Below are 139,362 nucleotides of genomic sequence, written 5' to 3'. Positions count from 1 at the left end.
TAAATCCACTGCTTATCCTACTTCAACTACTCCAAGGACAGCCACTGTTCTAAAGCCTTGCAAGTGCCTTGTGGATGCAGTGTGTTTGTTCTCATTGTTCATTGTACGCAGACACAGACAAAACACAGGGCGTCTGTATGCAGTTTCTGTTAATGTTCTGTGATCGGTTTACAAATGACATTTATTCTGAAGTAGCCTCAATATTTCAGCTGGTGACAACACAGCTGTCTGCTTCCTAGTACTACACATCCCCACTTGATATCAAAGTCCAACCAAGCAACATTCTTGAGCCGGGAGGTTTGGTCTGGGATGTATGTTTCAACAAGGTCACTGCTGGGACACAAATAATAAATCGCACTAATGGCAGGGAAGCGTGGTTAAGACACTGAAAGGGGACTACAGAGATCTGGGATTTATTCCCATTCAACAACAGACTCTGTGTGTAGGCTGACCAGACAGCAAATGTGAAAAATCGGGACAGGGGGTGGAGGGTAATAGGAGCCTATATAAGAAAAAGAACCCAAAATAAGGACTGTCCCTATAAAATTAGGACATCTGGTCACCCTATCCCTATGTGACCAAGTGCCAAGACTTTTTTCAATGGGATCCTTCCAACTCCATATTTAAGCACCTAAATGGCCTGACTTTTCAAAACTGCTGAGCACCCTGCAGCTCCCTGTCGCTCCCATGGGGTTTTCAAAAGCACCCGAGTGACTTACGATCATAAGTCATTGAGAGCTGAAAATCAGTGGGTCTTGTACTAAGTCTTTGAAATGAATGGGAGTTTGGCACCTAAGTACCTCTCAGGCCCATGTCCCGAGGCACTTTGGGAAACCTTCATCCTAATTTCTCTGGGCCTCGGTTCATCATCTGTAAAATGGGGATAATAATACTCCTGTCTCCCACCATTTGTCTGTCGTGTCGATTTACACCGTAAACTCTCTGGGACAGGGACTTTTGTACAGCACCTAGCACATTGGGGCCCTTGTTTTGATTGAGGTAGTAGGTGCTGCTGTAATATTAATAGCAATAGTTACAATGTAATAATGCATTTTGTCTTTTATACTTCTTGAGCACAATAGCTCTGGCAGTAATATCTATCTATCTATCTATCACCATAGTCATTTATCCTAGCATTGCTCAATTCACTTTAATTATTATATTTTTTCCCTCCACCGAGTTTTCATTAAAAGTCGTTAGCTAGTAGCGCACAGTGATGAAGCCTGGCATAGTTATGACAAATTGAAGCACCCCCAGTAGATTTCGCTAAGATTAGCTCTCAGAAGATGCATATTTATTTCCAACCAGGTATTATTATAGTGTTGCTTTGTTCTGGTATTCTTTGAGGGAGCCCTCTCAGATTTTATTTCTTGTTCTGTACAAAAGCATTGTATATTCTTTGCGATTCTAGCTAAGACAATTAACAGCCTGTTAATACAAATCATTGGTCCCCAAAAGTGCCTCTGGTCTTGAGCAAATCATAAATAGGAAAGGCTATCTGCTGTGAATTGTGTTGCAGGTTGTTAGCAATGCGGGTGTAGAGGAATCCGTTTGGAGGACCCGTGTTAGCAGCTCTGGGAGTTTCCACCATCCTGTCTGCCTGTGTTTTTTAAACCAGCTCAGGTGTTGGGATGTGCAAAACCAACCCAAGGGAGGGAATAGGAGACTGTTCTGCATTCTTATCACTGCTCAGTGGATCGCTTCCTTGCTGCATATTCTGCAATGTTTTGTTTTGTTTTTTCAGTGCATCCTCCACAGGCATAAATCAACATAGCTCCCCTGAGTTCAATGGAGCTACACTCATTTGCACTAATTGACGATCTAGCCCTCTCTTCGGAATGGGGAGTACATAAAAAGGTGAAGCCTCAATCCCTGTTAATCAGGATTTTCCTCTCCAGTTCCCATTAGCTGAGTTTTAAGTGGGATGATAAAAGGCTGACCTGGTGGTCGAGTGGGAGCCCATCTCTGGGCCAACACTGCTACCAGAGGTGGTAACGCTACAGCAGCCTTGAGCCACAATCTAGCTACTCACCCAGCCAGCTCCAGGGATGGCATTGATAAGCTCTGGAGTGGGTTGTGCCTATGCCTCTTTGGTCAGCTGGGGGTTTGCTTATAAATCATAGAAGTCAGGGAATGAAGGGGCCCGTTAGATCATTAGTCCATCCCCATGCAAATGGCGCCCCTAGAGCCCCATGGAAGATGTATCAGATCATTAGAGCTGAGCCAATAATATGCAATGACTAAGTGATGTGAAAGAACCTAGCCTGTTTTCCCACCTTTCCTCGAGTATGTTTGTTGTTCTACTGGCACCCATCCATTTGTCAAATATTTTACTCTCAGGGCTGATTGCAAGCAATTCATTGCGAGTATTTGATACTCAGAATCTGGATTTTGAGTTGCATTGCTTAGTTGGGATTGGTTAGCTAAGTCCCATGGTATTCCTTCCGGTCCTTGACTGGATGACGGCAGAAGTACCTCAGTCTTGGATACTTGAATATGTAACTTTGAGAATTGCTGTCCATGAACGGTGCACTATTAAGCATGCCTGATTGGGTGTCACAGAAAGCAGCGACTCAAAGGGACCTGAGCATGGTAGATTTACACTCCCACTTGCCATGTACGAACTGTTCGTCTAGACAAGCCCTGAGTCATGCCAGCTGGAGTAGTCCCATAGAGACTGTATTGCAACCAAGGATCATCCAGTGGGCAGTGTCCTCTGTCCCACATCATCTCCTTCCCCAGCATGCCCCTTCAGTCAGAGTGAGGCAGGGGTAGCATAATCCTGGCCAGCCCCAGGCAGGGTTAAGGTCCCTTCCAGCAGTGCAGAGAGACCATAGGAGATGCTGAAGATCTGGCTCCTTACATCTGTTCAGGGGTTAAAGTTTCATAGAATCACAGAATATCAGGGTTGAAAGGGACCTCAGGAGGTCATCTAGTCCAACCCTGTGCTCAAAGCAGGACCAATCCCCAAACAGATTTTTGCCCCAGATCCCTAAATGGCCCCCTCAAGGATTGAACTCACAACCCTGTGTTTAGCAGGCCAATGCTCAAACCACTGAGCTATCTCTCCCCCTGTGAGCAGCCTCCCCTGGGAACAGGGCTAGTGCATTCTGTGGCTTAGCCAGCACTGAGTCGTGTTAAAGACACTCCTCCCCTAGTGTAAATAACACTCCTTCCCCAGAGCCCTGAGCCAACACAGGTATGCACTTGTGACACTAAAGGTCCACCAGCTGGTGTAAGGATGTGGGGAATCAGGACCACACAGTACAGATAGGGTCCTGTATCCATTCATATACACTGAGCTGAAGTAGCCTGGAGTTAGTTGTGGGCTGAGGAGAACAGTAAGAAGATGTGAGCAAGCATAGTCCACATGACATGAATTGCATGCATAACAGAGCTACCACCTGGGCAGAAAAAGATAGTACTATTTCCTCCTTCATTACAATGCGGCAAAGTGGGGAGGGATAGCTCAGTGGTCTGAGCATTTGCCTACTCAACCCAGGGTTGTGAGTTCAATCCTTTGAGGGGGCCATTTAGGGATCTGGGGCAAAAATCTGTTTGAGCAGGGGGTTGGACTAGATGACCTCCTGAGGTCCCTTCCAACCCTGATATTCTATTATTCTAAACATGGCACTTCACAGCCATCAGCTGAAATAAACCTGTAGTACTGAGGCTGCTCTGAGGAGATGATGAGTATTATCGTTAATAAATAATTTTCCCCTTTCATCCAGTCTTTTAGCCATGGAGCTCAAATTACCAATATTGGGTCACATGTTGGGGTGGCATAAATCAATGGAGTTGTTCTGATCCATTCATTCTAACTCGGTTGCAAGTGAACAAATTCCTATTCATCTGCAGGGAGTATTTCTATTGCCTTGTATGTATTTCATGGGTATGACGGAGAAGCTGTTTAGCATTTAGACACTTTCTTGGCAACCTAGTGTCTTGTTGTGGTTGTTAGACACTACACACTAGATTTGGTTTAGTTATCTCAATGCATTGAATAATTTGGGCCATGTCCTCAGCTGGTATAAATTAGTGTCGCTCCAGCTGACTTCAATAGAGCTACCCCAGTTTACACGAGCGGAGGATCTGGGGTCGGATGCAAAACCCAGTGAACTCTCCCATTGACTTGACCCAGGATTCTGGCTCTCTTGCTTTATAGCAATTCTCTTATGAGCTAGAGCTCCAGCGGGGGTAAATTGGCTTTAAGTTAGTGGGGCTATGTTGATTTACACCTATTGAAGATCTATGGCCCATTGCCCTTATGTTGCCTTCTGTATGTGTTCCCTGGGAATCTGAGCTTTTCCCTCTGTGCGTGTGTGTGTGTGTGTGTGTGTGTGTGCACACGCACACATAGATACACTTTTGGTACAAATGTTACTTATTTCTCAAACCAAATATCCCCACAGACTGTTCAGAGGGGAAAATATTGGGACTTCAATGGAAAAGGCCTGGGATAAAATTCCAATCTGTCTTAATTAAGCATGAGATTTATTAGGACTGCAGCCTCTGGGCTGAAATTAGTGAATTCATTTCCCAGCTTCGTTTTGATTCGTACTTCGTTACTTTTCAGAGAGCTGGTGAGTGAGCGTTACCAATGACCGCCGAGAGAAGTTAGCCCAAGAGCAAAGCATAAAGAACCCATGCTGTGTGTGATGCATTATTAAAATATTCGTCTCAACACAGAGAGGAGAAATTAATCTCCAGGCAACTGAGAGCCCTCAGAGAGATGACAGTGACAACATGTTAATGTAAGATCAAGGCTGTCTGGTAACCTATTAATAGATCTCAGTGGGAGTTACTTCTGCCATGGGTCAGCATCTTTGTGGTCCTGATGCCTGTGCAAGGATCACGTATGATTAACAGAGGGTCACTATTTTTAGGGTGTTTTTAATTGTTATATCACAATGTTGTGTTGTCACAACTCATCTTTTCCCCCCCAATCCTTCTCCCACTTTTTCTGAAATTAACCGTTGCACCAAAGAAAATCTACACATCCAGTTTCTTGAGCCAGGGAAGCAAAAGGCAGGCTGGACTCCCCAGAATCACTGTTGATATTTCAATCCCACCTGTGTGAATGTGCCAGTCCAGGAAGAATGTCCCTGGTTGCATCTGTTGGAATAGTCCAGTATTCCTAAAGATGTGCACATCATGCCCCTTCCTTGACCAGCCAATGGTAGTATCAGTAAAATATTCCCAGTGATCCACCAGCATCCGCAGAACCTGTGGTCAGTAACTAAATGGCCCTGCACACCTGGATGACAATTACCCCCTCTGTGGACTTTCCAACCCTAAACTGTTTGCTCACAGACCGATAGTAGTCCGGGATTGTAAGCTCCCAGAGTGTGATCACCACCTGTCAAAGAAACTCTCATTCTGGTTTCAGAGTAGCAGCCGTGTTAGTCTGTATCCGCAAAAAGAACAGGAGTACTTGTGGCACCTTAGAGACTAACAAATTTATTAGAGCATAAGCTTTCGTGGTTTATCTATGCTGGAGGGCTGGGGCAGGCTCCGCTCACAGATCCGGGAACGTGGCCTTGCACATCTGAAAATCCGGCAGCTGCTGCTGATCACCCCAGATCAGCTTCACGCTGCAATCCCACTAGTCAGTGCTCATCGCTCAGGTCCAGAAGGGGCTCTCTACCACGTGTAGCTGGTCAACGAATGTCTGCAGCATCCTGCGATTTTTTTTTTATGTGCTGTCTGCAGCATTCACTCATTCTTCTCCAAATGTGCTCTCTCGTTTTTATCGCCACAGCACCATCCGCTGTGGGAGTGATAGCCACTGAAGTTCGGCAAATATAGAAGAATTGTGTGCCCTGTCTCTAAAACAGACACAGAGTATGTATTAATACCTTGGGGGGGGCAAACAGCTGTGCATATCTCTCTATCAGTGTTATAGAGGGCAGACAATTTATGAGTTTACCCTGTATAAGCTTTATACAGGGTAAAACAGATTTATTTGGGGTTTGGACCCCATTGGGGGTTGGCTGAGTGTTAAAGGCAAGAACACTTCTGTAAGCTGCTTTCAATTAAGCCTGCAGCTGTTAGGGGACGTGGTTCAGACCTGGGTCTGGGTTTGCAGCAGGCTAGCGGGTCTGGCATAAACCAGACAGGGCACTGAAGTCCCAAGCTGGCAGGGAAGGAAAGCAGGACAAGAAGTAGTCTTGGCACATCAGGTGGCAACCCCCAGAGGGTTTCTGTGATCCAACCCGTCACAGTGTGTGCAACCTCTGCTAATCAAAATGGTTATTGCAATGTGTGAAAATGCAGTCCCAATGGTGTTTTAATCAGAACAGAATGTCTCCGATGAGCATCAGATTGCTTGAACCACAAATAGAGGAAATCCCGCAGCTTTTTGCTAAGCGAAGGTATTTTTTCCCCACCATTAGTAAATCAGCTTAAAGGATCGCTCCTCTGCTATGTTGAAAGAACATCAACTTGAGCCAGCCTGTTGGAAGACAGCCCGCTCCAAAAGCGGGATTAAGGAGAGAATAGATTTGTAAATGGCTGTGAGGGAATCCGACCGCAGCCTTCACCCTTTGAAGTGCAGTCTACTCTGGGTCGGAAAAACAAACACGGCAGTGTGAGGATTCCCTGCTTATGGTTGCTTGGTGACTCCAGATCAGACGGGCCTGGTTTACAAAGAGAAAGAGGGGCTGAGATTCTGTGTTGGCTGCAGCAGAGACAGCGCGGTCCATGGGCAGGGAGGGCAAAGGTGTCTTCAAGCCTCCCCTGGGCCTTCTGGCCACCTCCCTGGGTCACATTACAGCAGCCTCCACAAGTGGACAATGCAGTTTGTGGTGCAAGACTGGGTTTAGGCACTGTTGAGAATGCGTCCGTTGAGCTGGCTACCATTCCTTGGGGAGGTGACGTTCCTATATTGGTGGGAAGCCCCCTTCCATCAATGTAGGCTGTGTCTACACTATGGGGTTATGCCACATAGCTACGGCACTGACTCTATACCACTGGACTCCCCCTAGTGTAGACATGGCCTTATAAAGCACCTTTTCTACTGGCATGATGACATCCACACTTGGGGGTTGTACCATTTTAAATATACAGCTATCAGTGAAGGGAATACAATCTTTGGGGTAGGCAAACCCTTCGAGTCTTACAGTGTGTTAGTTTGAACACCTTTAACAGCTAACACCTTTGAAGGCAAGCTGAGACAAACCCTTCACCTAGTCAAGACAGCCCCTGACGGTTTCAACGAATGCAGCTAACCCCCCTATGTGCATGAGTCATTGTTCCCTTTCCATGCGTTGTTTCATATGACAGAACAGGGGACATGACTCTACCAGGCACCACATATTACAAAACCCCAAGAGGGGAATTCTTGCGAAGGGCAGGTGTTGTTAACTTGTGGGCTCTCCTGCCACATGAGACTAATCAGAAGAGCTCAGGATGATGATTTTTAAAAAAGGGTTTAGAGACAGATGAGTCAGAAGAATATCTGCAGTTCCCTGAATTAGGAGGAAAATGAGAAGAGCGCTGTGCTGCGGGGCATAAATGGATCAGCAGCTGAAGTTTTGAAAGGACGCTCATCCCTTACAATGCCTCAGTATAATATTGCACAATAAGGGAATTTACAGCGTCCGCTAAGCCATCTGGTTCTTGACATGGCTGGAGACAAGATACGGACTCCAGACTAGACAGCTCTTTGGCTTGTTCCATTACGGCAATTCCTATGGGACCAGATCTTCAGATGGGCTCGGCATCAGCCAGCATAATCCGGGCCAGACATCCCAAAAAGTGCAGTGGTTGGGTGCTGGGCTTTTTGGAAAATCTGGCCATAAGTGTCACAGTGAGAGCTGCTCAATGCCGAGCACATTGGAAAATCTAAGCTTGGGATTTTCAAAGGCGCCTAAGGGAGTTAGATACTTTGTGGGATTTTCAAAAGCACCTCTGTGATTGAACTGTGCGAGGCCCATTGACTTTCAGTGGCACGTGTGCCCCTATCAGCTCGGCACTTTTGAAAATTCCATCCCCACGTCCCATTGAAATTCAGTGGGAGTTGGGCACCTAACTCCTTAGGCTATTTTGGAAATCCTGGCCCTGGGGCCTAAATATCTGAAAATATCTGAAAATCTTGCCCCAGCGGTGGGTGCTGAGAGCACTTGATAATTTGGCCCATGTTGTCCATCCTGCCCCTTGATTTACAATCATGGGCATGCCCTGACAGGGTTAATGTAGTAAGCAACCCAGCCTGACACTAATATTGTCTCTTGCTTTGTTTGAGAGTTGTCCTGTCCTTTTCCCTCCATGCTCGGAGACTCCAGAAATCCAGGGAGGCCCTTGTTTTGCCAGGGAATATGGTAAACCCCTGTGAGCTTCCCTTCCCATGTGTTCAAAACATCTACAGCAGGGATTGGCAACCTTTCAGAAGTGCAGTGCCGAGTCGTCATTTATTCACTCTGATTTAAGGTTTCGCATGCCAGTAATACATTTTAACGTTTTTAGACTGACTCTTTCTATAAGTCTATAATATATAACTAAACTATTGTTGTATGGAAAGTAAATAAGGTTTTTAAAATGTTTCCGAAGCTTCATTTAAAATTAAATTAAAATGCAGAGCCCCCCGGATCGGTAGCCAGGACCCGGGCAGTGTGAGTGCCACTGAAAATCAGCTCGCGTGCCGCCTTCAGCACATGTGCCATAGGTTGCCTACCCCTGATCTACAGCAGGGTGGCTTCCTTGAAAGTGACCAATGTGATGCTGCCATCAAGTGGTGACAAAGGGTAATTAACAATGTACAGCAGTCTGCCTGCTATTCCGATCTGAATTTACCTGGGGAGCTAAATATTATGCCAGGGAAGAGGTGCAAAAGGGCAGAACAGCAACAAGTAATGCTCTGGGGATCTGAACTAGAAAGAGAAGCTCAGATCAGAGGAGAGAGAGAGTGGATGAGAATTGGTGGTACAAAATGCAAAGGAATTCAGATAGAAGGGAATAATTTGATCTGTTCATACACCTTACCAGGCCCTAAACTAACTCTGTCAACTCAGGGAAAGGTCTGGGTATCACGGTGCGAAGCTCAGTGAAGCAGCAGTCAAACAAAACATTAGGATGATTATTAGCTTCCGACCCATTCCTTAATGGAATTATAGTGGGATGACCTAAACCACTAGTACTCATCACCTGGAATAGCATATGCAGTACTCCTCACCCTATTTCAAGTCTTAGGGGGTTCAGAGACAGCCAATGAGAATAACAAGTGATGCTGTCTTATAAAAGATCAGAAAAAGTGTGTCTGTTTACGTTAGGGAGGGGCCACAACAGAGGTAGAGAGAAAAATGGACGACACGGAGAAGGTAGCTTGGGAATGTCTATTCACTCTGTCTCATAGTACGGAGGCCAGGGAGCATTCAATACCATGGAAAGGTGGCACATTTGAAATGGATTCAAGGCAATCTTTTTTCACAAGCTGCATGACTAGTCTCTGGAAATCATTGCTATAAGGTGCCATTGAAACCAAGAGCTTAGCAGCATTCATAAAAGGAATGGATATTTATATGGAAAACAAGAATAACCACAGTTACAAAAGTAAGGATTAAATCCCAGAAGAGTTTAGAAGGGAGAAACCCTCATGCTTCAGGGCACAGTCGAACCTCTAACTGATAAGGTCAGGAGGAAACTTTCCTGGGGGCAGTTTATCCCATAATTGTGCACTGAAGAGTTTCTTGCACCTTCCATGGAAGCATCTGGTGACAGGATATTGCAGAGACAGGATACAGGACTAGATGGACTTTGGCTCTAATCCAGTCTGGCAATTCCTAGAAAGTCTTTTTCTGCACAAGAAAAGCTTTTATGTGCTTGGTTAATAGAGCAACCCTGAAAGGACTACAAGGAAACCTTCATCTTTATAAGATCAGCCAGCTGGTTTTGTTCCCTCTTAGCACAGTCACATTAATATGCAGCAACCTAATGAGCTAAGCTCATGTCATGCACCGAGCTATCATCCCACTTGCTCTACCGCCCTTCCTGGGAGTTCTACTGGGGAACAGCCATGGGCACTGGGTGAAACTTCCCCTGGGGGAGGTGAGCTCCTTGTCCTGCCTCTTCCATCCACAGCCCCGCCCACACTCCACCCCTGCTCCAGCCCCACCCACCACTTAGTCACCACTCACCTCTTCAGCCCCCCGAAACCCTCCCTCTGCTCACCTCCTCCCCCACCTGCCTGCCGCTCGCCCACCTGCTGATCGCCTCCTCCCTCACCTGCCTGCCGCTCGCCCACCTGCTGATCGCCTCCTCGCCCACCTGCTGATCGCCTCCTCCCCCACCTGCTTGCCGCTTGCCCACCTGCTGCTCACCTCCTCACCCCCCCACCAGACCCTTTCCCCGCCCGCCACGAGACCCCCCCACCTGCTGTGCAGCTGACTCGCGCTCGCCTCCTCACCCTGCTGCTGCCCCCCTCCCGCCCGTGACACCCTCTCCCCTTTTCACCTTAAAGCACTAATAACATTCCCCAAGGGAACTGAACAGGCAACAGGCATAGCTCAATTGCCAGATAGATTCTCCTCTGCGTGGCGGGGAGTTCGGTGTACACTGTACAGAGAGAGATGTCTCTTTGGGACAGGGCACTCTGGCTGTGGGTCTCCTCAAGAGCCCTGTGGCTTTACAACCATAGGTTCTCTTCTGGACGCCTGCAAGCCAGTCACGTTCCCACCCTATTCTAGACGGTAAGGGCCTGATTCTCATTTACTCTAAGACCATTTTTCACTGCTCTCAGAGCATCCAAGGGCCTTGAGGAAGGTGTATCTGTGCGACCACCTCTTACATGATCTCTCTTTCCTGTGATTTGGCTCAGTTGGTACCCATATAATGGCAAAACGTCACCTTCCATGTAAACTCATTCCCCATGTTTGGCTGTTCCCAGGGGCTTCCCTACAGGACTTCTCCTTTCCCAGTCCCTCATTTCCCCCTGCCACTTCAGCCCCCCATTGTGGCCTGGCTGGTGTTAACAAGCACACCTGCCATCATGAGGGAGCTGATCCAGGGTTCCAGGACCCAAGCTCTGATATGGGTTGTATGATGCCATCAACTGTGTCTAGAGAAACAGTCCTGAAATCCAGTCTTAACAGGCATGTAAAAGAGAAACTAACATTCAAAGGCCAGATCCTCAGCTGGTGTAAATTAATAGAGCTCCATTGACTTCATTCACTATTATGTGCAGTTTCCTCCCCCAAATATGACACTTTCATGCAACAAACTCTAGCTGTGATCATGGATTTGGAGCGCCTTTGAAAATCTGGCCCTGATGGATGCCCGTCTGTTCTGTTCATATGAACCGCTCCATCCACCTTCTCCGGGCCTTCCATGAATGCCTTCTCCATCCGTATCTATCCTTGTTCTGAACACCTAATGGATCCTGACAGTGAAATGAAGCCTGATGAATTAGCCTGGTTACAGAAGGGAAAGCCTGTCTTTGAGGAAGGTTCGATTTACTGACGGGTTCCTGACCCAAATGATACTTCATGAGTTTGTGACATTCCAGGCGCCTTTAATAGGTTACTGGATTATTGCAGGTCTCCACAGGAGCGGCACCAGGGTTTTTGGCGCCCTAGGCGGGGGTCCTTCCGTGCTCCCGGTCGTCGCCGGCAATTCTGCAGCGGGGGGGGGGTCCTTCCGCGCTCCCGGTCTTCTGGACACTTCGGCGGCGGGTCCAGGAGCGAGTGAAGGACCTGCCGCAGAATTGCCACTGAAGACCTGGAGCACGGAAGGACACCCCCCCCCCGCAGCCGAATTGCCGCCCCCCCAAATCCTGGCGCCCTAGGCAACCGCTTAGATCGCCTAAATGGAAGCACCGGCCCTGGGTCTCCGGACTCCCAAGATGAACGATGCCAACTGCCATCTTGTAATGCTGATAGGAAAATAAAGACACAAGTACGTCCCATTCCAGCAGCTGCTGTCTGCAGCTGAGGATGTACCCCCCCTCTGGATCTGAAAGAAATATGGGCAGCAAAATCCAGCTCGGGGCCTTGATTCTGCTCCCTGCAAGTAATGAAGATTTAATTTCAATTAAGTCTATGTAATTCCCCCCCCCTTCAACAAAATGAAATGGGCCAAGTTAGGCCTGAGAACTCTGGCAAGAAGAATTGAGTACATTTGCCAATGAAATTCTTATACTGCTTTAGTGTGGTGAACAATAAACACTTCACTTCTGCATCAAACCCATAACCCAGGCTGGGTGTTTTATAGGGGCTGTTGCCATGTGGAGGAACATTTTATTTATATTGCTATAAAAACACCCTTGCTGACCCGCTGCTAAATCTTCAGCTCCATCCCTCTGGATTGCCATCTTTATTCCAAACTAGTGATATGCAACAAATGTAACCGCTTGGCTTCATCCCAAGAGGTGCAGAGCACCCACAGCTCCATGTTGATGTCAATGAAAGTCACAAGCGTTCAGCCCCTCAAGCAGCAAGTCACTTTCATCCAGTGCTGGATTACACGTTCCTTTATAAGATAAGTTCTGTAGGTTGGTAGCCATGTGTGGTGCTTTGTACTACCATGTGATGGACTGAGGTGTGATTCCTGGCTCTGGTCCTACCTAGGTATGAACAAGAAGTATTGCAGAGGCATCGCAGAGCATGGAAGGACCATGTTACTTTGCAGTATTCAACGTGGGAGCTGTGTCTGATGGGCCTCCCACCTATTAGTAGAATGTCACAGTGCAAAGCTTTGGAGGTAGGTGGGATTCCCACTGGTAAGTGCGGAACATGGAGACCTGGGAGATGGGTCGGAAATGAGAGGGAGTGTGGGCTATATTGGCAGAGAGAAAGGAGGGTCAGGACAAAACTGGGAGGCAAGATCAAACCAGTATCTTAGATGCCTATATACAAATGGGAGAAGTATGGGTAGTAAGCAGGAAGAACTGGAAGTGCTAATAAATAAATACAACTATGACATTGTTGGCATCACTGAAACTTGGTGGGATAATACACATGATTGGAATGTTGGTGTGGATGGGAACAGCTTGCTCAGGAAGGATAGACGGGGGAAAAGGGAGGAGGTGTTGCCTTATATATTAAAAATGTACACACTTGGACTGAGGTAGAGATGGACATAGGAGACGGAAGGGTTGAGAGTCTCTGGGTTAGGCTAAAAGGGGTAAAAAACAAGGGTGATGTCATGCTAGGAGTCTACTACAGGCCACCTAACCAGGTGGAAGAGGTGGATGAGGCTTTTTTTTAAGCTACTAACAAAATCATCCAAAGCTGTGAAACTGTTGTTCTGTTGTTTAACCAGTTTACTCTTAGCCTACTGCAACTTTGCTTTCGTGTTGGTTATTCTACTGGGTCAAATCCAGAGCTGATATGGGATGAGGGTTGGTAGGTTGGTGTAAATGCAACTTATAGGCCAAGGGCAGAAGATTGGAGCTGGAGCAGGAGAAAAACAGCTAAAATGAGGGTGTAAGAAGGAATCAGATAATATAGGACCTGCTTTATCCTACACCAGGGGTCCCCAACGCGGTGCCTGCGGGTGCCATGGCGCCCGCCGGGGCATCTATGTGCACCCGTATACTGGCCGGTGGATGAGCATCCGCTGAAATGCCACTGACAAGCAGCGTCATCCAGAGGCGTCGCCGCCAAAATGCCACCGATTTTCACCTATTAACACCTATTGATGTTGCCGCTTCTCAGCGGCATTTCGGCGGATGGTCTGCGGTGGCTCGTCGTTTGGTGGGCGCCAGACGAAAAAGTTGGGGACCACTGTCCTACACCATGTTGTTTGCTTGTCCTGCTACAACCCAACCCTGTTGTCCACATACCGACTCACGGACCTGCAGCTTACCCCATCATGTACGTTGCATCAGAATTTGGTTCCTGGGCTTACTACTAGGATAGGCCAGTACTGTAAACCCAGCACCACATCCAGGGCAACATCAGTCCAACTCCTCAACACCCACATCCCGATTTTGTAGAGTACTGAGCTCCCTCAACACCCATTGCCTTCAATGGGAACCGAGCACCCTTCCCAGAGTCACTCAGCATCTCAGAGTATCAGGCCCCACAGAAAGTAATTATATTATCTTCTCTTTCCGTTGTCATATCTTTGTGATTTATAATCTCAGCTCTGACTGATGGGAAGGGCATTTCCTGGCCGTTAATAACCACCTAGGGAAAGGGACCAAGGTGAAGGGACCCGCCCCCAGTCAGTCCTCAGCGATCTCTTGTGACAGTAAATTCCACAGATTAATTATGTGTTATTTTTAATCATCACTTTAAAAGTTTCCTTTAACCAGTTTGAAACTTGTTGCCCTTTAATTTAATTGCCTTCTTCTTGTACGATGGGAAAGGGTAAAGAGGGTGCCATTGACAAGTGCCAAGTCTTGAGGAATCTTCTCACTCTAAGGCATCTTTACAGAGAAGGAGCATAGGACAGCATTACCACTCAGTCCTGTCCCTGGCATGTTCCTCCATTAATCCCAGCCTGGTCATGTCATGCCTGCAACGTCCTGTCATCAATTAATCCAGCATTGCGAATTGTGGGTAACTTCATTTAAGGTATCAGATTGTTGAAATCACAGTTGTCCTTCTCCTACGCAGACTTGCCTAAAAGAGGCTAAGGGAGCCCTGTCTGCCCCAGTTTGAAATCGGAGTTCTTCTTCGAGTGATTGCTCATGTATATTCCGCTATAGGTGTGCGTGCTCGCCACATGCACCGGTGCCGGAAGTTTTTCCCTTAGCAGTACCCGTACTGGGGGAGCAGCGCTGCAACCCCTGGAGTGGCGCCTGTATATTTCAATGTTGTTGATCATCCATTGCTCTGATCCTGCAAACTCTTACTCTCCTGGGCATCTCTTACTCAGGTGAGTAATTCCATTGACTTGGGACTACTCACCTGAGCAAGAACTACTCAGGTGAGCAAGCATCAACCTGAAGTGAGAGAGAACCGGGTTAAAACATCATCGTAAGTCTCCATGTTGCCCATGTCAGTAGAGAGGCCACGGACTGCATGGAGGTGGAAGCTGAACTATGCGCTCATGCCTGCAGATTGCTCCTCCCTGGCAGGTTTGGGGCATGCTGGAGAGACACTTGTAATGCCAGTACTCATGCTTTCATACGTTTGGGGGATCGAATTCTGCATCCTGCAGGGGCTGTCAATCCAGCACCATTCACGGGCGCTACATTCACTTAAGGTTAAGTTCAGGCCAGCGCAAGGCTTATACACCAGGCAAATCCCATTTAAGCCCTGTTTGAAAGCTCTAGAGGTAGATTGGGAGAGCCATACAGTGCCACTGAATTTTAAGTAGCACTCCCTATGAAATCATCAACGACAGCTGGCATTATTGGGATGGCCTACCCTTAGATAAATTCATCAGTCTCATGGTTTATACTTGCAATTCCTTTCTTCTAAGTATCTGAAAACACCCAGGTTCAAGTCCGTGGTCTCAATCAAGTAGAGTAGGGACTTGCACCTGGGTCTCCCATAACCCAAGTACCTGCCCATTGTGCTGTTAGCTATTCTGGCATAGATGGGTGTCCTCTCACCAGGATTCCCTTCTAGGCCCATAATGTCGATTGCTTTGTAAAGAACTTTTCTCCTTTAGAATTCTAATGAGTTCTACCTGCAAGTTCACTGAAAATGCTGAATTTTTTAAGGCTGTTTTTAAAAACAAGCAAACAAAAAAATGATTCCAGCTTTGTCAATTTTACACTAAAAATAATCTCTCTCTCTCTCTCTCTCTCTCATTCTTCTGCTGCAGTATTTCTCCTAATCTTCCCTTATGACCTAGATTTAATCAAAGCAAAGGACATAAATCCCTTTGCATCCTGTAATGGTGGTTTTTACAAATCTCTCTTCTTTTTGGCTTTTGAGAAATTTTAACTCTTACAGAATTTCCACATTGCAATTTTTTAAAAAGAGTTGTAAAAACAAAAATTAGGAATCAATAAACACAGCACAAAGCAGACACAAAAAATTCACTGTAGTAACAATGGGCTTGGATCTGTTCCCCTTGAAATCAATGGAACTTTGACATGACATGATCAGGAGAACAGGTTGCACATATTAATCATACTGAGAGTTTTCATCTTCAGAGCACTTTATTAATATGAATCTTCAAATACTGTAAGGCTCGTGATAAAATTGTAAGACCCGGCAACACTGAATTGGGCCCTAAATGTCTCTGCCTTGCTACAGATGCAGAATGAGGGTAAAGACACTTACTTACCTTCCAGGGGATTGTGAGGAGTTATCCCCAACTATTTTAACACAATTATAACTTCTTAATGGGATTATATCTACAGAAATACCAGCATGTTGGATTATGCTTTTTAAACACTGATGATCAAAAATACAGATTAGGCCAAAACCAATCTTGGTGTAAAATCGATTTAAGTCAGTTCACTTACACAGAGACATTTGGTCCGATATGCATCATTCTTTTGTATTTAAATGGTGTGGTGTTTGAAATTTAAATGATATGACGTTTTCAGCTTAAGTGGTTTGAAGAGTGGCAGTTCTGGAAATGGGGTGACGTCTATTGGGGAACAAATGGGCACCTGAAGTACTTGGAGATTTGCAGCTTACTAATGAAACCTATCTCTAATATAGCACTTTGCATCAGCAGAGCTCAATGGGCTTCACAATCACTAATATATTTATTCTCACAACAACTCTGCGAGGCAGGGAAGGGCTACTGTTCATGTCCCACAGATGGGGAGCTGAGGCATAGAGAGGCTAAGTGACTTGCCCAATGTCACACACAAAGTCTGTTGCAGACCAGGGAATTGAACCCACATTGCTCAGCCAGAAGTTAGGGATCTATTACAGGAGTGGGTTTTTTAAGGTTTGTGGCCCGAAATGTACAGGACGTCAGACTAGATGATCATGATGGTTCCTTTTGGCCTTAAAGTCTATGAGTCTACCTGAGTTTAAATGAAAACAAAATAGAGACAGGCTGGAGGCAATGTATACACCCAGGAATTTTTGGGCCATTTATAAGTGATGGAGTGCATGGGGAGGGGGACTGGAAACAGTGGAGTCAGAGGCTTAAGAGTGGAGTCAGAGGCTTGATAGCAGGGCGGGGAGGTGGTTACATGATCACTCCACATGTCCTTACACTGTACAAACAGAAATAATAATATCTTATAAAGCAATTATTGGACTAAAATAACCTAGACATGATGATCTTCCCAGGGCCTTAACCATGGTGGGGTGAGCAGGGCAACTGTCCAGGGCGCAAAGCCACGGGGATGGAAAAAGGGGGTGATTTTTGCCTTCCATTTAGCACAGGGGTTTTCAAACTGTGGGGCACTCTGATCTGCCTCCTGCCAGGAGCTGGCAGATCAGAAGCTGGTGGGAGCTGCCTGGCCCGCTTGAGCCCCGGGCTGCCTGCGCTGCTTCCCAAGCCAGGCCGCCTCTGCATGGCCAGGCGCTCCCCAGGCAGGGCAGGTGGCACAGCTCCAAGCTGCGCCCCGATGCCCTCTTGCCTCTCCCCCAAAGGAGGCTGGCGCCGGCCAGCACCGCCCCCTGGCTGCGGAGCCCAGCTGCCCTGAGATGTTCCCCGAGGTGCTCGCTCGCTGCTGTCCTGGCGCTTCTGGCTCTGCTGCTGCACCTCAGCCCAGAGACGATGTGTAACTCTTGATAGCGGGGCGGGGAAGCGGTTATGTGATCACTCCACGTGTCATCTCTGGGCTGAGGAGCTACAGGTCCAGCTGTTGTAAAGAAAAAAAAATTAATTGGCCAAATCATGTGTGATCAAGACCAACAGTGGGGAGTTCAACAGAAACCGTCAACATCTACAGTTTGTTCCTCAAAAGGACAATTTACAGCGCAAACTCTATAGACGGCAGGTGCAGAACAAAAGAAGACTCAAAGATTCCAAACCAACCACAGCCGGTGATTGCAACTAATGGACAGCCAGATGCCCAAGTTGTTATGCGTTCAGATTATGTAATTAGAAAGCCAGTATGATTCAGGGCCACTTAATGGACTGATGCATACTGAACTTCAAAGATATCACGATAGTGTACATTTTGCATATTGTAGGAATGTAGAACTTAAAAGGGGAGATGTAATGGAATGCCAAACTGTATTATACAGTTCAGTCATTAGTTGGCACTGTGTGTAACACACCTTATTTAAACTACCCTCAACCACACCTGGCAGAACATTAAAGGATCTTATTTTGAACATTCTGGTGTGTATTTCTCTGAGAAGGAAGCTCTATAGCCAGTTCATATCTGTACAAAAGCCTGATCTGCTAGTAGCAGCCCTGCAACCTACTGTGTACAAGAAAGGGAGCTCATGTTTCATTGGTGGTCCACTATAACCCCTAAATCCTTTTCAGAGTCACTTCTTTCCAGGATATAGGCCCTCGTTCTGTTGGTATGACATCTATTCTCCTTACTTAAATGTCTGAACTTGTATGTGGCTGTATAAAAAAGTATTTTATTTTAACTAATTTTCCAGCTATAGGACATAGCCGAATGAGCCCAGTGGAGTTCAAATATTCCATCCATCACAAGTCTTCAGCTTTTCTTTAATTTAATTGACATGATTTTCAAGGACTGTTGGCTAGTAGAATTGCTGTAGATGTCTTGAACTTGGTATGATTCCCACATTTTTCAGGTCACATTCTAAATACTCCTTCAGGGTTACATTGTCAAGGGATTTTAGTGGAAGATTTACTCCACAGAAAGCCTCAGTAAGGCCTTGGCTACACTGGTGCTGTACAGCGCTGCAACTTGCTGCGCTCAGGGGTGTGAAAACGCCCCCCCCCCCCCGAGCGCAGCGAGTACAGCGCTGTAAAGCACCAGTGTAATCAGAGCCTGCAGCGCTGCACGCTCGCTCGCAGCGCTGCAAGCTATTCCCCTCGGAGAGGTGGAGTACATACAGCGCTGAGAGAGATCTCTCGCAGCGCTGGCGGCATGACTACACTCGGGACTTCCCAGCGCTGCCGTGGCAAGCCTAAGGCCAAGGCCTAAGCTTAAAAAGCTCCATCCATCTCTGAAGTTGCTCATCGGTTGTCACTTCCAGCTTCTCCAACAGAGTTTTCTGCACTTTTTGTTCTCTTCCCTATTCAGATTTCAAGGCCTCTGCTTTATGCTTGTGGGATGCTGTCTCCGTAAGCTTGCCTTACGACTGTAATCTACCAGTACTGTGCATTGCATGTTAAGCAAAATAATAAACCTCCAGCTTCATGGAAGATATTGTGAATAGTGCTCCCTTGTGCTTGTGCATGATATTTTACTCATCATCCTAGTTCTACACACAAGGTATGTCTATCCTGCAATTAAAAACCTGCGACTGACCCATGCCAGGTGACTTGGTCTTGCAGGGCTTGGGCTAAAGGGCTGTTTAATTGTGATGTGGATGTTTGAGCTCAGGCTGAACCCTCGACTCTAGGACCCTGAGAGGTGGGTGGGTCCCAGAGCTAAGGCTGCAGTCAGGGACTTTACACTGCAATTAAACAGCCCCTTAGCCTGCGTCCCTTGAGCCCAAGTCAGCTGGAACAGACCAACAACCGGTATCTAATTTCAGTTCAGACATACCCTTAATGCAACAATTAAGGGTTAGGTCCGATGTTTGTATTGCTATGTACTTCCATCTGAACTATGTCTTTCAGAATGATTTCATTCATTAGAGATGTGTATTCAGTTGCATTTAGCATTATCATAAATTATAGAAAGTAGGCAAGTTAAAGCCCTCTTCCAAATGCAAAATTGCTTGTTTCACGTGTGAAGACATTTGAAAATGGTTATGGAAAAATACAGTGCAACCAGCTAATCCCAATTTATTTTTCATGTAAAACCATGTTCTTCCATAGATATGTCTTAATACCTTTACTGTATAACTTTACTAAGTGTTGATTGCATGTATTGCAGGACAATAGGGCATTCTAGGGTGAAAGCCTAAAACTAGATCTGGTTGGAAAATGGAATTTCTGTTCCCTGGGAAATTCTGACATTTTGAAGTTTGTTTTTGTTCAAAATGTCAAAATTTTCCACAAAATGAAAATTCCAAAAAATGTTGATTTAGAAACACTGAAAAGCTTTATTTCAATACTGTTCAATTGTTTCTCTTTGATAAGATAAAAACATTTCATTTTGATAGTGTCAACATATTATAATAAATATAATATTAAATATCACACCCACCGTGACAGCGTCACACGGACACCATCTCTCACATGCACACACCGACACCATCACACACTGCCACCATTTGCACTCACACCCGCTGACAGTATCACACAGACCTAATCACACACATGGACCCAATCACACACGGACACCATTGTGTGTGCACACATACTGACATCATCACACAGACACAATTCCACCCACAGAGACTGGCAGTATCGCGCACAGACATAATCACACACACACATACTGAGACAATCACACACTGACACCATTATACACCGCTCCCCCTAACACCATCACACATAGACCGTCACACACGCATACAATCATACACACACGTTGTTACACACGTGCACGCACACTGTCACACACAGTCACATGCTCAATGACAGTATCTCTCACACACACTCACTCACACACACACACACACACACACTCAGCCCATCCCCCGCCCGACTACAGCTCCCGACACCGCTCGGCTCGGCTCCCCCCGGCGTGCGGGGCGGGGCGGCGGCGGGGCAGGGCCGGGCCCGCGCATCCCCTCAGAGCCGCCGCCATGGACAGCAGCGGCAAGGAGCGCGAGGCCGTTCAGCTCATGGCCGAGGCCGAGAAGCGGGTCAAGTCCTCGCACTCCTTCCTCAGGGGGCTCTTCGGGTGAGCGGGCGCGGCGGCGGCGGGCGCGGGGGGCGCAGGCCGGGGGCGTGGAGCTGAGGGGGCGGCTGGACGTGCGTGGGAGGGCCGTGAGGTGACCGGGGTGATCACTAGGCTCGGCTTGTTCGTGCACAGACATTAGAGAGGCGTATGACTCGTGTGTGTGTGTGTGTGAGAGAGAGAGGTACAATATTTACGTGCACACCCACACGCCTCATTCACAATCGTCTGTAGTGGTGCCTTCCTAGCGCTGCCTCTCTTAATACTTGTGTACCCTATTTCTTTGTGCACCCTGGCAATTCACTATCATCTGTATTCCTGCCACCCTTCAGGTGCCCCTCTGATTGCACCCTGTTCCTGGGTGCACCCTGGTATTCACTATCGGCTGTATTCCTGCCACCCTAGAGATGCCTCTCTGATTGCACCCTGTTCCTGGATGCACCCTGGTAATTCACTATCGGCTGTATTTCTGCCACCCTAGAGGTGCCTCTCTGATTGCGCCCTGTTCCTGGGTGCACCCTGGTAATTCACTATCGGCTGTATTCCTGCTACCCTAGAGGTGCCTCTCTGATTGCACCCTGTTCCTGGGTGCACCCTGGCAATTCACTATCGGCTGTATTCCTGCCACCCTAGAGATGCCTCTCTGATTGCACCCTGTTCCTGGATGCACCCTGGTAATTCACTATCGGCTGTATTTCTGCCACCCTAGAGATGCCTCTCTGATTGCACCCTGTTCCTGGATGCACCCTGGTAATTCACTATCGGCTGTATTTCTGCCACCCTAGAGGTGCCTCTCTGATTGCGCCCTGTTCCTGGGTGCACTCTGGTATTCACTATCGGCTGTATTCCTGACACCCTTCAGGTGCCCCTCTGATTGCACCCTGTTCCTGGGTGCACCCTGGTAATTCACTATCGGCTGTATTCCTGCTACCCTAGAGGTGCCCCTCTGATTGCACCCTGTTCCTGGGTGCATTCTGGTATTCACTGTCAGCTGTATTCCTGCCACCCTAGAGGTATTGATCTATAATACAAGGATGCCCATGGTGTTCTTACGCAGATGGTACACAGGAAAATCCCTCTGACTTCCCTCCCAGGCCTGCCATCAGGAAAAAGCTTCCTTCTCTCTGCTGTGTTGCTGCTGGGAGGGAAGGGGAGGAGAACAAAACGTTGCCTTTAGAGCCTTGTCCCCTGGTTGTATCTGTATAATTTTCCCTTATCGCCCGTCTGTTGTTATGCCTTGTACGGATGCAAAAGTTCCAGTGTTCTGTAAATAATGACAGTATGTGTTAAAGCTAGGCGTGGAATCGGATCACTGAGCGCTCTGCAGTGATTAAAGGGTGAGATGGGGTTGTGGGGAAACATCCTGCATTTACCCCTCTTTCTCTTTCTTTCCAAGTTGTTGCTTAACAGACATCATTTATGTAAGAAACCACCGGAGTGATTAGTTGCTTCTGAAGGAAGTAGCATTTTTAGCCCGTAATCCCGGTTTCTGTACAATGAGGAGACTCACTTTTGATAATCCTCTAGTGGCAGTGGAGGAGGCTGCGCTACGTTATTGGGGCTTTACAATGGAGAATGATGATTTCTCCTCTTCTTCCCCTCTAATATCATCATCTGATCTGCCACACAGCAGCTAATGCATCATTACATTCATAATAACTCCTGACTTTTAGCTAGTACTTTAAGGATATTTTATGTGTGTCTGTCAATTTTCTAATCTCTCTCCTTTCTGGAGAGACATAATCTGATGCTGAAATTGTTATATTTCTAGAATAAAGGTTGGCAAGGTTTGTAAACAATATTGATCAGAAGATCAGTTAATTACCTAGCATGTATCTAATCCCATTAGGCTATTAGTTCAAATGTATGATTCTGGTATCCGTCCTACAGAAGGCTAAGGGGATTAGAGCCACATTGCTGTTACTGCTGTGACGGAGGTTTCTGTTAGGTTTGTTATGAAGTGAGTCTGTTATTTAAGAAACAAGGAATTGAAAGTTAATTTCTCTCTTTCAGAGAGGAAAAAAATTCTTTGCTGAGAGCAGTGGGGAAGGCCTGCTAGTAGGTTGGAACAAAAATAATGCTTCATTTTAGCATATCCTTATGAAAATGTTAATTCCCTAAATTAAATATAATTTCTTCTGAACTGAGCAAGATTTAACTCTTAATGTGTTTAGTCTGAGGTCATGGTACAAGGCAAGGCCTTTAGTGAGTTTTTTTGCCTGGTTGCTTTAATAAATTATTTTATGGGCTGCATTAGTCAAATGCAGTAACCTACTTTAAAATTAACATGTACATTGATTCCAGCAACTTGAGTCTTGCCTTTGTAAGGGCTGGTTTATATGCAGAGTTTCACCGGTTAAACTTAAGGTGTGATCTCTATACTGATTTTTATTAACCTGGTGCAAAAAAGAGCTTATTTTGGTTTAGCTTAATTCCGTTAGGCTAAACTGAAATAAGTAGCTCTTAAACCAAAATAAGAATGTCCAAACAGGGGTTTTCACCATTTTACTAAATCAGCTTAACTAAACCACTGAAAGTTTGTATGTAGACAAGGTAGACACGGCCTAAGTATTTGTTCATTTGGCCTCTCAATAAAGCAAATATCATGTGAGGAATTTTACTCAAGGTTTGAAGTTTAAATATTGTGTGTGTCTATTTTTCATCAATCTACAGACTAACAGAGTAAAGTCTTTACCAGTAACATATATACTTGGTGCTTTAAAAGGGCCAGTCTCACAAAGCTTACAATAGTGATGACCAAATCAGCTGGGAGGAAGAATTTAATCAGAAAAATGTGAATGGGAATTGTTCAAGAACTCTTCACTAGATGCTCCAAAATTGAGGAAGAAAGTTATATTGGTTACAAAACTGACCTGGTTTAGAGGGTAAGTGAAGGCCGCACTATATAGCAAATGGAAGAAAGGAGAAGTTGATAATAATATAAATCTGAACCTAGGAATTGTAGAAAATTGGTAAAGAAAACAAAGGGATTCAAGATGAAATCTGTGGCATCAGAGTTAAGGACAATAAGAAGGAGGTTTTTTTTAAGTCTGTTAGGAACAAAACAAATCCTAACAGTGGTATTGGTCCATTACTAGTTGGAAATGGTAGAAATATAAATAATAAAGCAGAAATGATAGAAGTGTTCAATAAATATTTCTGTTCTATATTTGGGGAGTAAAACAAATAATGAAGTCATATCCTATGATGTTGATAACACTCTTTCCATTCCTCTAGTACAGGGGTCGGCAACCTTTCAGAAGTGGTGTGCTGAGTCTTCATTTATTCACTCTAATGTAAGGTTTTGAGTGCAAGTCATACATTTTAACGTTTTTAGAAGGTCTCTTTCTATAAGTCTATAATATATAACTAAACTATTGTTGTATGTAAAGTAAATAAGGTTTTAAAAATGTTTAAGAAGCTTCATTTAAAATTAAATTAAAATGCAGAGCCCCCCGGACCGGTGGCCAGGACCTGGGCAGTATGAGTGCCACTGAAAATCAGCTCGCGTGCCGCCTTCGGGACACGTGCCATAGGTTGCCTACCCCTGCTCTAGTATCTCAGGAGGGTGTTAAACAGCAACTACTAAACACTGACATTTTAAAATCAGCAGGTCCAGATAACTGGCATCCAAGAGTTTTAAAAGAGCTTGCTGGACCATTAATGTTGATTTTTCAATATGTCTTGGAACACTAAGGAAGTTCTACAAGACTGATAGAAAGCTAATATTGGGCTGATACTTAAAAAGGGTGAGTGGGATGACAGGTAATTATAGGCCTATTAGTCTGACACCGATGCTGGGGAAGATAATAGAGTGGCTGATATGGGATTCAACTAATAAAAAATTAAATGAAGGTAATATAATTAATGCCAGTAGACACTGATGTATGAAAAATAGATCCTGTCATGCTAACTTGATATATTTTTTGATTAAATTAAAAATTTGGTTAATAAATGTAATAGTGTTGATGTAATGTACTTAGACTTCTGTAAGGTGTTTGACTTGATACGAAATGACATTTTGATTAAAAAATAAACTAGAATGATATAAAATTAACATGGCCCACATTAAAGGGATTAAAGGCTGGCTAACCGATAAATCTCAAATTTAATTATAAGTGGGGAATCATTGAATGGGTCAGTTTCTAGGAGGGTCCCACAGGGATCGGTACTTGGCCTTATGCTATTTAACTTTTTTATCAATGACCTAGAAGAAAACATAACATCATCATTGATAAAGTTTGCAGATGACACATGAATTGGAGGAGTGGTAAATAGTGAAGGGCACAGGTCCCTGATACAGAGCAATCCGGGTTACTTGCTAAACTGGGCGCAAGCAAACAATATGCGTTTTAATACACCTACATGTAAATGTATACATCTAGGAACAAAGACATACACAGAGGATGGGGATTCTATCTTTTATTCCTGGGGGAATTCTGCACCACGTGCGTGCATAATTAATGTGCCGCGCATAATTTTTTTCCCCGCAGAAAATAACTTCTGTGGGAAAGTTGCTATAGTTATGCTTTTTGATAAAAGCGTAACTGTAGCCTTACAGTTTGCCTTACAGAGCAGAGGCTCCCGGGCGAGCCCCAGCTGAGGCTACCTTCTTCACAGCGCCAGTGGGGCCAGGTCAGGAGACAGAGGATATGGAGAGACAGACAGCGTGGGGCACATGGAGCTGCTAGGGGGTCACAGACTGGGGTTCATAAGGGCTAGTGGGGAGGACAGATGGACAGAGGCTGAATGGGAGTGGAGGCACAGGGCCACATTGGGATGGGAGAGGGGGTGCTGGGAGATATGACAGGAGAGGATGCAGGGTCACATGATGGAAGAGGGTGGCTGAGTGGGAACACAGAGACACATGGAGACGGGGAGGAGGTGCAGAGGCACATGGAGATGGGGGAGGAGGCTGCCTGACAGGGTGCAGGGACACATGGGGAGAGGAGAAGGGGGTGCAGGGCCACAAGGGGGTGGCTGAGTGGGGGTATAGGGCCACATGAGGATGGGGGGAGTGGTTGTATGAGTGGGGAAGGAGGGACACATGGGGGTGCAGGGACACATGGGGACAGGGGTAGATATTCCTGACTGAATGGGAGAGGGTAGGGTCAGCTGGGGTCTGCATTGGGGAGGCTCCCCAACAACCCTCCAGGTTCATACCCAGGCTCCTTCCTAGCAATTACTTCCCTCTCCCTTAGCTCCTCCGTTACTCCTGACTCCACCAAGCCTTTGTACTTCTTCTGAAGGGGTGTGGAAAATGCTTTTCTGTATCCTAGTTTAAATGAATTATTACTCAGAGTTCTATATTAATTTGCCTAGTCAAGAATCTATTTGTCAAAAAACAATTCCTGAATATTTTTTATTGTCTGTAATGTTATCGACGTACTTGCTGACAGATATTTTGAAATAAATTACCAAAATAATTGAAACTTTTGTGATTATGTTGTTTATTTTGACAAATAAAACAGTAGATTTTTGCAGAATTTTTAAAACAATTTTGGTGCAGAAATCTGCCTGGAGTAATCCTTGGAACCGGTAATTCTGAAAAAGATTTTGGGGGTCATGGTGGATAAACTGCTGACCATGAGCTCCCAGTGCAATGCTGTGGCCAAAAGGGCTAATGTGATCATTTGATGCACAAATGGCAAATCTTGAGTGGAGTAAAGAAGTTATTTTGCCTCTGCATTTGGCACTGATGTGACTGCTGTTGGAATACTGTGTCCAGTTCTGGTGACCACAATTCAAGTAGGAAGTTGATACATTGGAGAGGAGTCAGAGAAGAGCCACGAGAATGATTAAAAGATTAGAAAACCTGCCTTATAGTGATAGACTTAAGGAGCTCAATCTGTTTATCTTAAGAAAGAGAAGGTGAAGGGATGACTTGGTCATAGTCTATAAATACCTGTATAGGGAACAGATATTTGACATTGGCTCTTCAGTCTAGCAGAGAAAGGTACAACATGATCCAATGGTGGGAAGTTGAAATTAGACAAATTCAGAATAGAAATAAGGCATAAATTATTAACAGTAATAGGAATTAACCATTGTGACAACTGAGCAAGGGTCATGATGGATTCTCTATCGTGGACAATTTTTAAATCGAGAATGGATTTTTTTTTTTCTAAGAGATCTGCTCTAGGAATTATTCTGGGGAAGTTCTATGGCCTGTGTTCTACAGGAGGCCAGACTAAATGATCACATTTGTCCCTTCTGGCCTTGTTGAATCTGCGCTTGTTGATCTTACAAGATACCTTGGCTTAAAACTTTGTCTATATTTTAATTTTTTTTAAATGACTCGTATACTGTGGCATCAGCAAGTAAGTTTTTTACTTTTGGGCTCTTTGAGAAGAAGGCATTTACCTGTCCCTTATACTGTCTGCAGCAATATCCCTGTTTTTCTATCCTTTCTTCCTCCTTTCCTCTCACTCTTCTCCCCGCTGCCCCAAATGTTATTGTATTTCAGTTATTTATAAACTGCAAGAGAGGGTTTCTAAAAAATAAACGTTAAAGGAAAATTGGAAGTCTTTGTGGAGCAACATTCTTTCTCCAGTGTAATTGCCTTTTTAGGGCCTGATTCTGCCTTCCCTTATGCGCACAAGTAGGCCTGCTAAAGGTAATTGGAACTACGTGTATAAGTAAGGGAAATCCTAGAAATGTAGAGCTGGAAGGGACATTGAGAAGTCATCAAGTACAGCCCTTTGCGCTGAGGTAGGATCACGTAAACCTAGTCCTGAACCATCCCTGACAGATGTCTATTCAGCCTGATCTTAAAAATCTCCAATGATGGGGATTCCACAACCTTCCTTGGAAGTCTATTCCAAAACATAACAGCCCACATAGTTAGAAAGTTTTTCCTCATATCTGATCTAAATCTCCCTTGCTTTAGATTAAGCACATTACTTCTTGTCCTACCTTCAGTGGACGTGGAGTGAACAATTGATCACCATCCTCTTTATAACAGCCCTTAACATATTGGAAGATGTATCAGCTCCCCCTTCGGTTGTCTTTTCTCAAAACTAAACCATAGGGCTTGATCCAAAGCCCATTGAAGTTGGTGGGGGTGGGGTGGGAGGTTGAGTTCAGTAAGGTTTGCATCAGGCCCAGAGTCTGGAAAATATTTTAACGTACCAAGAACAGACTGTCAAAATAGCAACATTTTTGTATGAAGCCTTGTTCTGTGAAAGGATCAATTTATTTCAGCAAGAGATAATATAAGAGGGTCTTATTTATTCAAGATACGAATTGTGTTGGGAAATCTTCTTTTCCAGTTGACTGGGGCCCCAGTCCTGTAATTGGATCCTTGTGGGGTTAAGGGTCTCTATGTGGATTCAGTTGCAGGGTCTGAACCCATTTCTTTGGCCGTATGTCACTGGTGACAGTTAAACAAAGGCCTTTCTGAAGAGCACTACTAGTCATAAGAAAAATCTTAATGACTGTCTTTCTCTGAGCTGTGTAAATCATTTGGCCTTCAACCCTTTTCCCTGGGTCTTGCTTCACTACGTGTCTCTAGTGAACCACAACCACTTTCCGTGTTGTTTAATTTTCACTTTTAATCCTTCTACAGGTTTCAGAGTGGTAGCCGTGTTAGTCTGCATCAGCAAAAAGAACGAGGAGTACTTGTCGCACCTTATAGACTAACAAATTTATTTGGTCATAAGCTTTCATGGGCTAAAACCCACTTCATCGGATGCATGCAGTGGAAAATACCGTAGGAAGATATATATACACAGAGAACATGAAAAAATGGGTGTTGCCATACCAACTATAATGAGACTAATCAATTAAGGTGGGCTATTATCAGCAGGAGAAAAAAAAAACTTTTGTAGTGATAATCAGGATGGCCCATTTCCAATAGTTGACAAGAAGGTGTGACTAACAATAGGGGAAAAAATTAGCATGGGGAAATAGTTTTACTTTGTGTAATGACCCATCCACTCCTAGTCTTTGTTCAAGCCTAATTTAATGGTGCCCAGTTTGCAAATTAATTCCAATTCAGCAGTTTCTTGTTGGAGTCTGTTTTTGAAGTTTTTTTGTTGGAGTATTGCGACTTTTAGGTCTGTAATTGAATGACCAGGGAGGTTGAAGTGGTCTCCGACTGTTTTTTTAATGTTATAATTCTTGACGTCTGATTTGTGTCCATTTATTCTTTTGTGTAGAGACTGTCTGGTTTGGCCAATGTACATGGCAGAGGGGCATTGCTGGCACATGATGGCATATATCACATTGGTAGATGTGCAGGTGAACGAGCCTCTGATGGTGTGGCTGATGTGATTAGGTCCTATGATGGTGTCCCTTGAATAGATATGTAGACAGAGTTGGCAGCGGGCTTTGTTGCAAGGATAGGTTCCTGGGTTAGTGTTTTTGTTGTGTGGTGGCTGGTGAGTATTTGCTTCAGGTTGGGGGGCTGTCTGTAAGCAAGGACTGGCCTGTCTCCCAAGATCTGTGAGAGTGAGGGATCGTCCTTCAGGATAGGTTGTAGATCCTTGATGATGCGCTGGACAGGTTTTAGTTGGGGGCTGAAGATGATGGCTAGTGGTATTCTGTTACCTTCTTCGTTGGGTCTGTCCCGGAGTAGGTGACTTCTGGGTATTCTTCTGGCTCGGTCAATCTGTTTCTTCACTTCAGCAGGTGGGTATTGTAGTTTTAAGAATGCTTGATAGAGATCTTGTAGGTGTTTGTCTCTGTCTGAGGGATTGGAGCAAATGTGATTGTATCTTAGAGCTTGGCTGTAGACAATGGATCATGTGATGTGGTCTGGATGAAAGCTGGAGGCGTGTAGGTAAGTATAGCGGTCAGTAGGTTTCCGGCATAGGGTGGTGTTTATGTGACTATCGCTTATTAGCACGGTAGTATCCAGGAAGTGGATCTCTTGTGTGGACTGGTCCAGGCTGAGATTGATAGTGGGATGGAAATTGTTGAAATCATGGTGGAATTCCTCAAGGGCTTCTTTTCCATGGATCCAGATGATGAAGATGTCATCAATGTAGTGCAAGTAGAATAGGGGCATTAAGGGACGAGAACCGAGGAAGCATCGTTCTAAGTCAGCCAGTAAGTGTTTAAGAAGCAAACGACTTGATGGTGAAATCCTGGCCGCACTGAAGTCAATGGCAGTTTTAAGCCCAGTGTGTTTAAGGCTTATAAAGAGGAAAATAGTCCACAGTAGCATGCCAAAAACAACAGCATGGCCTAGCTGTCCCCAATTACATGCCCGTGGAGTCTGGGCGGGTGTGTAATCGCGGCAGCTAGTCTGGGCTATCATTTGCTACTGCAGCACAGTACTATTTATTGTGTGCTAGTGTGAGTGTGTCTACTGGAGCTGGGAACCACACCTCCAGTTCCAAGTGTAGATGTAGCCATAGTTACAGTCCTATACTAGTGACGATGACACGGCTTGCTACACTTACAGAGGTGTTGACTCCATGGGTGCTCCAGGGCTGGAGCACCCATGGGGAGAAAATAGTGGGTGCTCAGTACCCACTGGCAGCCCTGCGAGTCAGTGCCACCCCCCACCCCCAGCGCCTCCCGCCTGCCCACGGCCCTGCCAATCGGCTCTTCCCCTCCCTCCAAGAGCATCCTGCCTGCCACAATCAACTGTTCCACAGCATGCAGGGGGCACTGGGGGTAGTGGGAGGAGCAGGGGCAGGAAGAGGCGAGGGGAGGCGGAAAGAGGTGGGTGGGGCTGGGAAGGGGCGGGGTGGTGGGGTGGGGGCACGGCCTGGGGCAGAGTGGGGGCGGGAAGAGGCAGGGTGGGGGTGGAGTGGGGGTCGAGCACCCCCCGGGATTCGAGTAAGCTAGCGTCTGTGTACACATTTATACATAAAGTTAGCATAAATCTATGTAAAACTCTTTTTCTGTTAAACAATTATTCTTTAAAAAGCGCAGTTATATATATTTTACATAAAACTTGTACTGCCAATTTAAATAATGGATTTACTGATGATAATTTTCATTTGATGATATCCCTTAAAAGAAAATATTGAGATACAGAAATTAAGATGAAAAAAGTCCATGAGTCAGAGTGAATATTGTGATGAAATATGCATTATTTATACTTGATGAGAATAATATGCATGTGTGTATTATGTGGTCAGTGTAAGAATTATGATATCTGTATTCATTTGCTTGTTTTTAAGTGCTTAAGTTTCATAAATAATGTAGTAGGTAATTAGAGTGTTGTCACTTAGGAACTTAAATGGTTTAAATTTTTTTTTTTAGTTTTGGTAGTTATTTTGCTGTGTCTTTCTGCTTGTGTTGCTCAATGCCTACAGGTATTTGTTCAAGCAAGGCTAATTTTTTTCCATCACTTTTCTCCTGCAACCCCATTGAGTTAAGGAAGAACGTGGCCCATATTAAGTAGGAAACGTTCTCCTGGAATAGATGTTTTGGTCCAAATTCTTTTCTTTATTCCGGATTCACATACGTTGTATTCACACTATGGCCATTGACTTCACAGGACTTATTATAGAGGGAATAGGTAGCCACCTCTATATTTAGGTTTTCTGGATTTGCACTGGTGCAGTTGAGAAAAGAATATGATCCTTTGTGTTTCTTTCTGTTAAACCTTTTCAACATATCAGTCTTGTCTACACAGAGATGACAATTCATGTTTAGATGCTGCCATTGTAATAAAAATACCGCAAACTAATCATGGAGTAGAAAAGGGAATGCCAAAGATATGGCTTATCAGAAATTGAGTGTTTGTTAACTAGTTGGACATGTCTGTTTAATAATAGTATGCACTTACAAAGAGCTTTTATTCTTTGAGATAGTAAGGTTCACATATCTGCTAATGAGGCTTCAGCCTTCCTGTAGCTTTGGGGGAAGAATTCAGACACACAATTTTCCTTATCTCCAGCATAGTAAAGTCCTGTAGATAAGTAGGGAGTGAAAACGATTTAGTGTAACATATAACTGAGATTGAAATGGTTATACATATAGACTACTTCCTGATTTACTAAGTCACTGTAGCTTGCAAAGTTCTCCTCCTGAAACAGTGCCTGGAGAGGCTTACACATAATTTCTGAACTATCCTGTGAGGGAATGCATGGAGATCCAGAGGGTCACCTTGCAGATACTTTTCTTAAGGGTAAGCATGTGTACGTTTTCCTCAACTAAGGATCTCAGAGTGCTTTTTGAACACCAAATACTTTAACTTTCCAGCACCTTCATACCCAACCTACTTAAGTATCATATGCATTTTACAAATGGGTAAACTGAGACAGTCACTTGCGTGACTTCATTCAGGAGGTGACACTGAGGCAGTGGCATAGCTGGGGATAGAGGTCACAATTCCACAAGGTACATAAGACCAAACCTAACTTTAAGCATGTGAGTTGCCCTGTTGAAGCTTTCTTTGGGGCCTGAAGTCTTGGCTCACAGTCCTCTAAACCAATGTCCCTTAAATTGTCCTCAGAATTTAGGGAACCGTAATCTACTTCTAGTCTTTACACAAAGCTCACATTGGTGTTTGACGGGTCTGGCCTTTAGTGTTAGCAAAGTAAAAGATAATATTGAAAACAATTGGCGTAATGATACTGGAAAAACTAACAGTTGATTTAATTATAGTTTGTGCTACAATAACTACACTAGTGAAGTGTACTTCAGACTTTTCTTTATTTTCTATTTGCTTACTCTTAATTTTTGAGTTCACAGGAGACCAGGTTATACGGGCATTTTAAGCATTCAATGTCAGATAGCAGTGGGTAGGTTTCAGAACCAGATCTACATTAATAATTAGCAAGCTTCACGGCATAAAACACTTACTGTGATAAACGCTACTAGAACATTGATTCCACAGTTTGGAACGTCCATTAGTACTTAGTCTGGCTTGCTTGGATTCTTTCCTTGGGGAATATCTTGTGCATTTCACAGTTGCCAATTTGAGTGGGAGTTAGATTGAGTTTCACTTTTAGAGTTTATATTTCAGTGCTTAGTCTTCTGTGCGGGTGCAGAACTTCCTCTTCAGTTCGGGATTTTTTTCTTTCCCTCTTATTCCCCATCCACACTCAGTTAGAACAGGCGAATGTCCTCAACACACTGAGAAAAAGACTAGAATTCTCCATACAGTATGTCTGACAAGATTCTCTATAAAATGTAGTGCACCATGACCAGTCAGTTATAAAATATGATTCTAAATGAGGTTGTAGCAGTTCTTGGATGCTTTGAGAAGCTCTTTGTAACTTTAGTGCTTATAACAGAGGTGGGCAAACATCTGGCCCACGGGACCGTCCTGCCCGGCCCTTGAGCTCTTGGCCAGGGAGGCTAGCCCCCGCTGTCCCTGTCGTCCCTTTTCCCCCCTCCCCCCATAGCCAGGCCGCCGCACGGGCAGCGCTCTGAGCGGTGGGATTGCGCGCTCCTGCCTTGTAGAACGGCAGTGTCTGGCTCTGGCCGGGTGGCACGGCTGCAAGACATGCTGTTCTGAGTGGCATGGTAAGGGGGCTGGGGCCGGGGAGTTGAATAAGGGGCGGGGAGTCCCGGGGGGCAGTCAGAGGACAGGGAGCAGGGGGCGGTTAGATGGGGCGGAGGTTCTGGGGGGCGGTCGGGGGACAGGGGGGCGTTGGATAAGCATGGGAGTCCTGGGGGCCTGTCAGGGGGTGGGGGTGTGGATAGGGGTCAGAGCAGTCAAGGGACTGGGAGCAGGGGGGTTGCATAGGGGGTGGGGTCCCGGGGATGGTTAGGGGTGGGGTTCCCAGGAGGGGGCAGTTAGGGGATAAGGAGTGGGGGGGGGGGTGGATGGGTCGGGGATTCTGAGGGGGGCAGTCCGGGGGCGGGAAGTCGGAGGGGGCGGGGGCCAGGCTGTTCGGGGAGGCACAGCCTTCCCTATCCGGCCCTCCATACAGTTTTGCAACCCCAATGTGGCCCTCGGGCCAAAAAGTTTGCCCACCCCTGGCTTATAAGGATGTAGAAGAAGGTTGTGAGAGAGCGGTGCTGAGCTGTAGGTAGTGCTGCTGATCAGAGCGCTTTGTTAATCACTCTCCAGTAAGAGAAAGTAGCTGGGGTGATGGGGGGAGATCTGCAATCTGGTGAGCCGACAACGTTTGCAGTCACTGGATTATGCTTTAAACACCGAATCCTGGCTTTACTTCTGACTTTCCTTCCCACCCACCCCCCAATCCCCATCCCATCACACCTACTCCCTCTCTTCTCCTATTCAGCTGGGCTGCGTGCAGTGCAAGGCATACTGAAAGCAGCCTTTCTGCACAGGTGCTGATGGTGAGTGCTGGACATTAACACTTCCGTTTTTTTGTGCTTCCTGCAGTGCTCATCAGCCTGCAGGATCAGCCTCGGAAAGGCCACTAAAGTTGTATCTTCCCAGCCCAGGTAGACAGATTTGCATTTGCAGGGCCCGAGTTAGCATGCATAAAAGTACCAGTGTGGATGTAGCGGCTGAGAGCTGGAGTTCGGGTTCTCAAGCTGAAGGGCTCAGCTGGGCTTAACCCTGAGCTGCAGCAGCCGTTCTCTGACTTTTTTAGTGTGCTAGCTCGAGCCCCACTAATCCAAGTCTGTCTGCCTGGTCTGGGGGGCTCGCTCCCAGCGGCAGTGTAGCTATTCCCTAAATTACAGTCCTGCAGCTCCCCAGCCAGTCATTCACCTAGGACTTTACAGCGGGAGAGCAGATGAATTGCACTAGTATGCAGATAAGTAACCGTAGCCGCTTCTTTATGAAAGGGTGTGGCTGTCCTAATATTAAAAGCCTTAGGAATGCAATACTCTGAGTTTCTGGCATCTTGCAAAGGTAGGCTGTTGCATTTTCTATTTGTTAGTGTCTTAAGTTGATTCTCAATGAATGGACATCAAAATTACTCCATTGAAGTGGTCCTCTGGTCATTATAGTGCAGTCTGTCTCTCTACCTACTTTTGTGGTCCTTATCGTTATTGTATCTGGATTTTATTCTCACAACTCCCCTGTGAGGCAGGAAAGCATTATTCAGTTTTTACAGATGAGGGAATGGCGGGGCAGACTAGATTAAATGGCTTGCTCAAGGCTGCACAAATTTTTCAGGTAAGGGTGTCAGAAGAACACATGCCTTTTCAGAAATGGGTTTTCATCTACTCTATAGCACCATGAAGCAGGACCAAATGCATTGGTGCTGAAACTAGGGGAGTGGAGGGAGTGCTGCAGCAGCCCCTGCCTTAAAGTGGTTTCCATTATATACAGGGTTTATAGTTTGGTTCAATGGCTCTCAGCACCCCCATTATAAAAATTGTTCCAGCGCCCCTGACCAGATGAGATATATTTCCCCTCTTCTAGGAAAACCCTGGTTAGTTTGTCTCATGCCAGTTTCAGCCTGTGAATCTTCCCAACCTTGCCCATTAGGTAGTCACTTTCACCTGTGCAAAGTAGATATTAAATACTTTCATTTTGATCTGATGCCGTCCCTCCTCTGACCCGCACACGCCACGCCTCTTGTGCTGGTGTCGATGACTACCCATCATGTAAGGCCCTGGAATGTTCTCAAGACTCCCTGCTGTCCTGAATTACAGAGCATAGGCAAACCTTTAGATTTTGTGGGTTTACTCCAAAATTCTTTTATCTTTTCCTTTCTCCCTTGTTTTAAGGCCTTTATCTTGGAAACTTCAGGCCTTTCAAGGGTGCCTGGGTTCACCACGTGCAGCAGCTCCCTTCCTGTCCAAGGACCCAAGATGGCAGAGAGCCCTAAAGGAAGGTTAAAACCAGAAGATGCTTCCTCTGTTCAATTTCTCCCCAGTCCTGCTTAGAGAGGAAATTTCGCTGCTTCTGTTCCAAGGATAGTCTCTCTCCCCCCTGGACAAAGGCATCCACTTGGATACCTCAGCTCCTCTGGCAGTAGTGTTCAGTACAGCTACAAACAGCACAGCTTCCCCTGTGTACCTAACACAGCAGTTCCAGAAGGGAGTAGGCAGAATGCACTTCCAGTGCGAGACTCCAGCAGGGCCCGGCTGCTGGTTCCAGCCTCCAGCCAGGCCTTTACCACTGGGTCCAGCAACCCTTCCAGCCTTGGCCACACACTCTGGGCCCAGGGTCACCTCTTCAACCCGTCCAGCACTGCGGCTTTTAATTGTTGTCCTTATTCCTTGTACAGTAGAACCTTAGAGTTACGTATTGACCGGTCAACCAAACACCTCATTTGGAACCAGAAGTATGTAATCAGTCAGCAGCAGACACCTCAAAAGCAAACACAGTACAGTGTTAAATGTAAACTACTAAAAAAATAAGAGAGAGAAAGCAGTATTTTTCTTCTGCATATAAAGTTTCAAAGTTGTATTACCTCAATGTTCGGGTGTAAACTTTTGAAAGAACCACCAGTACGTTTTGTTCAGAGTTACGAACATTTCAGAGTTACAACCAACCTCCTTTTCCAAGGTGTTCGTAACTCTGTGGTTCTACTGTATATTGTTGATAAACAAGATTGATAAACAGTAGTGACTCTGACCTCATGCTGTTTTCTGTTTGGAGTGAAAACTTCCAGTATGTTGTTGATTACAACTAGGCCAATGTTGGTGAGGAAAAAAATCTGCAAGCATTTGCTTGAATTTAAAGAGACTAAGGCCCAGGAATGGGAGTTAGGTGCCTAAATACTTTCTGAGAACCTAGGTCTGTTTTGGAGCTTTCTGGTACTGTTTCATGTTCCCTTGCTAGGAACACCCTAGTAATCCAGTTTTTATTCACACCAGTCCTTGAGGAAGGAAAATCTGAAGCTTTTACACTTGAGTATTTGTGTTGGAAATGATACATTTTATTGGGGTTGGAACTTTGCATGACACAACAGGGGAACAGGCTTCCCCAAACCCTAACACAGTGGCAATTAAATGAACAAAACAAGGATCTGACTGAACTCTGCGTATAACCAATGGGATGAGCTGCCCATTTATGCAACAAAGTTTGGAAGGGCCAAGTCACCAGAACAAACCAGAACGCAAAATTCAAAACTCTATTCTTGGGTTTTAGCCCACCCTCAAATGACTATATTTCATTGCAGTGCAAATAATAATTTAGTGACTTGTACATTTTTTATTTTTCTAGAGGAAATTCAAAGGTAGAAGAAGCCTGTGAAATGTACACCAGGGCTGCAAACTTGTTCAAGATCGCCAAAAACTGGAATGGTAAGTAGTTTGTTTAATTTATAAGGTTAATTGTAGGAAAGGCTTGAAGCTTGAGATTCATCTTGGAGATAAAGCCCATACACCAACTATACAGATGCATTCCTAACTGTAAGAACACTAGGACAGTGGAACAGACTGCCTCGGGAGGTTGTGAAAGCTCCTTCACGGAGGTTTTCAAAAGGAGGCTGGATCGCTATCTGTCTTGGATGATTTAGATGCTACAAATCCTGCGTCTTGACTGGGGATTAGACTAGATAACCCTTGTGGTCTCTTCTATGGTTCTATGATTCTAAATGCAAGCAAACACATTAAAGCCTTGGTGGGGGGGAAAATCTGTGTATCAGGGAGAGCGAGGGGGCAACCTTTGTTTTTTACACTTCCACTCGTGCTTTTTATCTTGCATATTTTGGGTGGGGAGGGAGAAATGTCATAAGTTACCCAGAACCAGCAAAATTAGCAAAAAATTAAGAAAGGAAACCCTTATACCCAGCTGAATGCTTGCATAATTGATTAAGAACATTTCTAACAGCTTAGTGACCTGTGAATGTTCAAGCCGTTCTGTTGCAAATTATCAAAGTACAGTTCCACTTGGTAGGGTGTTTCCATGGGAATAGTGACTATGGCAATCTAATTTCTGTACACCATCAAACCCCCATAGTTTTCTCTGGAATTAATTAAATGTCGGGAGCAGGGAAAGGGAGGTGACTGAAATACTTACAGTGTTGAGTTAACTAGCCTGTGTCCAAGTTCACATTATGATTTTAATATGATTAAAGCTAGTTGCCTGCAAAGAAGTTGCTCCAGAGGTGCTTCCTTGGGCTATTGGATTTGCTTTTAAGTCTTGTAGAACACCCTCTTCCTGAGGCCAGAAACTTGAAAGTTATCTAATATTCTGGATGAGCTATAAATCAGCGGCACACAAGGAGAACAGCTGTTCCCTGCTATGCTGTGGGGAAATAGTACCACTGTAAAAGTGGAATAGTTATTGCTAGCTCCGTGTTGGAAATGCTGTGCCATATTTGGTGGCTGTGGGAAATGTTGATGCGAATATAAATTTCCCAAGATAAATGTGAACGTCCTATGCACGGAATAATCATGGGATTTGAGACACTGGTATCTCTTCAGGCTTTCGCAAAAAAGGAATGAAAACTTTGTTCACAAGAGGAAAAATATCACCAGTTTTTCTTTAACAAATGGGAGATGAGGAACTGAAAAAATTGTTTACTTCTTCCCGAACTTTGTATCTGCTTCTCTCTACATCATGCTTGGATGTGCCATCAGCACAACAAGGGGGAGACTTCCAAAACAAAAATGAGGTGCCCAATGCCCAGTGAAAGTCAGTGGGAGTAGTGTGCCTAGCTGTGCCTTGTGTTTTTGACAATCTCCTGCTAAATGCACATACACTACTGAGTAGCACACTCTGAACATGTGTATTGGTCAGTATTAGGATAGAGTAAAAATAGTAACAGAAACATAGTCCTGGGGGAATTCTATGCCACTGCGCATGTGAAGAATTTATGACCCCTGCAAATTTCTTTGCTTCCTCACAGAAATATGACTTTCTGACAGGGAAGCAAAGGGAAGCCACAAGAGAGGTCATGCGACCCTTCCCAGCAGTATGTTTCGGGTGCCCAGGGCAGCTGGCAGAGAGATAAATTACTGTGGGGCAGGGGGCGGGACTGAGGAAGACCCGGCTGGTGGCTTCTACCCTGCGCCAGGCTCAGCTGCTAGTCCCAGCTGGGCTGGGTAGGATGGAACTTCCTCTTCTCTTGCACGGCATCCGGGGCCAGGTCAGACCCACCCCCAAATTTCCCTGCCAGCTGCAGGAAGCTCTGTGAACTCCAACCCTCCCCAGCCCGCTGCCACTTCTTGCACCCATTGCTCCTCAGCTGCAGGGGGAGGGATCCCTGTACAGGGAGCTGCTCCCCCATCCACCCAACCCCCATGCATCCAGACCCCCCCCCCCAAACCTCACCCCCTCACACTCAGAACCCCTCTACTCCCCCTGCACCTGGACCACCCTGACAAGCCACCCCACCGAGGCCCAACCAGCTGCACCTGGATCCCCTCCCCACTGAGCCCCACTCCCCCAGCATCTGGACCCTGTACTGAGCCCCCCACTGGACAGCATCTGGACCCCTGCCGAGCTCTATTCCCCTCTCCCCCACACACACACACAGACCTGCCCTGCTAAGCCCCAACCACCTTCACCTGGACCCCCCTGCAGAGTCCCATTACCATTGCACCCAGAACCCCCCAACAAGCCCCTAGGCATCCACCCCCCCCTGCACCCGGATCCCCCCACTGAACCACCCGCACCCAGATTGCCCCACACAGAACCCTCTCAACCCACACCTGGATCCCCCCCCACACTGAGCCCCTCCGCACTTGGATCCTGCCTTGCTGAGCCTGTCTGCTCACACCTGGTGCACCTGGCATGGAGGGGCAGGGCCCTGGGGTGTTTCTGGGCAGGCCCGGTCCTTGTGCTGTGTCAGAGTTGGGTGCAGCCTCACCACTGAGTCTGTGTCCCAAGGTGGGAGCTGCACAGTGATCTCCCACCTCTGTGCAGCCAGTGGCCTGTGCTCCCCAGTGCCGTGCTGGAGCCTCCACATTCATTTGACAAATAAAATTTGCAGAATTTTAAAATACTGTGTGAAGAATTTTTATATTTTTGGTGCAGAATGCCCTCAGGAGTAAGAAACAGTGATTTTATTGCTTCATCTACCATCAAGTTGCAGGAACTAAAAATTTCAAAAAGGGATAGGTCTCAGCCTCCCTTTTCTCAGGTGCAGTTTCCATTTGCAGTTTTACACCCACAGAATTAATTGCAGTGGCAAGTCAAAGTACATCTATATGATCCACCCCTGACTACCTGATTGCACATACAAATCCGGTAGAGGTGAAGTATTCAGAGTCGAATACACCATCCAATTTCAGACATAAAAGTGAGGGTACAGATTTTGCATATGCAAATTGCAGCTGCAAAAGGAAAGCTGTCTCTTTGAAAATGTGACCTTAAATTTTCAGTGGGCCTCCTACACTGCATGTTCCTCTTTCTGTGCATGGAAGAAAACATTTGTCTGAGCAAATGGGGTAGTTTTATGGATGGTGACCTGATTTTTGCATACAAATACAGAGTTTTTTGTTTGCGCATCAGGGTGCACAGTCAAAAAATTATAATTGTGTAGGTCCATTGAAATTTGGCCATATGTATTCTTAACACCATGATTTTGCACACTTAAGGATAGCAGTTCTCCACAAATCACAAGCATGTGTAGCTGAGAGCATGATTTGGTCACTGGAATTCGTGTGCATTTTCTTCCACTTGCATCGTTGCCATATCTATTAACGTTCTTCAGGTAGTGGAAAGCAGTACATGCTCATCTTTTTACTGTCGGCACGGCCATACATTCATGCTTATTAAATGAGACTGGAAATATTAATCTTTTTCGATTTATTTCTTTCCTAGCTGCAGGAAATGCATTTTGTCAGGCAGCCAAGCTCCATATGCAACTACAGAGTAAACATGATGCAGCCATTGGTTTTGTGGATGCTGGGAATGCTTACAAAAAGGCAGATCCACAAGGTAAGGCAAATGAAATACTGTACAGGAATATACAAATCCTGTTAGTTGTGTAGTAACTGGCAGGCTGGCTTCCTTTTGTAAGCCAGGTATTTGGTTTAAGATCTTCAGTGTAGTTTTCTATAAAGCACTTTAAGTACGGTCTTGGAGTGTGAGCATTTCGTAGAGAGGCAAGAAATAGTTTGCTTAAGGCCTGTTTCCTCATTCATGTTCTGCAGCTAATGCTAAATTTATCATGTCTGTACTGCGTTGAAGCAATCTGATTAAATTTTTTCATGAGCCTATTGAAATAAGATTGGTCATGATAGGTCTGGTTTTACCCATTTGTGTGTTTGGGGATTTACAAAGGTCTAAAGAAGTACACCTCTACCTCGATATAACGCTGTCCTCGGGAGCCAAAAAATCTTACTGTGTTATAGGTGAAACCGCGTTATATTGAACTTGGTTTGATCCGCTGGAGCGCGCAGCCCCATCCGCCCGGAGCGCTGCTTTACCACGTTATATCCGAATTCGTGTTATATCGAGTCGCGTTATATCGGGGTAGAGGTGTAGTTCTTTGTCTCTGTCGATGCCAGTTGTGAACCAGATTGTGTTCTGTTTATACCTGTATACATCTGGAGTGAATCCAGTAGCTTAAACAGAATTACTCTGGGTTTACCCTGGTGTAACTGAGAGCAGAATTTGGACCCTGGTCTGTTTCTCAGCCAGTAGGATTTAGAATTATGGTAGACAGCATGAAAGATGCTTCATATTAAGTAACAGTGACCCCTTTGACTTCCTATGGAAACATCATTGACAGATTCAAGTAAGGAGACTTGTTCAGCTTTCCGTTTGGACTTTTCAGTGGCGGGGGGGAATGAAAGGGGAAAGATCGCAAAACTCTCTTAGGGATAGAAAAGACACTGGCTCATGGGCAAAGATGTGTTCAAACAACCTGTATGTTGTGTCCTTTGTCTCTCACAGCCTTAAGAATATGGGGAAACCAGATGGACACAATTGGATTCCAAATAACTGTATTTGTTAACACGCACACCTTGAATACTGCGTGCAGTTCTGGTCACCCCATCTCTAAAATGATATATATTAGAATTGGAAAAAGTCCAGAGAAGGGCAACAAAAATGAATAGGGGGATGGAACAGCTTTCATCTGACAAGAGATTAACAAGACTGAGACTGTTCATCTTAAAAAAAGAGTCAAGTACGGGGGATATGACAGATGTCTATAAAATCATGAAGGGTGTGACGATTGTGAATCTGAAAGTGTTATTTACCCCCTCACATAACACACATACTGGGGTCACCCAATATAATTAATGGGCAGCAGGTTTAAAACTAACATAAGGAAGGACTTCTTCACACAATGTTCAGTCAACCCTGTGGAACTCATTGCCAGGGGATGTTGTGAAGGCCAAAACTATAATGGGGTTCATAAAAGAATTAGAAAAATTCATGGAGGATAGGTCCGTCAATGGTTCTGACTGCTGGAAGCTGGGAGTGGGCAACGGGATGGATCACTTGCTAATTGCCCTGTTCTTTTCATTCCCTCACTGTCGGAATACTGGATACTGGTCTAGTTTGACTGTTGGTCTGATCCAGTATGGCCATGCTTATGTTCTTATGAATATTGACAGAGTTCCTGTGTATTCACTAGGTATTTGAGTATACTAAAAAGGGGGAGGGATAGCTCAGTGGTTTGAGCATTGGCCTGCTAAACTCAGGGTTGTGAGTTCAATCCTTGAGGGGGCCACTTGGGGAATCTGGGGCAAAATCAGTACTTGGTCCTGCTAGTGAAGGCAGGGGGCTGGACTGGATGGCCTTTCAAGGTCCCTTCCAGTTCTAGGAGATGGGATATCTCCATTAATTAAAGCTTGCTTCTTCTGGACAACATTTTCAAAAGCAAACTAAGAGACTGGGCATACAGTTTTTTGCACATGCTAGTTTTTGAATGTGTAACTTTTCAAAGCCAAAATTTTGGTCTGGGGAAAATCAGTTTGTACATAGGATGTGCATTTCTCCATGGAATTTGGCATTATATGTTTACTAGATTTGCCAATACAAATGCTCTTTTAGTTCACACATCTCAGAGGTTTTTGCATGTGTAACACTTGGGGCATTAAAATGTATGTCTGCAGTTTCAGAGCCTGGGTAGCTGGTTGTTTGAGGAGCTGGCTGTTTAGGTTTCTGGTCAGAACAGACAGTCACAGCAGAACTACTGCCTTGTCTTGGTGAAAGCTGAACTGTTGCACAATGTCTGGATGTCTCAGCTGATTTTATTTTTCATTGTTTTTCCTGAATGCTTACGCTACAGAGGCTATGAACTGCTTAAATGCAGCCATCGATATTTACACAGACCTGGTAAGAAATTGTATTGCCTTGAGGAGTTGGGGTTGGTATCCTAATGTGTGGCAACTTAGATTAAATCATTGTTCTATTAAAAGTAATAAATGCCGCATGTACTTGAAGGAGGGAGGGGAAAAAAAACCCTGTATATCTTTTTTTTTTTTTTTTAATTGTCCATCCTAGGGCCGATTTACAATTGCAGCCAAGCATCACATCACCATTGCAGAGATTTATGAGACCGAGCTGGTAGATATTGAAAAGGTAAGCTGATTAAACTGTTAGAACTTTTCATTGAAACTGTACTTTTAAATGTGCTATCAGAACTGCGTATGATTATGAAACTTCACTCTGCTGGCCTAGGGAACTTCATGAATCAGGCTCTTCCAGGAACTTAAAGTCTCTAGGCTTGTTTTCGATATTGCTGATGTAGGTATATGTCAGGAGTAACTTGTGTGAAGTTAGTGTAGTTAAATTTGGTACAAGTGATACCAGGATCAAGGCCCACTGATGAGTTGTTTGGTCTTTGCCTTTGGTGTGCCTCTTTCTCCCCTCTCTTCCATGTTTTTAAGTTACCTCTTCCTTTCCTTATGATGATCAGTGGAAACTTGACTCTCATATGGAGGCCTGAAGCAGATGGACTGAGCAAGTCACTTTTTTAGATTTACGCGAGTGCTCTTGAAATACCCCAGGCCCCATTTAAGACCTGATGAGGATGATGCACTGTCGGTCAGTTTCAAAGTGTTTGTGAAAGACTGACAGGAAAGTGTGAATTGCACAGAAGTTGTTTATATGGTACAGCTCTTTTGGACAATCAAGCTACACACATTTAATAGGATTTGACAAATCATTGCAGAAGTGTGATAGGATGTCTGTGGTGCCTGCAGCCTTGGATGCGAAGCATGTCAGAGCTAACAGACTCTGATGAAAGACTCTCTTTCCCTTTACCCTACAAGGAAAGTGCGGTTTGTCATGGGAAGTGATATTTTTAGTGAGTCCAGTTGATATCTGTCTTTCCTCTAAGGCCATGTGTGCACTACCAACTTTAGTCGACCCAAGTTATGTTGGCATTAGCTGCTGTTGTTAGTATATTGCTTGTCCGTGTGCATACGTGGCTCCTTGTGTCGGTGATGCATGTGCTCACCAGGAGTGCGTTTGTCGATGCACAATGTTGTGCACCATGGGTAGGAGTCCCAGTGTGCAACCCGCCACTGTCCAGTGCACTGTCTATTGGGAAGTTTTGCAATGCATGATGGGGCCTAAACGAGTTGCGCAGGGGGTGACTCGGAGCAAGGGGTCAGCTTCCCAGCATGTAACTGTCTCCATCCCGTAATGTCATTCATATCCCATCATTTTTGCTCCTTTTTTCAAAATCCCACGAACCTACATAGCTCTCCTCGCTATCCGCCATCTCTGACTGAAGCACGGAAGTCTGCACAGTTCTGCAGTGTTGCTGTTAGCATTGCAAGCACAGGACACGCAGTCCAGAGCTTCAAGAATAACCAAATCAATGGGGAACATGACGATTCCTTGGAGGACAGACTGCTGTGAGATATAGCGAGCACCAATTCAAGGTTGTTGGCATTCACGGAGCAGCTGGAGATGGTGGCGTGCTGCTTCTGGACACGAGTACTTACTGGTGGGATTGCATTGTAATGCAGGCTTGGAATGATGAACAGTGGCTGCAGAACATGGCCACATTCCCAGATCTGTGAGCCAAGCTCGCCCCAGACCTCCAGTGCAGGGACCCCAAAACGAGAGCTGCACTGACAGTGGGGAAGTGAGTGATCGCACCATGGAAACAGTGGGGAATCGGTTTGGAGTGGGAAAATCCACTGCAGGGGCCATTGTCTTGCAAGTGACTGTAATGCAAGTCTCCGTGCAGGGCCATTAATCTCTTCCTGCTGTGCAGGACTGTGACTCTTGGCAATGTGCAGGACATAGTGGATGGATTTGCAACAATGGGGTTCCTGAACTGTGGTGGAGCAATAAACGGCCCTCATATCCCTCTTTTGGCACTAGACCACCTTGCCATAGAGCGCATCAGCAGAAGGGCTACTTTTGTGTGGTTATGCAAACATTGATGGATCACTGGGGACACTTGATTGACATCAGTGTGAGCTGGTCAGGGAAGGTGCATGATACTCACATCTTTAAGAACACAGGACTTTTTAGAAAGCTATAAGGTGGGACTTTTTTTTCTGACTGGCGGATAACCATTGGCAACGTTGAAATGCCAGTAGTGATCCTGGGGGACCTAGCCTCCCCTTGCTTAGGTGGCTCATGAATAAGGCTACGATTATGTCACAGATGTCATGGAAGTCACAGAATCCATGACTTCCAGAGACCTCCGTGACATTTTGTGCCCCAGGGCTGGAGCTGTCAGCAGGCAGCCCCGCAGCTCTCAGCCACTGCTGGCAGCGGGCCCTCACCAGCTCCTAGCCCTGGGCAGCAAGGGGACCCTTGAGCTCCCAGCCCCTACGGACGGTGGGGGTTCCCCAGAGCTCTTGCGGGCCGCAGGAGCCTCCCTGCCTCTGCCCAGCCATGGCGGGCCGAGCAGGGACCCCAGAGCCCCTAGTTGCTGTGGGTGCTGGACCCTCCTCTCTCCCCATTGTGTCGGATATTTTTAGTAAAAATCACGGACAGGTCACGGGCTTTGTTGCCCATGACCCGTCCGTGATTTTTACTAAAAATATCCCTGACAAAATCTGAACCTTACTCTTGAAGCCATATCCCAGCCACCTTGACAGCAGCAAGGAAAGATTCAACTACCAGATCAGCAGGTGCAGAATGAAGTTGAATGTGCCTTTGGCAGATTGAAGGGACATCGGCATTGTTTACTCACAAGATAGGATCTCAGTAAGAAAAATATCCCAATGGCTATAGCTGCCTGCTGTGTCCTACATAATATCTGTGAAGCAAAGGGGGAAAGGTTGCCACTGGGATTGGGGCAGAGGTGGAGAGGCTGTCTGCTGAGTTCAAACCGCCAGATACAAGGGCTGTTAGAAGAGCTTATCGCAGGTATATGACTCAGAGAGGCTTTGAAGAAGCACTATTAGGAATTGTGTGGTGCTGGGGGTACATGTCGGACTATACCATTGTCAGTGTACGTATTAATGGTATAAATACCATGCAGTGCTTGCTGTACATGTATCATTATTACATTGTGTAGGTCACTGATCCTGTGAGTTGTCACACTGCGCAGTAACAAGTAAGTAGGTGATTTCAGAACTGCTAGGCACTCTGCAGCATATGCTGTGAACTAATAAAGACGAATTATTTTCCAAATAATAGAATTTTATTCAGTAACAAAATCAGTGAAAAGAAAAATCTGTGCAATTTAAAAGCAAAGACGTTAAAAACTTCATGAATGAATAGAACGGAACTTTTCAAGAGGAAAGAACATTCATGGCCATTTTAGCCACTGTGGCGGTCACAGGTCAGTGTATGTGAAGCTGTGGTTTTCCGTAATGTCTCCTGGGGTGGAGTGGTAGAGGCGTAGGGCGGCGGCCCTTGATGCCATGTGGAATGTGGAGGGTGGATGCTGCAATGGAGTTCTGCATGGACTGCAAAGGGAGGTGAGCCTGGGATTGTTGAACCTGTAGGTCCACAAGAGTCTGCAGCATTTGCGTTTGCTGCGGAGAAGCCCCATTATGGCCTGGGGCATCTCCCTCTCCTTTTCCTGCTGGCACTCCTGGGCCTTTCTCCTCTCAGTTCTTCCCTTCTCCCGGCTGTCTGCAAAGCTTTTCATTTGATTTCAGTGGGATTACATACAGTAGTAAGAGCTATAGTCAGTAGTCCAGTTTGCAGAATCGAGCTCTTAATCGGAGTTCATTCGGGATGGGTTGCAGTGTTTCAATATTGGTATAATCCTGTGGGACAATAAAAATGAGATGTCATGGTATCCCCTCTAAAACCACCTGAGGAATTTTGAAAAATTCTAATCTTTGTAAATACGATCTTATCTCTAAAGTAACATGTTGAGAGAAAAATGTTTGTGTCTGTTTTTTAGGCAATTGCACATTATGAACAAGCTGCAGATTACTACAAAGGAGAAGAATCCAACAGGCAAGTCTTCTTCATAGAATAGTTATTTTAAACAAGGAAGATTTACAGTCTGGATTTATCCTTCTTTTTTCTTTCCTATAATAAGATGTGCAAGTATTGTCTGCCTCCCCTAATTTGTGAATTCTTTAATCAGATGTCCAAATCCTGCATTAAGATGCTGAGATTGTCACCATTCACTTACCTATCTGTCAATATGAGTATTCAAATTAAGATCTTTGGAGACCTATTAAGGTGCTTGCATGTGAAAACTGATTTCTGACTTTGTTTAGATTGTAATGTTTGACTTCCATATACTGTGAAATGTTCAATGCACATGCTTTCTAGTCTCCTGGGGGCTGAATATCATACCGTAGGTCACTGGGAAGAGAACTTTCTGTAGATTTGCAGAAAGCTTTCAGATTCAACATATGATCTTAGTGTTTTAATAATTTTGGTATTTTTAATATACTCATTTTTCTAATAGGTAACTACTGGGTAATGTTTTCACATCCATGAACTAGTGGGTGTATCCACTAGAGAAGTAGGGAAATTGACACATTTACCACTAGGTACTGACCATTCCTTATTTTAACTGAAGTCCTTGATTCTAGTTCAGCTAACAGGTGTCTGCTGAAGGTGGCTGCATATGCTGCTCAATTAGAGCAGTACCAGAAGGCAATTGAAATCTACGAGCAGGTTCGTATATAGACTCTTTTTATAAGAAGTCACATGACTGCCATATTGTATGCTGCTCCTGATGCCTGGGTCAGGACCTGTGGTCACTAAAACTGGAACCCTATGGGCTTGTCTACACTGCCCCGCAGTTTGGACTCTGGGGTTGTGAATAGCAGTGAGCACTAACGTGCTGCACTGTAACTCTCCCTCATGGACACTGCAGGCATGAACTAAAGGGTTCCTAGTTCATGTTAACATAGTCCTCTTCAAACAGGCCCGCATTAATGCGTTAGTGCACTGCTATTTCCAATCCTGTAGTCCAAACTGCGGGACAACGTAGACAAGCCCTAAATCTTGCATTGGTCTCAGGAATGTGGACTAAAGAGATCATTTCCTGCCCTAATTGTGGAAAGGATCAGCATTCTCTCAGTAGTTGAGGCTGCAACTAGTTTTTCCCGTTGTAACGTAGAGCTGGTCTACACTGGGGGGCGGTGTTCGATCCAAGATATGCAACTTCAGCTACGCGAAGTCGAAGTATCTTGGATCGAATTACCTGGGGTCCACGTGCCGCGGGATCGACGGCCGCGGCTCCCCCGTCAACTGCGCTACCGCCGCTCGCTCTGGTGGAGTTCCGGAGTCGACGGTGAGCGCATTCGGGGATCGATAGATCGCGTCTTAACGAGACGCGATATATCGATCCCGGATAAATCGATTGCTACCCGCCGATATGGCAGGTAGTGAAGACGTACCCAGAGATTTTGCCCATTCCATACAACTGAACTGGATGTGAAATTTCACATGTGGACTTTCTCAAGTAGAATTCTTTTTGTCAAACTACGCTGTGAATCAGATGAGCCATTACTGGTAGATATATACAGTGTTGCTGTAGTCATGTTGGTACCAGGATATTAGAGAGACAAGGTGGGTGAGGCAATATCTTTTATTGGATGAACTTCTGTAGGTGAGAGAGACAAGTTTTTGAGCTTACACAAAGCATTTCTTACCTGGTGAGCGTTACTGCATCTGTTCTTCTTACCTGAAGACGAGCTTTGTATTAGCTCGAAAACTTCTCTGTCACCAAACAGAAGTTGGTCCAATAAAAGACATTACTTCACCCACCTTGTCTCTAAATTTTCTGAGATGTAATTTCTGAGAGATGTAATATATTTTACTTTTTGAAAAGGTGAGTGTTTTTTTTGTGTGTGTGTCAAACTATATCTAGGAATTGGCTTGGCCTAGACACTTCAAACTTAGTCGGTTCCAGACTTCTTTGAGATCTAGTGCATAAATACTGCTAGTGCAGATACTGCTTCTATGAGCTGTTCCAAGGTTAAATTCTAACTTACTTTCTAAGCTTAGTCTTAGTTTTGAACGCCTATAACTTCTTGGGTTGGAGGTGGGGGCTCCCTATCAGGTAAAACTTTGAGGGTGATTGACATGTGATTGCAGAGTTAGAAAACTTTCCCAAAAGCTAATTATGCCTTGTGTTTCCAAGTCTCTCCTTTCTTCCTCCCACCTCTCCCACACCGCAAAATAGTCTTATGGCTGGAATCTCAAATGTTGTTCGTGCTTGAGTGCTAATTGAGATCTAGTGCATAGCAGTAGTAATCAAGAGAATCTGTGAAGTAATTAGGAATTATACTGCATGGCTACAGCTAATCCCTAGCGGACCAGCTGGCAGCCGATGCACTTGAGTGGATCATTTTAATAGAGATTTTGCTGCTACGATATCACCCTTTGTGTTCAGAATTTCCAGACATGAGGGTTGGTAGATAGCTAGAGGATGACCAATGGTGTGAGGTCAGCTAAGGTTGCTTGTGGGACCTAATCTGTGAACTTCCTGGCTTTCAAAGTTTTTATTTTTATACATCTTTTACCTTTTGTAAGAATGTCCTGTTTTGTTTTCATCGATACCGATTTGCAAACTTAGCTATTGCGTTGTAATGATTTTTGGCTGGGAGTATTTTAAATCAGCTCTTTGCTTTTGAACCCTTTAGGGACCCAATACTTGTACAGGATATCACAGAATCAAATCCCTGTTCCCTAGTCTGCATCAAATGGCAAACAGAGGCACTTCGGGAGAGGCTGTACCCGTGAAGCAGTGCACAATAAACAGAGCTCTGTGGGCATCTGATCTAGAATTACTGAGCATCCCCCACTCCTGCTGACTTCCATAGGAGTTGAGGGCTCCCTGCACCTTGCTGAATCAGGCCTAAAACATTAAGATGCGGGGAAGCAAACTATTGTAGCGTAGGGGTAGCTGGAGTCTTATGCTTGTGCCATGAAAGAGCAGACATCATGCCTCCAGGGATGCTGACTGGTGACAGTTACTGCATCTGCTCTGCAGATTTGCTCTCCCCAGTACTCAGCAGCCGAGAGCTAGTGCGCAGGGGACATGAAGCCACAGCCATGTTCTTCCCAGTCCATATATGGACCCTTTTGGGGTCTGGAATATTGCTGACAGCACAGAACCTCCTGCATTCTAGGACTGCAGCCATCCAAATGATGTCTGCCTCCTGCATGGGCCTGCAGTGGTAGGAAACCAATTCCTTTCACTCTCCTTCCTCTTCTACTGATCCTGTGCAGGGCAGCCATGATTTGGCCTCTATGTGTCTGTATAGTGCTATGTAACATGTTCCAGAACATCAGTTTGTAACGCCAGACAAACCTGGTGGAGGTGCTAGAGTGGATTTCCTTTGCCAGCAGCATTCTGCTTTATAAGAGGTGCTAGGTTCCAGTTGGCTGCCAGAAAAGCTTAGCTGGAGTGCATCCCCGATGACTGGAGCAGTGTACAAAACACCACTTAGAGGGAGAGTGTGTGGTTTTCCCCAGAATCAGCGCTCTTTTAAAATCCTACACGTGCACGTACACATGCAGTCTCACGCCTCTTCCGTGAGGGCTCCGTCCTGCAAGGTGCTGAGCACTTTGTCCCCAGTCCACCAACTCCCTTCAGCACGTGAGCAGGCCCATTGGTTTTAGGGGGAGTGTTTGTGCTTAAAGCTAAGCACGCGCTTAAGTGCTTTGCTGGATCAGGCAGAGAGCGCTCAGCAACCTGGAGAAACAGAGAGAACCACCTTTCTGTTCTGGGTGGTCGTTCTCCTAAATATTGGACAGCATTGACGTGCTGCATTGAGAGGGTAGATGGGGGGGAGGGGGGGGCACACATAGGTCTTTACAACCAACAGTAGGTGGGAACTTTAATCATCACTTTATTATTTTATATATACAAATATTTGTGACTGATTTGTTTCACTTTGGAATTTTGTTGTATTAGATGAAACCTGTTGAGCTGTTGCTTTTTCTTAGGATCTGGTATTTGTTGCATGTTTTTAATCCACTCCGGTATCAGAGGGGTAGCCGTGTTAGTCTGAATCTGTAAAAAGCAACAGAGGGTCCTGTGGCACCTTTGAGACTAACAGAAGTATTGGGAGCATAAGCTTTCGTGGGTAAGAACCTCACTTCTTCAGATGCAAGTAGAGGTGAGGTTCTTACCCACGAAAGCTTATGCTCCCAATACTTCTGTTAGTCTCAAAGGTGCCACAGGACCCTCTGTTGCTTTTTACAGATTCAGACTAACACGGCTACCCCTCTGATATGTATAACCTGACTGTCACTATCACTTTTTATATCTAGGTTGGAACAAATACCATGGATAATCCTTTGCTCAAGTACAGTGCAAAAGAGTATTTCTTTAAAGCTGCTCTCTGCCACTTCATTGTGGATGAGCTGAATGCTAAGGTTAGTGACCTCTAGTGTGTTCTCCTAGGATGTACAGTATCACTTAAATGACATTTTGCAATATAAGTAATGTGACTGAACTATATCTCCCCTTTCCACAGTCTGGGGGTGAAATATACATTCTCTCTCGCTATGCAGTGATTACTATTAAACATTCACCGTAGGATCTGAGCTACGCCAGTGCATTCCTATTAGAAAAGAACAATTGACTTTTATTTTTGTATGGGAATCATTGCTGAGGCGGGCCCTGTTTTTCAAAGCCAGATTTCCTTTTTAAGCTTGCCAACAATAGGAGGCGCCCTTAGTTTTGGGTGCAGACAAAGGCATGCAGAGATAGCACTACCACAGTTCAAGCAGAGGCACAGATGACCACATTCATATCCATAAAATAGTGCCGGCAATTATTTGCAAAAGAAAGGGAAGTGGGTATTAAAATCAGGCCCATAAACTCTGTCTAGCGCCATACTATTCAAAATAAAACAATCATCATGTGGGCACAGTCCCATAAAAAGGGCACGATTTAAGCGTCTCCAAAAGGAAGCCTGTTTCTGTTACCCATCTTGATCAGGGGCTGACTTCCATCCTGCCTGTAATTGAATTGCTCTTTTTTGTTTTGTAGGCACCTAAGTACTGCCCCTGACTTGCTGGCTCAGTCAGGTAATTAACATTCTGGTGCAGCACCTGCTGAAGTCAGGCGGGATAGTTCTGTTGATTCCAGTGTGTGTTGGATCAGGCCAGGGATGTTTGACCTGACTTGCACCTGCATGGCCTGATCCAACACACCTTGAAAGCAAGAGCCCTTTAAAGTCATAGCTCAAGCTGAAAAAATAACAGACACAGCATGCCTGGCTTCTGCTTAAGAGGCAGCGTGTACTTTCTCCCATGGACTGCGGAAGGCGTCCCTTAGCTCTGCAGTCTCCGTTGGGTCTAGTTTCTCCTAAAATCTGCAGGGAAGAAAAGGAAATGACCTCTTTTTTTGGGGTTCTCTCAAGGTAGATCCAAACTCTCTTTTCCCGCTTCCTCCCTCAAACAGTGACCTTCTTTTTTCCCCCCAGTAGAAATGTAAGTTAGTTGAGGTGGAAAGGGGACGGCCTATTTAGAGGCTGTGTGACTAGCTGGGGCAGGAGCATCACCTGTCGCAATGACAGGGTTTGACACTTAAATAAGCCTTCTAGCACATTATTTTGCTTCCACCCTTACAACACTTTAGACACATTCCCAGTTAGGCAAAGACCAAGTTTGGACCTTAAATCTGAATTTCCTTGTGTTCTTGGGAATCTGTTATGTTAGGCTGTTTATGTAACCTAACCCTAATACACTGCAACAAAGACAATAAGTATGAGAATAACTCTTGTATTTAGATGAAACCTAATGGTTGCTTTTTCTAGTAATTTTAACTGAAAAGCTAGCTTCTCTGTTTCAGCTTGCTCTTGAGAAGTATGAAGAAATGTTCCCAGCATTCACAGATTCGCGAGAGTGCAAGCTAGTGAAAGTAAGTAGAACTGATGTTAAATACAGTTGCACTGAAAGTTGAGTTATTGGTCGGAAAATAAAAAAATTGCACTTTCCCTTACCGTATCCTGTTAATCTGTTCATATTATTTGTATATATTAGAGAACACCCACATGAATTGTACAGAACTTGTGTAACTGGGGAGGCAATTAGAAGAGACAAATTATAATCTTAATGAAAGTAGATATTTGTGTAAGCAAATATTATAACAATAGATCCAAGGGGCCTGTTGGATAGTATCAGACACTGTCTGTATATTGCTGGATTAAACAGGTTCAGGAGTTCATCGTTCTGTGCATTGCGCAAGCATTGGATATTTATGATCTCTTTTGGTTTCTTAATGGAGAAAAGCGTTAGATATAATCTGTAGACCACAGGGTTACAGAATACCCAGACAACGTGTGCGGAGTCTGCTGTAAATTGACGTGATTTTCAATATTAATGTATAACCCTTGACTGTAATTCTGTTAGAAACTGCTGGAAGCCCATGAGGACCAAAACTGTGAAGCATACACTGAGGCAGTAAGTAGTCAAGTTGTGCACTGATCCATTTGTGGCAGACTATTCTGGGACCAAAGTTCAAAGGAGCCCCCCTCTAAGTCGTCATTTTTGCATGCTCAGTTACTTGCACAAGCGTTCCTGGGCACTGTTATTCTTTGAGCACTGGCAGCATCCTCTGTGCTGTACGAAACACACAGGCAAAGGGTCTGATTGCCACGTACACTGAAGCCACTTCACACCGCTTTGGAAGGGTAAACAGAGCAGTGTAAATGAGGAACTGATGGAAAGAGTTTACAATCTAAGGGCCTGATTCACTACTGTGTTACTCCAGTTTTACAGTGCAACGCCGCTGAAATCAGTGCAGTAGCCGACCAGGTCCCAAGAGTTTTTCAACATCTCTAGGCCATATTCACCAGTGGGCATGGGCTGCCTTGGGCTACTGCAGCAGTACAAAGCAGCTGAAAATGTCTAAAGGTCCCTATCCAGCAAACCATCCCTCATCGGCAAAGCACTGAAGCGCACGCTCAAGTCCAATTGAAGTACAATAATATATATAAAAAAAAAAACTTGGGTGAGGTTCTTCTAAATTACCAGGGCTCCACTACTGGTCATCACTGCATTTTGAGGACTCTTTACTCTCCATTTGAGTTCCTTCCTCTTCCCTTCTTTTTCCAACAAACCTGGCCTCTTTGTGCCTGATATTTGAAATTCCCACTGACTTTAATGAGCTTTGGCTCAGCCCTTTACCACATGTATAGTGGTTTAAGGAATATTTAACAGAAATGTAAACAAATGAATCGCAAATGAAATGTAGCACACAGTTTACTGCTAGGAGTAGTGATAGCAATATTCCCGTTTGCCCTCTGTAAAACTGTGTTAAACTTCCTTCCAATTAGGTTAAGGAATTTGATTCCATATCTCGCTTGGATCAGTGGCTTACGACTATGTTGCTTCGCATCAAAAAATCACTTCAAGGAGATGGTGACGGAGACCTAAAGTGAATTATTTGTGGTATATGTGGCATGTTGCCTAACTCCTAAATAATCTGTTTTTGTGTAATGGCCATGGACCATTATGGGATACTTGACACTACACCTAGCTTAATTTTGTTGCTTATGAACCAAATGACCTGTATTGTTAGTATCCTGGTGTCTTTTTGATGACATGGATGGATAAGAAATGATACTCCTAGGTATTGCTGACAGATCTTCCATATGAGAGCAATAGAGGGATTCACAAGACTTTTGAGATCAGTGAAAGAAATGCTTGTGGCAAAAATCTTTATTTTTGGTAGCTGATGAGCCAAAAGTCTTTCATTTTTAACTTTTTTTTTTTTTTTTGCCGCCATTTCTCTACTAGCTCATCGTCTTCAACACTTTTGATCCATGCTTGTAAATATCTATCCATGACATACAGTACACACAATATTTTCTGATCTAATGCTAATGTATTGCTAAAGTTCTGTGGTTTTTAATGGACCTTAGTGAGACATGTAGATTTTTGTTTTTAAAATGATCAAGCTATTTTAATGATGCTAGTGAAATGCTTGTGATTTTTAGATACAGTGTGTGTGTATATACTATACAGATACGTGTGTGCATGAATAAATACATAATGACCTGGGTCTAAAAACACTAATCTTCATAGGTGAGGGGTCTGCATATAATATTCAATTACCTTCTCCCTAAACCATTCATTAAATAGGACCTAGCTTATCATGTATTTTCTATTTAAGAACTATATATGAAATGTAAGTTTCTTCTATTTTTTTTCTTGGATATATTTTTCCACTTATGTTATTTTCTGGTGCATATCATCTCTCCCGCCCTAAGATGACTTTAACAGGTAATAATATATTTTTCTAACTTTTCATTTACCTAAGTTCCTGCTATTGTCTTTGCTGCAGGTTTTTTGTATATGTCAGAACACTATTTCCTTCCCTTTGTGCTGTTGGCAAAGCTGTGTCAATGGTATGTATGTCAATAGTTATTGAATTGGGCTTTATCTTAGCTAAGATACCCTCCTTCAGCACTGTTGGACAACAGCTTGCCCAGACTTGTTTTAAAACTATGTAGAAATTAAAAATGATCTTGAAGAACGTGTGTGAATCCCTGTGTGTGTGTGGCTCCTAGTTTCAATGGAGAGACGTAGACAAGCTATCTATATTCAATATATGTATGACAGTCAGATAGGCTCATGACCATATGCAGTTTCAGTGTTATGGCTTAATATTTCCGTGCAGTTCCAATAAGCTGTAGGAATTATTTCATTCTTGTATCACCAGTGCTGCATACATAATGAAAGGCTACTAGCTTTATTTTATTTTGCATAAATGCTGCTAGTCATTTGACCTTATAAATATTGGATACTCTAAAGTAGGAAAACACTAATATCCCATAGTTGGTATCTATACTGCTATCATCTATGGCCTAGGTTGGGCTTTGATCTCTTTTGGAGGAAAGACCTGCCACAAATCTGCATGGACCGACCCACATTCCAAACAGGGTACTAGCTGGCTTTCATTTTTGTCATCTTTATGAATCTGGTGGGTTTTTTTTTTGGTTTTGCGGCTAGCTTTCCTTAATAAAATGGGATTGAATGACTATTGTCGGATGTATAGTAACCCTAGCAAGCCAGCACACTTCTAGCATTTGTTTACAGAAAATGTCAAATGGGAGACCAAATGAGATAATACATTCCAGGAAAGATGTTTTTGGACTCATATCAACAATCAATTTAAACTTTCTTCTACTTGATTGTTTTCTAGACATGTATTTAGAAATTAAACGAGGGAGGGCTTTGTGCGCTGTAGTGAGTGTGACTTCTCTTGTAACTGGAATGAACACCACTAGTGAGTTGTTATTGAAATTGTATAAAATCGTTTTCCCCCTCCTCAAGAATTTGAAAATCTTAGGGAAAACGTGCTAGGTTTGTCCGATGGAGATGTGTGGCCAAAAGGGGACTGGGAAGAGCTGGCTCTGATGAGCAACAGACTCAAATATGTTAGGAAAAGTTAAAAAGCTGCAACTTGTGTGATTAACACTTGCTTACAGTGGCTGGTCACATTAGAAATGGCTGACTTGGGTCTCCCTCTAGGGAACCATGCCTGAACAAATCTGACTTTTCTTTAAACAGATATATGCCAACATAATCCTAGAGTGTGGATGCAGCCTACAGCTATGTCTGTCACTGTAGGAAAACCATGGCCCTGAGCACTAGTACGGAAGCTGATAAAAGCATTCTCCTGTTGATCTAACTGCATCGACAGGGGGGTTAGGTCACCAAAGCTGTTGCTCCAGGGGTGGATTTGTCACACCTGAGTGCTGTATCTGTGTTGACTCAGCTGTCTCTCTACAGAGACAAGGCAGAGAGGAAAATATATGCATGCTTACGTTTAGAAAAACAAAAGGCTACAGTAGTCCTAAATATTTGAAAAAGCACTTGTATAAGAAGAAATGAGATGTCAAGCTTTGTTTAGTAGAGGGACATTAGTTTTTTCATGTTTCATAACATAGTTCTTGCTTACATCTAATCTTGCCATAGTACCTATAATTTGAGATCAGATAAAACAGCTCAGCCAAGCTTAGTGAAAATCCTACACAGGTATCCTCACACAATAGGCACATTTTGTTAATACAGAAATTATGGAAAAGTTTTTGTTTAAAAACACAACTTGGCACTGGTTACATTTGTGGTTAATTTATTTTTCCAGGACCTAAACAGTATTTTTGCACAATTATGATAGTATGCATAAATTGCTTATGTACTAATCTGTGATCTGTTATTAATGCGCTCTATAATGTAATAGTTTTGTCTAAATGCAAACCTTGGTGATTTTGTAGAGCAGCATGTCGTCTGTAATGTAAGCTGTGATATACCAGTTTTCAAATCCTAGAGCAAATCTGTCAGGCTGTTGTTTTTCCTCCCCCTGGGTCAAGAATCTGTACTATGAAAACTAATAATGAAATGGCCTTAGCAGGAACAGATTGTTTTGTGTGAATCAATAAAATAAAAATTAAGTAATTGTGATGCATTCTTTTCTGGTGAATGGCTAGTGGTATGCACTTAAACTCCCTGGTTTGATAGTTGTATTTTTCACAGTAAAACCCCTTTCCTTCAAAGAGTGCTCTGCAGGAAGTGGTTCCAGATTCTGCATATTTAGTGTGTAACTCTTCAGAATTCTGTGCACTGAATTTCACCTGGCACAGAACAGCTATCCTACATACAAATAAGTCTGTACAACTAAAGTTCTTGTAGGCTTACACTATGACTTTGTTCACTTGTGAAAATAAGTGATGAGTCCTGTAGAGTTTTCTGATGCATGTTATAACATTCCTGCAATAATTTTAATCAGCACTATGGAAGCAAAACAGAGTACTGAACAATGGAATGATTAGGCCTAAGGCACCAGGTGATCAGTAGCAACTGCTGTAGAATTACTGCAAAAGTACCCAGGGGCCTGCTACTGTAATCATAAGATCTCTGCAATATACAATGCATAGGTCCAAGGGAAGAGGAATGTCTGGTACTCCAAGCAAGTCACTTACAAAAAGGGCAGTATGGTTCAATATTTTAAAAGGATTTAATAGTTTGTACAGGTTACTCACTTCCATACATTCATGGAATACAAAAATGTCCTTTGTCTACAGGTACTAATACTCAGGATTTAAATATATCTACACTGTACACTGGTCATTAGGAATCATTTGAACACTCAAAAGGAACACAATGTTTGAATAAATATGTCAAATATAACCTCCTGGAAAGCTATTTTTTTTAAACCCTTTTCCTGGATTAAGCTAGGGTCAAAGGTAACATCAGAAGCTCCTTTAAGGTTCCAAAAAAACCCCCAAAACTCTGGTCCACAGTTTGATTATTTTTATTGCTTTGCCTACCAGTAAGTCTTTTAGGAGTGGGCCATAGTGATGGATTGTGCTTAACTTTCAGCAAGCTTTTCTCAAACTGCTTCTAAAAAAAAAAAAAAAAGTTAAGAAACCTTCACCAAAAAATTTAATATCTGCAAAAATCAGAAGGGCAGATCCTCAGCTGCTATAAACTGACATAGCTGAAGATTTGGCCCGATTTGGAATAGTTAATCGCTCTGTTAGTAGCAAGATACTTTGTAATCAACTTGACCAATGCTCCCAAAAGCACAAAATTATACTGATCTAAAATGGTTTTGAAAAAAGGCAAGTGGGATTAAGTTGTTTAATTGTTGAAAGCTTCATCTTAAAATACTCTTAACTATAGGGCTAATTCTGCTCCACTTAAAATCAGCGGGAACAGGCTCAAGCCTTCTTCACTGACACAATCAGCCTCTGCTCAGTGAAACACACCAACACATGTAATTTGCTCACAAAAGACAAAAAATTGTAAATGATAGGTTAACTGAACATGAATATATACATTTTCCCTCACTAAGAATAAACTAACTTGGAAAGTAAAACCCCTTGCAATGGAAAGAAACTGGGTGTATTGAGACATCCCACTTGTGTTCCCCTTACTGCCTGTAAAATATCACTGGCCTACAATTTTTGAGAAGTCGTCTGCTTCAGAGATAAAATGTACTATTTCTTATGTATTTTGCTGTGCTGAATTCAAATATGACAATTAAACAACTGATTGGCTACTGTTTAAGATATTTAAGTTTTTACATTTTATGTCTATGTATATTGTGTAGAGAGTAGAGTTTTAATCATACATTGTAAATCTAGGTTTTTTCATGTTTATTGTTGCTTTACATAATATTTCACCTGTCCTGTTTATGTAACACTTTTGCCGATTTTAAAGGGTTATATAAATAACATTTATTATGACACAAAAGGCAAAAAACTATTCTGTACATAGTTTAGTCCTATTCAGTGTCTACTCGGCGCTTCTTGGCTTGTCTCTTGTATTCATTAAATGGAGCATCTCTTGTCACTGTCCAGCAATAGTCTGCAAGCATTGATGGGCTCCATTTGCCCTGATAGCGTTTCTCCATTGTTGCAACGTCCTGGTGAAATTGCTAGGCGCTCAATGCTCCGCAGTTCGGTGGAAAAAAAATCTAGATGAGAGTGCAAAAAATGTATCTTTAGTGACATGTTGCAACCAAGGCTTTTGTATGCCTTGAGGAGGTTTTCCACCAACAACCTGTACTTGTCTGCCTTGTTGTTTCCGAGAAAAGTTATTACCACTAACTGGAAGGCTTTCCATGCCATCTTTTCCTTGCCACGCCGTGCATGGTCAAATGCATCATCTCGCAGAAGTTCACCAATCTGAGGACCAACAAAGACATCTTCCTTTATCTTAGCTTCACTTAACCTTGGAAATTTTCCATGGAGGTACTTGAAAGCTGCTGGTGTTTTGTCAATGGCCTTAACAAAGTTCTTCATCAGACCCAGCTTGATGTGTAAGGGTGGTAACAAAATCTTCCTTGATTCAACAAGTAGTGGATGCTGAACACTTTTCCTCCCAGGCTCCAGTGACTGTCGGAGTGGCCAATCTTTCTTGATGTAATGGGAATCTCTTGCACGACTATCCCATTCGCAGAGAAAACAGCAGTACTTTGTGTATCCAGTCTGCAGACCAAGCAAGAGAGCAACAACCTTCAAATCGCCACAGAGCTGCCACTGATGTTGGTCATAGTTTATGCACCTCAAAAGTTGTTTCATGTTGTCATAGGTTTCCTTCATATGGACTGCATGACCAACTGGAATTGATGGCAAAACATTGCCATTATGCAGTAAAACATTAAGACTCGTCTTCAATGAATCAACGAACAGTCTCCACTCATCTGGATCGTGAACGATGTTGAGGGCTGCCATCACACCATTGATGTTGTTGCAGGCTACAAGATCACCTTCCATGAAGAAGAATGGGACAAGATCCTTTTGACGGTCAGGGAACATAGAAACCCTCACATCACCTGCCAGGAGATTCCACTGCTGTAGTCTGGAGCCCAACAGCTCTGCCTTACTCTTGGGTAGTTCCAAATCCCTGACAAGGTCATTCAGGTCACCTTGAGTTATGAGGTGTGGTTCAGAGAAGAAGGATGGGAGAAAATGTGGGTCCTGTGACATTGATGGTTCAGGACCAGAAGTTTCATCCTCTTCCTCGTCTGACTCAAGTGAGAATGATTCTGGTGCATCAGGAACCGGCAGTCCTTCTCCGTGGGGTACTGGGCATATAGCTGATGGAATATTTGGATAATGCACAGTCCACTTTTTCTTCTTTGACACACCTTTCCCAACTGGAGGCACTATGCAGAAGTAACAACTGCTGGTATGATCTGTTAGCTCTCTCCAAATCATTGCACAGATTTCCTTTTCCTGTTCAAGCATTGGCGAAGATTTGTTGCACAAGTGTTGCAGCATATGTGTGGGCCCACCTCTTGTCCTGATCTCCAATTTTGCAGCCAAAATAAAGGGGATAGGCTTTCTTAACCATAGTGGTTATACTGCGCTTTTGTGATGCAAAAGTCACTTCACCACAAACATAGCAGAAGTTATCTGCACTGTTCACACAAGTACGAGGCATCTCTGCTCACTTTGGCTAAACAGAAATGTGTCCCTTTGCAAAATCAAACACTGACAAATAAGAGAGCACGACACTGTATGATTTCTAGAGCTGATATAGGGCAATTTGTTCAGCAGAATGATGTAAGCTTCATTATGATTGCATCATCCATGACTTCTAGGAATAACATGATGCAATCTGAAGCTGGTATTGTATCATACATGATATGAATTGCATCATTCATTGTTTTGCCTAAAAAGCAAGTACTGTCCAAACCCAGTCACAGATTTATTCATAGATCCAGTCAAAGATGTATTTTAGTCATTTCTGGTTTAAATTGAGATCCCTTCCCTTTATAACTCACTTATCCTCCGCCATTCCCAAGTCAAGGGTCGTATATACTGACCCAATAGCATATCTTGAAAACTAGAGCCAATCAACAATTTTAAGCATCATTTTCGTTCTCAGTGACCCAGAATTAGTAAAGTTTGACTACATTTATTTCAGAGCAGTGTATTCTCATTGTAAAACTAACACCCTGAACTTGACCAGATTTTTGTAGAAGATGAGGGGAAAGGGGGTTCCACAGAAAGGTCTTATCCTGCAATCTCTTACCAGGTTAACACAACATCCATGAGAAGTGCCACTGACAATCAGATCATTCATGGGGGCATAGCTTGCAGAATTCAACCCAGAAAGCCTGCTCCGAACACCCACTGAATTCAATGGGAAGACTCCTACTGCCTTAATGGATTTTGGAGCAAGCACTACCTTCCTTGACATTTAAAAAAGGCACATTGTCAATATCTTCCTGCTAAATTTTTCACCTCAGATACTAAATACCATTCTAATCAGGAAAACAAAAGCTTTAAAAATGTAATCAGCAGCACTGACGTCATTTATTTTTGGCATGTGCCTCAGCTTGGGCACTTCCAGGCACTAGCCCAAAGCTGCAGTGGTTGCATTTCCAACACTGACTCTTAGAAAAGGCTTCTTGAAATAACCACAAAGATGTTTTTCTTTACAAGTTTCGTAAAAACTTTTCAAAAGTAAAATTTGGAGCCTGAAACTACGTGAATGGCCTTAATGTATCCCACTTATCACCTGTACCCCACGGCCCCATCCCACAAATGAATCCATCAGGAGACACCCCTGTGCTCAAATGGAACCACATTACTCAATACGGACCTGCACCAGTAGAGCCAGTTGCAAGATCAGAGTTGCAAGATGAGAGTGCAAATTTAGTGTAAAAGTTGGTGACAATGAAGCAGTAATGTACCTTTATTGTTTAGTGAGTTATTTTAATCACTAGATTAGTAATCCTGCAAATTCACAACTGACACTTCTTATTGGAGTGCGTTCCATAACTGTACGTGAGCTATTATATAACAGAAAAATAAAAACTCCATGCATTTCCCACGCTTGCTCCCATTGGTTTTTCCAAATACTAAAATGATTCTGCTTGAATCTTTGGCAAAGCCAAGATTAAAACACTTCCTGAAATGAAATTTAACAATTTTATTTTCTACTTATGAACTTTTACTAGGAAAGTGTATTCCATTAACTGTTAGGCCCAGAAACAACACAATATTTCTGTTTTGTTCACACATGTTGTGGAATCGAATTGGAAACAAAACAAAAAACCCACACACCCTCCTTTTTAAGGAAGCTGCACTCAAGCCATCTGAACAAAAGGAAGAAGGGCTTACCACACCTTTGCAGGAAGGGTAGCGAAGAGGAGACTGCCTGGTCAGATTTCCAGAGATTAAAACAATGGCAGGTCTTCATATGCTCTGCTTGAGGTTAACTGCTCTCTGAAGTGATTGTATTATTTCACATGTTCATAACAAAGGGTACAGAAAAATCAAGAAATGAATAAAGTAGAACAATAACTATCAGCCGGGAAAAGGAACTACCACTAGACTATGCAAATTGAAGATTACTGATTTGTGGTGTTTTAAGGGCGAGAAGGAGATAAATGCCATGAATGTCATCCACAACTAGTCCCTCTTCCTTTCGGATCTATGCTTTCTCCTAATTACATCAGTAGGTTCCTGGCAAAGTCAGAAGTTATTAGAGGTATGCCCTAGGCTGGGTTGGTGAACAATACCAAATTATTCCATATTCACCAGAGCATGGAGCTGTGGCTGAATAGCATCTGTCTGTGTATGTAGTACCGTAAGCTCACTTAAGGTGGTAGCTATGAGGGCTTCTTGGGGTCCCACAGTCCCATCTGATTTGCAGTCTGTCACGATGGTAGAATTGTTGTCGTGCAGTGCAGTCACACTCCCTGGGACAGCTATCAAGTTTTGATAGTGGCCATTTTCAGAAAAAGACAGCAACTTGTCTGTTATTTTAGGTGACACATGATACTCTTCATCAGGAAGCTCTGTCTTGTGACCTTCATCGTTCTTAGACACTCCTTCAACAATAACCAGGAACGACTTCCAGGGTGTATTCTTATCATGTATCTAAAAACAAACACAATACAGTTTCAGCACTTGCTGTTTAGAATGACAACACTTTGCCTTTCTACAGAAGCTTCCAGCCAAGGATCTAAAAAGGTTTACAAATAATGGGGCAGATTCTGTGCCCTGCTCCTCCGCTTTTATACGGCTCAGGCAGTGTCAAAAGGAGGGGGACTTGCTATATCCTCCTACGTGGGGATTCTGAAGCAGGCACACAGTCAGCAAAGTGGACTCCTATGGCAGCCCTCTGGAGACAGGGAGAAGAGGCCTGAGCTATTGTAAGTTGACGCAGAAAAGAACAGCCCCAATGCTGCTCTAGCTTGTCCCAGGGCCAGGTAGAAAATCAGGGAGCTCCAATCAGGTCCCTGATGGGCTCCCTTGCTCCATTTCATCAAGTGTAAACTTGGCAAAGCAAAGTATCTTTCCAAATGAGTGAAGTCTCTCTCAGCCCCCCTGTATGATCACTCCCATTTCGCAGGGGAATGGCAGCCCCAGGGTCATACGGTGAGTCAGCAAAAGAGTGAGAAAAATAACTGTCCTTTCTGCTGTGTGTTTGCTATGCTGCCAGTAGTGAGATTAATTTGACTGTAACCCAGGAAAGCTGTCGGCCTCAATGGGACAATGCATTTACTCAAGTATTCTAAAGCCAACAGGCCCTTTCCTAGAACGGGCCCATTTTACACGGGCATGTCTGAAATGCGAGATAAGGCCCACTGGAACGAGCAGTGGAGTCTGTAGCAAGACTCCGTCCTTACTGAAGTGTGCCGCCGCAAGGTCGATTTATCCGTGAATGTTCGCCCGCACGCATTGCACATGAACGGTTTCTCTCCCGTGTGTATTCGATGATGGCGCTGCAATGCGTTGAGCTGTGTGAACTGCTTACCACACTGATCACAACAATAGGGCCGTTCACCTGAAATCAGAACACAGGGTTAGACTGACCTCTGAGCTGTACCTGGAGTGCTGCTCCTTTGGTAATTTCATAACATGCCCTCGTATCACATTTATTTGACTAGGCAAGTGCAGGCATGTTCGCAAAGCATGCAAATACATTTGCGGGAATTTCAGATTTGCATAAAATTATACTGATGCATGCAAGATAAACACATCATTTCTGTAGTTTCAGGGCAGATCCTCTGCCAGTGTAAATCGGTTTAGCTCTATTGAAGCCAACAGAGCACTTACATCAGCTGAGCTTCTGGCCTGAACTACAGGAGTTTTCATATTTACCTATATCAGTATTTTACTAGGGCAGGAATTCTGGGATTTATTACACCCTCTGGTTTCTCTCTTTAAATCTACCAAAGCAGATCACAATACCATTCAGTAGGTAAAATGCACTTTAGCCTAAAGCGTCTTTCACCCATGATTTATTATTTACCCCAATAAAGCATTTTGTGAAACAGCCACAGGGTTAAATGACAGCACAGGGAAAGAAAGTAGGGGTTTCAGATGATTTGAAAGTAGATGCAAATGTGATGAGACAGAGAGATACAAGGTTGGTATTGCAGATGGCAGGCAATATAGGGGAGAAGGCTCTAGCATCAATGGTAGGATTGTGTGCAGGGACAGAGAAGAGGCCAGTGCTAGACAAGCTGAGGGGAGGAAAGTAGACAGTGTCTTTGAGCTAGCTGAAGATAGTCTAGAGAGAATTTTATAACTATAGACAATATTAAGCTGGCTTTGCAGTGGAAAGCAACTAAATGGTTATAGTGTAGGCTGCACTTTGTACATGAGCAAAGCTAGACAGAAACATTCACCCCATGCTGCAGTGTTGAAAACTAAGGCACACTCCACCAGACAAAAGAGGAGATAAAGACATGGATGAAGATTTCAGTAGGGGTAGAACTGAGGCTGATCTAGATACAGGTGAAGTTATGGAGGAAGCCATATAGACAGCTCGATTGCTATAAAAGATATGGGTGAAGGAGAGTGTAGAGTCAAAGACAACGTCGAGGACACAATCAGCAAAGGCAGTAGACAGCGTTTGCTTGGAGACGCTGGCAGCAGCCCGACATTGACTAGAGTTACATGGTTCAGGTGGAACCAGTAGGAAAGCAAGGCTGCGTCTTAGCAGAGATGCAATTGTGCCCATGGCCATTTTGCTTCTCCTGACAGAGAACAAGGTACAGGCAGAGATAAACGCAAACTGGGAAGAGGAAGCCGTCAGGAAAGGTGGGTGGGAGGACAAGTCTGCAAAGACAACATTGCTCTTTGCAGTGTTCTGAATGGAGCTAAAGTGGATACGGCTCTTTATTTACTAATAAACTTCTTTGCGTGTTATGTTGCATCAGCATCGGTAAGGAGGTATCAGCACAGCTCTGTGAAATGCTTGCTAGTTAATTGCTGCTATGCAATCAGCAGGAAGAACACATTTTTGGAGGATGGGGTAAGAGGAAAGGAATGGAGGAAACACCACCACTGGTTGAAAATAGTTTTAAGAGTTCTACAAAAGGTGAGTACGTTTATAAGTAATAAAAGTTCTTGGTTAAAGGAGTCCCTCAACATTAAACAGTCCTAAGATTTAGACCTATAGATACACTTTACTATCCTATGCACTTTACTTTCCAAACAAATGTTTCCTACCCGTGTGAACTTTAATATGCTGGTAAAGCGAATTCCTCTGTGCAAATGTTCTAAAGCAAACTTCACATTTAAACGGCTTGGATCCGGTATGTATTCTATTATGGTGTTTCAAGTACTCCTTAGAGGCAAAGCTCTTCCCACATGTTTCACACATAAACGGCCTTTCCCCTACAGCAAGGGTGAATTGGAGAAGGAAAAAACAAAGGAATGTTTTAGAACGTCATTAGGCATCACATGCAAACACCGAGCTATTATATACAAACTAAACAGAGGTCAATGTCAAAAGGGATTTCAGTGGGCCTAGCTCAGGGGAGTAAGCTGCGTTATCAGGTACGGAATATGCCTGTTTGAGAAAGCTGTACGAGGCACCACTCTCAGAAGGAACCTCCCGTCTCAGACCACACCAAAATATCCCCAAATGTAGGGCCTGAACAAAAGCCCACTGAAGTCTTCAGTTAGTTGGAGTCGTTCCACTAACTTAGTGGCCTTTGGCTCAGGCCCATACTGAACAGAGTCCTGCTCACCCTCCGTTAAGTAGCCGACGTTCTGTTGTTGCTTAAGGCAAGTTTCCCTGTGTTAACATGTCACTGGTTTTACATTTTCTGCCAGCTCACATTTGTTCATGGCAGAAGAGTCCATGAGCAGGGGGGATGGAGAGATTTCTAACACGTTTGGGTAAGAAATGCAAAAGGAAAAGAAGAAATTCCCCACACATGACTGAAGTCTGGTGGTACAATGTCAATCCCTCATATGAGATTTTAATCGCAAGTGTATGAAGTAGGTAATTACAGGTTAAAATAAGCCACTTTTAAAATTAGGTTTCTTGGGTTAATTGCTGCATGTTTGCCCAGAACGTGAGTTCATATTTAGCTTTAATAATTAGGATAAAGCCTTATAACAATGGGACTGAATTTCCAAAGCACTCTCCAGCGACCCATGATCCAAAGTCCATTGAAGCCCATGGGAAACTTCCATTCCCTTGAATAGGCTTTGCCCACTTCTACCCACTGCCCGCCCACAAGCAGAGACCACACAGGGAAATAAGAGAGCAAAATGCAGACTGTGCAAAGGTGTCTATGAATGAGTCCTTTGTAAACAAAACCAAAAAAGACCTTTTCACTGCCATTCACAGCAAATAGTTGGGTTTATCAGGGGCTTCGGAGCTCCTTTTTAAAGCACTTTGAAGACCAGTATTAGTTCATTAAACTAAATGACAGTAAAGCTGTGATGAAGGGAAGGTGTGGCATTCTGCAATATTTCTGATACGGGCACATTTAAAAACTTGTTTTTACAGCAGTAACTTCTGAAAACATTACGGGTGAAGCTTTGAAGATTTTCCCCCCGTCTCTCTCAGAAATGCTCTAACGCCAATACAGAAAAGCAGAATATGCAACAAAAATATACTTGTGCTTCACACTGGAGTTCCTGATCTACTCAGTATCCAGATGGCTGCAATTATTTATACAGCTGGTGTTTTACTGAAGTCTTGTGTTGGTTTTTTCTTTAGGAAATGCTAATTAAAATTAACTCTTTTTTTGTACATTTCCTTAAACCTAGCAACCTGGGTAAAGACAACTATTCACAAAATCATGATCTCTCTCCCTGCCCCTTCCCTCCCGTACTTTAAATGTCACAAACATATGTCACAGAATGTCACAAACACAAACTGCAACAGCAGCTAGATTCTAAATAACATAAGTTTTGCACCTAATGCCCCTTTAACTTGGAGAGGGTGACAAAAGAAGAAACTTGCCTGTATGACACCTTTTATGATATATAAGCATGTGATTCTGTGTGAATCTTGCACCACATTCCTCACAGACAAAAGGTTTCTCACCAGTGTGGATTCTGAAATGAAAAAATACCATTAAGCTAAAAGGTTCTCTCTCCTCTACAGTACATTACTAGTCACTTTTACTGTATGGTCATCCTCTGAAATGTGACATTGTGGAGTTCAGTCTTTCTAAGATTTCCTAATTGAGCCGAGATTCTGAGCTGTGATCCACAAAAGCAGAGTGCTGTGCCTGACTATCACATTCCAGAATTTGGGATCAGGATCCAGAAATATATGAGCCAAAGAAGTTTTTGGTAAGCTTAAAAATCTCTACTGAATTTTTACACACTTCAAATACAAAAATTGAGAGGGAAAGATATAGAGGGTTACCTAATTGTAATAAAAATATAATTTTTTTTTTTAAATTCCATCTGGAATCTGAAAGTCAAGCAGTAATCTTTATGGTTCTGATATCATCACCAACATTTTCTGCAATCAGAACTTGGCTAACAATTCTTTTTAAATGATTACTGAGCCAGAACATAGTTTGGTTGGCTGTTCCCTAGGTGTGCTGGCTTTGCAGGGTTGTCAGGCCTACAAAGTAAAGTTAGTGGCTATGGCTCAGACTGAAGACACACAGGGAGCAGAACAGGAAAATGCCATTTTTATACAAGCTTGTCTCTCTCCCCAACAGAAGTTGGTCCAATAAAAGACATTACCTCACCCACCTTGTCTCTCTATATCCTAGGACTGACATGGCTACAACTACACTGCATTTTTATACAGTCATTTTCCTGATTATAGCTTCAGTCCTGCAACGAGATCTGCATGGGTGAAGACGAGTGTCCATGCAGAGCAGCTTGCAGGATCAGGGTCTAGAATTGCACTTCAGTTGCATCTACCTTTAACTTCCTGCCTACACATGAACTTCACACTTGATTTACTTGACTCCTTTGACTAGTTCTGCAGGAACAAAAATACCAGGTGATCAGTTCTCAGTTCAATATTAGCAGGGGAGATTATATGTAAAAATTAAAATGAAAACATTAGGTAATTATCTGAAGTGGCTCCTTCCTCTTGTCTTTCTAGGTCTGTCTTCTAGAGTATAAGTTTCTACTTTCTGCACTTAATTCGCTGACAGACACACCAGATTGGTCTGTTTCTAGTCAATTTCACTCCTTGGGTATTTTTGCAGCATCCTGGACCTTGTTTTATTTGGGTTACACACACCACTGGGGATATTGACATTTTTTAAAAGGTTTTCATTCCCACTGCATAACATTTTACTATTAATTTTAGTGTTTCTTAATTCAGTTCAAAAAAACATAAGGCCCCAAACCCGCAAACAATCTAGCATGTGTGTAGTTTTGCTTATGAGAGCAGTCCAACTGATTTCAATGGAACTACTCACAGGAGTAAACTTATGTGCTTAAGTGTTTGCTGGATCGGGGCTTAAACCTATACTTTGGGCTTAGATTAAATGACAGTGCCCCCCTAATTAGAAAGAAAACACTTTGGAAGGGGATATATTGAAACCCTCCAGTCAGTCTCCTTTTAAATCCTCACTCTACTTGAGGGTTCAGGATGTCTTTCAGTAGATTTTACCTTTCCCACCAGAATCTAACAAGGCCAGTTAAGTCTGTTCATACCTCATGTGTGTTTTAAGTGCAGAAGGCTGAGAAAATTTAGCCTCACACTCTGTGCACCCATAAGGCTTGTCGCCTGTATGCGTCCTTTCATGAAGCCTCAAAGCAGTTTTGGAGCTCAAACCCTTTCCACACTGTTGGCACTGATGACGCTCCCCACCACCCTCATGAACCTGAAGAATGTGCCTCTTGACGTCCTTCTTCCTCTTGAACTTCTTACCACAGAGTTCACAAGGGAAGTGGCGCTCACTGGTGTGGACGTGGCGTTGGTGGCTTTTTAAATTGCACCGGTTGGCAAAGGTCTGACTGCAGGTTTCACACCGGTAAATGATTTCAGCCGCAATGCCATGACTGTGCTTTATGTGCTTGAGGAAGCTCTTCTCATACAGGAATTCCTTCTTGCAGGTGCTGCATTTGAAATTGCCGCCTCTTTTCTTCTTATCCTCCTCTGATTTTTTAAAGTTGTCTTCTAATTCAAAGTTGCCATTGCACTCTTCATTCTCAGGCTTCACACTGTTTTCCACTTGCCCCTCTTCCTTCTCCACATCATGCATGATTTGGTCTTTCGGGAACTTGTTCTCTTCAGTAGCATCCTCAGCATTCTTCTGTTGCTCTCTCAACCGCCTTGTGTACTTCTTTTTGGGGATTTCTACAAATACTTTCCTCCCAGCCAGCCTCCCACTGGCCCTTCTGATTTTGGCATAGGGAGGCTTCATGGTTTCTTTTTTCTTGTCAACCTTCTCTTTTGATTTGGCAGTTGGCCTCTCAAGAGACACTCCATTGCTGGGTCTTTCCATGGGGGAATTCGGAGAATCAGGAGGACAGTCTGTACGGTCACCTTCCGCCACAACAGTTGTCTTCAACTCAACTAAAGCATTGGATTGGGTACCACTGTCGTCCTCAGCATCCTGCGATTCAGAGAAATTTTGCAACTCCAACAACACTGATTCAAGCATCTGCTTCTTCAGCTGAAAACAGGTTTCAGATAGGTCCAAGCACTTAAGCTTTTCAGCTATTTCCAGCATACGTTGCACTCGGTCTTCCTCCACTTCTACTCTGGCAGTATAGACAAACTCAAGAAATGAAGCAAAATCAGCTACCTGGACCTCATTCAAGAACACATTTGTCCTTGAGCTATCCATGCTCTTCTCATTAAGAAACACCTCCTTGAAGAATTTGCTTGTTGCTGCCAATACAGCTTTGTGAGCAACAAACTCTCCCCTGACACCTTGATACTCCACGCTAACCGTCACATCACAAAGATGGCCCAGAAGACGCAGCTGATGCATTTCGTTCAGAAGATTTATCGGCGAGGACTTTGATTCTAGCAAAACTGCATTACTTTCCATCTTTCTTCTTTCTGCAAACAGCTGTTAACAACATCACATGTTAGTTGCCTATCATGGAGAAACCAATAAAACTTAAAAGCCCAACTCCCATTCCGGCACCTTAATAAAGTGGCCAGATTTTCAGAAAAGCGCTATTGAAAAATGTGGCCTGAAGCACAGACTAGATTAGCTGTGTCTCATTTCTATTTAGAAATAAGCTAGCAGCCATTCATAGAAAGTAATTAGATTTGTCAAAAGTTAACTTCTATTTCAAGTCTCAATCATCATTTTGGCAGATTCACTCCTTGAGAAATCAGAACTAAGATGCTAGAAAAGTTTAGAGTTTAATAGGATTCTAAAATGTAATAAAGACTAAGTGAACAAAAGAAGGGTCAAAAGAAATGCAAGGTGCATAACAAAAGCACACTTACAATCCCAAACAGAATAATTCCTGAGAATAGGTTTTTAGGGTAAACAAAAAGGTATTTTAAACAAAAGTTGGATGAAGTGAAAATATGAGTTCTCAAAACACAAAAGTCAATGAGATTATAAAACAGCGGGGCTAATTATTTATCTCCAAAAGTTGGGAAAACTGTTCTAAAATAACAGGGTTATGGACCATGGTCTGACCCACTATGACAGCTCTTATGTTCTTATGATTGGCCTGCCTCTTGCAAGGCCTACTGTAGACTGACATCTTTTACCAAGCATGAACGATGGAGCTTGGATGGCTAAACACAACTTCCATTTCTCTTTATTTATCCCAGACACGTTTTCTCTTCCCTCTCATCTCAGACTATATATTTTGGGGTTAATTAAGCAAAGATCCATTAATTGATAAAGCATTTGCTATTAGCATAGTTTGGAAGTTAATGTTTTTCAGCAGAGGTACAAGCCTTTAACCACTTTACATGTTACAATACTTCCTGTATTACTTTATAATTAGCCACTTGTTTACTGATTGAACAAACTACCAAAAGTTGAAAAAGCTATTATTACAAACTGTGTACAGACACCAATGGTCATCAGCAGAGAGTAAACCCAGAATCTTCAGAATCAAAGTCACCAGCCGCTTCCACTTGAGCTAGAGAACGCCTTAAACTGTACACCCAAGCTATTAGTTTCCAAGAGTCAGCCCCAAGAGAGAGACTATCCAAATCACTAAACCAGTGTATTATACTAACATTGTAAAACATATGACCCACACTCTCCATAAAGCTGTAATAATAGAACTACCATCAAGGTGCAGAATGCACTCGTTTTTGTAACACTGGTCTTCCACTCTACTGGAATTTGTTCAAACAGGAAACAGTAATTTAACATATTCAATAAGGTACATAGTGCAATGAAAGGCTTTCACTTCCAGTGGGTGACAAACTCTTGTTCAAACTGCTAGCAGCATTCTCTGCTTCAAGCACATATCTGTGCCAATAGAAACATCCATATATATTTCGCCTAAAAAAGATGTTATGTCACTGAAGCCTGCAAACTGCTGCGTGGGCACAGGGAGTCTGCCCACATGGAACAGCTTGTAGGACTGTAGACCATGTGCTCATACACAGCCAGCTATCTGTTATCCAAGTCACATGTCATACTAAAGTGCCACTGTCTAGAGCAGTGGTTTTCAAACTTATTTGATCACGCCCCCCCCTTCTCTGTGTCTGTAGTAGTTTACGCCCCACCCCAGTCTCACAAGTACATATAACAACATATGCAATGGCGGTGTTTCACTTGAATCAGTTTCGGCTTCTGTTTTTCACTTGCATTGGTTATTTTTTAAGCCAATGACCCATTGTAATAAGAGAAAGCAAAAGTGTGATTGTGGTCCACGTATACAATTAAATGTGCACACTGCATCGTAGCAAACAGATTAACGTACAGATGGCAACGATTTTGTATAATACTATGCAAGCTTAAACAGAAATCCGTCATAAAGCACAGCACCATCTGAGGACCTATGGCGTCTGGAGGAATCCGTTTTGCTAGTTACGCATTGCTGTGGGTAAAATGTGTGCAACAAGTCGTCCCCCCCCCCCAACCAAAAAAACTTCTCATGCCTCCCTGAGAATACATTCCACGCTCCCCAGTTTGAGAACCCCTGGTCTAGAGGCAGAACTGCCTGACAAAACAAAAGACAGAAAGCCAGTTTTGTCAGGCATAATCCAGTATGGCTAAAGTGACCATTATAATCTATGAGGCACAGTACAATGGCTGCTGGAACAGAAGAGTGGCACCAAGTTTAGATGACAGATAAAGTGAGCATGTGAAGCCCAGCTAACAGTGCTGAAGGAATGGGGTCAGGAAAACTCTGAAGTTATCAGGCTGATACTCATGGAAGCTTGGCCAACAGGCCAGACTCCTGCATGACCCATGTAGCCCTCGGGCCAAAAAGTTTGCCCACCCCTGATCTAGGCCAGCCCTGCCAGGTGTTTGTCCAACCTCCTCTTAAAAATCCCCAATGATGGAGAATTCACAACTTCCCTAGGCAATTTATTCCAGTGCGTAACCACTCTGACAGGAAGTTTTTCCTAATGTCCAACCTAAACCGCCCTTGCTGCAATTTAAGCCCATTGCTTCTTGCCCTATCCTCAGAGGTTAAGAACAACAATTTTTCTCCCTCCTTCTTGTAACAACCTTTTATGTACTTGAAAACTGCTATCATGTCCCCTCTCAGTCTTCTCTTCTCTAGACTAAACAAACCCAATTTTTTCACTTTTCCCTCATAGGTCATGTTTTCTAGACCTTTAATCATTTTTCTTGCTCTTCTCTGGACTTTCTCCAATTTGTCCACATCTTTCCTGAAATGTGGCGTCCAGAACTGGACACAATACTCCCGTTGAGGCCTAATCAGCGCAGAGTAGAGTGGAGAAGAGCGGAAGAATTACTTCTCGCATCTTGCCTACAATACTCCTGCTAATACATCCCAGAAGGATGTTTGCTTTTTTTTGCAATAGCATTACACTGTTGACTCATATTTAGCTTGTGATCCACTATCACCCCCACCCAGATCCCTTTCTGCAGTACTCCTTCCTAGGCAGTCATTTCCCATTTTGTATTTGTGCAACTGATTGTTCCTTTCTAAGTGGAGTACTTTGCACCTGTGTAAAGGGGTGTCTCTGGGATCCAGCGCCTCCACCCTCACATTGTGTTGGGAGTTATCCCAACAGACACCCTTAGCCCCACTCCCTGGGGAGGAAATGTCTGTAGGCCTCACGATCTCAGGGGGAGTTGTCCATAGGGAAGCACCTCATCCCCAAACTCCTGGGGAAGGAAATACTTGGGAGGTTCCCCTGAGCCCAGTGGGCCACAGCAGTCTGTGGGGAGCAGCGGTCTGTGGGGTTTTCCCTGCACCCAGGGGGCAGAGGGGGTCTGTGGGGAGGGAGGGGGGCTGTTGGCACCCAGGGGGTGGAGGGGCTCTGTGGTGCTCCCCCTGAACCCCGTGTGTATGTGTGAGAGTCTGTGGGGGGGAGGAGGTCTGTGGGTGCCCAGGGGGCGGCAGGGGCACAGGGTCTGTGGGCACCCAGCGGGTGCCGGGGGTCTGTGTGGGGGGGGTGAGGGCATCGGTGGGTGCCCAAGCGGCAGTGGGGGTCTGTGGGGGAGGGACATCGGGGGGGGGCCCAGGGGGCGGGGGAGGTCGGGGGTGGCGGGGGCCATGGGGGCGGCAGGTGGGCATCCGGGGGGGGAAGGGGTGGCTGTGGGCGCCAGGGGGCGGTGGGGGTCTGTGGGGGACGGGGGTCTGTGGGGGCCCAGGGGGTGGCAGGGGGCTGTGGGGGATGGGGGTCAGTGAGCACCCGGGGGTGGCAGGGGCCCAGGGGGTGGCGGGGGGAGGGGTCAGTGAGCATCCAGGAGATGGCGGGGAGTCAGTGGGGGAGCGGGTCTGTGGGGGCCCAGAGGGTGGGAGGGGTTCAGTGGGCTGCAGGGGTCAGTGGGGGAGGGGGTCTGTGAGCGCCCAGGGGGCGGCAGGGCTCGGTGGGGGGCCAAGGGGTCAGCAGGGGTCTGTGGGGGCCGAGGGGGCAGCAGGGGTCTGTGGGGGGAGAGGGTCGGTGGGGGCCCAGGGAGCAGTGGAGGTCTGTGAGGGGAGGGGGTCAGTGGGGGCCCAAGGGGCGGATGGGGAGGGGGGTCTGTGGGGGACCAGGGAGCGGTTGGGGTCTGTGAGGGGAGGGGGCGGCGGGGGCTGTGGAGGGAGGAGGACTGTGGGGGCCAGGGCTTGGTGGGGGCCCAGGGAGCGGTGGGGGTCTGTGAGGGGATGAGGTCGGTGGGCTCCAGGGGGCGAAGGGGGGTCTGTGGGGGCCCAGGGGGCGGCGGGGTTCTGTGTGGGGAGGGGGTTGCTGGGCTCCAGGTGGTGGCGGGCGCCCCGGGGTCTGTGGGGGCCCAGCGGGTGGCGGGGGTCTGTGAGGGGAGGGGGAGGGGGTCGGGGGCGCCCCGGGGGCTGTGGGGGAGGGGTCTGTGGGGGCCCAGGGGGCAGCAGGGGTCTGTGAAGGGAGGGGGAGGGGTTGGGGCGCCCCGGGGGCTGTGGGGGGAGGGGTCTGTGAGGGGAAGGGGTCGGGGGCGCCCCGGGGGCTGTGGGGGGAGGGGTCTGTGAGGGGAAGGGGTCGGGGGCGCCCCGGGGGCTGTGGGGGGAGGGGTCTGTGAGGGGAAGGGGTCGGGGGCGCCCCGGGGGCTGTGGGGCGGCCCATGTCGGGGCTCCCCGCGCCGGGGGGGGAGGCTGTGTCCGGGGCTCACCCCCCAGCCGGGCCCCGCTCACTCACCGGGCAGCCCCGGGCTCCGCGCGGCGGCCGGAAGCGCTGGCCGCTCACGAGCGCTCCCCCCACCCGGCCAGTTCCGGCAACTGCCGCGGCGCAGCCGCCGCCATCGGCGTCACGAGACCAAGCGGCGCCGCCCTCCCGGCTCGAGCGCCAGGACGACGGCGCCAGGGGGCGGCCGGGCGGAAGTGGCGTCAGACCGACCCCTCAAGCCTGCGCCTCCTCGCGTCGCGGGGTTGCCTGGCAACGTTTCCCCCGCAGGGAGGGGCCCCCCACGGCCGTGTCCCATCCCCACGAGGCCTGTGCCCCCCCCCCACGTGTCAGTCTGTGCCCACCCTGCACCCCCACCGGGCCTTCACACGGTCTCCGCCCCTTTCCAGCTGGCCCTGGACCTAATTCACTGTAACATGGGGGGCAGGAAACACCCCAGGAACAAGGGGACCTCCACCAATGCAGGGAAGCGAATTCACGGGAAAGTAAAAGACAGTCCCAAGAGGGAAATGCCTGCACCACCACAGAGGCTCAAACAATATGTATTAGCCTCCCCCCCCCCCCAAAAAAAACCCCCAAAACAAAACAGACAAAGGATTTAAAAAAAAGCCACTGTGGCTAAACAACCAAGGAAAAGAAGGGGCTAGATCCAAAAGGGAATTTTTTAAACCTGGAAGTCTAATCCTACTTAGGAAAATAGAAAGGAGCATAAACTCTGGCAAGTCATATGTAAATAGGGTGACCAGATAGAAAGTGTGAAAAATTGGGACGGGGGTAGGGGGTAATAGGCAACTATTACTATAAAATCAGGACATCTAGTCACTCTATATGTAAAAGTATAATTAGGCAGGACAAAAACAAATGTGAAGAGCCACTACCAATAGACACAAAAACCGACAGCAATTAAAAAAAATAGTACATCAGAAACGAGCAGCCTACGAAAAAATCAGTAGAGTCACTGGGCAATCGAGGCGCTAAAGGGGCACTCAAGGAAGACAAGGCTGTTGCAGAGAAACGAAATGAATTCTTTGCATCAGTCTTCACTGCAGAGGATGTGACCGAGATTCCCAAACCTTTTTAGGTGACAAATCTGAGGAACTTTCCCAGATTGAGTTGTCAATAGAGGAGGTTTTGGAACAAACTGAAAATTCAATGTTGGTAAATGTAAAGTAATGCACGTTGGAAAACATAAACCCAGCTGTACATACAAAATGATGGGGTCTAAAATTAGCTGTTACCACTCAAGAAAGCGATCTTGGAGTCATCGTGGATAGTTCTCTGAAAACATCCACTCAAAGTACAGTGACAGTCAAAAAAGCTAGCAATCTTAGGAACTCATAGGAAACAGATAAGACAGTAAATACCATAATGCCACTATATAAATCCATGGTACACCCACACACTGAATACTGCGTGCAATTCTGGTCACCTATCTCAAAAAAGATATATCAGAATTGGAAAAAGTCCAGAGAAGGGCAACAAAAATGAATAGGGGGATAGAACAGCTTCCATATGAGGAAGAGATTAAAAACACTGGGATTGTTCATCTTGGAAAAGAGACAACTAAGGGGGGATCTGATAGAGGTCTATAAAATCATGAATTGTGTGGAGAAAGTAAGTGTTACTTACCCTTTCACATAACAAAAAAAACATGGGTCACCCATAGAAATCAATGGGCAGCAGGTTTAAAACAACAAAAGTATTTCTTCATACAACATACAGTCAACCCGCAGAAGTCATTGCCAGGGGATGTTGTGAAGGCTAAATGTTTAACGGGGTTCAAACAAGAATTAGATATGTTTATGGAGCATGTTAGCTGTTAGCCAAGATGGTCAAGGATGCAACCCTATGATCTGGGTATCCCTAAGTCTCTGATTGCAAGAAACTGGGACTGGATGACTGGATGGAACACTCGCTAATTGCCCGGTTCTGTTAATTTCCTCTGAAGCATGTCACTGGCCGCTACTGGATGACAGGATACTGGGCTAGATGGACCATTGGTCTGAGCCCGTATGGCCATTCCTATAAACACCACCCACCCCCTGATGTGCATCCCATACCTCTCTCCCCATGAGGCCTGCATCCCCATGGTTCCCAGCCTATGTGCTCCATCCCTAGGGTTACCACCTGGCCAGCATTTGACTGGCCTGGCCGTTTTTTTTTATGGTTTTCTAGTTGTTAGAAAAATAATTTAATCTGCTTTTTTTTTAATGTGGGCCTAAAGGTTTGCATTATTACCACAATAAACTGGAATATCTAATGTTAAATGTTTCTCTGTCCAGCTAAAAATGCAGTGCTCCCACTTCCACAGTTTAAGCAATAACACATGAAATCAATTGAAAATACAGCAGCTGTCTGCCGACCAACACTCAAGCTCACCACACATGTATGTGAGAGAGGGTTTGATTCATGCGAGAGTGAGGAGACGTGTTATGTTATCAATCTTATCTATATGTGTTCTCTCGCTACATACTATGAGTGGCTGTTGAAGGGGAGGGGGCTGCAGAGTTGCCTTATGGTTGGGGTTATGGCGGGCTTTGTGTTATGGGGGAGAGAGGGTACCGGGTTTTTTGCGTTTCAAAGGTGGTAATCCTACCCATACCCCACCCTCCCCCATGAGCCTGCCCCACATGCTCAGACACCAGAAGCCAGGCCTCCAAAATCCCAAGATTGGCTTAAAACTCAGGAACTGTTAGGAAAACAAGCATGTTGGCTCTGGGCTGTGAGCCCATTCGGTGCACTCAGGCCACGGCTCAGACACATGGGCTAGAGCCTTTTCTGCCTGCTCTTAAATGAAAGTCAAGATTCTCAGGCATCCTACGAACTTGGGAGTGATGGCTTGAAGGACATCATCGAACTTCATAGGAGTGCTTCACAAACATAAATTAACCACAGCGAGATAAGGTTCCCCAACCTCGGTGAGATAAAGGTGGGATTATCCTCTTCCCTTTACAAACAGGGAACTGAAACAGAGATATTAGTGTCAAAAGTATATGCTAATTTGATTAAAATGTCCATGGCCTGATTTTTCAGAGAATTTAGCACTTTGTTCCAAGCACAACTCCCGTGGACTTCTGTTGCAACTGTGAGGCCTCAGTACTTCTGAAAATCAGACCCCAGGTTCTCATGCTGAGCACCCAGAAAATGAGGAACCATCCCAGGAAAGTTTGGTTTGAATGACTTGCTTAGCATCACATAGGAACTCTAGCAGATGCAGGGGTAGAATCAGGAGTGACACTCAACTGCCTAAATCACAAGACCATCCTTTCTCTTCCTGAAGTCCCCTGCCTCGTCCACAATGCACCTTTCAACAACTGCAACAAATAAGGCAGGAGTCCTAATAGACATCTTCATTCTCCACACAACCCTGATTTGTTTCCTGAACGCTGACCATATTGTGCACTAACTGAGGCAGGGGTCCTATGGATGTGATCATGGAAAGACTATTATAATGAATGCACACAAGAGAGACGAATTACGGTTGTACAGGCAACCTTGGTTCTGGCATTTCCTAACTTTTCAGTGGTTGACTTTGCAGCTCTGTGTATATATAATTTCCTATGTTTTTAAAAGAGCAAACTGAAAAAAACCCCAGACGTTCCAGCATTTGGAACCATATTGACTCCATGTGGTCATCAGCAGGGTTAGAACCTTTAGATCCACACACAGACCTTTTCCGGAGCTAACAGAGTACCTGGTATCAGTAGTAGTCATCATCCATCCTCTATGTAGGCCAGCCACTAGGAGATGAGGCACATATTTTACCCATGGGTTTCCAGCTATTTGCTGACAGCTGAGGAATGTTACGACTCAGGAAGCCTGAGTTCTACACCATGTCCTGAGAGAAATGTACTCAAGTGGTTACAGTACAACCCCCTAGCTCCCGCTCAAGTCCTCATCCCAGTTCCAGTGTCCACCCTCTTTCTGGCTCCATATCCCAGCCCCAGCTCCTCACCTCTGTTGATCTGAGCCAGGCTTCCTCCTCACTGAGTGGGTGTAAGCGGAGGAGCATTTAGAGCACAGGAGAGACAGTCACCCTGCTCTGAGTTCCTGCATGCCGTGTCAGAGCTGCCCCTGGCTGCTGCAAGGAGCAATGAGGGGAAAAGTCCTGCTTAGCCCTGACATCCCTAAGCCAGAGCTTGCTCAGTGCAGACTGAAATGTTGTAGAATTTAGCTACTGAACTCTAACGAATCTCTACTGAACGTGTGAAAACTGAGATTCGCAGCAACTCATAACTTGGCCAAATTTGGGCGGATTTTTAATCGCATGGCAAAAGTTAAACCCTGACATCACGATGATTCTCCCTGCTAATTGTCAAGTCCCTGCTCCAAAGCATAAAGATGCTAGAGCTTCTTAACACAATGTTACAAGATCTTTTTTTAAGGGCAAAAGAAACATATTTTCCCCTAGCCTCATTCTGAGAAATGGCTGAACCGTTTTTGCTGAAGTTTACCAAAAAATCATGTGTGAGGCAGACACTCATCAAGGAAAATTTCAGCTCAAATGAATATACATAACTGAAAACAGCATCTTAACTGTAGGGACGGCTACCTGTATCACCTATAATTTAGAGAGCTAAATAAAATTGGCCTCATTTTTTCCAGAGCTAATAAGTGCTTAAAGTGCTTGCAGTGGAGATTATGGGTACTCAGTACACCTGATTATCAGGCTACTTTTATTTAGGAACTTTACTTCACAAAACATTAGCTGTTTTGTCTAGGCAACCATCAGTCACGACCAGGACTTTGCATAACATTTCTCTCAAATTTAAGAACACAGCAGCCAACTCACCCACAAATTAAGTTATTCACCCCCCAGCTAGCAGAAAATGTTTAATCATCAGAGAACATTGAGATCAGAACTTATTGCTATGCTGCCATTCAGACAATGCAGCACTCTCTGCAAGAGCATGGGGCAGAGACTCTCATCTGCCGAAGAGGTGGGTGCTCCCTGCATTCACACAATGGGTACTTGCTCAGGTTAAGGGAAGAGGGAGGGGGTGGAGGAGGGAGAGAGAGAGGAGAACTCTCAGAGCTGCAGACAGAAAACAAAAAGATCACAGGAGCAGGGCTGCTGCCTCTCCCAGCAAGTCCCATCACTTACCAGGTAGATGGCTCCACTGAACAGCAGGAGTTGAGAGGGTCAGATCAGTCCATCCTATTAATTCAGTGGGCTCTTGGGGAAGATCATGATAGCTCCTGGATCTATCCTAGGGCACAGAGAGAGCTGTAGCATTACAATTTCTGCAGCTCATCTTAGACCAAGAAAAAGGGGGTACATCTCTCCTCAGGAGACAATGTATGTGTGAGTGGGGGACAGAAGGCAGAGAAGCAGGGATAGGGTTGTTCTGCAGCACAGGAGCAGTTTGACCAATCAAGTTGCTCCTATCCCAAAACCAAGAAAATTCAATCATCCCCCTCCCCCACAACTACACACACATTTTCTAAAAAATCGTATTAATGCAACTTGAGATTTTAGAACATATGACCAATTTAATCCCTGGTGCAATTCCATTGGTTTTGGAATTGCATCAACAATGAATCTGGCCCATAATCAGGCAATTCAAAAGTATTGTTTCCAGCGCAACCTTCAATCCCCCACACTGAACACACCGTGTAGTAAGACATGCATTTAACACCATTCTCAGTAATACAAAATACTAAATATGTGCAACGGTGCTCGGTGTTACAATTGGTCTAGAAAACAAAGCTCTGAATGTCCCGACTTTGGCGCATTTAAGATCTCAATAATAATATTATATGCAGTTTTTTGAATAATAAAAGGACCATTTAGAGCTCTTCAAGTAATCTTCAAAGGTGTTTAGAATCTACAACTCTTACGAAAGCCATTGGGGATTTGAATACTCAAACTCTCAGTAGGCCAATAAAACAACATCCCATGCAAAAGACGATTTATTTTAATCTAGGGTTGTGCAATCAAACCTTTGAATTATAAAACTGAGCCCATAATTCACAGCTCCTCATTATTTATTATACATATGGATCTAAGAGGTGTCCCATCACTCTTTAAGAAATAATTTTGAAGTTTATTTTTACAGTATACAAAGAAATTATATTTAGGGGTTAAAAGCAAATATCACAGTATGAAGACAAAATGAACCATGGAAAGCTGGGAAACGGCATATACCACTGACTTCTGTCATTAACCAGCTACGTTCTAGTTGGTTTGTAACATTACAGAGCAAATATTTGAACATTTTTGTATTGATCAAGAAAGTTAAAAATATTTTACAATAAAATATGTACAAATAAATTAGATACAGCATAGATTATCATTTTATGTGGATTGTTCTAAACATAATATCTTTATTATAAAGACAATAATTTACAAGAACATTATTATGCATGTGCATGTATATATAGATACACACACACAAAACAAACATATATACTTTAATTAAATGGGTATTTTACTGTGTGATATATTCAAGATATTTTTAAAAAATAAAACTCTGTGCACAGGTCTAACACCTAATTGGCATAAATAGTTTACCATAACAAGATAAAAGACTGCAATGTAACATTTCGTATCAAATGCAAAAAGATAAGAGTATCTCACATAGCTTAAAAATGAAGCAACTATATTGAAAAAAGATTTGAAATGTTTTCATTCATAGTGTAACAAGAGATTTTATAGTTTTCTGGTTAGAGCAATAAGAGTTACAAGTATAAAAGGGAGTGATCAGCGTCTCGCATGTTAACACTAGATGGCCTCTGTTCTGCTTTTTTTACACTAATACTTTCTGGTTTATAAAGTTTACCTTGGTCAACTGACCAAATTTCAGGTGCTGAGTCCCCACCCATACAGACATCTGATAAGGTTTCTATTTTGGACCAATTATGGTCTTTTTTGGTAGTAAGATCTATTAAGAAACTTCTCCAGTGAGCATTCCGGTCATGGATCTAGGGGGAAAAAACAAAGATTATAGAGGAAAGAAAAGTTTCTGAATAATAATTTAAAACAATTGAAGATTTTACTTTTATTAACCATGTTCAAAACAGAATAGGGTTGATTTTAACATTCCAATGCTGCACTGGGATGGGTGAAGGGGTTAGCTGGGCTCTGAAATGTGAGAATGATTCTACATTACTAACTCTGTTCCAGGTCCACTGCCATGCCACAGTGGTGGGAGAAACTGAGCACACAGGTGAATGCTAGACTTGACCAAGGGAAAGTCCTGATTTCCTCTCCAAAGAGGTCACTTCAAGGACCCAAATGGCGTTCTAGCGATCTTGCTCGCAGTCAAATTATCACCAGGAGCTGTGTGCCCTATCAAAACTCTGAGAATGCATCTGAAGTTTCAAGAAATGGTAAACCCTGTATCTTGTATCTACAGTATGAGGGCTAAGCCACTTTCCACCGCACTTGTGATCAGAGCCCTGCAACCTGACCCAATCCCAACGGAACCTGATCACAAGGGCTGGGTCCGGATCAGGTGGGAAAACAACCGGATGGTCTCTGGCTGGGGTGGGCTCTCCTCCTCCTGCCTGTGGCAGCTGAGTGCCCTGCTCCTGCCGGCCACTGACACCTCGCTGCTCTGCGTGTATTACAGTCACAGAGTGAGCGTGCCAAAGAGTGGCAGTGACTCTCATTCCATAGCGCACACAGCACAGTGGGGGGCAGCAGCCAACAGGTCGTGCAGCACATGCAGCTGCCACTGTGCCAGCCCCGCCGGCAGGAGGTGACAGTGACGCTGACTCAGGTTCGCAGGAAGGATTGGGGTCAGATTGGGTCTGAGGCTCAGGTTGGGTGGGCTTGGGTCTGCAGACCTCTAATTGTGATTTAAAAACAAAAAAACAGCTATAGCAGCATCCTCTTTACATTAGCTACATTCTTGTCTTTCCTCATGTTTCAGTTCCTCTATTAGATTTTCCTGTTTAAAAATAACTGGATATAATTGGATTTTAAGACCAGTTTGGCTGTCAGGCCTGGGAATTGGTACGTCATCTGGGAGTTAGCGTTTCTCTTCCTCAATCTAACAGCTCAGAAATACATCTTTAGATTGCGAACTCTATGGGGCAGAGACTTTGTACAGTACCTATCACAACAGGGCTCTGGTCCATGACTGGGGCACCTAGGTGCTACAACTCTATAAATAATTGGTCTGTCAATTAATCGCAGTTAACTCAAGCAATTACCGCAAATCATCTCCTCTGGAATGGTGGTTGAAGCATGAAGGGGCATACAAACGTTAGCATACCTGGCATGTAAATACCTTGCAATGCCAGCTGCAGGAGTGCCATGCAAACATCTGTTCTCACTTTCAGGTGCCATTGTAAACAAGAAACGGGCAGCATTATCTCCCATAAATGTAAATAAACTTGTTTGTCTTAGCAACTGGCTGAACAAGAAGTAGGACTGAGTGGACTTGTAGGCGCTAAAGCTTTACATTGTTTTATTTTTGAGTGCAGTTATGTAACAAAATAATTCTCTATTTGTAAGTTACAAGAAATACTACTTCTTTTATCTTTTTTACAGTGCAAATATTTGTAATAAAAAATAGTAATATAAAATCAGCACTGGACACTTTGTATTCCGTGTTGTAATTGAAATCAATATATTTGAAAATGTAGAACACCCAAAAATATTTATAACACATTTAAATTGGTATTCAATTATTGTTTAACAATGCAATTAAAACTGCAATAAATCGCAACTATTTTCTTAAATCTCACAATTAATTGCGATTATTTTTTGTAATTGTTTGTTAACCCTAATAAATAATATTAAAAGCCTGATGTAATTGTAAATTAGCACCCTAATCCTCCCCCTCATCCTAACAGGATTTATTTTTCATAAGGAATCAAAATTGAAGCATCAACTCTAATCCCTAGTAAATTAAAAAAAAAAAAAAAAAAAAAACCAGCTGCAGAAATGTAGCTCCCCACTCCTTCACCCCTAATTAAACCTCTGTACCGCAGTTTAATTGCTACAAAGGCAGCAGAGAGGCAACGTACCGATACGTGTCTCCGTAAGGTGGACATGTCTGTGAAGGTTCTCTCACAAGCCCTGCACTTGTATGGTTTTTCACCGGTGTGAATACGTTGGTGACGCCTGAGAGCTCCTTGCTGAGTAAATGTTTTTCCGCACTGTTCGCAGAAATATGGACGTGTCTCTGTAAATGAACAAAACCCACAACCGCTGAAGATCAGTCCTTTGGGGCCTGATCCTGCAGACGCATCGGTACATGCTTGACTTTACTTAGGTGAGTAACAGGACGATTTCTGTGAGCAATGCTGGATTAAAGCACTTGCAGAACAGCCCTGGCTCCCGCAATTACATGAATATTTCTAGCCCCGCTGGTTGTGAAGAAAAGCTTGAAAACGTGACCCAAGTGAAATGGATCCAGCAGGGTCTGCCTGAGTCTCCAGAGAGAGGTGTAACAGCCAATAGAACCAGGGAGGTAGCTACCTGGCCCCATCCTCCCTAGCAAAGCAGATCAGGCCTTCTTCTGGGGGATGCCACCAGTCCACCCTCTGCTAGGGTGATGGCCACGGAGGATGGGCATTTGGGGGGGTGTCCGGGGCTCTGGATTGCTTTAATCAGGCTCTGCAAATAATTAAAGTTAAGAATGTTGCTAAAGTGTTTGCAGGATAAAGGTCTTCGAAAAAGCATTTCCAAACCATGAGTCAAACTGCATTTGGCCCAATGTAACTAACTACCGTACATTGTATCAAGGAGGCAATGCAGGGTATATTTGTTATTTTTTAAATACTGTATGACATTTTTTTTCCTTTACAAAAAATATGAGTGTAGGGGAAAGCTTGGCGAGGAGCTAAGTGGCGGACCGAGGATGTGACTGAATGCGAGCGGAAGATGCAGGCTGTGCAGTTGAAGGCCGTGCAATGAACCTTGTCTGGCAGATCCTGCCAAAATGTAGTTTAGTATAGTTCAGCATGTTTTTGTCTGTAAACAAGTCAGCTTATATAATATGTATGATTTATGAATGCAATGAATGTAGCCAGCTGTTGACCCCATGTAACCTTGAGATAAGCGCAGGGGGATGTAGCATTGCAGCGGACTCCCTTCAGTGGAGTCCTGCCTGGCCAGCTGTCCCGGAAGGTCAGAGATCCCCCGCAGCCCCTCCGCGTACCTCATGGACTCCCCGCGCAGCTTGAAGTGTAAGTTCTTCCCTCAGTAAAGCCTTGCTTTTTACTCTCAGGCACTGAGTGTCATTCTTTCGCCTGTATCACCGCCCCCCTTGTGGGCATAATGAGTAAGTATGAACTCTGGCTCCAAATCACTCCCCCTCTCACTATACTTATGTAGCCCATCAAAAAGACTGTTGAGTTAAAGGCTAACACCCCTTTTGTATACAATTTCAGATCCAAACTTCCACTGGTATCTACTCATCTACTGCCAAACACAACATCTGTTTGCTTTGTTACCTGCATGAACATTACTGTGTTGGGCTAGCGAGGCTCTCAGTCCAAACGTTTTCCCACAAACATCACATTTATAGGGCTTAGCTCCCATGTGGCATCGCTTATGGCATTTTAAGTATTCATTGGTGGCAAAATGTTTTCCACACACATCACATTTAAAGAGACGCTCTCCTGTAAAAAAACAAAAGATATTCTGAATTCTCTTACCAGTTACTTCCATAACCTCTTCCTGGCCAAGTCCAATGTTTTGTTGTTTTTTGTCCATGCTTATCCTCCTGCTCCCTTTGACACATTTGATCAGTCCCTTCTCCTGGACTATCATTAACCTTTTGATTTCCATGAGTCCATTTCAACTGGCTTCCCATCCACCATGCTTTGTTGGCATCTCTCAGGGCTCTGACTCCTTTTTTCCCTCTTCACCATATCCCTATATGACCTCATTAAGAAAATAAGAACGGCCATACTGGGTCAGACCAATAGTCCATCTAGCCCAGTATCCTGGCTTCCAACAGTGGCCAATGCCAGGTGCTTCAGAGGGAATGAACAGAACAGGCAAGCATTGAGTGATCCATCCCATCGTCCATGCCCCCCTGCCCATTCTGTCCAATGGGCCTTGAATTTATTTAATTTATTTATCTTCCATGAATTTATTTAATTCTTTTTGAACGCTGTTATGATTTTGGCCTTCATAACATCCCCCGGCAAAGAGTTCCACTGGTTGACTGTGTGTTGTGTGAAGAAATTCTTCCCTTTGTTTGTTTTAAACTTGTGGCCTATTAATTTCATTGGGTGACCCCTAGGTCTTGTGTTATGCAAAGGAGAAAGTAACATTTCCTTATTCGCTTTTTCCACACCAGTCAAGATTTCATAGGCCTCTACCATATCCCCCTTAGTTGTCTCTTTTCCAAACTGAAAAATCCCACTCTTTTTAATCTCTTCTCATATGGAAGCTGTTCCATACCCCTAATCATTTTTGCTGTCCTTCTCTGTACCTTTTCCAATTCTAATATATCTTTTTTGAGATGGGGCGACCAGATCTGCATGCAGTATTCAAGGTGTGGGCGTACCATGGATTTATATAGAGACATTATGATATTTTCTGTCTTACCATCTATCGCTTTCCTAATGGTTCCTAACATTCTGTTAGCTTTTTTGACTGTCACTGCACATTGAGCAAATATTTTCAGAGAACTATCCACAATGACTCCAAGATCTTTCTTGAGAGGTAACAGCTAATTTAGATCCCATCATTTTGTATGTACAGTAGAACCTCAGAGTTATGAGCACCTCGGAAATAGAGTCTGTTCATAACTGAAAATGTTAAGTTCTTTCAAAAGTTTACAACTGAACATTGACTTAATGCAGCTTTGAAACTTTATTATGCAGAAGAAAAATGCTTTTAACCATCTGGCTGGTGAGTCTTGCCCACATACTCAGGGTTTAGCTGATTGCCATATTTGGGGTCAGGAAGGAATTTTCCTCCAGGGCAGACTGGCAGAGGCCCTGGGAGTTTTTCGCCTTTCTCAGCAGTGTGGGGCAAGGGTCACTTGCTGGAAGATTCTCTGCATCTTGAAGTCTTTAAATCATGATTTGAGGACTTCAGTGGTTCAGACACAGGTTTGATACAGGAGTGGGTGGGTGAGATTCTGTGGCCTGCGAAGTGCAGGAGGTCAGACTAGATGATCATAATGGTCCCTTCTGACCTTAAAGTCTATGATTCTATGATCTTAATTTAAACGAAACAAGCACAGAAACAGTTTCCTTACCTTGCCAAATCTTTTTTTTTTTAAACTTTCCCTTTTTTTTAGTAGTTTACATTTATCACAGTACCGTATTGTATTTGTTTGTTTTTTATCCGTGTCTACTGCTGCTGTACTTCTGGTTCCAAATGAGGGCTGTGGTTGACTGGTCAGTTTGTAACTCTGGTGTTCGTAACTCTGAGGCTCTACTGTATAGTTGGCATTATGTTTTCTAGTGTGCATTACTTGGCAGATGAAATTCAATGTTGATAAATGCAATTTTGTGAGATCCCTTTGGAGCTCTTCGCAGTATGCTTTGGACGTAACTATTTACTCACTTAGCCTCAGTTGCCATTTCTATGCAGATGATTCCCAAAATCCATCTCTCTATCCAGTCTTGCATCTCAGACAGTCTTGCATCTCTGATGTCCAGGTACCCAAATGGCCCTCTTCATCTGAGTACCTCCCGTGAGTTAAAAATATAACGTGCACTTCTCTGTCCCCACCTATTCCCTGCTGCTAAGAGGCTGAGGAATTTAGATGATTTCTTTTCTACTGGGATGTCCTGCAGACAACTTGTATTCAACCTGACCAAATAAAAGGGTGAGACTGGTACAGGGCGAGGCCCACGGTGTTTAATTCCTACCTGTATGTGTCCTCTTGTGACCATTTAGTTTGCCTTTGTCAGCAAAGCAAGCTCCGCAGTCCTCACAAATATATGGCTTTTCTCCTGTATGGGACCTACAGGCATTGAAACACAGAGAGATATTGAGAAAACACAGCTAGACAGGCAGTGCCTAATTTGTAATGGAAGAGGTGCCAGGGCACAAGCAATTTTTTCCCCTGTCATAACTGAGGCAGCGAGCCCGGAGGTGTCAGGGCTATGAACCACCAAGCTTAGATGTGCCAGGGCTCAGCCCTGGCAAGCCCCAGCACAAATTAAGCACTGTAGACAGGGGGGTTTAAAATAGCATTTCCTCTTGAAATTAATTTCCTCTACTGTGGATGTTATGGTCCTGGGGAGTTTGCCTAGATTTTCTATGTGGGAGTTGGCATAACTATGTTCAGCTCAGCAAGGAAATTGAAGGTTTGCATGCGTATTCCATCAAAGGTGCATGCAGACCCCAAGGTGTACTTGCAATGAATGACCCTATCTGACGCTTGGGATTTTGCATGAATAGAGTGGGGGGCAGAGGAGAGCCTAGAGAATCCTTGGCAAAAACATTTATACTCCTCAGATCGAGTAAGTCCGTGTAGCTTCATTAATCTGAAGGAACTCGGCTGACTCACACCGGCTCAGGATCATTCCCTTACAATGCCTTAAAGAGGAGCATGCAAGATTTCCCTCTGGCTGTTCCTTTCTTTTTCTTCCTTCATGCCACAACAGCAGCAACAGCCCTAAAACCCTGTGGCCACAAGGACTGACAGCCCAACTATATTGTCCTATTCTGGCTGCTAGACGATACACCAGAGTGACGAACACAATATCCTACTCCTCTGAGAAGCTCCCGCTACTGATCAACTCCTTGTGTGAGTATATGTATGCTCTTGCTGTGATCCAGCCAGGAACTGATAAAGCCAGGGGTTATTTCAACTAAAAGGGCTGCTTGCCTATCTTAGCAGGAGAATGAGGTAAAGGAGAGAGAACAACAGTGAGTGCAGACAGACAAGAGCAGGTGACCTGACGAAGAGCTCTGTGTGGCTTGAAAGCTTGTCTCTCACCCCCACAGAAGTTGGTCCAATAAAATATTTCCTCATCCACCTGACTTTCTAATATCCTGGGGCCAACATGTCTACAATTACACTACATACAACATGTGGTTCCTAGACATTTACACAAACATATTACTTTAGTTTATCATCAAGACTGTATTTGTCTTTGGAAGGGAAAAAACCCTCAAGTGTAGCAGGTATCGATGACCTCGCTATTTATAAATGTGACAAACATACTGGGGCAGATACTCTGCTGGTGTAAACTGGCACCACTCCACTGAAGAAAGACTTGCTCCCATTGATCTCAATTTAAATACTGGCTTTTCAAAAATTCTACTTTAGTTCTAGTGATCTTGGACCTCACTGATGGGTCTGCTATTTCCAAACAGCAGAGAAGAGCCAGAACTTACAAAAGACTGGTGGCTGCTGCTTTGGTGGTGGTAACGACAATGTGGATGTGTTTTTTTTCCTTAGGCTAGCAGCAGATCTCTCCAGGCTTCTACAGTGTGTCCTAGGCTATCATTCTCAACGTGTGTAAATCACACAAACTGATTTGCACCCAGCTGTGAGGTAGGGCAGTGCTATTGTCCCCATTTTACAGGTGGGGAACTGAGGCACAGAGAGACTAAATGACATGCCCAAGGTCACACACAAAGTCGGTGACAGAGAAGGGGATTGAACTTGGGTCTCCTAAATCTGAGACCAGTGCCCTAATCACTGGGTAATCCTTCCTCTCTTGCCATTTTTTACACTCTCTGAGGATCTGTCTCAATCTTATTTGGAAGTAATCCCTATTTGCTTGCCTATGTATGAATGGTACTGCTATGTTTTAAGTCTTTCCCAAAGGTGAGGTAATGACCCTGGAGTAGACAAACAACTTTACATAAATAAAAGAACTAAACTTCGTTAATCATTGATATTACAGGCCAACATAAATCCCAGCATCCCTCTATTACATGGATACTGCAGAAATAGACTGGGGGACAGTGGGTCGTCCAAGGGAAGGAGTGCTGAAGCAGGGTGCATGCAGGGTTCAGTAACGGGAGAAGTGCGACTGTAGGCTGACCTGGTGTGGATCTTAAGCTGTGACGGCTGTGCAAATTTTGAATGACAAATGCTACATTCGTAGGGTTTTTCCCCTGTATGTGTCCGCATGTGAAACACCAATGCCGTTCGAGAGCTCAGAATCTTCCCACAGACCGAACACAGTGGGCGTTTCACTCTCCCTTCATGCTTCCGCATATAATGTGTCCTCACATCTCTCTTTCTTTTAAACGTAGCATTGCAGATGGTGCAGGCAAACTGCCTTTCTTCAGTGTGGACACACGCTCTGTGCTCTTTCCAGCTGTTGTAGCTAGCAAATGACTTGCTACAGATATCACACTGATAGACTTTACCGGGCAAGGACTGATGAACATCTTTGCAGTGATCCACATATTTTTTCCGAGATACAAACTGTTCATCACATTTATCGCATGTTATAACATAGGCAGACTTCTTAGTTACCCGGGCCTTATTTACCTTCTTTATTTTAAAGTCTTCACCCGATTCATTTTCTTCAGCATCTTTATCATTACAGGAGTCATCGTCGTCATCCGTACTAACATCCTCGTTATCTTTACTACCATCTGCTTCAGAGTAAACTGCATCGTAATCTCCCTCCTCTTCCCCCTTCACATTTGTTTCTTCTTCATCCTCATCCCCGTCTTCATTTTCGTCTTCTCTGTTAGCTTCAGCTTCATCATATTGCCCCTTCCTTTCTTCCCCTTCATTGCTGCAATCCACTCGTGCATTAGATGAGCTCCCTGGTTCTTCCTCGTAGTCCCTGGCTTCTTTGCTCCTGGTAGCTTTTCGCAACCCAGTATCTGATGCCCCATCCCATCTTTCTTTGCTAATATTTGTTTCACAGTATGTTGCATCTGGTCTATCTGCAGGTGGAACTACCATCCAGTAGACTGGCATAAGCTTCCTGTCTTGCCCAGATTCATGTCTTTTTCTGTTAAAAACAGAACACAACCATAGTAGTTAAACACCTGGTTTTATATGCATTCACACTGAAGGAATCGGGTTTCTCAAATTCATTTGTATGTTGCCTTTCACAAACTAGAAGAACACCTAGAACAAGAGAGCAAGGAAATACTGCAGAAAGGTGAGACCAGATAATTAACGATAACTGAAGTGTCTTATGCAAGTTATTCTGTAGAAGCATTACTTAAACTGTTGGGTATCCTTGCTTTCACAGCTAGCAATGGCTATTACACTGAGGGACTGGCAGAAGCTTAAAAGCAGTAGGTCCTCAGGAAAGAACCCTTTCTAAAGCGAACGTGTGTGTTACCTGATTAATATCATGAGAGACTGTAAATGCAGTCTAACAAATGGGTTCTTACAAATACAACTTGAGATCCTCTTGCTTTACTTTTAATTAAATTAAGAATAATAAATACTAAATGGCAAACTTTTAAATATCTACTGCATCTGACCCTTAGTACCTCCTTAAAGAAGCACATTATATTTGCTACATTTGACCCTGAAACACTTTGTGTGTGATTCTTAAACAACAAAACCGATGTTTTGCTTTAATTGAAAGGTTAAGAATTTCATTTTAGGCCATATATGATTTCCCCATAATGCAAAGGCACTATTCAGTTCTAAGATACATGGAAGAAATTCCCAATGTTTTCACACGGGACATGCACATGGGAAGGTGGATAAGAAGGCAGAACTGGGATTCATCACTTCAGTGTAATCTTGAGTTCCCTGTTACAATACAGTGACTATGGAAAGATATGCAGTGTTTGGTTTTTAAACAAATTAGAAATGTCATTGAATGGGCAAAATTTATGCAATGACATGCCTGCTTTGTGCATGCAATTATACAAAGCAAATCTGTTAACTGTTTGTGCAGATAGTCGATTATGGTAATCTGTCTTTTTAATAGAGTTACTACAGTACTTAGCACAACAGAATCCCAATACTTAACTAGAGCCCTTAGGCACTATCATAATACAAATAAACAAGAACATAAACATTTTCTTATAAAAAATACTAGCAGGTTGCAACATCTCTATTTGTATAAACTGCAGCATCAACAGTTTTCTTATTAATTTAGGGCCAGATACAGATACACTTATCTCAGTGTTCATAAGGGTATCAACATCTGTCTCAAAGAAATAGGTAATCCTGCACAGTCTATGTTTGAACTGTTAACAACCACAAATTTAAAACAAATTGTCTGGGAGATTTGTGAGATCGATCTGCTTTCCCTCTGCAGGTGACAATAAGATAACACAGAAAATGAAACAGAGTGCCACACTGCATTCTTTTGAAAGATCACAGTTTGTGTGCTGGGCACACAGAAGACTGATACTGTGTAACTGCAAATGCTTTAAGAGTCTGGAATTATCTGCTTATCCTGCTATTGTGGATTTCACTCCTACTGTACTACTTCATTTATTTTTCTACTCCTATCTCTTCAGTCTGCATTTTCCTAAAATTTAGCTTCACTCAACCCTCCTCTTTGAGCTCACTGTCTATACTATACAGAACCTAATTCTTTTAGTCAATCACACTTCTCTCCCTGAGTACCTCTTGTTTCTTTCTCACTATACACATCAGTGTCACACAAAAGTCTTTGCATGCAGATTTTCTTTAGAAACAGATGGATGGTATCTTTTTACATATGTAATCTCATGAGGGGATTCTTTAAAGTGTCAACGTTATTGATTTATTAAATGCATTAATAAAATTTAAGAAAGAATTACACATATATATATAGGGATAAAACTATTCTCTGTAGTTGCATTAGCTAGGATAAAGTTACAGGGGCCAATAATCCTCATGCTTGAGTGGAAGCTTGGTCTTGTGGTGAAGGTGCTGGATTGGACTCGGAAGATCTGGGTTCAAAGCCTAGACCTGCTACAGGCTTCTTGTGTCATCATGGGCAATTTCTGTGTGTCCTAGTTCCCTGTGGGGAAAATAATACAGCAGCGTGGATTTGATTTAAGTCACTAGTCAGGAAGACTCGATTTAATCATGGTTTTCTACATAAAAGTGCATTCTTGTTGGTTGTTATAACCTTAATACATCTTCTTCACAACTCAGAGATAGACGTAGGTTTCATTTTTAGACGGTACACACAATGTATTTTTAAAGTGATTTATTTTGAAAAAATGTCAGATTAGTTTTACAGCTATATCAGAAAATGAATGATTGTTTGGTTATTTCATTTACCAAAGGTAATTGAAGCAGATATTTATGTAGTCATTGGGAGGTGAACTATCTCCAATTCAACAGGCTAATCATCAGACCAGTTTCCTACCTGGAGGCTGCTCTAATTTATGCCTGTGGCTCCAATATGGGTTAAGGCAGTCAGATAATGGGAGTATAGGGATATACCCCCTATACATCCACAGGGGGCACAGTGAAGTAGGAGCCATAACAATGGCATGGTCTCAACAAAGGATTGCTCCATACTGGAGCCATCCTCTTATTGGCAACTATTATAGTTTTAGGGCTGCTTTGAGTTGACTCCAACACAGCAGATCTGGGCCCATGATTTCAACTATACAGGACTCAGGAGGAGAGAAAAATAAAAACGTATATATTTAAATACCTCACATATGATCTAACATTTCTTCTCCATATTTAATAGTGCCAATATCTCAGGACCTCCCAAACATGTACATCACTTGGCCTTTTCCATGGCTGGGGAAGCAGAGGACTCCAGAGGGAGCCAGAAAAGAGGAATCAGTTCAGGACTCAGGAGGGCTGTAACAGCTGAAAGTCAGGAATTTTGTCCTGGGCCAATGGGAATTCTACATTTATGCTGTCATAAAAATTAAATTCTGTCTCTGTTTGCAGATCTGGAGACTTCTGTGAAATTTTACTGATTTGTTTCTAGTCAGTCAGTGCGGAAAAGGCTTGTGTGAATGCCCACACTACCTAGATACAGCCGGCAGGGCATAGGATCAAATAAAAATAGATTTGTGATCACCCAGTTAGCCAAGTCTTGTTCATTTTTAACACATCACAGTTCTCCCCAGGCTCATGTTTAAAACCCAAAGGCTGAGACATTCAAAGCCACTAAAGGGGATTTAGCTACACAACTCCCAATAATTTCAATGTATGTAAATCCCCTGCATGGCTTTGAAAATGTCAGCCCAGTGCTGTTGCAAACGGATAATATCCTGACTCAAAGCCCACTGTAGTCAATGGAAAGACTCCTATTGCCTTCCAAGAGCCCAAAGAACCTAGCTCTGAAGCGATCAGGATCTTGAAAATACCCCTCTCTCAATGCCCAGACACACACACACACAAAATGCTGTACCTTACATGGGTATTGTAAGCAGACCTCTGAGCAAAGCTGGCTGGGCAGCGTTCACACTTATAAGGTTTCTCTCCAGTGTGGGTTCGAATGTGAACTGTCAGGCCGCATTTGGAGCTGATAACCTTGTTGCAGTATGGACACGCCTGGGGATTCCTTTTCTTTTCATGCACCCTCCGGATATGGTCATTTATATCCTTCGGGCGCTTGAACCTCTTCTCACAAAACACGCAGGGGAAGCGTCGCTCGTCATTGTGAACCGTGAGGCGGTGCTGCCTGAGGTTCTGGCGATTCGAGAAGAGCTGGTCGCACATATTGCAGCTGTGTTTGAGCACAATGTTGATGTCATGTTCCAGCTCCATGTGTGACTGATAGTGTTTGATGAAATGGAATGACTGGTTACACTTCTCACACGTGTACATTTGTGGCAAGACTTTTGATACGTTGCGAGGTGATTTCCTACGTTCGGTTTTACTGGGGAGCTCAGAAATTAAACTATTTTCATCCTCCTCCTGGCCAGGAAGCACACTTTTAATCACTATGCAGGTTTCCTTTGAGTTTGACCGGTTTAGGGAACAATGGCTTGTCTTATTTTCCTCTGGGTTGACTGTATCCATGCTAATCATCTCACCTGTCTCTATTTTGTTCTGTTTGTCTGACTTTACCATCCCAGCTTTCAACTCTGGAAGATCTGTCCCACCTTTATTGGGATTTGCAGGTTGTCCATCAACAATCTCGTAGTCTGGTAGCAATTTTCTGCATTCCTGGCTGTCCCAACATTTTCTCTTCATGGATGTCACTCCAATTTGGGAAGAATCATTCACTTCAATGTCTTCTGCTTGCTGGACAGGAGCACACTGGGACCCACCATTTGCACATATCTGACCTTTCAAATGGACACTCAAATCTAAGGCTTTTCTACGCTCTGCCTTCATTTCTTCACAAATGTCAAGCAAATCCTTGCACTCGAGTCTCTCGGCCACCTCCTTCATCCGATGCAACTTTTCTGCGTCAATCTCTACTTCTGCAGTGTAGACAAATTCCAGAAAGGAGGTGAATTCTTCTGTGTAAATGTCCTGTAGCATCACGGTGCAATTCTTAGCATCCAACATCTCACCGTGAAGAAAAAGCCCTTTAAAGTAATTGCTGGAAGCAGCCAAGACAGCCTTATGAACCAGAAACTCCTCCTGAATCCCAAGGTGCTCCGTATGGACCCTCACATCACAGAGGTGACCAAACTGATAGAGCGAATGCAGCGCACGCAGAAGGTTGGAAGCAGCAACTTTGGATTTCATTAGAATTTTCTTCTTCTCCATCCTGCCAGAAAAGAAACCAAAAACCAAGAGAGTCCATTAGAGCACATCTCATCCACCTGCACCAATCATCTTCACCTTCATCTTAACTGCAAAGTAGGCCATCACACTCACTCACACTAGTGACTGAGAGACTCCTTGGCCTTGCTCTCTTACCTTTTAATTCACAAAGCCTGACAAAGACTGTATGAGACCAAGGAACTAAATTATAAAACTCTTATACGGTGCTTTTCATCTGTAGATCCCAAAACACTTCACAAAGGAGGTTAAGTATCATTATCCCCATTTTACAAATGGACAAACTGAGGCACAGAGAAGAGACGTAATTTGCCGAAGGTCACCTAGCAAGCCAATGGCAGGTTGGGAACTGAGTCCCAATCCAGTGTTCTACCCAGTAGGCCACACTACCTGCACGACAGCAACAGATAGTTAAATCTTTGTTGAGCAGAGAGTCTAGTGGGTTTTTAATGAGCATACCCAGGCTTGTAGGTTAATGGTGCGAGTGTGTGAGGTTCTACTGTTTGCAACACTTAAATTGTATGGATATTACTTACAGAAATATATAGAACATGCAAGAAAATAAAGACAGATCTGGTTTAAAATTTTGGAAATGCTGACAGTATTTTGGCAAAAAAAAAAACAAAAAAACAAACAAAAAAAAAACACATTGAGACCTTCTTGCTGGTTTTTATTCAGCCTAGAGGGATTGAAATTTTGTGATGAAAATTTTCAAACATTTTTCACACAAAAAATCTGCCTTTTTCTAACTATCTCTAGACATGTCTAAATATTATGACAGTAAGACAGAAGCTTGATGGCTCTGTGGCTTTTCTGCCTCTAGACACACAAAACGCTAACACCGCATCTTAAACTATAAACCCGGAGGGGCAAAGACAGTCTTTTTGTGTGTGTTTGTACAGGTCCCAGCAAAATGGTGCCATGATACTGACTTGGGCCTTTGGAAGACACCATAAATGTTTACTAATATCATATAAATGCATCAATTATAGTACTGGATATCATTATTACTCTGGAATAAGTTATTGATCTAATAGGTTAGGTCAATTCCACTAGCCCCATATGACCCGATTAGTACTCCTCACCCTGAAGACTTTTATTCATAGGAAGTTATAGACACCCACCTACTGGGGCCCAATCTGAGAGGTGTGATAAGATGGGGTTCTCCAATCTTTGAGGCATATTTAGATATAGGTCCAGACAGCTCATGCCGAAGTCATTTCAAAACTAAGTGATGAAAATGCTAAAACAGTCACTACATTACCTAGGACATTAGTAAGGGATTCATAGCTAGGAACCGATTTTGATCACTACATTATCCATACCTCCAAGGTATATCCCATAGCTTTGAACAACTCTGGTAACACAAGGTAATGTCCCAATGCTGATATACTTACTCACCCTGAGCAGTACTGTGCTCCACTACTAATGCCAATGCAGTCATTAGGACTATTCTTGGAGTAAGGAACTGTTCAGTGTAAGTAAGGGTTTCAGAATCTACCCCGAAACTGGCAAACCTCTGCGTATGAGCCAAAATGTCTATTCCTCATAACCTTTAGCCTACTATGGTATGCTGAGATTCAATATAATTCATGGAGTAAATTAAACTGCCCGAGTTTGTTTGGCATATGTTCCCTTATAGTGCTAGGAAAACAATAGCTTTAGGTTGGTGTCTCATGACAGGTATAGGTCTTCCCTTGCGACAAATCCTATCCGTACAGAGTAGGTACACTCCAAATTCTTTACCCGGGTACCTTTTAGTTAGTACAGAGGGTCTTAGTAGTTTAATGTATTACAGTGATGTTAAACACCCAGCCGGAGGAGCTGATCTAACCTATTAGATGTACTTATGTGGCTTTAGAGTACATTTCTAGCCTTCCTGGATGCAAAATTAACCTCCCAAATGCAAAACAATTAGAAACCAATGATGCACTGCTGTCTTCCTGAGTCTGCAGACAGCCTGAAACAACAACTTGGAGGTGTGAACTCCTTTGCTCCAATTCATCTCATAGTGATATTAACTTGAGAGCATAACAGTGACACATTAAATAGTTAATTTATATAATTATATGATAATTTTATTGTATGATATGAGGAACAGGGTGGAAGTGAAGCCAATAGGAAGGAACTGGCTTTTGCTGTAGGGAAGACTATGCAGAGAAAAGTTGAGAGAAACAGAAAGAAAGATAGAGAAGGAAAAGAAACAAGGCAGATACAGTGGGTGTCCTAAGAGTAAGTTCGTTTTCACACTGAGCGATTGATGAGCGTGACTTTAATAAGAATAAACTAAAAATTTAGTTACTAAATCAAGACCTGATTCCACCCTTGATCTTTGTGAGGATCTTCCACTGACAGCACTGGGAGATCCACTATAGATTGAGGGAAGTATGGAATCCTAAATGAATGCCCCAACCATAACTAAAAAGATATTTGGTGCACTCCAAAAATGAGTTTGACACTCCTAGTCTAGTAGAAGACTAAAAAGTCTTATTATTTAATGTGTGTTTACCTAAACCGTATAACTTATTTACAAATAAATTTTAGAACCTAGAGAGGAGCACTAGGTCAAAGCAAATAGCTGGAGTGGCTCTCTCTTGTTGGCTCCGTTTTACAGGATGGAAAAGCTAGGTGGTGCAGTTACTTTAACCTTGATGTTGGAGTGTTTGCTTCTCAGCCCAGTAGTAACAATGGGCATTAAATTACATCAAGTTTTACTTTTGTTCCTTATGTGAATTACATGTTTGACATGACATGAAGTGTACTATTAGTGCATATAAAATGTGCAAATAAGAGGTCAAACTTGCCTTCAACATACTGTCCCATGATGCATAAACATCAATATACACCATAATGAATAGGTTTGAATAACAAGCTTAAAAGCTAAGCTAATGCAATAAAAACAGCCATAGTTAAAACACATTTTAATCCGCAAGGCATAAATAATTCATGATTTGTGACTTCTAAAATAATGGTAACGCACTGTATATATTTCCTGGCTGCTATGTATTCCAGGATTTCTTAGCGATTCGTGACCAACTATATTTTTCCAGGGAACACATTTTTAAGGATGGGATAGGATTTTATTAGGGATTTCTGTTAGAAAAAACAATGATAATAAGCAACCTGGAATACTTCTGAACACTCCATGCCATTAATTTTGATTTAATTTAGGGCTCAATTCTGCTAACACTTATGCATGAGTAACGTTACTCATGTGAACGGTCCCATCGAAATCAATGGAATTACAGCTGTTGGGAAAGATACAAACTGTGCACGTCTGTAGGACTGGATCCTTATTCATCAACCTGATTTGAAACAGAAAAAAATATGCTTCTCCATACCAGTGAATTTTAAAGAAGGTTTATTTAGAGAAGAGGAAAGCAAAATACCTTTGTTAAAGGAAAGTACTTTTCAGAAGAGTAAAAAGATGTGCGCGTATATTGGAATATGTCACCGAAGGCAGAAATTGACCCATTTGTTAGCTTAATCTTAGTCCTACCAGCACAAGATTGTTCATACACAGATTTCTAGAAATGTACAGTAAACAACACAGCAAAAGGCACATTTTTAATTCTTCAGAGCAAAGATAGTCTCTTCCTATGCATTTGTACAGCAACCCAGTCCTTCCTGGGGCTTTTGGGTACTACTGTAATTCCAATAAATACTGATTATTACTTAACATTTATATTGCAGTAGCTCCTAGAGCTATATATGTGCACCCATGTAGCTTTTTGAGGCAGTGACATTCATGAGCAAAGAATAAGTAGTTTCAAGATGCCTACAATTCCGCCACTGAATTGGGCTTTGGGATGAAATTCGGCAACTATTTTCAGTCAACGACAATGAGCTTTGGATAAAACTAAAAAATGCCAGTGGATTCCAGAGAAGTCTCAGTTTTGACAATATATGAACACAACTTTATTTCCTGTTATTAAATTCACAAAAGGAAGGAAATTGTCAAGTAATTGATCTGGTTTAATGGTATCGGCATTGGTGGGGGCAAAGAAGGGTTACAATTAAATTCATAGCATTGCTTCTTTTTATGTCATCATATGATCTGGTGGTCCCTTCTGGCCTTAAACTCTGTGACACTGACTATTGGACTGTAAATTCACTATATATTCGTTTGATGAAAAGGGCATCTTGGTCTTACCCTGTCTGACAGTATTTTCCTTCATTATTGTTGTATATGGCTGAATCCCCCCATATGGCTCTAATTCAACAGAACATTTAAGCACGTGCTTATGTCCCACTGAATTCAATGGGACTTAAGCACATGCTTAGATGTTGTGCTGAACTGGGATTTAAACAAACAGCTCAAGAGGAAATTAAGCCCACATGATGCCGAATACAGCACTTCTACATCTTGTAAACAGGCACAAGCAACACATATTCCTGTGATACTCCTATAACCAGTCTACCAGTTTTACAGAACAATGACAAGAATTCACTTCAGTTGTTTCACTGGGTGGTGGTGGAGGAAATGAAAAGCATCCTGATTTTAACCAAGACAATTAAATTTGCTTCCTGACCTGTTTAATGTATTCCATTGTCTCTCCTTACATTTACCATACAACATACTTTTAATTACAGATATTAAGATTTGTAGTTATAGCTAGATGTCCAAGGCCTCTGGAAAGTATTTAAGCACCACCGCAGTCCATTGAAAGAAAAACACTGTCAGTGTTACTTGGGAGTATGAGAATCTGTATGTTTATGATTAAGAGATGAACGACCAAGATAAAAGTATTCCCTTTCAGATCACAAGCCACTGTCTTCAATTAAAACAATAAAACAAAATGGCTTCACAACATTTAAGAGCTAGAATTTGCTGAAGGCAAACAAGTATGCTGCAAGCATCATCATGGATAGCCAAGTCTGACTGCTAGGAACTAGTATACTTACAAAGCATTGATCTTGCAAACTGCTGAAAGAAGTGCAGACAGCCAAAAAATATTTTCTAGGGTCATTTTTTCCCCCTGGACTTTTACCATTCCTGCCTATTTCTGGATCACACTGCCTGTCATTCTCTATGGACCAGAGACTCAACTAATGTATATTTTGCACAGCTCCACTGAAGTGAAATCCATGCAGCTATGTAGATTTACACTAGCCGAGGAGCTGACCCTGAACTGTTTTCACAACAGAATTCTTTGGTGGAATTATTTCACATAAAACTTGCCATAAACCTATATGCTATGCCTATTGTGAGATATATGTAATCTTGTGACTGTAAGTTCCCCCCTTTTCTATTACATCTTTGCTTCTCCAAGACCTTTGCATGACATATTTCCCTAAGTGAAGCTCCTTTTAACCTAATATGAGTCACATATATGCACGCATATGTAGGGGCCCTGACCCTGCTGATGAATCGACACAGGTGGACCATAACCCAACTGACTTCACTGGGTTCTGCACAGACACACGGGACCACTGAGGTCGATCCAATTGCAGGACGAGGTCCATAGTGAACTATACAGCATATACATTTTTAAGAATACACAAAACAGGCACTGAACTGAGACTCAGCAGACCAGGGTTCAGTTCTCAGCTCAGTCCAGAGGGATTTTGGACAAGTCACAGTCGATCCGCTACTTCAATTCCTCATCGCTAAAATTAGGATTTTTCCCTATTCACGTGGGCACTGTGACGATAAAATCCATTCATGGCAAGACACAGTACACTCTTGTTTACCCAGAAGGCCTGGCAGCCATCCAACACTTTCAGATAACCTAGTGCTTGGATAAACAGAAATGCTATTTTGAGCTGGATTCTGGCTGGGATGCAGCAAGGGTATGTCTACACTGCAGCTGGGAGCGAGCCTGTGGGGTCAAGCTAACACGCTAAAAATAGCCGTGTGGACACTGTTGCTCAGGCTCTCAAACCCACCCGACTCCCTAGGCTGGACAGCCCGACCTCCAGCCTGAGCCACAACATCCACACTAGCTCAAACCCTGCTAGTGGCTACCTGGCCTGGGAGGTTTGCTCCCAGCTGCCGCGCAGACATACCCCATAGGTCTGGGAACAGCTGGATGTAGCAGGCTGAAGAGTCACTCAGGGATGTTGCTTTACTCGATTGGCTGCTGCTCTTGCCATTCCAGACTATGAGCCAATGAATGGTGGTGCTATATGCAACAACCTCTCCCCTGCACACCTTGCCTACCTTGTGTCTGTCCCAGTGCTCGGGCTGCCTGACCACAGTCTCTCAGTGATGACTGCGCCACTGATCACTGGGAGGGGCCATGCTTCGGCTGCGGGGCTCCGAGATAGGAGGGAAGCGCTGACCAGAGATGCTGCTGTAGATACAACCAAAATAGTTACACATGCTGCACTTTGAACTGGACACAGTGTTGCAGCCACAGAACCACATTGTGAGGGGATACATTCATTCACCCTTCAGCAGTGCAACAGATGCATTGCTGTAAATTATCTTAGCACTAAGAAGCTAATGGAGAAGTTATAAGCGGATGATTAACTAACATGGGGGGGACGCACTCTGGACTTGGACAACTAGGACTTTTGGATAAAGGGAATTTGAATAAGTGGGAGTGCATATAGTACTATGCTGAAAAGGACCATTAAAGTACGGCTAGAAGGTTCCACAGACACTTAAGCAATTGATTAAGTTTATGTGCCTGAAGGGTCCCACTGAGTTCACATGTGTAAAATTGGGCACATGCATAAGTGCATGCAGAATTGAGGCTCTGATTAGTAGAATAAAAACAAACGCATGATCTTTCACACAAACTTTAAAAAGAAAAAAACAACAACAAATGCACCTCCCTTCCATAATTTTTGGGCCATCACAGTTTTGGACTGTAAAACTTGGACCATCTAAGGAAACTGTATTTTATTGAAAAACGGGTGATTTGTCTGGGTCTTGTTAAAAGACAACTTTAAGAGCAAAAGTAGAGGCAGTAAAATTAAACTGCTTTAACATGTATCCCATATGGGGGCGACTCCCTCCAAAAGTATGAAACGTGGCAGGTCTGCACATGTAATTGATGACAGCAGCATTATAAAGGGACACTGTCCTCTGGCAAAATAAATAAATCACAGTTCTAGCTGAAAGTTTTGTACCAATTCTAGTTACAAGTCACATCCTAAAATGACTAATCAAAAGAGATTAGAGAAAAAAGTTATTTGCCTCCCTTTTCTCAGTCTGCTTACTTTGCACACTACAGCAATGTAGTTAGTCTGTTTCACAGTTTTCCCTGCAGTCAGTCAATGTCAGGCTTTAAAAAAGAAGGTATTGAAATACTCTTACTCTCCATTGTTCAAAGGTGCTGGTGTAACACAGACAAGAATTTTAAAAATTAGTTCCCAATCCTGCAAATTCTTAAGCATGTGCTTAATTTTAAGTATGTGACCAGTGCCACTGAAGTCAATGTGACTATTCACATGCATCACATTAAGCATGTGATTGCAGGATCGGGGCACAAGCCAGTACAGTGTGGGGAGTAACATGCATGGCAGGGACTGGGACAGCAACCCTAATGCTATTAAACACCATAGAGTGCTCAACCTCAGGTTGCCACCTGTACCAGTTTTAACTGAGCAAAGATGTGTAGCTGAGGGCAGGTGCCGGTGATGACAAGTGGCTAGCACAGCAGCAATTTGAGCTGCAATGGGGCAGTCATCAGAGCAGGGCTTAGTTAGAGGGGGGCAGGGAGCCAACGGGAGTGGGGCAACTATCATGCAAACCCTTCAGCACAGGATTCAGTTGTGGGAGGCAGGACGGTAGCAGTCAGTGTTACCCAAGTCTTACCCTTCCACACAGGGATTAGCGATAGGGGATAGGGTCCCTGAGCAAGCCCCCAGCCTTACCCATCAGCCCAGTGTCTGTCTATAGGAGGGGCAGGCAGAATATATAGCTAGAGAAGCAGCCCCCAACCTTACCCATTAGCATATAGGGCAGCCCCCAGTCCTTACTCATCAGCACAGTTTCTGCCCTCAGGAGTTGGGCAGTGTATAGCTATAAAGGGCCGTAGAGTTATGGGATAGGCAGGATTTAACTATATGGGCTATAGAGCTATAGGAGCAAGCAGGGGATAACTATAGGGGCTGAAGAGCTATGGGGTGGGCAGAGCATAGCTATAGGGGGCTGTGCTGCTATGGGGTGGGCAGGGCATAACTATAGGGGCTGTAGTGTTATAGGGGTGGGCAGAGTGTAGCTAAAGGGGAGGGGAGGGCAGGATGTAGCTATAGGGGCTGTGCTGCTATGGGGCGGACAGGGTGTAGATATAGGGACTGTAGTGCTACAGGAGCAGACAGGATGTAGCTATAGGGGCTGTAGTGCTATAGGGGCAGGCAGGGTGTGGGGCTGTAGTGCTATAGGGGCAGGGAGGGTGTAGCTATAGGGGCTGTAGTGCTATAGGGGCGGGCAGGGTGTAGTTATAGGGGCTGTAGTGCTATAGGGGCAGGCAGGGTGTGGGGCTGTAGTGCTATAGGGACGGGCAGGGTGTAGCTATAGGGGCTGTAGTGCTATAGGGGCAGGCAGGGTGTGGGGCTGTAGTGCTATAGGGACGGGCAGGGTGTAACTATAGGGGCTGTAGTGCTATAGGGGCGGGCAGGGTGTAGCTATAGGGGCTGTAGTGCTATAGGGGCGGGCAGGGTGTAGCTATAGGGGCGGGGAGGACGTAGCTATAGGGGCTGTAGGCTACAGGGGGGGTAGCTATGAGGCAGCCCAGCCTTACCCTGCCAGGCGGAGCGCGCTGCTCTCGCGCAGTCTCATGGGGCTCGGCTCCTGCCCGCGTTGCGCTGCGCTCCGCACCGCCGGACTCAGCAGCGCAGGTCTCTCCCCCTCTGTCCGCGCGATGGTATAGCCCGGGGGACCGCCCGCCGAGCGCTCCGCCTCCCGCCACGGCCACCATAGCTGCGCCGCGGGGGCCGCTCCACCGACGTTGCCGCGGGCCTGCTGCCCAAACGCAAGATGGCCGCCCAGTGCACATCAGAAGCGTCACCCCGCCCTCCCCCGCCATCTTGGGTGTGGGCAGCAAAGCTCCCCCCCCCGCTATCCCCACAGGGAGCTGCCGGGCGCTACTTGTCGGCCATCTTGAGTATGGGCAGCGAGACCGCTTTCCCTCAGAAGGACCCCAACGAGTCGGCCATCTTGGATGAGGGCACAGAACAGAAGCCCCTGTCTGGGCTGGGGGTGGGCCGCAAAAGGCTGCAATTGTCAGGAGCCCGTCCCACCCCCAGCCTGGGCCCCTCCACCCTTCCCCCCCCCCCACAGCACTGCCCTCCCTGCATTGGGTCAGGCCCCCCAGCATGAGGGCGCCTTAACTCCCTCACCCCATCCACACAAGGCTCAGGGCCGGGAGTCCCGTCTATGGGGCTGCAGCCTGTGGGGCTGGCTGGAAACTAGCCCCCCAGTTTGGTGGTGTTCACGGCCCCCCTGCCCTCGGTGATACCGAAACAAACAGAATTAACCCCCCCCATCCTCCCCCCAGTGCGTTAGGTGATTTACAGCCAGCCCCATGCAGCATCAGCACCCAGAAACCTGCTTCCCCTCATGGCCCCTGGGCCAGGGACCCTCACCTCCCCCGACTCCTGGGCAGGGAGGTGCCCAGCCAACCGCCTTTTTGCACCCTCTCCCATGCAGACTCGTGTTGCAATGCGGCATGGTGACCAGTGCTCGCATAGGCCCTTTATTGACGTTAGTGGGATCAACAGGAATACGTGACCTTATATTTTTACAAGAATCTCAGGGTCCAACCCAATGGCCTCGCAGCATTATCACTTTCTGCCAGCTGACAGATAACTTACTTGTGTCCTTAGGAAGGATTATTCTTTCGTGCCTATCATCACTGACACTGCGCCTTTACAAAATGAAAATGTGTAACCCCGGTCTGTGTAATACCTCACCCACCTGGTCTCTCTGGGCCTCTAAGGGTATCTGACTAGGGTTGACAACCCTCCAGGATTGCCCCGGAGTCTCCAGGAATTAAAGATTATGTCATGTGATGAAACCTCCAGGAATATGTCCAACCAAAATTGGCAACCCTATAGCTGACTGTGAATTCTAGGAAAGCTTAGATGAAGTTACATATAGTGCAAATGAGTACAGAAAGCACTTACAAAAAAGAAGCATCTTTATTCTGCTAACTCACCTGATTGAAACCCACATGCTTTCAGCTCCTAACCGAGGCTGTTTTGTTTTTCTGTGCTAGAGGCATGTAGCAACAGCAGATATTGATTTCTTGTGTGTATTTAAAATGCTGTTGAGTTAGAATAATAGAAAATTAGGATTGAAAGAGACCTCAGGAGGTCATCCAACCCCCTGCTCAAAGCAGGACTAACCCCAACCAAATCATCCCAGCCAGGGCTTTGTCAAGCCGGGCCTTAAAACCCTCTAAGGGTGGAGATTCCACCACCTCCCTAGGTAACCCAGCTGGAGTAAAACCGCAAGTAGCAAGAGGAAGTTCTTGCTTTTCATCAACCCCTCACAGCAGAGCCCTCGCTCCAGCAGTGCGGAGGCTAAAGGTGTCTAAGAGCTCCACAGCAGGAGAAACTCTGATGTGCACAGGTGATGCATCTGCAGGGGTTTTGACAGTGACTGTACATTAAAAAAACAATGAGGAGTCCGGTGGCACCTTAAAGACTAAGATCTATTTGGGCATAAGCTTTCGTGGGTAAAAAACCCACTTCTTCAGATGCATGGAATGAAAATTACAGACACAGACATAAATATACTGGCACATGAAGAGAAGGGAGTTACCTTACAAGTGGAGAACCAGTATGGACAAGGCCAATTCAGTCAGGGTGGATATGGTCCACTCCCAATAACTGATGAGCAGGTGTCAATACCAAGAGAGGGAAAGTTGCTTTTGTAGTGAGCCAGCCACTCCCAGTCCCTATTCAAGCCCAAATTAATGGTGTTGAGTTTGCAAATGAATTGTAGCTCTGCAGTTTCTCTTTGAAGTCTGTTTTTGAAGTTTTTTGTTGTTGAAGTTTAAATCTGTTATAGAATGTCCAGGGAGATAGAAGTGTTCTCCTACTGGCTTTTGTACGTTACCATTCCTGATGTCTAATTTGTGTCCATTTATTCTTTTACGTAGAGACTGTCCGGTTTGGCCAATGTACATGGCAGAGTGGCGCACATGCAAAAGTGATGTACTCTGCTGGTATTAATAACGATGAATGAGTATCACTAACCCCTTGCATTATACAGAGGTTGACTGCAAAATGAGATTTTCACTATGCACGGACAGTAGGGATTTACTGGTGATTGTTTCTGTAAGTCTGGATAAACTTGGGTATGTGTATATTTGACAGCCATGTAATACATTATAGCCTCAATACACTGTTTAAAATCACTTCACATAATAAATGGTAGCTTACAATGTGAATGTTTAAATGACAGCTTTGCTCACTGGGACAGAAGTGGTTACTTACCTTCATTCTCTCCCCATCCCCATCGTCCATCCCTGGGCCTGGCTGGTAACAGTCACCTCTGCCTTGCTTAAGGATGGAGACTGAGACAAAAGCTTGTAGATCAGTGGCTCTGCTCCTCACTTGGCTGGAATGATCTGTGTTGAGCAATATGAAGCACTTCATTTCCCTTTAGGGACTCAGCGTGCTGTCAGCTCCGGCTTAAAGCAAGAGCTATAAACTAAACCCATGTGTCCTGAATAGGAATGCAAAGTATTAGGCCTCCAGGCTAGTCCCCAGAAAAGTCTAAGCAATGCTATATATCCCAGAGACAATTATCACGCCCCCCCCCAATGCCCCTCAACTGAACTCAACTGATCTGAGATGCACGGGTTCAAGACAGCAGGCCAGGGTCTCAGCTAACGTGCCCTTGATTTCAATGAAGAGGTTAGTTCTGATTCCAGTTGAACAATTCAGATTTACACCAAACGCAAAGCTGGCCCTTCATTAATTAAATAGCAGCTAGCCAAAAATGGGCCGGATCCTCAGCTGCTGTAAATCAACATGGTTCCATTGAAGTCTGACATCAGTGGAATGACACTGGCCTAAATGTACGTATTTAGCTTTATAGAGCTGCTATCTGAAGCTGTAGGTGCTTATCAAATTTCATTTAGAAATACCATACACCCGATACTGTTTCAATGCAGAGACCATGCAGCGCCTATAAAAAGTAACACTGTAGTCTAAGTAATGTTGATCACTTTTATAAATCAGCTTATGTAAAATGTTATTTACAGTCAATGCTCAACATATATTTCTGTTATCTGTTTTAATACAAAGTCTGTAAACATTTAAAAGATGGCAAAAAACAAACAAACAAACAAACAAAAAACCCCCTAATGTTTATATAAGAGGAAATTAGCAGGGATTTGAAAACTGATTTGGATAATATTAGAACTGGTCTGAACCTCAAAATGAATCTGGCCATTTCTGAAGTTGGAAGAGTTTTGTTTGTTACTTTCACTTTCTGATTCAGGCAAAGACTTAAGCACACGCTTCACTTTACACACTGTGGGCAGTCCTGTTTTCTCTCTCTAAGGGTACATCACTTTTGCATGTGAGAGCCTGATAACACCCCTGTGGGGTAGGGCAGTGGTATTCTCTACATTTTACAAATGGGGAATGGAGGCACACAGAGACCAAGTGAGTTGCCCAAGGTCACTCAGGAAGTCTGTGGCAGAGCAGGGAAATGAATCCCAGTACCCCAAATCTCAGACTAGCACCATAACCATCAGACTATGCTCACTCTCTGAAGCCTATGCTCTGTGAATAATCCTGTTAAGCACATTCTTTAATCTTTCCAGAATCCAGGCCTTCACCTCTGAGAGGACGATAGGGCACTGAAATACTATGGGAGGGGCTATTCTGATGTACTTCCTGCTGGACAATAACCAGGATATTCTGAAAATCTCATAAGTAAGGTTTGCCCGCAAAAGACTTCCAACACAGATTCCAGCTCAGTGAAGTCTGGATAAGTTTTGGACAAATACATTCTCTTTTCTAAATCTTTCCAAACCTTGCACTTATAATCGCTGTAAATATTTGTGCGGCTCTTCTCTTTAATCAGTAATCACTTCCTTGATCCTCCACAAGTGGGCGCTATAGACTTTGGAAACAGCCAACGATCATTACTCTAGTAGAGCAGTGTAATGTAGTTGTGCTGTCCTATATATAATCATGTTGGGGTTATAAGCAGGTTTCTCAACTGCACAGTATAATCCTAGACTCCTCACATGTGAGACTGAAATATATAAGAGATGAAAGGAGACTTGCTCTAAACTGTGCTGTATGGCAGGGGATTTCTCTCTTCGGTTTCACAGAGAATTTTCAGACCTCATATATTTCCCAGTGAGTTGGGAGTTTTATCTTTGTTGGCAGCTCGCTGACACACAGGTGCTCTCATAGCTTGCTAGACCCCTAGACAGGCAGGAAAGAGAGAGTGCCAAATTCACAGTGTAGAGAGGAGAATGGAGGAGATCAGTAAGAATTTATCCTCCACTGACCAGATCTCAGGAGGAATGCAATGTGTGAGACTAGTCAAGTAAGGAAGGATGGCTAAGGAAGTAGATTAATTAAATGGTTAAGCAGCCAGGGGTCAAAATATGCCAGAAAGGAAATAGAGAGTCAGTTGTAATTGTACCCTTACGGACTAAATTTATCCCTGGTATAACTCCACTGAAGCTACTGACATTACACCACGGAGGAATATGACCCTATGCATTTGTAGTGCCCTTGAGTAGTAAAGGGCTTTAAAAATGCATTTTTCATAGAATTGGAATTGATGGGATTTAAGCATGTGCTTAAATGCTCTCCTGAACAGGAATGCTTCCCAGAACCGGGGCTGGAATGACAACAGAACAACCTTAACTCTGACCCCAAAATAAATACTACTCTTTCAGCAGCAGTCTTAAAATATATATTCAACACAAAACCCCAATGAAATAAACCCAATAAAATTATTTAACTACATATTGATCTGCCTGAAATGCAAGTCTACATAATACATACAAGTATGTATAATTTTACCATACATCAACAATGCTCTACCCTTTTCCTATCATGCTACATATACATTATTCTCAGGAAAAAGCAGTTACATGTTTTTTGGCAATAAAATAAAATAAAATAAATAAAACAAGTCAGCTGCCATTTGGTAAATATATTAACTGATAAAAGAGAAATGTTAACAGCATTTCTTAAAAGAAGATACTAAGATACCAACATCAAGACAACAGTCATACGTTAACAGACTTCATCAGTCTAAGGGTCAAAGTTACGGTTATAGTATCATGTTGGGATGCAACATCTGTTTCCTTATACTTGATAATAAGCCACATCATCAGCTTGTGTAAATTGGCATTGCCCCCTTGAATTCTCTGGACCTTTGCTGATTTGGCTCAATCTGTTAATGTTTTTTTAAGGGGTCTAAATACCTTCACGGGGAGAAAATACCAGATATTAAAAGGCTCTTTGATCTTGCAGAGGAAGGCAGAACAACCCCCAAGGGCTGGAAATTAAAACCAGACACATTCAAATTAGAAATAAGGCACAGTGTGTGTGTTCTTTAACAGTGATGGTGATTACCCATTGGAACAAACTATCAAGGGAAGTGGTGGGTTCTCCATCCCTTGGACCTTCAGATCAAGACTGGAGGCCTTTCTGGCAGATATGTTTTAGCCACACATGAGTGATTGGACTCAACACAGGACTAACTGGATGAAACTTTATGGCCACTGTAATACAGGAGGTCCATTCTGGCCCCCAAATCTATAAACTATGTGGGCAGCTATTCAGTTCTTGTGTCCAAGGGTTTGGGTTTTGTACATGATGTGCTTGGTAACTGCAGTGTTGCCATTTAGGAAACTGAACTGGGTCTGGAACCAAGCTTTTTGGAGTATAGACTAGATTGTACAGCCAGCCAGGGTCACTGTGGGCATCACAGGGAGGAAGATTTGGGTGCATGAAAGGAGCTACAACCGCTTTCTGACAGTGATCCTGCAAAGGAAGGGCTGGTTGTGCGGAAGTGGTGGGGAAAGCTCAATACCTGCCCCTTGTGGTATTGAAATAATAATTTTGATATTTATATGTGGATATTGAATTAGGGTCTGATCCAAAGCCCATTGAAGTCAATGGAAAGGCTCCCACTGACTCTAAGGAGCTTTGAATCAGGCCTTTTGGACAAGCTCTTTTAGAATGAACTTGGATCAATTACAGACATTACCAGGTAGGCTTGGGGGGTAGAGGGCATGGAGCATTGTCTCTAACCCATGTGAGTTACTGACGCAGCTCAGCATTTTCCCATACCATTTTTCTTTTGAGATCATTCCTTTCTGACACTATATATCCCCAAAGCTGCAGAGAGAGCATTGCGCTTGACTTAATTCACTACAATCTTGACACCAGTTTGGTAAGTGGGGTGGAATGTGGACGGAAAATGAAATGTAACAAATGCATCAGGGGGTGATTTCCTTTTGTGACCAAATAAATCCTCTGAACAGCCCAGCTTCTGCAAGCCCTTGTTTATTGTACATATTACGCTGTTGTCACGTTGTAAACTTCTGTTTCCCTCTGTATTTTAGAGTAGCAAAATCTTTTAACCCTTACCAGGCCATGCATGAAAATCATTAGTCAGCTTTGAAAATGGAGGCCTGAATGCTTTCTATCATATGCTGTGAAGTGCTTGAGGTTACGATATTATTTCAGATATGTGAAGCACATTTTCCCTTTCTGCGCAAATGTCTCTTTTTCCACCAGGGAAACACTGGCTGCCGAGAACAATGTCATAAAGAGAACTGAAAGATTTAACAAAAAAAGTAAACAGTTTTAGATATGCCAAGAACATAACGTTTGTTGAGACACCTGGGTCCTAAAGCAACGTTTGAATGTATTTGAACAGGCATTGTTTTCTGAATGGTTGCCAAAAAGGACAGCAAAATTTTTTTTTCAAAGAGCTTCACCCACTGCAATAATAAATGATATCTCAGAAGGCAGGCTGGATTGTTCATTTTGGACGTTGCTTTATTTTAAATTGAGTGATGCTACGGGGGGGGGGGGGGGAGTCAGGCTGAGTCAGATCACAGCTGGATGTATCTTTTGCTAATCACTTAGGCTTTTAATTTTAATGGATTATTAGGAAGTCATGAAGTCAGCTGATTTCAAAACTTCCACAGCTGCGTGGGCAGGTATATGTATTAATGCCCAGATCTTACACAGTAGATCTCACAGCACTTTACAAAGGAGAACAGTACCATTATCCCCATTTTACAGAAGGGGAAATAGAGACACAGAGGGGGTGAAGTATCAGAGGGGTAGCTGTGTTAGTCTGGATCTGTAAAAAGCAACAGAGGGTCCTGTGGCACCTTTAAGACTAACAGATGTATTGGAGCATAAGCTTTCGTGGGTCAATACCCACTTCGTCAGACGCAGGGGGTGAAGTGACTTGCCGAAGGTCACTCCACAGGGTGCTGGCAGAGCAAGGAATAGAAGCCAGGTCTCCTAATGCCCAGTCCAGTGCTCTATCCACTAGGAAACCCTGCCTCTGCTAGCAGAAAGAACACACTGTATTCTATAACTCAGGAAAATTGCCAAACTATGATAATTATTGAAATTCAGGTCATAGGGCACCTTGGCACATAGTGATACCCTCTTGGTGTGCATGTTAGATTGCCACTAATGGAAGTTTTGCATACATAGCAATTCCAGAATTCATTCCTTGCAAGCTGCAAGGAGAAGCCATTCCAAGTCTCATTTCTACCATTCAGGCAGCTTGGGCCCCATTCTTACTGGGGCACCCAGGCCCTAATTAAAGATGGGGGGGGCCGGGCGGCGAAAATCCAGTCACTTATTCAGGGATCTAAATAAGATTCTAGGAGTCTCACTTTAGGCTCCCCTTTCTGAAAGCCTCGCCTGGCATTTTCAAAGGCGCCTATGACAGTTTGGCGCCGAAATCCCATTGAGTTTCATTAAGGAAAAATCTCAGCCTCGGCTTTAAACTCTACATTCCCTCAATGGTTGGTGTCCCCACTTGACGTAGTAGAATGGAGCAAGCTATTTGTCATTTATATGTTCAGTTAGGCCTTGATCCAGCAAAGCACTTGAGCATGTTCTTAACTTTCAGCATATGAGCAAACCCACAGAATGCCCTGGGGCACCTGGTGATGACATTTAAGCACATGCTTACGTGCTCTGCTGGGTCAGGGCGTTGCTGAGGGATGGAGAGGACTTTATTTCTGTTTTAAACATTTTGCGGGGAGGGAAGGGTTACTTAGTGTTTGACAGCCGGATAGCACTGACACCGAAGGGCTCCATTGATCATCATGGTTGGCACGTGTTCCTTGTAGGAAATGATGCCTTTCCTGCTTATTTACACTTGCTATAATAAATGTAATGCAATCAGGAGTGAAAAAGTTGGGTCCCCCCTCCCTTCTTGTATATATAAAGTCAAGTCAGCTGCAAAGAGCAAATGAACGTTAGCACATCATCTCAGCCAAAAGAAATAAGATGAAAATCATAGCTATTCTTCATGAAAGTGGAAATCTAATTGCCTGCCAATCGTACAGCTCTGGCTTATATTACTAGTAAGAATCACAGCTACGTAGGGCAGGAAGGGATCTTCAGAGGTCGTCTAATCCATCCACCCCGTGCTGAGGCAAGACCAAGTCTACCTAGTCCATCCCTGACAGGTAGATGTCTCACCTGTTCTTAACTGCCAGTGATGGGGATTCTTCAGTTTGGGGTAAGAAATTTGTTAAAACAACTAATCATTTGTGGACAGTGGTGCCACACCTGCTCTACCTGAGCCCAGCTGTTGACTAAAGGAAACAGATTTAAAGAGACAAGCTAAATCATTAGCGCATTTTGTGATTTAGGCCCAGACCCTGGAAACCATTACTCACTTGGGTACCCCTTTAATGGACGAGTACCAATGGACTGCCCACACGAGGAAGGATTGCTCGCACGAGTCTCTGGCTATGTCTACACTGCAACTAAAAACCACCCCTGGCTGGCCCATGCCAGCTGACTTGGGCTTTCAGGGCTAATGGACTGCTTAACTGCAGTTTCAACGTGAGGACTCAGGCTGGTGCCCGGGCTCTAGGACCCTGCAAGGTCAGAGGGTACCAGAGCCCAGGCTGCAGCCCAAGCCCGAGTGTCTACACTGCAGTTCAACAGCCCCTTAGCCTGAGCCCTACAGTGAGTCAGCTGGCATGGGCCAGCTGTGGGTTTCCAGTGTAGACACGCCCTCTAGCTCTAAATGCATTAGATTGCAGACTGTGCTTACAGGGACGGCTGAACTCTCTGTGGATACCCAGAAGATGGCACTGTACTACACAATCCAAAACCCATTGAAATTCAAGGAAAATCTCCTGTGGAGTTCATTGGGTTTTGGATGGATTCTGAATGAGAAGTCAGCACTTACAGTGGGCCTGTACCATCCCCTCATGGAGATCCTTCTGCCACCGTTCCATTGCAGGGGCTGGGCTGGCTCTCCTGTGGAGACAGATGCATATCTCCAGGGATTTGTGTAGATCTTTGTGGGAGGACAAGACCAAACACATGGAGACCCTGGGCCTCCACACAAGACCTGGCAGCTAAAATCCCCTGTGCTGTGGCAGTGTGCTTTCATATGAACCCTGTTACCATTGGTTTCCCACGGCTGCAGCAGCTCCCAGAACCTCCAATGGGAATCACCGTGGAAAAGATAATACAGCCTGGGACTATACAATCAACTGGGGAATCTTCACAGGGCCAGATGTATGGGGGACAGTGTGCTTTCCCCAGGCCCATTGCGCCTTCACCATTCTTTCCATTCATGGACCCTGGGCCTGGGGAGCACCTTCCACAGACAAGGAGGGGTAATAAACACCCACATGGACCTCTCCATGAATAGATCTAAGAGCCATGATCCAGACCAAGGTTTAGCTTTAAATCTGATCCGAGTATACGACTCATTACTGCGATCCCAGTAACTTGGCAAAGATTAGTAGCGTCGCTCTTGAGCAAAAAGAGGATGTCTATTTCCAGGGTGAGTAGATACTGCTGCTTTCTTTGCTGTTCGCCGGCAAAATATAATATACATTACAGGACAGCTGCATCTCCAATTGGATCAGTCCAACAAACTGAAAGTTCCCAGGTGAGGCAGCACAGGGTGAAATATGGTGTTATTTCTGAGCCTCCTATGGGGGTGCAAGAATACTCTGGACCTGAATTCTTTAGCTGGAAACTGTAAGCCCTGACTCTTCCCCACAGTTCATTAAACCTAATTCCTTAAGTACATTATAATGCTGAGGACTGGGTCACTGCAGTAGCTCTGAATGAGTGCCTGTGCAATGTGGTAGAAGATCTCTTCTTTAAGTTATCTAGGTTGAAAAGAGCCATTTTGTTTCTCCCAACTGCTGTCTCTCTAGCACTTTGTATTGGTAAACATGTTAACGGGAGCTGAAAACATGTTTTTTTTTCTTCAAGTTTTTGGCACAAAAGCCAAAATATTTTGGACTGAACTATTTCAATTCAGAAATGCCACCACAGTGTCTCGTGGAAATTGTAGCCCATTTCTATTTCATGGGCAGTAACATGAGATTACTCCAGGTTTCTAAACCTAATCTGATGCTGCAATTGCAGTTAGCATTCCAGCCATGTGCAAACAGACTGACTTCACAGTGCTCCTCCAAACTCTTCCTTCCTGCAACCAGTGCTCCTTCCTCTAAGGGTTTGTCTCCACTTAAAATGCTACAGTGGTTGTAGTGCTTCAGTGTAGACATTACCTATGCTGACAGAAGGGATTCTCCTATTGGCGTAGGGAATCCACCTCCGCAAGAGACGGGTAGCTAGGTCAATGGAAGAATTCTTCTTTTGACCTAGAGCTGTCTACATGAGGACTGAGGTCAGCTTTACTATGCTGCACAGGAGTGTGGATTTTTCATATCCCTGAACGACATTGTTAAATGAACCTAATTTTCAAGTGTAGACCAGGCCTAAATTCCATGCAGGCTGCTACAGTCTCCCATGATGCAGTGCCTCACCTCACTGTCGATGAGGGGAGGTGGTGCTTCATGGGAGCTGAAGTCCAACAGGCGAGCCTGGCCCATTGGAGAGAATGGGAGAATGAGGCATCCAAACTACAACTCTCATAAGGCACCACAGTGGCCTTTCAGAATTGAAATACTTCAGTTGGGGACTGGAAAATTTTCCAAACCACTAGGTCTGAATAATTGGAGTTGTGGGAAATCTGGATCAGAATCCAAATCTGGATCCAGACTCTGCAGCTGGTCTCTAGGGGGTGGACCCTACATCCTGGAGTCAAATACCCTTGAGCTGTAGGTAAATTGGGATCTGGATCCAAACTTTGTGTCTTGGGCTCATCTTTAACTCCAGCAGCACTTGCCCAGATTTAATGTATTACGAGAAAATGCCCTCACATCACCAAAAGTCTTGTATGTGACATGAATAAATATACAAAAGCAGCTGCCGTTAGACGTAAGCACCTAGTAAAATAGTTTCAAAACTTGGTCATTAATCAATGTCTGTGTGTTTTATGAGGGTCACATCCCAGCTGTTTAATTATTATTATGGAGAATATTTCTGGAGCTACATCTTTATTCAACATTTCTTATTTAGTAACGTGCCTTTATTTTCCCCATGTATGGAGTTTGGCTTAATCAAATCCCTTGGTTGCATCATGTGACCAAAGCCTCAGCGGACAACTCAGGATAGGCTGATAGAATAACTACATCAGTTTGAACACACATGTATGAAAATGTTTTCTATGGCTTGCAGCACACTCAGCTGTTGAACGCTTTAGGGTTTGATCCTGTAAGGTGCTGAGCACACTGGCTTGATCCAGCAAAGCACTCAAGCATGTGCTTAATATTAAATAGGTAAGTAGTCCCTTTGGCTTCAAAGTGCCTACTCATGTGCTTAAAGTTAAGCATATGCTTAAACACTTTGCTGAATCAAGCCAGCGTGTCCAGCACCTGGCAGGACTGAGCCCTCAAAACTGACAGATATTTGAATCATGATGTGAAGAGATCAGGGAACTGCTATAGGCCAGGACCTGCTCCCACTGAAACCGATGGCAAAACCCGCATTAACTTCAGTTATGCAGAATTCTGGCTCCACCACCCAGTGTGTCTCTCTGAAGTCAATGGAATTTCACCAGCACAAGTGAGATAAATATCAAAGCCTCGGACCCTGTCGATTGGTTGTGCTGTGTGATCCTCGGCCACAATTTATGCAGCTCTTGAAATGATCTTTAAATTACCTTTCTAAAGGTATCATTGTTTTTAGAGTCTCTGGGCCAGATCTTCAGTGGGTGCAAATAAGCACAGCGCCACTGACTTCTGCCCATTTTCGCTAGCTGAGGATCTGGTAAGTGGAGAGTGGCTGACAGATCTGACGGCCTGTATTTGTTATTACACCCTAACTCTCAAACTAAGACAAAACTACACCACAAAGCCCCAAAATAAGGACCCACGAAAGGCTTTAAACGAATGTCAGATTCATTTCTTGAGCATAGAGAACATCTGCATTTCTAATGTGAATCACTCACAGTACTAAATAACATGAGATGGCGGGTTTATACGGCACAGGGGACAGAGGGTGGGTAACTGTGAGTCTAACACAAGGCAAGCAAAGGCCAGTTGTGTTGAGTGTCAGACAGCTGAGATAATTCCTCACCTAATAAATATTCACATGAGCAAGCAGGTAAATTCCCTGTATCAGAAAAGATCCCAACTGACTTGAGAGTTGTTGTAGTAAATGCCCCAACAAAGATTGGTGCCCCGTTGTGGTAGGTGCTGTACAAACACATGGTGAAAGACAGTCCCTGTTCCAAAGAGTGTTCAATCTAAATAGACAAGAAAGACAAAAGGTGGGAGAAATTGAAGGTTTTTATCCCCATTTCACAGATAGGAAACCGAGGCACAAAGTGACTTGTTTAGGTTACACAAAGCCTGTGGCAGAGTGAACTCAGCTGGGGCCTGAAGGCCAATATCTTGAGTTCGAATCCAGTGCTTTAAGCACAAGATCATTCTTCCTCTCTGGCCCCCAGAGCATGGTCTTGGAAATATACCAACTATGTGTGCAATCAAAATGCACAGGCACTGACTGTTAGATTCATGGATTCATAGATTCTAGGACTGGAAGGGACTTCGAGAGGTCATCGAGTCCAGTCCCCTGCCCGCATGGCAGGACCAAATACTGTCTAGATTAGACCATCCCTGATAGACATTTATCTAACCTACTCTTAAATATCTCCAGAGATAACAGATATTAGGAACAGAGACGCTGAGGTGTATAGACTAGGGTAGGGAATTTCAAAGGGGTCTAGGAGAGTTAGGCACTGAAATCCCATGCCATTCCAATGGGATTTGGGTGTCTAACTCCCTTAGGGTCCTTTGACTTATATTAGGATCCTATTGTCGCAAACTCTCACCTCGATAGCACGCTTCTTTGTGCTGGGTTAAAGTCAGCACAAGCAGCTGCATGTGGTACACTGGGATTTTGTCCAAGAGACCTGACATGTATCCTTGGAAATAAACAATCTGGCATGCAAATAGATAGCCAGGAACATTAGAGAAGGTCAAACATGAGAAAGGGAAGAAAAGTCAGAGGGAAAGATATAAAGGGAGAAAGAGGTGATAGAGGAGGGACAAAGTGCTATTTCATAGCGAAATATGAAAAAAGGAAAGGCATCTCATTTCAGTGTGAGAAAAGGGCTTGCATTATAACACCGCACTTCTCAATTAGTTCCATTGTAATCAAGGAAAAATCAAAGAGTCTGCTCACCGTCCTTTATACCATTCATTGTTACGATTTGATACCTCCACCATGTCCCTCTTTATTTATCTCCACTCTAAACACAATGGGCTGAATTGAGAGACACTGCACAGTACCTCACTCCTGAGCACTTGCTATTTCAGTTGAGCTAAAAGGCTCTTCCAGGACGTTCCCTAAGTATATGACCAGTCAAATACCTGACGTGTTGGGTATCCGAGGGGTAGCCGGGTTAGTCTGGATCTGTAAAAAGCGACAAAGAGTCCTGTGGCACCTTATAGACTAACAGACGTATTGGAGCATAAGCTTTCGTGGGTGAATACCCACTTCGTCAGGTGTTTGTTAAACCTGCAGCCGTTCCTGACCTTAAAGCTATAGCAGTACTGTGCAAGCAGTCAGTGCCTAGCAGTGAACGACAAATTATTGTATGCATGCCTTACCTGTAGGCCACAGACAGGAGATCATAGATGGAGTTTGCAGAGGGCAAGGGGGGCATTGCCCCCCAAACCATAAACCACAGGCAGGCAGCCTGAGTATGCAATGCAATGAATTCTGCAGAGGAGATAGGAGATGCTGTTCCCAGCTTGTGCCCCGAGGCAGGGAGTCAGAATTTTGTTTATAATCAGAGTGATTAACAGGTGATTAAGATAAGAAAGGGCTTTTGGGTGTTTCCTAATGTTAACAGGTTTCAGAGTGGTAGCTGTGTTAGTCTGTATCAGCAAAAACAACAAGGAGTCCTTGTGGCACCTTAGAGACTAACAAATTTATTTGGGCATAAGCTTTCTTGGGCTAGAACCCACTTCATCAGATGCAACCCCCATCCTTTCATGTATTTATACCTGCTCCTGTATTTTTTCACTTCATGCATCTGATGAAGTGGGTTCTAGCCCACGAACGCTTATGCCCAAATAAATTTGTTAGTCTCTAAGGTGCCACAAGGACTCCTCATTGTTTTTCCTAATGTTAAATGATCTTTTTCCAAGCTTGGCGAACTGCAAAAAAGAAGTAGCGTGAATGATAGAAAGTAATTGTAGATTTTTCTACAATTGTTTCAATTGTATTCAAGCGGTGGATCAGAAGAAACATCATGTGGCAGTCCCTGAAAAATAAAACAAAAATAAAAAGAATTTCTCAAGGCCCTAACCATAGGCTACTTGTACCTGGAGCCACCCTGAGAATCCCAGTCGAGTTCTTTGATGCAGCTATGCCATGCGTTGCAAGCAGTAAGCATCAGGTCTAATTTTTTCAATAGGCCCTCATACAGGCCGCCACATTCACATATATTGTTGGGACACTAATACCTGCACACAGATGAGAGAGGCCAGTAATCAAATTTGACTCAACTCATTAGAATTTGCGACCGGCCCCCAAAACAATTGGGTGCTGGTGCCTCAAAAGGACGTACATGCCAATGTGCATGAAGTTGTGTGACAGCCACAATCTTGACTGGTACTGGGGGACTGGAGACCGCCGGAGTTAAAAAGATGAGCCTTGCTTGATAGCTTGAGCTGAAGTGCCAGGCTTAAAGCAAGGGAATTGTAAATCACACTGATCAGTGGGTTACAGTTGCACAGCTACCAATGGACTCCAGAATCTGGAAATCAGGCCTGCTCTGATTTTGAGAGACAGATGTTCATCGAGTGACGTAAACCTATGGTCTCACACCTGCCTTTGGAGATCAGAAATGCATGTTGTCAATTAGAGGCTAGCTCTCACTGTGAGCCTCCAGTGAATTCAGTCCTAACACTGGGTATGTCTACACTACCCGCCGGATTGGCGGGCAGCGATCGATCCAGCGGGGATCGATTTATCGCGTCTAGTCTAGACGCGATAAATTGACCCCCGAGCCCTCTCCCGTCGACTCCTGTACTCCAGCGCTGCGAAAGGCGCAGGCAGAGTCGATGGGGGAGCGGCAGCAGTTGACTCACTGTGGTGAAGACACTACGGTAAGTCAATCTAAGTACATCGACTTCAGTTACGTTATTCACATAGCTGAGGTTGCGTAACTTAGATCGATCCCCCCCATTGTAGACCATGGCACTGACTCTCACTTCAGAGAAAGTAGCTCTCAGCCTGCAAAGAAGAAAATAGGGGTTGCCTACAGCAATTGCTATGGTGGCTGTTCACGAAACACGTAATTTTCACCAGCACACGCTTTGAAAGTAAGCATGTCACTTAAGTACGAGTGAGTCACACAAACAAAACATTTTCAGTTAACAGGTTTCCGGACATTTGATTTTAATGTTTTCAACTATACATTGAATCTAAAGCTCAAAATTTGTCCAGGGACTTGATGGCTTTGGTGATTTGCATTCCACTCTGATAACACCAGGAATACACACTGCTTCTTGGGGCAGAATTATCCAACAGCTACCAAACAGAAAAGACAAGAGTAGCCACTGAAACTCATTTAGGCTATCTACATAACGATAGCTTTATGCCTGAAGCAGGATTATTAGATGATAGAAAGATACAAAATGGGAGTGTGGGAATATTTGATATCGCTCCAATGCCTTGTTGAAATAAAATCTACTTCAGAAGATTTACTCCAGGCAGAAACTTCCTGATGGTAAGTGCATGTTTCTCCCCCTCAGTTTCTGGACCCTTTGTAAGGTTCAGGCATCCGAGCTGGCCTTTGCACCAGAAATGCAGTCCTCTCTATACTAAAGCAGATCTGAGTAATGAATTCAGTTAGAACAGTGGTTCTCAAACTTTTGTACCGGTGACCCCTTTCACATAGCAATCCTCTGCATGCGACCCCCCTCCCTTATAAATTAAAAACATTTTTTTATATATTTAACACCATTATAAATACTGGAGGCAAAGCGGGGTTTGGGGTGGAGGCTGACAGCTTGCGACCCTCCATGTAATAACCTTGTGACCCCCTGAGGGGGTCCCGACCCCCAGTTTGAGAACCCCTGAGTTAGAAGGTCTCAGGTCACATCTGGAGTTTAGAGAGGCAGTCGAAGCCTCAGATTATGAGATGTGTTCACAGCCATTGCTCCGTGTGTCTTCAATAATGCCTCAGTTATGTTTAATTGACATTGGCTGAGGCTCACAGTTCTGTGTCTGATCACACCCAGATGTCAGTGTCCTGATTACTTTCCATTTGTTACTGAGTCTCACAATGTGTCTGAAAGGCAGTGCATTTGCAAATCTCTAAAGGGATTCACAGGACAATGCTGAATTGTCATATAACTGCTCCAATTTTGTCAGCTTTTCATAAATTCAAAAGGAGAGCGACCCCTTCTGGGGTAACAGAAAAGGTACAATCAGAAAACCCAGAATCTAACAGCCTTTATGCTAGGCCTTCAGCCACCTGTGAGACTTATTTGTCTCTGCCTCTCTAAGTCCAGAGTTTCGTACTTCCCCTCTTGCTGGGGAAGAGGAGGGGAACCCAGGCCCACCCTCTCCTCTGGTTCCAGCCCACGGACCCTGTGTTAGGCAGCTAGGCACCATTCCTTCCAATCCCTCGTCACTTCCCTGGGCTGCTCCGACATTTTCCTGCTCCTCGGTGTCCTCTGCTATTCCCACCCTGGAGTTCTGCCTCCTCAGGCAGCCTTCCTCCCATCTGGCTACTGAGAAGTTTCCTCAAGGCCCTCCCAGCATCTCTGAGAGCCGCTGGGTCATACTTCAGACAGCCAGTCAACACTCTCTATCCCTAGGACAGGAGTCCCGCCAGCCCTGCTCCTGGAGCTAGGGTTGTACGTTAGCCAGCTTCTCCTTCAGCTGGGCCCTGTTCCCCAACTGAGCCTCCAGCTTAGAGTTTCAGCAGGCAGACCTTCTCCTGACGGTGTCTCCCTGCTAAGACGGAGGAGGCATCAGATAGGCTGGTCCCCGTCCCAGAGCTCATCCCGATTGGCTGGGAGAAAGGGTAGACTTGCCCCACCTACTTTCCAAGGCTCCTGGTCCAGGGCCCTTAAAAGAGACTGTAATGGGTTTTCTTCCCAAAGACTACTTATTCCCAGGATTGCTTCCTCTCTTCTGGTATTTCCTCGGGCTCGGACCCACAACGGGATGTAGCAGGTATTGCTGTGCCCAGCATTGCAATGCTTAACTTTTAGGCACCAGGGAAATCGCTGGAACAACAAAGGGATCCATAAAGCATGAGTTAGTTGTCTAGGCTCCCTGTACAATGCACATGGAGAGACAGGCACCTCTGAATGGGATCTCCACAAGCCAGCATGCTAGCCGAGGAGCTGCCTGAGCTAGCCAATGGGAGATGCCACTGAGAGGCATGTGTCCTAAGCCCCACCCCTCAGGAGTGAGATACCTAACTCTACCAGTGATCCCAACCAGGGACTCCTCTCCTGGAGTCAGGGGACTTCGGTACTTGCCTAACCCCACAGAAAAGAGCGAGAGGTGGTAACAGCCTCCCTTATAAGCTTTAGCCTTGCGGTTACAGCACTCACCGGGGATGTGGGAGACCCTCCCTGGTTCAGTCCCCACCCCCCCGACCTGATGAGAAGGGATTTGAACAGGGCTCCCCTACCACTTAGGTGACTGGCCTCACCACTGGACTATGAAGTAACTGAAGTAACTGCAACAAGAGAGGCCCACATCCGAATATCCCATCGGCCAGTAGCTTTGGGACTCACCTGAGGGGTAGGGAGCCCCCCTTCTCCTTGTCAGGCAGAAGGGGGAATTGAACCAGGTCTCTCACAGCCTGGGTGCGAGATCATGCCTACCAGATAGGGCCCTATGGGTGGAGGAACATCTATCTTCCCCCGGTGTGGGGATTGTGCTGGGGCTTAGGGGTGAGCTAAGCATGCAGGCACTGCAGCAATGCACATTGTTAGAGGCAGAAACATAGGCACTGAGTGGGTTTAGGTGCCTGCAGGGTTCGGTGGCAGACAAGCAGGCATTTTGTGGATTGCAGTGGTGCCTAAAACTGGGACTTTGGCACCTAAATATGGGGTTTAGGCACCGAAATCCCTTTATGGATCTGGCCCTAGGTCCTTACACACCTCAGACCTCCCAAAATCGTAAAGGGCAGCTCACCCCAGCCCAGTGGGACTTTCAAAAGTGCTTAGTGTTATTTAAACTCTGCTCCCACTGAAGTCAGTGGTACAGCTCCGTTTTGAGGGATCTTACCCCAAGTCAAACAGGGTTTCCATGAGAGAGCCAAAAACTGAACCAAGGTCTTCTGAGGTACCTTAACCGCAAGACAATTCTTCCTCTCTGTGATTATTTTCTCCAGCAATTTTTAAAAATGGGTCTTTGCTTTATTTATTTTTCCTGTTTCAAGCTAATTTTTCTTTTCACCACCATAAATACAGTGACATTTAGGTTCTTGGCCAGTTGCTTCTACTTTGTGAATTTGATCGAGCTCTGCTAACTTTCCTCAGGAATGAGCGGAAATTCAATTGCTGTTGGCAATCGCTCCAATCCAGCTGTGCTGTTCAACGATCACAAATCACTACAGAGGAATGTATATTTGTAATAGCTAATGGGAAATGTGCAAGATCATTCTAATCTCTATTTAGTCCAAAGCATGCATTTGATCTTGTGCACTTGGAATGTGCAAGATCATTAAAGACAGGATTAATTTTTTTTTTTTAAACAATCAAGATTTGTTTCTAGTGTGCCCATTCATTAAATCCAGAAATTAAGGAAATGAGTTTTCTGCTAAAAATCAGCAAACTGGGTATTCTTGGAATGATGTTTCTATTGTTTTCTTTTAGAAAACGTATTCTAAAGACTCCACATTTGGATAGCAAATAATGAATTCTTACTAAGTGAATGAATTTGTTTAGTAAAGTTAAAGAGAAATAAAGAAAATAAACAAGAACATTAGAGGACTCAAACATGGGGTGAGGCAAATCTAGCTATTGGTTGGCCACCACTGCTACAGTGCCTAATGGGAAATGTAGTTCAGACAGGGAGGCCATCAACATGGTGATGATAGAATGGTCTCTTTCTAGTCAGTTTAATTTTCCAGCTTGTCTGCAAAGTAGAATGCTGCAGTGTCCAGGCTCATTTCGGTAATGGTTTGGCACTCTACAACATTTTTGTTTGCTTGTGTGGATATAATATATGGGCAGCAATGTTATGTGTAAGCAGTAAATGAATCAAACCTATGTTGAGATAGAATGGACTTTACTAATGATATGATCAGCAACTGAAAAGAATTATATCACAGCTGACAATATGCATTTTCCCAAAATCTAACTCTTGTACATTTAGATAAACAGAACAAGCAACATTTTATAACAACCCTACCTGACTACTCCTAATAACGTTACAGTTCCTGCAAGGTGCTGACCATTCTCAATGCAGGAACTGACAATACTCAGCACCTCATTGGAGTGGAGAAATGTTTAAATCCAATGAAGAACTGCTTTCATATAAAATAATAATAATAATACCAATAATTAAGGCCTGGTCTACACTACGACTTTAATTCGGATTTATCAGCTTTAATTCGAATTAACCCTGTAACCGTCCACACAACGACGCCATTTAATTTGATGTAAAGGGCCCTTTAAATCGATTTCTGTACTCCACCCCAACGAGCGGAGTAGCGCCAAAATCGATTTTAGCAATTCGAATTAGGGTTATTGTGGCCGCAATTCAATGGTATTGGCCTCCGGGAGCTATCCCACAGTGCATCATTGTGACCGCTCTGGACAGCAATCCGAACTCGGATGCACTGGCCAGGTAGACAGAAAAAGCCCCGCGAACATTTGAACTTCATTTCCTGTTTGCCCAGCGTGGAGAGCACAGGTGACCACAGATACCTCATCAGCACAGGTAACCATGCAGGCTGATAATCGAAAAAGAGCACCAGCATGGACCGTGAGGGAGGTACTGGATCTGATCGCTGTATGGGGAGAGGATTCAGTGCTTGCAGAACTTCGTTCTAAAAGACGAAATGCAAAAACTTTTGAAAAAATTTCCAAGGGCATGATGGAGAGAGGCCACAATAGGGACTCTGAGCAGTGCCGCGTGAAGGTCAAGGAGCTCAGACAAGCCTATCAAAAAACAAAGGAGGCAAACGGTCGCTCCGGGTCAGAGCCGCGGACATGCCGCTACTACGCCGAGCTGCATGCAATTCTAGGGGGGGCTGCCACCACTACCCCACCTTTGTTCGTGGATTCTGGGTCGGGGATAGTCTCGACGCCTGAGGATTCTGCCGATGGGGTAGAGGAGGAGGAGGAGGAGGAGGAGGATGAGCTTGCAGAGAGCACACAGCACTCCATTCTCCCCAACAGCCAGGATCTTTTTATCACCCTGACTGAAGTACCCTCCCAAGCCTCCCAAGCCAGTACCCAAGACTCTGACCCCATGGAAGGGACCTCAGGTGAGTTTACCTTTTAAAATATAAAACTTGTTTTAAAAGCAAACGGTTTTTAATGATTACTTTGCCTGACTTTGCATTCGCGGTCAGTTCAGCTACTGGAAAAGTCTGTAGCTACTGGAAAAGTCTGTTAACGTGTATGGGGATGGAGCGGAAATCCTCCAGGGACATCTCCATGAAGCTCTCCTGGAGGTACTCCGAAAGCCTTGCCAGAAGGTTTCTGGGCAGTGCATCCTTATTCCCTCCTCCATGGTAGGACACTTGACCACGCCATGCTTGCAGCAAGTAATCTGGTATCATTGCCTGACAAAGCCTGGCAGCGTATGGTCCCGGTGTTTGCTGGCATTCAAGCAACATCCGTTCTTTATCTTGTTGTGTAATCCTCAGGAGAGTGATATCACTCCTGGTAACCTGGTTGAAATACGGGAACTTAATTAAGGGGACAGAGGTGGCCGTTCCTACTGGGCTGTTTGCCTGTGGCGGAAAATAAATCCTTCCCTGCAGTTAGCCAAGCGCAGATGGGAAATTGGCCCTGAGTTTTTCGCGTTTGGCTAGCAGGGATCTTCCCTGTTACCAGCCACGCGGTGGGGGGAGGGTACCGTGATCATCCCAGAGAATTCATGGCGAGGGGGGGGGTCGGCGGCGGGGGGGGGGGTAGTTTGGTGCCTGCAGGGATCTTTCCTGATACCAGCCACGCGGTGGGGGGAGGGGTACCGTGATCATCCCAGAGAATTCATGGCGGGGGGGGGGGGTTAGTTTGTTTTCTGGTGCTGCTGAATGTTAACAGAAAAACCGCAGCACTCTACTTGCCTGAAGGGGCCCAGACAAGCCCCACCACACTGCCCCCCCCCCCCAACTGGCTGAGATTGGCCAGGCTTCTGCAGCACTCTACAAGCTATGCTTGGTATGTGGGAAAGCACGGCGCAGAAGCTTACCATGGCCGCATGCAAGCCGAATTCTGTTGCCCAGACCTGTGATCTCTAGCAGCAAAGCCACAGGCACTCAGCATTAAGAGGCAAAATGCGACCTTGCACAGAAATCACATGTGCTATGTAATGTGAACAGTGTTGGTCACCGTGAAAGAGTATAAGCATTGTTCTGCAAAATGTAGCTTTTAAAACAATTCTCTCTTTTTTCCCCTCCCTACAGCAGCTGCAAATTCCTCAAGCCTCCCTCCTCCATCCCGAAGGTTATCACAGATAAGGCGTCGTAAGAAGAAGACGCGGGAGGACATGTTTTCTGAAATTATGCAATCCAGCAGGAGTGACAGAGCTCATCTGAATGAGTGGAAGGAAACAGTTTCAAAGTATAGGAAAGAAGTCAGTGAACGTGAGGAGAGGAGGGACCAACGTGAGGAGAGGAGGGACCAACGTGAGGAGAGGAGAGACGATCGAGATGAGAGATGGCGGCAGGAAGACCAGAGGATGAAGGATGCAACGCTGGGGCTGCTCCGGCGTCTGGTGGAGGTTCAGGAACAGCTGCTGGAAAACAGACTGCCGCTTCAGCCCCTGTTCCACCCTCGCCCCTCCCCATGTTCCGTATCCTCCTCACCCAGACGTGTAAGAACGCGGGGGGGGAGGCTCCGTACACCTTCCCATTCGACCCCAGTAGACAGCCCAAGCAAAAGGCTGTTATTTTTTTAACCTTTTCTTTGTGGCTTTTTCCTTCCCAGCAATCCTCCTCCCAAATACCACCCGGGTTCCCTCCCTCTTTTTCTAATCTATTAATAAAGAATAAATGATTTTTAAATGATAGTGACTTTATTTGGTTTGAAAGAAAGATGGGGGAAGGGGCAGGGTGGGTTTCTTACAGAAAATCAGTCAGTAAAGGGGGAGGGTTTTCATGAAGGAGAAACAAACAGATATTTCACACGGTAGCCTGGCCAGCCATGAAACTGGTTTTCAAAGCTTCTCTGATGCACAGCGCTTCATGGTGTGATCTTCTAATCGCCCTGGTGTCTGGCTGCACGTAATCAGCAGCCAGGCGATTTGCCTCAGCCTCCCACCCCGCCATAAAGGTCTCCCCCTTACTTTCACAGAGATTGTGGAGCACACAGCAAGCAGAAATAACAATGGGGAGATTTCTTTGGCTGAGGTCAGAGCGAGTCAATAATGAACGCCAGCGACCTTTTAAACGGCCAAATGCACATTCTACCACCATTCTGCACTTGCTTAGCCTGTAGTTAAACAGCTCCTGACTCCTGTCCAGGCTGCCTGTGTATGGCTTCATAAGCCATGGCATTAAGGGGTAGGCTGGGTCCCCAAGAATAACTATGGGCATTTCAACATCCCCAACGGTTATTTTCTGGTCCGGAAAGTAAGTCCCTTGCTGCAGCCCTTTAAACAGAGTAGTGTTCCTGAAGACGCGAGCGTCATGAACCCTTCCCGCCCAGCCCGCGTTGATGTTGGTGAAATGTCCCTTGTGATCCACAAGTGCTTGCAGCACCATTGAAAAGTACCCCTTGCGGTTTATGTACTCGGTGGCTTGGTGCTCCGGTGCCAAGATAGGGATATGGGTTCCGTCTATTGCCCCACCACAGTTAGGGAATCCCATTGCAGCAAAACCATCCACTATAGCCTGCACATTTCCCAGAGTCACTAACTTTCGTAGCAGCACTTGAGTGATTGCTTTGGCTACTTGCATCACAGCAGCCCCCACAGTAGATTTGCCCACTCCAAATTGATTCCCGACTGACCGGTAGCTGTCTGGCGTTGCAAGCTTCCACAGGGCTATCGCCACGCGCTTCTCAACTGTGAGGGCTGCTCTCATCTTGGTATTCTGGCGTTTCAGGGCAGGAGACAGCAAGTCACAAAGTTCCATGAAAGTGCCCTTACGCATGCGAAAGTTCCGCAGCCACTGGGAATCGTCCCAGACCTGCAACACTATGCGGTCCCACCAGTCTGTGCTTGTTTCCCTTGCCCAGAATCGGCGTTCCATGGATAGAATCTGCCCCATTAACAACATGATCTCCAAAGCACCGGGGCCTGTGGTTTCACTGAATTCTGTGTCCGTGTCCGTGTCCATGTCCTCATCATGCTTGTCGCTGCGCTGCCGCCGCCGCTGCCTCCTCGCCTCGTTTTTCTGGTCCTGGCTGAGCATAAACTCCACGAGAACGCGCGAGGTGTTTGCAATATTCATGAGTGCTGTCTTGACCTCAGCGGGCTCCATGCTTGCCGTGGTATGGAGTCTGCAGTGTTCACCCACCCAGGAAAAAAGGCGCGAAAATGGTTGTCTGCCGTCCGTTGCTTTCATGCAGGGAGGGAGGGAGGGAGGAAGTGAGGCTGTACCCAGAACCACCTGCGACGATGTTTTTTGTCCCATCAGGCACTGGGATCTTAACCCACAATCCCAATGGGCGCGGGAGACTGCGGGAACTATGGGATAGCTATGGAATTGCTACCCACAGTGCAACGGTGCAGAAATCGACGCTAGCCCCGGTACTTGGACGCACACCACCGAATTACTGTGCTAGTGTGGCCGCACTCATTTCGACTTTATACAACCTGTTTCTCAAATCCGAATTATCTAAATTCGGATTAATCCCGTAGTGTAGACATACCCTAAGAGAACGTTACTGTTTATATCAGGTGAGATATTCCAAGCCAGCTAGGAGATTTGAGCACTGAACCACTTAAATTAATGGGAGTGGTGTAAGTCCCCATGTCAGCTTTGAAAATTGCAACCAACAGATCTTATACACTTTAAAAATTCCAAACCAAGCCGCATTTTGGGCCAAATTTGGACCTTATTACAAATTTGACAGCACATCACTTATATGCACTTTTCAGTAACCGGTCAAGCAGCTATTCGTTGCCAGAGCCTGAACTCTGATACAGTTATACTACTGAAACACCTGCTAACAATGCAAGAATAACAATTTTGACCAGCATTTTCCATCTGTAACTTGCAAATGGTGCATCCCTTTGTAACCCAGAAAGAATTATGTCAATTCTAGAGTTAAAAGAGTATGTTACCAAAGGAACTTTAATTGTTTGGCTGTACAAAGTTCTGCTTTTATTTTGCCACTTTTCCCATTGTTGTTACAGCTCGTATCCTTGGCTGGAAAATAGCTTATCTTACAAGTCAGCAAATGGCACTAGTTTTGCCAAGAACTTGCATTATATTAACTTTACCCTTGTGTAGCTGCCCATCATCCATCAACAAGGATATGCTTATGTCATAACAACAACTTCAGAAATGTCGAAATCATGGATTGAAAAAGGAAAATACAAAACATTCGAACATACAAAACAGACGCATAGACTCCCCAATGATAAAGGTAGAGGCCAGATTTTTAGCTGGTGTAAATCCATATTGCTTCATGCTGAGGATCTGGCCTACTATATACTAGTTTGGTTTGATGCACTGGATGCCCGAGGGCTACAGCCAAGATCTTCAAAAGTGACTTGTGATTTTGGGTCTCTCAGCAGCATGAGACATCTTAAAGGTACCTGATTTTCAAAGGGCAGCTGCTCAGCATTCTCTGAAAATCAGGCCACTTTAAGGTGTCTCAATGTGGGCACCCAAAATTGCTAGTGACTTTCAGAAATCTTGGCCTATAGGTGTATAGTGGATTGCATGAAGGTCAATATGGGCCTGTAGATAGAAGCTATAGTTTCTGATCCACCATGGGCAGGTGGGATGGGGTAGGGAAGCTGTAATGGGTTTTTCAGTCTATAAAGTAGGCTGGTGAGATGGATTGGGTTTTCTGCCTTGTGACTGAATAATAGTTGGGAGAAAAGATATCTCTGGATTGCATGTGACAATAGTGGGTAGTTGGTGTATATGGAGAGTAAACAGGAATACGTTGATGTCTCTGGTTGATAATGGATTAGTGAATGGTCTGCAGGTAAGTCTGTAGGCCAAATATGGTAGATAGGTGCTTCACAGCTACACTCTGAAACTAAGAGTGTATTTTCTTAAACCCATTTTCATCAAACTTGGCTTGCTATGTAAATCTCATTAAAACTTAAAAATCAAGCCAAGTCTGAAGGCTGTGGGTTTGATTTCCATTGCTGAAGGAGAGGTGAAGATTGCATACCCCACAGCTTGACTTCCCTGGGTATTTCACCAGGAGACAGCAACCTAGATTGGGTCTTGGGCTATACACCCATGCAAGGGGGAATTAAGACCCTCTGAACCTCTGCATGACATTGGACATTGGGCCTGGGTGTGCAGGAGTAAAAGGGGGCTGACAGCTTGGGATCCTGGAGCAGGTGGTAGGGAAGTGGGTGGGGAATGGGTAGAACTTTGGTTCCATCCTCCTACATGCTGGGCAGAATAGCTGAGCTGGCAGGGGAAGTGTTGTAGTTTGCTGCTGGTAAAGGGTAGCAGCAAATGACTACTCCCTCGAAGCAAGGAGGAAGCAGGGAGGAATTGTGACTCATCAGGGTGGCCTGGAAGTACATGACCTCCCAGAGCTACTCCTGGGACAGGCCAGCTTGTGCACCACCTTTTGTTCAAGGCATTGTGTAAAGTCACAATCTGGCCCTTGAATTGTGACTGGACATGTGCACTGCTGGCAAAGCCCAGGAGATGGGCTCCTGGCCAAAGTCTGATACCCCATCTGCGAAAGAGTACCATCTTTCTCTACAAATGGTGTCATTGACTTTGTACCCCTGATTGAGTAAGATACTGTTCAAGGTGAGTAAGGATGTTGGACTCTGGCCCCAAATTGGCATCTCTCCTTGGTGCCCTGGCCACCCCCTTCACCAACCAGCCCTGCCCACATTCTATATTGTTTGGGTCCATTCAGGGTCCCTCTACAAGATCCCCAAGTACATAAATGCCTACAAAATTACTTTTGCCACCACTTTAAAAGCAAAAAAGCTGAAGAACACAAACAGTTGTTGGCTCTTAAAAACCCTATAGCTCGGGTGACCAGATAGCAAGTATGAAAAATCAGGATATTTTTTGAGGGGGAAGCGGGGACAATAGTTGTGTATATATAGGACATAGTCCCTAATATTGGGACATCTGGTCACTCTAGTACCAGTTGAATTTTTATTAAGGGAATGAAGCTAATAACTTGTGTGTGTGCGTGTGTGTACATGTGCCGTTGAGTGAACAAAGAAGGACAGCAGTCACGGTGATAAGTGGAAATCCGTTATTCCCGTAAGAAACATTTACTTTTTTAGTACAGAAATCCTTTCCAATTGCACAACAGATAGTTCCAGGACAATATGTATGGCATAATTATGCCACTAATAATGAGTACCTTATAATACATTCTTCATCTTGCTATTCCTCTGGCCGTGCATGTTGTATTACCTGCCTGGACTCAGCCAACTAGTGAACTCTGTTGGCCAAAGATGGGTCTGAACTGAAACCCCACAGCTTTGGTGATGGGAGCGCTGGACTCTGAACCTAGATCTGCACTTCAGTTTTACTGCTGGCCTCTATGAGGGGCAGAGCCAAAAGCCCCGGATCACAGAATCCCTCAATGTGGGCAGGCTTTGCCCATTAGGTCACAACCTGGCTCCATCTCTGCTGCCAGTTTTCTGTATGATGCACCCACCCACTTACAGCGCATGCTGCATCTGCTAGAACTACATTCACTTGAAAATAAGAGGTCACACAGCAGAGAGGACAAACACCTCCCAGCCACATTCAGCCCTAAAAATGCCCTGTGCCTATCGCGATCACTGAACTGGGATTCCACGGCTTTTCAAAAGATAAAAGCAAAACACGGTGGGCCACCTCCTCAGTTGGTGTAAGTCAATTCAGTGGAGCTAAGCTGATGCACACCAGTAAGGTACCAGAGCTCTTTCATTTATATTTAAAAAAAAAAAAAAAGCCACCCAGAAGCCATTTATTGTACATAAAGCCGGAAAATGGAACAGAACCCAAGATGACTAATGCAAAATGAAATAATTTGTGGCCACATTCATCAGTGACCTCATCTGAATAATAATCTAGATTCTAGAAGGAAACTGTACATTTATGCAAGTGTTTTGGGGTGGGTTGTTTCCATGTTGTGGTTTGTGGCTGGCAAACAAGTTGTTCTAATAGATATCAAACAATTCCTTGGAAGATTATTTTGTTTCGCTTGCACTGACTTGCTGACCTTTGAGGAAATGTTCTGTAAACAGGGCAAGAATGAGAGGCCCGTGTTCCTGTAACCCTGTGAATGATGACAGCAGGGATGTGTCTCCTCCAGTGGACGCTTCTCCTTGGAATGACGTGAAGAGGTAACATTCAGAATAAATGCACAGAAGCCTGATGTTACCTATTGGGTACCAGAATATGACGGCTGTATATGAGCCAGCGATGCTCGTTAGCACTGCAGCCTATTCTAAACACTGGAAAATGATGCTGGGGAAAGATGCTGTAACTTCCACCCAAAATACAGATCAGACTTTCTGGGTGTGTTGACGCATTAGGACAACTTGTTTCAAAACATTAGTGTAAAGGCAGAGCGAGAGGGTGTGATTCATGCTAGATACACAGAAAACATCGGGATGGAACTATTCCCACAAAGATGATGGATTTCACGGGGGGAGATTCCTTATATAATAACAGGCGTGGTGGGAAGAATTCCCTTTTTTGAAAGGCAACGTAGTTTTATGCACATTCATGGCTATGTGTTATTCCATTTCTCTATATTGCTTCTACAAATTAAAAAGAAGAGAAAAAACGTGCCAGAAACTAACACCCTCATTTATTATCTAAAACCATGGGGATTTGTCCACTCATTTCGGTATCTGCCTTCTTTAACTAACATGCTACATATGCTCATAGGGAATCTTAAGAAAGTGCTTGAAAATTCAAAGACCTGGGGCCAGATCCTCACCTTGTATAAACTGGCATAGAGCCACCGAAACCTATGGAGCCTCACTGATTGACACCAGCCTGAAAATCCGGGCCCTGATTCTGATCTCATAACGATTTGACAGCACTGGAAATGGATAGACTATAAGGGGATTACTCTGGATTTACACAGGCATAAATGAGCAAGGAACTGGGCTCCTCTAGGCTAATTCTGAGCTCCAGTGGAGTGACACCAGTTCACAGCAGCTGGGGAGCTGGCTCAGTAAATGAAAACAAAAAGCAGTCTCCAATCTGCAATCAACCAATAATTAAAATATGCTTCAACAAGCTATTTCTTTTATTTCCCCTGGGTTCTGCACTCAGTTCATGATCACACGGCACTGCTTATTTTCTTAATATACAAGAGAAAAAACCTTGGATGTTACCATTGCCTTCCCGTCTATTTATTTTATGTGTCGGGTGGTTTCACTTCCATTAGAAAAAATATAAATACGTTTAATTCAGTTTCTTTTCTTAAAAAATCATTCCATATAAACCAGAGGAGGGTGGAGGTGATTATGCAAGTCAGCAGACCTTGCTTTCAAGATTGCACTGAGCTGGACAGTAACAGACCTAGGGATGCTGAACTTGAGTCTTCTGCATGGACCCAAAGTGCTGACCAAAGGGGTTCCGGATGGCAGTGAAATTACACTTCTGAGTGTGTGTATACATAGAGCTACGTGAAATGCTACAAGAAAATGAATGAATCAGTTTCTCTCCCTGTGCCGGGGCCCCTTTCTGCTGTGCTGCTGGTGCAAATGGGCTGTCGACTGGATGGATCTCCCCAGCTGAGTATTCCCCCACAGCCAGGTGTGGAGTAGTCCCCAACTGGTCTGGAGCCATCGCAGCTGGCTTCTACGTCACCCCTCAACCAGCCATGGCTCAAGGGAAGTGGCAGGAAAGAGAGGGAGTGTAGCCAAATTGTACTGAGAATTTGCAATTCCCAGCTGGCAAATGGTCTTCTACTACCTACCATAGTCTACCTGCCCCATGCTACTCTAAAATATGCTGATATTTGGGCCCCAAATTCAAAAGCTGCAACCAGCTCCTTTGTGCCACCCCACCTCTCAATTTGCATTTCACCCCATAGTGCAGCCGAGAATCCGGCCCGAAAGGTTCAGGGTCCCTGTATGATTAGGCATCAAGTTGTAGAGAAGCCAGTTTTTAAAGCAGATCGATCCTGTGCACATAAAGGAGCCAGTGCCTCTGAAAACGATGGCAAAACGATTGACTTCAGCATGATGAGGAGCAAGCCCATAAAGTATGTTTGGCTTTATAACATGTATATCTAACCCAATCCACATAGCAATCACGCTTTATGTTATACCCAGTGCTTAATTTGTGCCAGGGCTTGTCAGGGCTGAGCCCCGGCACCTCTACGCTTGGCAGTTCATAGCCCCAGCACCTCTGGGCTGGCTGCATCCGTTATGAATGCAAAAAAAAGTGCTCGAGCACCGGCACCTCTTTCATTACAAATTAAGCACTGGTTCTACCACTGCCCAATTATGTCACTCTTGAGATATACTGTTTACACCTGAACAGAACCAGCTGTACATTGTCATAGGGTGACTTTAGACTTCCTGCTGTTAGTTTATTCAGTGCTAGGGAAAGTACAGTTGATTCTGATGACGGTGTTTGTTTTTAAAACAGCTAACCGTGGCCTGAATGGTATAAAGAACAGGAGTACTTGTGGCACCTTAGAGACTAACAAATTTATTAGAGCATAAGCTTTCGTGGACTACAGCCCACTTCTTCGGATGCATATAGAATGGAACATACATATGCATCCGAAGAAATGGGCTGTAGGCCACAAAAGCTTATGCTCTAATAAATTTGTTAGTCTCTAAGGTGCCACAAGTACTCCTGTTCTTTTTGCGGATACAGACTAACACGGCTGCTACCCTGAAACCTGTCTTAATGGTATAGTCATCTAAGCAATCAACCATTAACATGACATGAATGGTTGGCTTTATAAACAATCCAGTCATCTTTTAAAAGGCTGCTTCTTTCATTGTCACACAGCCTCAGGGTGGGTAAGTATCTCACTGTTTCATAGCTGTAAGAAATGCAAGAATTTGGACTGCTAAAGAAGTTGGATGATATAGTAAAATGGCTGTGGATAGAAAAGAAAGATGCTTTACACTGGCTTTCTGCAGAACACAGGCCTGCTAGAAGACACTTGTATATGGGGAGTGGGGGGGAAGTTAGTTCTTCATCTGGAAAGTAATCCTTGGACAACAGCGATAAAAAGTGAGATAACAGCTGGTTGAAATGTAGATTTTTTTTTCTTGTCCAGAAATTGTTGACCATATCCTCAGCTGGTAGAAAATGGTACAACTTCATTGACGTTAATGGAGCGATGCTGATTTACACCAGCAAAGGATCTGGCCCTGTATGCCTGAATCTTTAGGCTGCTGTCATGAGGAAAATGGAGGAGTAGAAAACAATACCACCATCATCTCTATAGAACAAAAGATCAGCCTGCATTCGTGGCTGAGTGGTTGTTATTTTAGGATAGCCTGTATTTATTCAGAGCAAGAAACTTTTAAGTTGAGGACGCAAGAGTAGGAAAATTCTGCCCAACCACACTGGGGCACAGTAAGGACTAATTAGATAACATTTGTAAGTGCTTATGTAATGATGCTGTCTTTGTTGAGACACTACTGAGAGTATTAATTCAGGACAAATTGCTTAGAGCAGGGCAGTGACAGACCAAAGCCGGAGTTCCTTTATTATTAAGGCACCAAACCAGCCAAACAGAGAGGACTTCGGTTTTACACCACTGGCTAACCAGAAGTCATTCAAACAATTCCCTTAGACACTCCAGTTTCCCAGTATCACCACCAGCAGCCACTTCTTATGGGGATGAATAGTTATGAAAACCAATACCCAGTGCCGGTGTAAGCACCTGGTGAACCAGGCGGCCGCCTAGGGCGCCAAGATTTGGGGGCGCCAAAAAGTGGTTCCCCCAGTTTTTTTTTTTTACACTACAGTGGAGTCACATCTTACGTGGGGGTTAGGTTCTAAGGTCAGCGCATAAGAGGAAAATCACATATAGTGAAAATTATCATAAAGTACAGTACACACAGTACACACTAGAACAGGAGTCCTCAACCTATGGCACGCGTGTCAAAGGTGGCACGCGAGCCGATTTTTTTTTTTAATGGCAGGCTGTGGGTCCCGGCTGCTGCTGGACCTGCTGCCGGCCTGGGGTTCCGTTCACTCAGCTGGCAGCGGGCTGAGCGGGGCCGGCGGCTGGGACCCCGGCTGGCAGGAGCCGGCAGCCAGGATCCCAGACCAGCAGCGGACTCAGCAGCAGCTGGGACCCGCAGCCTGCCATTAAAAAAAAATCCACTCGCGTGCCACCTTTGGAATGCGTGCCGTAGGTTGAGGACCCCTGTTCTAGTGTATACAGTGTGTACTGTAATTTTCACTACACACGATTTTCCTCTTACACGCTGACCTTAGAACCTAACCCCCACATAAGATGTGACTCCACTGTATTCATTTTTGAAAGTTTATAATAAGCGATGCTCTGGGGCGAGGGGAGGAGGGGGGGGGGGGGGGGGGCGCAAGGTGGAAGTTTCACCTAGGGCGCAAAATATCCTTGCACTGGCCCTGCCAATACCCCAGTAAAAGAAAAAAGGCTCTCCCAATCCCAAAGGCCCAAGCCCCAGACCCAGGTCAATATACAAGTCAGATATCACCTACAAAGCACACTGTTGCCAGTCCTTTAGAATCTAAAATGTAAAGGTTTATTCATAAACAGAAAGAGATATAGATGAGAGCTAAAACTGGTTAAACTGAATAAAATACATACAGTAATGGCAAAGTTCTTGGTTCAGGCTTGTAGCAGTGATAGAATAAACTGCAGGCTCAAATCAAGTCTCTGGAGTACATCCACAGCTGGGATGGGTCATTCAGTCCTTTGTTCAGAGCTTCAGTGTAGCAAAGTTCCTCCAGAGGTCAGAAGGAGGATTGAAGACAAAATGGAGGGGTTTCCAGGGCCTTTTATAGTCTCTGCCATGTGGAAGGACACCCCTTTGTTCTTACTATGCAGCAAGATGGAGTTTGGAGTCACATGGGCAAGTCACATGTCCATGCATGACTCAGCTCACATACTACCATGAACATTCCCAGGAAAACTTCTCATGTGGATTGGAGTCTCCCAAGGTCCACTGTCAGCTAAGTGTTTCTTGACTGGGCAATTAATCTGCAAATTTCTTTCTCAAGAAGCTGACCAAATGCTTCACTAATGCTACTTAGAATCAAACACATTGAAATACAAGTACATAGCCAATATTCATAACTTCAACTACAAAAGTGATGCACACATACAGATAGCATAATCATAACCAGCAAATCATAATCTTTTCATAGACACCTCAGGGTTGGATGGGGCAGGAGTCCCAGGGGGCTGTCAGGGCGAGAAGCAGTGGGGTTCGGATAGGGGGCGGGGGCTGGGCCACGCCTGCCTGTCTGGGGAGACACAACCTTCCCTAACCAGCCCTCCATACAATTTCTGAAACCCGATACGGCCCTCAGGCCAAAAAGTTTGCCCGCCCCTGGGCTAGAGCTAGTTTTTGAGGAAGGGTGTTCCCAGGGTTGGGTGCTAGCCTAGGATTTAGGAGGCCCAGGATTAATTCCCTGCTCTGCCACAGGTGAGCTACTTATGGTCTGTGTCTCAGTTCTCCACCTGTAAAATGGGGATGATGATAATACTTCATAGGGGTGCTGGCTGGACACATACATTACAGACTGTGTGGTGCTGATACTATTATAATGGCAGCAGTGATGGTTTGGGGAACGTGCTTATGTAAAGCTTATGAATTCTGGTTAATTTTATGCAACAACTGTATCTTGGAACGCCTCAGTGTGTAGTGAGTCAGCCATTTGCTATCAGGGCTTGTGTCATGTACCGTGCAGAGGTGGGCTAGGGAGGTGCGACAGGAACAATGAAGAGTCACTAACCTGAACAATAAGAAGGCTGCAGCCTAGGGGGAAAAAGTTGTCCCCGGGTTGTCTGCAGTGGGGGGGACTGGAGCAATGGGAAATCGCCATCAGAAAAGAAGGACAAAGACAAAAGCTAGAAGCTGCTGTTCAAAAGGGACATGCTCGCTGAGCTAAGAGGAGGAAACTTGGGACTGCTGGACTTGAACAAACGAAGGGACGATTGTTGCAGGAGAGGAGAGTCCATAACCAGGAAGAGAAGACTGAAGTGGAGGAATGGGGTACAGAAGGAGGGACCCAAGACCCCTGAGGCCACTGTCCCAAACCCGAAGAACGCTCAAGAGTGGGGAGCTCTCTAAGGGAGGGAATGACACGTTCGTTTTTTGCCTAGATTTGTGCCTTTCTTATGCTTTGTCTATGAGTAAAGTGTGATTTGTTTAGAAAGTCCTCTATAAAGTCTGTGGGTTACTTGTTTCAACTATCACACGTCCCTGAAGGGTTAAACTATAAACTGGAGTACCCACAAGGCTGGAGCTCTGGGGAGGGTGTGCTTGAGCAACTGGGGAGTCGGGGGAGGCAGCACATGTCCTGGAGGCCCAGGGCTGCTGTCTCCTATTTCCTAGAATTGGTACCAGACGAACACTCCATGTTTGGGAAGTGTATCTGCGAGACCAGAGACTTGTGTCTGGAGCCTGCACAGACCCAGGGAGCTTAGAAGCACATGGATCCAGCTTGAGGGTCCAAACACAGCTGCCTGGTGAGCATCCACAAAGCGGAGCTCACTCAGCCAGGACTGTGGCAGCAGCCATATAAGTATATATAG

The 139,362-nt window shown here is 44.5% G+C and overlaps 3 protein-coding genes across 9 annotated transcripts; 1 reads left to right on the top strand and 2 right to left on the bottom strand.

Moving 5' to 3' along the window:
* The first annotated feature begins 20,611 nt into the window (after positions 1–20,611).
* Positions 20,612–57,260, top strand: NAPB (NSF attachment protein beta). Of its 2 annotated transcripts, XM_054021830.1 has the most exons (11): positions 20,612–20,755; positions 36,759–36,838; positions 40,308–40,424; positions 42,730–42,776; positions 42,945–43,022; positions 46,771–46,826; positions 47,417–47,501; positions 51,114–51,218; positions 52,642–52,710; positions 53,202–53,252; positions 54,128–57,260. In XM_054021830.1, the coding sequence occupies exons 1-11, from the start codon at positions 20,658–20,660 to the stop codon at positions 54,230–54,232; spliced, it is 891 nt and encodes a 296-aa protein (XP_053877805.1). In that variant the 5' UTR covers positions 20,612–20,657; the 3' UTR covers positions 54,233–57,260. The 2 variants fall into 2 exon arrangements, with proteins under 2 accessions (XP_053877805.1, XP_053877803.1); XM_054021828.1 differs by lacking the exon at positions 42,730–42,776 and having other exon boundaries at positions 20,746–20,755.
* Positions 43,074–75,418, bottom strand: LOC128833733 (GDNF-inducible zinc finger protein 1-like). 4 transcript variants are annotated; one of them, XR_008444325.1, is made up of 8 exons: positions 75,279–75,418; positions 69,206–70,572; positions 67,536–67,630; positions 65,783–65,950; positions 63,952–64,109; positions 62,443–63,199; positions 58,127–58,199; positions 43,074–46,630 (listed from the first exon to the last, which is right to left on the bottom strand). XR_008444325.1 is itself a non-coding variant. In XM_054021827.1 (6 exons), exons 2-6 carry the CDS (start codon positions 70,549–70,551, stop codon positions 62,843–62,845), a joined length of 2,124 nt encoding a protein of 707 aa, XP_053877802.1. In that variant the 5' UTR covers positions 70,552–70,572; positions 75,279–75,418; the 3' UTR covers positions 61,986–62,842. The 4 variants fall into 4 exon arrangements, 1 of the variants encoding a protein (XP_053877802.1); XR_008444323.1 differs by lacking the exon at positions 58,127–58,199; XR_008444324.1 differs by lacking the exon at positions 43,074–46,630 and having other exon boundaries at positions 57,790–58,199.
* Positions 75,419–81,166: 5,748 nt separating this feature from the next.
* On the bottom strand, positions 81,167–118,978 carry LOC128834971 (GDNF-inducible zinc finger protein 1-like). Of its 3 annotated transcripts, none has more exons than XM_054024205.1 (8): positions 104,473–104,561; positions 101,940–102,072; positions 94,449–95,762; positions 90,189–91,118; positions 88,056–88,150; positions 85,674–85,841; positions 84,243–84,400; positions 81,167–82,187 (listed from the first exon to the last, which is right to left on the bottom strand). In XM_054024205.1, the coding sequence occupies exons 3-8, from the start codon at positions 95,759–95,761 to the stop codon at positions 81,945–81,947; spliced, it is 2,907 nt and encodes a 968-aa protein (XP_053880180.1). In that variant the 5' UTR covers position 95,762; positions 101,940–102,072; positions 104,473–104,561; the 3' UTR covers positions 81,167–81,944. The 3 variants fall into 3 exon arrangements, with proteins under 3 accessions (XP_053880180.1, XP_053880182.1, XP_053880179.1); XM_054024207.1 differs by having other exon boundaries at positions 101,940–102,069; XM_054024204.1 differs by lacking the exons at positions 101,940–102,072; positions 104,473–104,561 and adding an exon at positions 118,921–118,978.
* Between the last annotated feature and the right edge of the window lie 20,384 nt (positions 118,979–139,362).

The sequence above is a fragment of the Malaclemys terrapin genome, chromosome 3 (genome assembly GCF_027887155.1).
Source record: "Malaclemys terrapin pileata isolate rMalTer1 chromosome 3, rMalTer1.hap1, whole genome shotgun sequence".
Taxonomy (NCBI): Eukaryota; Metazoa; Chordata; order Testudines; family Emydidae; genus Malaclemys; species Malaclemys terrapin.
This window is presented reverse-complemented; position numbering and strand designations above follow the sequence as displayed.

Coding starts and splice junctions, on each gene's coding strand:
- LOC128834971 (XM_054024204.1), bottom strand. CDS start 118,976: ATGCCCCCCTTGCCCTCTGCAAACTCCATCTATGATCTCCTGTCTGTG. Junction 95,763..118,920: donor CTCCTGTCTGTGGCCTACAG/GTAAGGCATGCA, acceptor CTTTTCTGGCAG/GATGGAGAAGAAGAAAATTC. Junction 91,119..94,448: donor GCTTACAATACCCATGTAAG/GTACAGCATTTT, acceptor TGTTTTTAACAG/AAAAAGACATGAATCTGGGC.
- NAPB (XM_054021830.1), top strand. CDS start 20,658: ATGGACAGCAGCGGCAAGGAGCGCGAGGCCGTTCAGCTCATGGCCGAG. Junction 42,777..42,944: donor TCGATATTTACACAGACCTG/GTAAGAAATTGT, acceptor TGTCCATCCTAG/GGCCGATTTACAATTGCAGC. Junction 53,253..54,127: donor GTGAAGCATACACTGAGGCA/GTAAGTAGTCAA, acceptor CCTTCCAATTAG/GTTAAGGAATTTGATTCCAT.
- LOC128833733 (XM_054021827.1), bottom strand. CDS start 70,551: ATGGAAAGTAATGCAGTTTTGCTAGAATCAAAGTCCTCGCCGATAAAT. Junction 65,951..67,535: donor TCATAAAAGGTGTCATACAG/GCAAGTTTCTTC, acceptor CCCTTGCTGTAG/GGGAAAGGCCGTTTATGTGT. Junction 64,110..65,782: donor GCATATTAAAGTTCACACGG/GTAGGAAACATT, acceptor TTCTGATTTCAG/GTGAACGGCCCTATTGTTGT.